This window comes from Ovis aries, chromosome 13 (genome assembly GCF_016772045.2).
Source record: "Ovis aries strain OAR_USU_Benz2616 breed Rambouillet chromosome 13, ARS-UI_Ramb_v3.0, whole genome shotgun sequence".
NCBI lineage: Eukaryota > Metazoa > Chordata > Mammalia > Artiodactyla > Bovidae > Ovis > Ovis aries.
The window spans coordinates 52,376,141-52,520,319 of record NC_056066.1 but is presented as its reverse complement, the minus strand read 5'-3'; the positions used below and the strand labels follow the sequence as shown (position 1 = coordinate 52,520,319).

At 42.6% G+C, this 144,179-nt stretch overlaps 2 protein-coding genes and 1 pseudogene across 3 annotated transcripts; 2 read left to right on the top strand and 1 right to left on the bottom strand.

Annotated features, from left to right (window-relative positions):
* Positions 1-68,086: 68,086 nt before the first annotated feature.
* On the top strand, positions 68,087-99,676 carry TGM6 (transglutaminase 6). Its single transcript, XM_060396902.1, has 11 exons — positions 68,087-68,349; positions 68,846-69,088; positions 69,881-69,999; positions 71,168-71,296; positions 72,983-73,160; positions 73,686-73,824; positions 76,872-77,296; positions 85,764-86,105; positions 92,639-92,793; positions 93,082-93,215; positions 94,361-99,676. Exons 1-11 carry the CDS (start codon positions 68,124-68,126, stop codon positions 94,512-94,514), a joined length of 2,244 nt encoding a protein of 747 aa, XP_060252885.1. The 5' UTR covers positions 68,087-68,123; the 3' UTR covers positions 94,515-99,676.
* A 17,057-nt stretch (positions 99,677-116,733) lies between these two features.
* Positions 116,734-117,000, top strand: LOC114117510 (TP53-regulated inhibitor of apoptosis 1-like; annotated as a pseudogene).
* Positions 117,001-118,066: 1,066 nt separating this feature from the next.
* On the bottom strand, positions 118,067-126,688 carry SNRPB (small nuclear ribonucleoprotein polypeptides B and B1). 2 transcript variants are annotated; one of them, XM_015099749.3, is made up of 7 exons: positions 126,583-126,688; positions 123,756-123,907; positions 121,943-122,054; positions 120,358-120,510; positions 119,498-119,636; positions 119,064-119,189; positions 118,067-118,371 (listed from the first exon to the last, which is right to left on the bottom strand). In XM_015099749.3, exons 1-7 carry the CDS (start codon positions 126,583-126,585, stop codon positions 118,361-118,363), a joined length of 696 nt encoding a protein of 231 aa, XP_014955235.1. In that variant the 5' UTR covers positions 126,586-126,688; the 3' UTR covers positions 118,067-118,360. The 2 variants fall into 2 exon arrangements, with proteins under 2 accessions (XP_014955235.1, XP_004014438.1); XM_004014389.4 differs by having other exon boundaries at positions 118,067-118,227.
* Between the last annotated feature and the right edge of the window lie 17,491 nt (positions 126,689-144,179).

The following is a 144,179-nucleotide window of genomic DNA, read 5'->3' as shown; positions in this document are numbered from 1 at the left end:
CCTCCACACTTAGCAGTGTCTGGTGTAGATGAAGTACTCATATATATTCACTAAAAACCAAAGGAGTGAATGATATTGTAGATGAATAAATGAATGAATGAATGAAGTGACCAATTGGAATCACTAAAAAAAAAAAAAAGTAATATCTAACCTTCATTGAGAGGGTAAATCTGTAAGTCACTGTTCTAAGGATTCTTGAAAATCTATTGAGTGCTTGTTATCTGTCAGATATTGTGCTCAATATTTCACATCCATTATCTTACTGAATCCTATATACCATTCTTGAGTAGCAATCCTTATTATTCTTATTTTTGTTCTTTTCCTTTCTCTTTAAATAGATTTTATTTTTTAGAGTAGTTTTAGATTCATGGCAAAATTGAACAAAAAGTACAGACATTTCTCACATATCCCCTGGTCCCACATATGCATATCCTCCCCCATTATAAATATTCCTACTGAAGTGGCAAACCACTTCAGCCTTCTTGCCTTGAGAACCCCATCAAGAGCATGAAAAGGCAAAGTGATATGACACTGAAGATGAATACCCAGGTCGGCAGTTGCCCAATATGCTACTGGAGAAGAGCAAAGAAATAGTTCCAGAAGGAATGAAGACGCGAAGTCAAAGTGGAAACAAAACCCAGCTGTGGATGTGACTGGTGATGGAAGCAAAGTCCATTGCTGTAAACAATATTGCACAGGAATCTGGAATGTTAGGTCCATGAATCAAGGTAAATTGGAAGTGGCCAAATAGGAGATGGCAAGAGTGAACATCAACCTTTTAGGAATTAGTGAACTAAAACGGACTGGAATGGGTGAATTTAAGTCAGATGACCATTATATCTACTACTGTGGACAAGAATCCCTTAGGAGAAATGGAATAGCCCTCATAGTCAACAAAAGGGTCCAAAATAACAGTACTTGGGTGCAATCTCAAAAATGACAGGATGATCTCTGTTCGTTTCCAAGGCAAACCATTCAATATCACAGTAATCCAAGTCTATACCCCAACCACTAGTGCAGGAAAAGCTGAAGTGGAACAGTTCTATAAAGACCTGAAAGACCTTCTAGAACTAACACCAAAAACAAGACATCTTTTTCATCATAGGGGACTGGAAAGCAAAAGTAGGAAAACAAGAGATACCTGAAGTAACAGGCAAGTTTGGCCTTGGAATACAAAAATGAAGCAGGGCAAAGGTTAACAGTTTTGCCAAGAGAACGCACTGGTCATAGCAAACACCCTCTTCCAAAAACGTAAGGGATAACTGTAGACATGGACATCATCAGATGATCAACACCAAATCAGATTGATTATATTCTTTGCAGTCAAGGATGGAGAAGTTCTATACAGTCAGCAAAAATAAGACCAGGAGCTGACTCAGATCAGCTCAGCTCATGAACTCATGTGGCTCAGATCATGAACTCCTTATTGCAAAATTCAGACTTAAATTGAAGAAGTAGGAAAAACCACTAGGCCATTCAGGTAAGACCTAAATCAAATCCTTTAATATTATACAGCAGAAGTGACAAATAGATTGAAGGGATTAGATCTGATAGACAGAGGGACTGAAGAACTATGGACGGAGGTTCATAACTTTATACAGCAAGTGGTGATCAAAAACATCCCCAAGGAAAAGAAATGCTAAAAGACAAAATGGTTGTCTGAGGAGGACTTACAGATATCTGAAAAAAGAAGAGAAGCAAAAGGCAAAGGAGAAAAGGAAAGATATACCCATCTGAATGCAGAGTTCCAAAGAATAGCAAGGAGAGATAAGAAAGCCTTTCTCAGTGATCAGAGAAATAGAGGAAAACAATAGAATGGGAAAGACTAGAAATCTCTTCAAGAAAATGGGAGCTACCAAGGGAACATTTCATGCAAAGATGGGCACAATAAAGGACAGAAATGGTATGGACCTAGCAGAAGCAGAAGATATTAAGAAGAGGTGGCAAGAATACACAGAAGAACTATACAAAAAAGATCTTGATGATCTTTTTAAAGATCAAAAAGATCTTGATAACCACGATTGTGTGATCACACACCTAGAGTCAGATATCCTGAAGTGAGAAGTCAAGTGGGCATTAGGAAGTATCACTACAAACAAAGCAAGGGAAGGTGATGGAATTCCAGCTGGGCTATTTCAAATCCTAAAAGATGATGCTGTGAAAGAGTTGCACTCAATATGCCAACAAATTTGGAAAACTCAGCAGTGGCCACAGGACTGAAAAATGTCAGTTTTCATTCCAGTCCCAAAGAAAGGCAATGTCAAAGAATGTTTAAACTACCACACAATTGCATTCATCTCACACGCTAGCAAAGTAATCCTCAAAATTCTCCAAACCAGGCTTCAACAGCGTGTGAACCAAGAACTTCCAGATGTTCAAACTGGATTTAGAAAAGGCAGAGGAACCAGAGATCAAATTGCCAATGTCCATTGGATCGTAGAAAAATCAAGGGAATTCCAGAAAAACATTTGCTTCATTGACTACACTACAGCCTTTGACTGTGTGGATCACGACAAACTGTGGAAAAGTGTTAAAGAGATGGGAATACCAAACCACCTTACCTGCCTCCTGAGAAAACTGTATGCAGGTCAAGAAGCAATAATTAGAACTCGACATGGAACAACAGACTGGTTCAAATTTGGGAAAGCAATACGTCAAGCCTGTATATTGTCACCCTGCTTATTTAACTTCCATGCAGGGTACATCATGGGAAATCCTGGACTGGCTGAAGTACAAACTGGAATCAAGATTGCCAGGAGAAATGTCAATAACCTCAGATATGCAGATGACACCACCTTTATGGCAGAAAGCAAAGAGGAACTAAAGAGCCTCTTGATGAAAGTGAAAAAGCTGGCTTAAAACTCAACATTAAAAAAGTGAAGATCATGACATCTGGTCCCTTCACTTCATGACAAATAGATGGGGATACAGTGACATTTTATTTTCTTGGGCTCCAAAAATCACTGTGGATGGTGACTGCAGTCATTAAAGTAAAAGATGCTTTCTCCTTGGAAGAGAAGCTATGACAAACCTAGGCAGTGTATTAAAAAATGGAGACATTACTTTTCCAACAAAGGTCTATATAATCAAAGTTATGGTTTTTCCAGTAGTCATGTATGGATGTGAAAGATGGACCATAAATAAGGCTGAGTGCCAAAGAATTTATACTTTTGAACTGTGGTGTTGGAGAATACTCTTGAGAATCCCTTGGACTGCAAGAAGATCAAACCTGTCAGTCTTAAAGGAAATCAACTCTGAATATTCATTGGAAGGACTGATGCTGAAGCTGAAGCTCCAGTACTTGCGCCACCAGATGCAAAGAGCCAACTCATTAGAAAATATCCTGATGCTTGGAAAGAAGGCAGAAAGAGAAGGGGATGACTGAGGATGAGATGGTTGGATGGTATCACCAACTCAATGGACATGAGTTTGAGTAAGCTCTTGGAGATGGCAAAGGACAGGGAAGTCTGGTGTGCTACTGTTCATGGGGTCACAAAGAGTTGGACATGACTAATCAACTGAACAACAACTAGAATAGTACATTTGTTACAATTGATGAGCCTATGTTGACACATCATTATCAACAGAAGACCACTGTTTCATTAAGATTCACTCTTACTTTGCCAACAAAGTTTCGTCTAGTCAAGGCTATGGTTTTTCCAGTGGTCATGTATGGATGTGAGAGTTGGAGTATAAAGAAAGCTGAGTGCCAAAGAATTGATGCTTTTGAACTGTGGTGTTGGAGAAGACTCTTGAGGGTCACTTGGACTGCAAGGAGATCCAACCAGTACATTCTGAAGGAGATCAACCCTGGGTGTTCATTGGAAGGAATGATGTTAAAGCTGAAACTCCAATACTTTGGCCACCTGATGCCAAGAGCTGACTCATTTGAAAAGACCCTGATGCTGGGGAGGGGTTGGGGGCAGGAGGAGAAGGAGACGACAGAGGATGAGATGGCTGGATGGCATCATCGACTCAATGGACGTGGGTTTGTGTGGACTCCAGGAGTTGGTGATGGACAGGGAGGCCTGGTGTGCTGCGGTTCATAGGGTCACAAAGAGTTGGACATGACTGAGTGACTGAACTGAACTTGCTGTTGTACATTCTATGGGTTCAGATAATTTTATAATGCAGTGGTACAGTCTACCACTGTAGTACCACAGTAGTTTCACTGTCCTAAATATTCTCTGTGCTCCCCCCATCTCTTCTAATGGCTGGCAACCAGTGATCCTGTTACTGTCTCCATAGCTGGCCCGTTTTCAGAATGCCATATAGCTGGAATCATACAATAGGTAGTTTTGTCAGCCCTGCTTCTTTCACTTAGTAATATGCATTTAAGTTTCCTCTGTGTGTTTTCATGACTTGATAGCTAATTTATTTTTACTGCTGAATAATATTCCTTTGTCTAGATGTGCCACAGTTTGTTTATCCATTCACCCACTGAAGGACATCTTGGATACTTCCAACTTGCAGCAATTATGAATAGAGTGGCTGTCAACATCTATTGGCAGAGTTTTGTGTGGACGTAAGTTTTCAACTCTTTTGGGCAAATATCAAAAAGCCTAATTGCTGGATCATGTGATAACAGTATACTTATTTTTATAAGAAACTGCTAAATTATCTTCCAAAGTAGCTATACCTTATCATTCCCACCAACAATGAATGAGAGTTCCTGTTGCTCCATATACTCATTGTTTTAACTTGCATTTCCCTGATTACATATGAAGTGGAATATCCTTTCATATGCATGTTTACCATCTATATACTTTCCCTGGTATACTGCCTGGTAAATGTCTTTGGCCAGTATTTTAGTCAGAGTGTTTATTTTCTTATGGCTGAGTTTCAAGAGTTCTTTGTATATTTTGGATAATAGTCCTTTATTAGATATAACATTTGCAAATATTTTCTATTAATGTCTGTGGCCATTTTCTCATTCTCTCGACAGTCTTTTGTAGATGAGCAACTACTAATTTTGATGAAGTCCAGCTTATTAATTCTTTCATGTGTCATGCCTTTGGAGTTGTATCTAAAAAGTCATTGCCAAACCCAGGGTCATCTAGACTTTCTCTTATGTTATCTTCTAGGAGTTTTAGCATTTTACATCTTTAATATAGGTCTGTGATTCACTTTGAGTTAATTTTTGTAAAAGGTATAAAGTCTGTGTTTAGAATCGCTTTTTTTACATGTGGATGTCCAATTGTTTCAGACTCTTTTGTTGAAAATGCTATCTTTTCTCCATTGTATTGTCTTTGCTCCTTTGTCAAAGATTAGCTTTGTGTACAGACCCCATATGTATGTGGGTCTATTTCTGGGCTCTCTGTTACATTCCACTGATCTATTTGTCTATTCTTTCAGCACTACCATGCTGTGTTGATAAGTGTAGCTTTACAGCAAGTCTTGAAGTTGAGTTGTGTCTGTCCTTTGACTCTGTTCTTCTTCTTCAATGCTGGCTGTTCTTCTTCAGTGTTGGCTATTCTGGGTCTTTTGCCTCTCTGTATAAACATTAGAATCATTTTGTTGATATAGACCAAATAACTCAATGAGATTTTGATTGCAATTGCTTTGAATTTATAGATTAAATTGGGAAGAACTTACATCTTGGCAGTATTAAGTTTTCTTATCCATAAATATGGACTATGTGTCCTATATTTAGTATTTTGATCTCATCAGAGTTTTATAGTTTTTCTTATATAGACCTTGTATTATTTTCTTAGAATTTTATCTATTTTATTTTGGAGGGTGGTGAATTAAATAATATTATGGATTTTTTAAATTTCAAATTCAGCTTTTCACTGAAGGTATATAAGAAAATGATTGACTTTTATATTAACTTTAAATCCTGCAACTTTGTATAATAGATTCTTAGTCCCAGGAGTTTGCTGTTGTTGTGACTGATTCTTTCAGATTTTCTGCATAAATAATAATGTTATCTATGAACAAAGATAGCTTTATATCTTCCTTCCCAATCTGTATATATTTCTTTTTTTTTTCCTTCTTCTTGCATTAGCCAGAACTTCCAATATTGAAAAGAAGTGGGAAAGCTTATAGTATGATCCTTGCTTTGTTCTTGTTCTTAGTGGGAACACTTTTAGTATGATGCTATCTGTAGGCTTTTCTAGATTTTTTTTTAATCAAGTTGAGGAAATTCCCCTCTATTCTTGGTTTACTGAAGCTTTGAATTGAGCGTTGCATTTTGTCAGATGCCTTTTCTACACCTATTGATTTGATTGTGTGATTTTTCTTTAACTTATTGATGTAATGGGTTACATTAATTGATTTTTAATTAACTTTTATTGGATTATAGTTTATTTACAATGCTGTGTTGGTTTCTGCTGCCCAGCAAAGTGAATCAGTTATACCTATACATATTGCTGAATTGCGTCCAACTCTTTGCAACCTCATGGACTGTAGCCCACTAGACTCCTCTGTCCGTGAGACTTTATAGGCAAGAATACTGGAGTGGGTTTCCATTCTCTCCTCCAAGGGATATTCCTGATACAGGGATCAAACAGCCACTCTTTAAGATCCTTTTCCCATATAGGTCATTACAGGGTATTGAGTCAAGTTTCCTGCACTATGTAGTAGGTCCTTATTAGTCATCTATTTTATATACTGCAGTGTGTATATGTCAACTCCAGTCTCCCAATTTATCCCTTCCACATTAATTGATTTTTGAATGTAGAACCAACCTCCCAAACCTGGGATAAATCCCACTTGATTATGGTACATAATTATTTTTACACAATGTGGGATTTATATTGCTATTATTTTGTTGAGGATTTTTGCATCTATGTTCCTTAGAGATATTGGTCTATAATTTCCTTTTTCTGTAAAGTCTTTGTCTGGTTTTGGTATTTGTCTGGCCTCATTGAATGGGTTAGGAAGTAGTCTCTCTGCTTCTACTCTCCAAAAGAGGTTGTAGAGAATTGGTATAATTTCTTCCTTAAATGTTTGGTAGAATTCACCAGTGAACCCATCTGGACTGCTGCATTTTATTTTGTACTGATTCAATTTCTGTGATGAAATTTAATACATATAAGCCTTTCAGATCCTTCTGTGCATTTTGACAGATTGTGTGTTCAAGGAATTGGTCCATTTCATCTAGATTATATTAATAAAATTTATGGGCATAGAGTTATTCATAATATTTATCTATTTTCCTTTTAGTGCTCATGGGACTTAATGATGTCCCCTCTTTCATGTTGATATTAGTAATTTGTGTCTTCTCTCTTCTTATTTAGCCTGGCTAGAGTCTTATTGATTTTACTGATCTTTTCAAAGAGCCAGTTTTTGGTTTTGTTGGCTTTCTCTCTTGATTTCTTATTTTTCAATTTCTTTATTTTTAAGTTTTATTTCCTTTATTTTGTTTACTTTGGATTTTATTTGTTCTTTTCCTAGTTTCATAAAGTGGAAATTTTGATTATTGATTATAGATCTTCCTTTTCTAATATATGCATTCAGTGCTGTAAATTTCCACCTAAGCACTGGCTTGCTGCATCTTACAAATTTTATGTTACATTTTAATTTAGCTCAAAATTTTTTAAATTTCTCTTGAAATTTCCTCTTTGACTCCTGTATTTAGAATTGTGTTATTTAATCTCCATGCATCTTGGGATTTCCAGTTATCTTTCTGTTTTTGGTTTCTAATTTAATTCTAGTATTGTCTGAGAGCATGCATTGCACAATCTCTATTCCTTTAATTGTTAGGTGTTTTATGGTCTAGAATATGGTCTATCTCGTCTTATGGTCTAGAATATGTTATATCTTGGTGAATATTCCATATAAGCTTGAGAAAAACATGTAGTCTGTCGTTAGGTATATTAATCTATAGTTGCCAATTATATCCAGTTGATTGATGGCATTGTTGAAAATCCTTATGCTTTTCTGCTTGCTGGATCTGCCCATTTCGATAAGGACATGCTGATGTCTCCAACTATAATAGTGGATTTATCTATTTCTCCTCATGTTCTATCCATTTTTGTTTCACATATTTTGTTGCTCCATTGACAGGCACATACATGTTGAGGACTGTTATGTTTCCTTGGAGAACGGACCCCTTTATCATTATATAACGCCCTTATCATTTCTGATAACTTACCTTGTTCTGAAATCTCTTCTGCCTGAAAATAATATAGCTACTCCCAGTTTATTTTGATTAGTGTTAATATAGTGTATCTCTCTCCATTCATTTTTAATCTATATACATTTTTATATTTTAAATGGATTTCTTCTAGACAAAGTATATTTGCCTCTTGTTTTTCAATCCACTCTAACAATTTCTGCCTTAATTGGTGTATTTAGATCATTGACATTCAAAGTAACTAGATATAGTTGGGTTACTATCTACCATATTTATTAGTTTTCTATTTGTTTTCTTTGTTCATAGTTCCTAGTTTTTTCTCTCACTATTTTTCTGCTTCTTGTGCTTTTAATTGATCCTTTTATATTATTCCATTTTATCTCCTGGCATAGCATAACCTTTGTTCTTTTTAAGTGCAAGTACCTTAGTATAATAATAATCCAAAGTCTTTCTTCCTGTCCCTCATATTACTGCTATCCTTCATTTTGTTATTATGCAAGCATATATATATATATACATGATATATAAATACACAATCAAATATATTGTTGCCATTATTATTTTGAATAAACTACTATCTTTTAGATCAATTAATAATAATAAAAACAATAAAATCATTAGGGGAATTTTCTCTGATCTTCACCAAGAAAATTTGGTAAGGCTTCTGGAGGGAAAGTCCACAGAAGTGTTGGGATCCTCTATGACTGGGTCCCCCTGGAGTGTTTTTTTTTAATTAATTGATTTTAATTGGAGGCTAATTACTTTACAATATTGTAGTGGTTTTTGCCATACATTGACATGAATCAGCCATAGGTGTACATGTGTTCCCCATCCTGAACCCCCCTCCTACGTCCCTCCCTATCCCATCCCTCAGGGTCATCCCAGTGCACCAGCCCTGAGCACCCTGTCTCATGCATCGAACCTGGACTGGTAGGCTATTTCACATATGATAATATATATGTTTCTCTCAAATCATCCCACCCTCGCCTTCTCCCACAGAATCCAAAAGACTGTTTTTTACACCTGTGTCTCTTTTGCTCACATATAGGGTCATCATTACCATCTTTCTAAATTCCATATATATGCATTAATATACTGTATTGGTGTTTTTCTTTCTGACTTACTTCACTGTATATAATAGGCTCCAGTTTTATCCACCTCATTAGAACTGGTTCAAAGGCATTATTTTTAATAGCTGAGTGATACTCCATTGTGTATATGTACCACAGCTTTCTTATCCATTCATCTGCCGATGGACATCTGGGTTGCTTCCATTTCCTGGCTATTGTAAACAGTGCTGTGATGAACAGCACTCCTTCAGTAGCTACTTACTTTAGATTAATCCTGTAAAAACTAACTTCATTTAAGATGAGTTACCTTTAAAATCTTATAAACAAAGCAAAAAAAAAAAAAAAAGAACAAAACAGTCACATATTTCAGGTTTTCCTGCTCTGGCACTGGTTCCAATAGAGGTTGTGTTCATGGATTTCTCTGTATTCACCAGTCTCTCCAATTTAGGGGACAGCAGTTTGCCATGTGACCTCACATCTCTTATGGATCTAAGAAGAGGGTTTTTTTAATCAGTTTGTTCAGATTTTTACTTGCTGACAGTACAGAGTGGTGACTTCTAAGCTTCTTACATGCTAGACTAGGAAGCTAGAAGTCTGTTCTAAGCATTTTATAGGTATTTGTTGATTTAAGCTTCCCAACAAATCTTTGAAGAAAGGAGTAACAATAATCTTCACTTTACAGATAAGGGAACCAAGACTTCAAGACTTAATTAGGTCACAGGAGAATTAGTAAGTGGCAGTGCTAGTGCCTAGGTAGGCTGGCTCTAGTGCCTAACCTCTATGTTATGCTGTACTCCCTACACAAATTCTGAAAAGGTATACAGTAATAAATGCCATCACAGGTTTAGAAAGAGATAAGGAGGTAAAAGACGAGAAACTCAAGGAAGTGTGCCTCTGCCATAGAACCCAGCCCTGGAGAGGCATCCTTGGATGCCTCCTCCCAGGCTACTTTCCTGCAACGACTTGATTCCTGGCTCTCTCTTTCCACATTGAATACATGCCATTAGCAGGGGAGCTAAGAATCCCTCTTCCCAGAAGCAGCCTCTTCACCCGCCCTGATTTTGGCTCCAGGCCACTTCTCCTCCCAACCTTGATCACATTTGCCTCAGAAGCAAACCTCAAACAGCTGAATTCGACCAGCATCTCCTGGAACCTACCCCATAAGTAAGGGGTCCTCCTGCCATTAAGTCATTTCTCCTCCTTGCAGCTTTCTTAGGCAGACATTATTTACCCCCCGCCTTATACCAGTATGGAAACAGAGGTTTAGCAAGTTCTCTCCATTCTTTGCTCTCATACTAGCCTTCACATACCTTTATGATCACCTTTATTACAGTCCTTTATCTGTCAATAGTTGCCATTATGCAAGGTAGAAACATAGGCAAATGTGTATAAAAATGATTTATTTATATCATATTATAATATACAATCTATTCAGTGACATTGCATAAGTTCAACATGTTTGAATTATTGTACAGCATAATTTGTCTTTTGCAAAACTGCAGTGAAATTAAAGCATTAACACAGCAATTCCAGGAGTCCTGCATGCTTTCCCAGGTGAACTGTGTCTCCGACTTTCGCTGAATAAACCCACAGCTTTAGCATGCTTCAGGAGACATAACCAAGTGCTTTCAATCTGGGATAAAATTAAGTAATATTGCTTATGTATTTTAACTTGATGGCCAACCTGTAGTAAATTGTTGTTGGTGGTGTTCAATTGCTCAGTAATGTCTGACTCTTTGCAGCACGCCAGGCTTTCCTGTCCTTCACCATCTCCCGAAGCTTGCTCAAACTCATGTCCATTGAGTCGGTGATGCCATCCAGTGATCTTGTCCTCTGTCATCCCCTTCCCCTCCTGCCTTTAATCTTTCCCAGCTTCCTGGTCTTTTCTAATGAGTCGGCTCTTTGCATCAGGTGGCCAGAGTATTGGAGCTTCAGCTTCAACATTTTTATATGTTTAACATACACAGATACATTTATTAAAATATTTCATACAAATATAGTCACAGTATAAAAATTCCTTAAATGCTTAAGCAAGTAAGAGAGTGGGAAAATAGTTCTTTTCCCCACTCTTCTGCTCTTTTTTTCCAGAAAACACATAAGTTGTCAGTTTGGAGCATGCACCTTCCAATTTCTGGGCTCTTGAGGGAGGGAAGTTAAAGTCTCCTACTGTGCTGTGGTGAGAATTACAGGCTTTTGTAAAATCATCCGATGGTCCACACTTCAGACTGAAAGTCCCACCATCTGTTTAATCTTGATACCCCTGTGGAGACCGGGGGCATAACTCTACAAGATTTTGGCATTTTTGTTTATAATATGGGCAATCCATGTCACCTGATGTGAGTAAACTCCCAGGTCACCAAGCCATTAAATTCCAAGATTTTATTGAATCATAGATGATTCATGAACCCCTACTGTGATCAGGCTCTAGGGACTCAGCACAGATGATCATCCATGTTTTCTGAAAGTTCGTTGTCATGGGGAGACAGAGGTATAGGAGTAGATGTGGGAAGATAAATAATAAAATGCACAGTCCAATAAATAAATATATCTTTAAGTAACGACTAGTACACTAATGAATAAAAGTCAGGATAGGGGTATGGGTTGGGGAGGGACTGGGCAGGGCAACCTTCTGACAGATGATGTTTAGACAGAAACCTAAAATTAACTGTGAAGGAATGCCATGTAAAGATCTAAAAGGGTAAGTTCCAGGAACAGCAGGGCAAAGCCCTGAGATGGGAGTATCCCTGGTATGTAATCAGAACATAAGGAAGCAATACTCTGGTAGGGCAGAAGTGGGGGGTGAGTGTAATCAGAATGAAGAAAGAGAGGTGGGGTGGGGGGCACAGATCCCACAGGGTCTTTGAGACCACCGGAGCACTTTGGCTTCTATCTTAAGTGAGATGGGGGTTGCGGTCCAGAGGGGGTTTGAGCAGAGAAGTGCCAGGATCTAACTTGTGTTTCAAAAGATAACCCTCTGGCTGATGCAGGGAGTCCAGTAATCAGGTTACTGTAACTACCCAGGTGAGAGGTGATGGTCGCTCAGAGGTGATGGTAGCTCAGACCAGGTGATGGTAGCTCAGAGGTGGTAGCAATGCCTTGACTGAGGAGTGGTGGAGAAAACAGAACCCATAACACATCGCAAAGGATAAGATGTGGGATATGAAGAAAGGAGGCATGTAACTGACACCAACACATATTAGCCTGAGCAATTCAGTGATTCCAGGTCTTATGGAGCAAGCTCTTTTGCTCTTCCTGGGAAAGATTGAAGGCAGGAGGAGAAGGGGATGACAGAGGACAAGATTGCTGGATGGCATCATCAACTCAATGGACATGAGTTTGAGCAAACTCTGGGAGATGGTGAAGGACAGAGAAGCCTGGCATGCTGCAGTCCATGGGGTCGCAAAGAGTCGGACACTACTGAGTGACTGAACAACCACCAGGTGAGCTGTGGGGGACTGTAAAATAGAAGCTCTTTATCTCTCCCTCCAGGCTCACTCTGACCCCCCCCCCACACTGGCCACCTCTCTGTGTCTAGCTCCCTACCCACTGCGCTGGGACCCTGGCCTAAACACAGGAAGCATCTTCTTTGATTGATGTCCCAGGTGTTCAGAGTTCCAGAGCAGTCCTGGAAGGAAGAGCAGGTTTCAGAGAGAAAAGACTTGAGGTGCAGATGGGAGACTGGAGCAATCAAGAAGGACTTCTCAGATGAATTGACCTTGAAAGATGTTGGGATTTCCTCATATTTAGGCAGGAGGCCTTGGACCTTCACATAGGGAGACATGAGAAGGGAAGATGTGTTGCTAAACTTGACAGATGTGAGGCTGGAGAGGCAAGTAGATGAAGACTCGGAAAAGCCTGACTCTGACCAGCCAGAGTTCATTTCAACTTGGCAGGGCAGAGTTGGAGAGGAACAGTACGGCAGATAATATTTTCCAAACTAGACCACAATTATAGTTTCATGTGTTCTTGCAGACTAAATCAAAAAGTAGAATCTAATTTCTCCCCTTGTCAAAGAGTTATCCGTTGAGACCACCTTGATGAACAGAATACAGCAGAGGTAGTATTATGTGACTTCAAAAGCTTAAAAGACAATATGGCTCTTGCCTGGCTCTCTTTCTCTCTTCCTCTCTCTCTCTCTGTCTCTCTCAGCACTCATCTTTGGAACCCAGCCTCTATGTTGTTCAGCTCAGTTCAGTTCAGTTCAGTCGCTCAGTCGTGTCTGACTCTGCGACCCCATGAATCGCAGCACGCCAGGCCTCCCTGTCCATCACCAACTCCCGGAGTTCACTCAGACTCACATCCATCAAGTCAGTGATGCCATCCAGCCATCTCATCCTCTGTCATCCCCTTCTCCTCCTGCCCCCAATTCCTCCCAGCATCAAAGTGTTTTCCAATGAGTCAACTCTATGTTGTAAGGAAGCCCAAATCACATGGAGAGGCCTTATGTAACCATGAACCAGCTAAGGTTCACCAGCCAGAATCAATTGCCAACCATGTGAGTAAGTAAACCTTCAATAGCTACAGCCCCAGACACTGAGTTACCCTCAGTCCTTGAGTCCTCAAGCCAATGCACTGGACTTCATGGAGCACAGGCAAGCCATCCCCACCTTGCCCTGTCTGAAATCTTCACTCATGAGAACAATACATGAACATTTTACCCCACAAACTTTGGGGGTAATTTGTTATGCATTCATAGTAACTGTCACAAGTTTCAGTGCATGTGAGTCTGGTGAATAATTTTCCAGTGTCATTAATGTGTCCCTATCATTTACAAGGTTATCAATGTCTAAGTAGGTATTATGCAAAAACATTAAAGCCAATTATAGCCTTTTATCTAAATAGTATCTTATTATTGTTCCACTTTGTGCTTGGCTATTTATTGGGAAAGCAAGAACACTCCCAGTGGAGGACAGGAAGAACCCTTGCGGTTCTGCTTAAGAATAAGTTTCTCTCTGCATAATGCTGTCTTGTAGAAATGATATGCCTGCTCATCGTAGAGGAAGAGAACTGGGAGACTTGAGATGACTCTGGAGGAAGGAATGTGACCTAAGGCTTATCTGCCCGTCAGGTGCCTCCCAGGTCAGCTCTGTCCCAAAACAAGCCTTTTTAACCATCCATGCATCCCTCAGTCATCTATGCATTTATTCAATCACAACCATCTTAAACACGTACTGTCAGGCACTACACTGCACACGTGAGAACACAATGATCCATGACGTCATGAAGTTTCATGTGTTCATAATGGGGAGTCAGACAGAAGCAGGTAAACAAGCAAATAAAATAATGACAGTTTATTATAAGTGGAATGAAGGAAAAACACAGATGTTGTCCTGGGGAATAATAGGCTACTTCCCCTCTGGTTGGAGGAGGTCTCTCTGCAGGGTTGTTTCAGCTGAGACCTGAAGAAACCAAGCACAGTAGACCTGCCTGCAAGCAAAGGAAAATGACCCTGTCTGGAGAAGAGAAAATGTCAAAAGGACAAAGGGAACTCTCATTAAAGAGAGAAGAGGGAGGACTAGGCTTAGAAAATGAGCAGGAGCAAATTATGGCCACGTAACTGGCATGACAGTCAAAACTTCACCACAGGGAAAGGGTTTAAAATGGTGACAGAGGAGGATCCTGAGTGCACCTCCTCCCATGGACACATTAAAGTTTCAACTACTATAGAACAATTCTCTCAGAAAAGACCTGAAGATTGGCAAAACAGCTATTCCACAACAAAAGACAAAAGAGGAGGATAAGTGCACATCAAGATGAATAAGAGAGGCAGAGGTGCCATCTTCCTAGGACTCACCCCCACCCCCCAGTACGGTGACCCACAAGCAGGAGGGATGCTGCCAACACAGAGCTCTTCCCTAAGAAGTGAGTGGTTCAGCTCCACATGCGGTCCCCTAGCCTGTGAGACCTGATCCAGAAAAGTGAGCCCCTGGAATGACTGGCTCTGAAGTCCAGCAGGGCTTACACCCAGGAGAGCAGGAGGATGGTCAGAAACTGAGCCTCCACTCTTGCTTACACACAGACTCACTCTCTCCAAGTCCTGACACAGAAGCAGTGGCTTGAGATGAACCTGGGCCATGTGCGAGGGAGATTCGCTAACTCACCCTAGGATGTATACTGGAGGGTGAAGGTCTTCTGGAGGTCTCTCCAGGGACAGAGGTGCTGGCAGGTGCTAGTTTTCTAACTCAACTTCTGCCTTGTTCGCCTGGTGCTAGCAGGCATCATTTTCGGCACTCTCGATCTTATACTAGCACTGCTTATCCAGCCTGGTGCTCACCCACCACAGACCCCACCCCACCAGACTCCGAGTGTGACCTCACCCCAGTCCAGCGCTTGTTCAGCACAGGCCCTGCACCACCAGATCTAGCAGATGGGCTTGCCCCATCTTGGCTCTCATCCACAGCAGCCTTGCCCCACTAGACCTAGAAGGTGCATGCACCCCACACAAGGGACACTACTTGAACATCAGGTGTTGGTGGCCAGAAGGGTTTGTGTTTCTGGGCCCCATTGGAAGACAATGAAAATCAAGCAGCTAGAGCAGCAAAAATAAAAACAGAATTTTAAAAAGTGAAGATTTCTTAATGGACTTCTGGGACAATACCAAGAAAAACATTTGCATTATGGGGGAGGAGGGGGGGTCCCAGACAAAGAAGAGAGGGAGAAGGACCAGAAAACAAATTTAAGGAGATAATGGCTGAAAACTTTCCTATTGTGGGGAAGGAGAGAGAGTTTCAAATAAAATAAACCCAAAGAAATCCACATTATATTAAAATGGTAAAAGTTAAAGAGAAGATCTTAAAAGCAGCAAGAGAAAAACAACTTCTTATATACAAGGGAAACCTCATAATGCTATCAGCAGATCAGAAGAGATCAAGAGCTTTCCAAATAAGAAGCTGAAGTTCATCACCACTTAATCAGCCTTTCAAGAAAGGTTAAAGAGACTGCTTTGAGCTGAAGAGAAATGGCACTAATTAACAACAAGAAAACATACAAAAGTAAAAATTCACTGAAAAGGATAAATATATAGTAAAGATAGTAAGTCAATTATTTATAATGCAAATACAAAAGTTGAAAGACAAAAATAGTAAAAATTAACTAAAACTTCACCCTGCTTATTTAACTTATATGCAGAGTACATCATGAGAAATGCTGGACTGGAAGAAGCACAAGCTGGAATCAAGATTACCGGGAGAAATCTCAATAACCTCAGATATGCAGATGACACCACCCTTATGGCAGAAAGTGAAGAGGAACTAAAAAGCCTTGATGAAAGTGAAAGTGGAGAGTGAAAAAGTTAGCTTAAAGCTCAACATTCAGAAAACGAAGATCATGGCATCTGGTCCCATCACTTCATGGGAAATAGATGGGAAACAGTGAAAACAGTGTCAGACTTTATTTTTGGGGGCTCCAAAATCACTGCAGATGGTGACTGCAGCCATGAAATTCAAAGACACTTACTCCTTGGAAGAAAAGTTATGACCAACCTAGATAGCATATTGAAAAGCAGAGACATTACTTTGCCAACCAAGGTCCGTCTAGTCAAGGCTATGGTTTTTCCAGTGGTCAAGTATGGATGTGAGAGTTGGACTGTGAAGAAGGCTGAGCACCAAAGAATGGATGCTTTTGAACTGTGGTGTTGGAGTAGACTCTTGAGAGTCCCTCGGACTGCAAGGAGATCCAACCAGTCCATTCTGAAGGAGATCAGCCCTGGGATTTCTTTGGAAGGAATGATGCTAAAGCTGAAACTCCAGTACTTTGGCCACCTCATGCGAAGAGTTGATTCATTGGAAAAGACCCTGATGCTAGGAAAGATTGAGGGCAGGAGGAGAAGGGGATGACCGAGGATGAGATGGCTGGATGGCATCACTGACTCGATGGACGTGAATATGAGTGAACTTGGGGAGTTGGTGATGGACAGGAAGGCCTGGCGTGCTGCGATTCATGGGGTTGCAGAGTCGGACATGACTGAGTGACTGAACTGAACTGAACTGAACTGAACTGAACAATAATTAACTAAGGGATACACAAAATAAAACTGTAAAATGAGACATCAAAAATATAAAACATGATGGGAGGGAGTAAAAATGTGTTTAAATTTAAGCTGCTATCAACTTAAACAGATTGTTATAAACATTTTATGTGTTCAATTGCTAAGTTATGTCCAACTCTTTGTGATCCCATGGACTGCAGCAAGCCAGCCTTCCCTGTCCTTTACTATCTTCTCGAGTTTACTCAAACTCATGTCCATTGAGTCAGTGATGCCTTCCAACCATCTCATCCTCTGTCATCCCTTTCTCCTCATGCCCTCAATCTTTCCTAGCATCAGGGTCTTTTCCAATGAGTCGGCTCTTCACATTAGGTGGCCAAAATATTGGAGCTTCAGCATCAGTCCTTCCAATGAGTATTCAGGGTTTATTTCCTTTAGGATTGACTGGTTTGATACCCTTGCAGTCTAAGGGACTCTCCAGAGTCCTCCAAGAGTCTTCTCCAGCACCACAATTCAAAAGCATCATACATACAGGGTTTTATAGGTGAATCTCACAGTAGTTACAAAATGAAATATAGAAAAGAAATAAAGAAAAGCATCTAAACTTAACACTAAAGAAAGGCATCAAACCATAAGGGAAGAGAGAATGAGAAGAAGAAAGGAACAGAGAAAAATTATGAAAAAAAGCAGAAAGCAATTAACAAAATTGCAATTGCAATAAGTGCATGCATATTGATGATAATTTTAAATGTAAATGGACTAAATGTGCCAATCAAAAGATATAGAATGGGTAAGTGAATTAAACAGGACTCATTTATATGCTGCCTACAAGAGATTAACCTCAGAAGTAAGTATACACACAGGCTAAAAGTTAAAGATAGAAAAAGAAACTCCATGAAAATGATAAGAAAGCTAATATAGTTATATCAGATTTTAAAAGTATTAAAACAGAACTTACTTGGTTGCTCAGCGGTTAAGAATCCGCTTGTCAATGCACAGTAAATGGATTTGATCCCTGCTCCAGAAAGATTCCATATGCTGCAGGGCACCTAAGCCTGTGTACCACTATCAAGCCTGCACTCCGAGCCCATGAGCAACAGCCATTGAGCCCTTGTGTCACAGCTATGGAAGCCCGAGCACCTACAGCCCACGTTACACAACAAGAGAAGCCACCACGATGAGAAGCACCCACTCACCACAACTAGAGAAATCCTGTGACAGCAATAAAGACCCAGTGCAGCCAAAAATATATAAATAAAAATAAATTTTAAAAAATTAAGTCTTAAAAACAAAGAGTGTAATAAAATGCAAAGATGGGAATTACATAATGATAAAAGATCAATCCAGAAAAAAATATATAATATTTATAAACATATATGCACCCATCAAAAGAGCACCAAAATATGTAAAGCAAGTGTTAACAGGCCTAAAGGGAAAAGTTGACAGCAATACAATAATAGTAGAGGACATTAACAACCCACATACATCAGCAGGTAGATCAGACAGAAAATAAACAAGGAAACATTGACCTTAAATGACACATTGCAACAGTTAAGTTAGTAGATATATACATAGAGCACTCCATCCAAAAGCAGCAAAACACACATTCACGTTTTTCTGAAGTCACATGGAACATTCTTCAGGATAGATCACATGTTAGGTCACAAAACAAGTCTCAATAAAGTCAAGAAGACTGAAATTCTATCAAGCATTTTCTCTGACCACAACAGTATGAAACAGGAAATCAACTACAAAAAAAAAAAAAAAAAAACTGGAAGAATCCGGGAAATGTAGAGATTAAATAACTTGCTATGCCTCAGTGGGTAAAGAATCTGCCTGCAATGCAGGAGGAGACACAGAGGAAGTGGGTTTGATCCCTGGGTTGGGGAGATTCCCTGGAGGAGGAAATGGCAACCAGCTCCAGTATTCCTGCCTGAAAAATCCCATGGACAGAGGAGCCTGGTGAGCTACAGTTCAAAGGGTCACAAAGAGTTGGATACAATTGAGTGACTAAGCATGCACACATAAACAACCAATGGGTCATCAAAGAAATCAAAGAGGAAATCAAAACTTTCATTTGTGAAATGAAAACAGAAATGGGACATACCAAAACCTATGGGATACAGAAGAAGTTCTGAGAGAGAAGGTGACAGGTTTACTGCAAGAAATAAGAAAAATCTCAATTAAACAATCTAACTTCACACCTAAAGGAACTAGAAAAAGAACAAATGAAGTTCAACTTTAGAAGAAGAAAATAAATAATAAAGAGTAGAAATAAATGAAAGAGAAACAAAAAGTCAATGAAACTAAGAGCTGGTTCTTTGAAAAGACAAGCAAAATTAACAAATCTTTACCTAGATTAACCAAGAAAAAATAGAAGTCCTAAATAAACAAAATAAGAAAAGAAAGAGGAATCCTTATAACTGATACCACAGAAATATGGAAAGATAAAAGACTGCCACAATTATATGCCAACAAATTGGACAACCTAGGAGAAATGGATAAATTAATAGAAACAGTCAATCTTCCAAGACTGAGTCATGAGGAAATAGAAAATCTGAATAGGCTAATTACTAGTACAAAGATTGAATTAGTAATCAAAAATCTCCTAATGAATAAAATTCCAGACCAGATGGCTTCACTGATGAATTCTACCAAACATTCAAAAAAGATTTATACTTATCCTCAAATTTGCCCAAAAGATTGAAGAACAGTGAATACTTCCAAACTCAATTTATGAAGTCAGCATTACCCTGCTACTTAAACCAGACAAGGATATCATAAAAAAAGAAAATTACAAGTCAATATTCTTAATGAAGATAGATGCAAGAGTCCTCAACAAAATACTAGCACACCAATTCAACAATACATTAAAAGCGTCATATATCATGATTAAGTGGGATTTATTGCAAGGACACAAGAATGGTTCAACAGTCACAAATCAATCAATGTGATACACCACATTAACAAAATAAAGGATGGAAAGCATATGATCATCTCAACAGACTCAGGAAAGGCATTTAACAAAATTCAACATCCATTTACAGAAAAACTTTCAACACAGTGGGAGTTGAAGGAACATACTTCAACATAATAAAGGCTATATATGACAAATCCACAGCTAACATCATAATTAATGGTGAAAAGCTGGAACCTTTTCCTCCAAGATCAGTAATAAGATGGGAATGTCCATTCTCATCACTTGTACTCAACATTTTGTTGGAAATCCTAATGATACCAATTAGGCAAGAAAAGGAAATAAAATACAACTAAATTGGAAAGAATGGAGTAAAGCTGTCACTATTTGCAGATGATATGATACTTTATATATTATAGGAAACCCTAAAGATTCTATCAAAAGAACTATTAGTAAAATTATAGGATAGAAAATCAGTCTATAGAAGTCATCTTGGAGAAGGCAATGGCAACCCACTCCAGCACTCTTGCCTGGAAAAATCCCATGGATGGAGGAGCCTGGTAGGCTGCAGTCCATGGGGTCGCTAGGAGTTGGACATGACTGAGCGACTTCACTTTCACTTTTCACTTTCATGCATTGGAGAAGGAAATGGCAATCCACTCGTGTTCTTGCCTGGAGAACTCCAGGGACGGGGGAGCCTTGTGGGCTGCCATCTATGGGGTCACACAGAGTTGGACACAACTGAAGCAACTTAGCAGCAGCAGCAGCTATAGAAGTCAGTGGTATTTCTATACACTAATAATGAACTATCAGAAACAGAAATTAAGGAAAGAATCCAATTTACAATTGCATCAAAAATAGATAAATAAAGTACACAAGAAAAATTTAACCAGGGACATTAAAGACCTGTACATTGAAAACCATAAGACATTGATGAAGGAAACTGAAGACACAAGTAAATGGAAAGATAGTCTATGCTCATAAATGAGAATAACTAAACTTGTTTAGATGTCTGTACTACCCAAAGTAATCTACTATCAAATTCAATTCAATGTAATCTCTATAAAAATTCCAAAGGCAGACTTCCCTGGTGGTCTAGTGTTTAAGAATCTGCCTACCAATGTAGAAGACACAGGTTTGATCCCTAGTCCAGGAAGATTCTACATGCCAAGGGACAACTTAGCCTATGCACCTCTGAGCCCATGCTCTAGAGCCCATGTTCCAGAACAAGCTGCTAAGTCACTTCAGTCATGTCTGACTCTGTGCGACCCCATAGACGGCAGCCCATGAGGCTCCCCCGTCCCTGGGATTCTCCAGGCAAGAACTCTGGAGTGGGTTGCCATTTCCTTCTCCAATGCATGAAAGTGAAAATTGAAAGTGAAGTCACTCAGTCGTATCCGACTCTTAGTGACCCCATGGACTGCAGCCCACCAGGCTCCTCCGTCCATGGGATTTTCCAGGCAAGAGTGCTGGAGTGGGGTGCCATTGCCTTCTCCGTCCAAAACAAGAGAAGTCACCAAAATGAGAAGACCATACACCACAACTAGAGAGTAGCCCCCCACTCACCATAACTAGAGAAAGACCAAGTACAGCACAGACCCAGGAAAACCAAGAAAATAAATACTTTTCTAAAAAAAATTCAAAGGCATATTTCACAAAACTAGAACAAATAATTATAAACTTTGTATGGAACCACAAAAAACCCTGAGGAGCCAAAGCAATCTTGAGAAGGAAAAACAAAGCTGAAGGTATCATGTGCTCTGATTTCAAACTATATTACAAAGCTATAGTAATCAAAAAAGTATGATATTGGCATAATAATAAAAACATATCAATGGAACAGAATTGAGAGCCCAGAAATAACATCACAAATATACAAACAGCTAATTTATAATAAAATGATTAATATATATATATATATATATGTACAGTGGAGAAAAGACAGTCTTTTTTAAAATTCATGTTGATAAAAAACTGGACAGCCACATGCTAGACCACTATTTTACACCATACGCAAAAATTAACTCAAGGTAGATTAAAGACTTGAACATAAGACCTGAAACCATGAAATTCCTAGAAGAAAAAATAGGTGGTAATCTCCTTGCATCAGTCTTAATTTTACTGGATCTGACCCCAATTTATAGTACCAGACAGCCTAGAGATTCTGGTTTGTCTCACAACTAACTGTACGACTTTGGACAAATTCTTTGGCACAAATTCTGTGCCTTAATTCCTTCATTCATACAATGCAGATAATGAAGGTACCCACCTCATAGAGTTGTGATCAGTGACTTAAATGTGTTGAGCACTTAGAACAGAAGTTGGCAAAAAGCTAAGTGTTCAGTAAAGGTCAGTTTTTTGAGATCTTGAGTTGAAACCTGGAATAAAGACAGAAGTGGAAAATGGGTGAAGTACAAACAAGGTCTGTGGTTTAGTTTAGGTTATTTGTTGTTGTTCAGTTATAAAGTCATGTCCAACTCTTTGCAATCCCATGGACTGCAGCATACAGGCTTCCCTGTCCATTATTTCCCAGTTTTCTCAAATTCCTGTCCATTGGTTGATGATGCCATTTAACCATCTCATCCTCTGTCACCCCCTTCTCCTTAGGCCCTCAGTCTTTCCCAGCATCAGGATCTTTTCCAATAAGTTTGCTCTTTGCATCAGGTGGCCAAAGTATTGGAGCTTCAGCTTCAGCCTCAGTCCTTCCAGTGAGCACTCAGGGTTGATTTCCTTTAGGATTGGCTGGTTTGATTTTCTTGCAGTCCAAGACTCTCAAGAGTCTTCTCCAATACCACAGTTCACCAGCATCAAATCTTCAGCATTCAGCCTTCCTTATGGTCCATCTCTTACATCCATACTTGACTACTGGAAAAACCATAGCTTTGACTATTTGGACCTTTGTGAGCAAAGTGATGTCTCTGCTTTTTAATACACTGTCTAGGTTTGTCATAGCTTTCCTTCCAAGGAGAAAATATCTTTCAATTTCATGACTGCAGTCCCCATCCACGAAGGTTTTGGAGCCCAAGAAAATAAAATCTGTCACTGATTCCATTTTTTTCCCCTTTTATTCGTCAATGTTAATTTCTCAATCTGAAAGAAGTTAACATCTAACAGATGTTAACACCAGGGAAGAGGTGTCTATTTTTTCAATGTATTCTGTGCTATTTTAAAAATGATTCTGTAAGTCAAATGGTTCCAAAACACCCAGTTAAGAAAATAAAATGCTAAATTTTCTTTTACTCTCAAAAGCACAAGGTTACATTCCCTACTTAAATGACTTACTCATATTCTAGAAACACACGCAATGTTTGTATTTGGTATATAAAATCTTCATTTGAAAATATCACTTCTTGATTTTTTAACTTATTTAATTGGAAGGTAATTACAATATTGTGCTGTCTTTTTTTTTTTTTTTGGCCATATATCAACATGAATCAGCCGTGTACATACATGTGTCTCCCCAATCCTGACGCCCTCGCCAACTCCTCTCCTCATTCCATCCCTCCAGGTTGTGACAGAGCACTGACTCTGGGTACCCTACTTCCCGCGTTGAACTTGCACTGGTCACCCATTATACAGACAGGAATGCATACTCAAGTCAACTCTCTTGTTTGATTTGTTTTTATTGTTTATATCCCTTAATATTATTAATATCAACAACCTCCTTCCTTAATTAGCCTCAGTAGAACCATAGAAGCTACAGTGAAGAATTTTAGAATCATCAAGAACTGCGTTAGTTTTGCCTTAACTCTTATATTTTACATTTTAAATAAACTTTTTATTTTTTATCAGGGTGTAGCCAATCAACAAACAATGTTGTGATAGTTTCAGGTTGACAGCAAAGGGACTCAGTCATACATATATTCTCTGCCAAACTCCCCTCCCATCCAGGCTGCCACATAACATTGAGCAGAGTTCCATGTGCTATAACAGTAAGCTCCTGTGGTTATCCATTCTAAATATAACAGTGTGTACATGTCCATCCCAAACTTCCTAACTATCCCTTCCCCCTTCTTCCCCCAGCAACCATAAGTTCATTTTCCATGAATCTGTTTCTATTTTGTAAGTAAGTTCATTTGTATAATTTCTTTTTAGCTTCTACAAATAAAGGATGTCATATGATATTTCTCCTTCTCTGTCTGACTTACTTCACTCAGTATGACAATCTCCAGGTCTATCCATGTTGCTGCAAATGGCATTATTTCATTCTTTCTAATGGTTAAGCAATATTCCATTGTATATTTGTACCATATCTTCTTTATCCATTCCTCTGTCAATGGATATTTAAGTTACTTACATGTCTTTGCCTTCATTGTTCTTTAGCGACACAGCTTCAAGAAGCAATTTGTCATTTCAAAACTGCAATGTATTCATCTGCATCAGGTGCCAATGGTAGAATCTAACTCAGAGGCCTTGTCTAAGAGCTAAATGAGATAGTCCACGTGAAATCTTTAGCAGCATGCTCAGCACATGGTAGGCACTTAAAATTAGTGAGAAGTAAGCTAGAGAAAGATGGGAAGGAATTCTTGACAGAAGCTTAACTTAATGAAGCAGAACTAGGAATGTGCTTCTAAAGAATAGCTGTTATAAGGTGTTTGAAGAATCTTTTACATAGCCTGACAGCAGATGGTTCATAATCCATCACTAAATAAAGACATGGAAATCTGGGGGGGGGGGGGGGGGGGGGCTAAAAGGTCAACTTTAATGATTATTGCCAAGGTCAGGCATTCGTCTTAGTCAAAGAGCTCCCCATCCCCACTCCCACCCCAGAGCACCGGGATTTGAGAGTACCAGAGAGGACACAATCATTCTGCCTAGAGGTCACAGGGAGGACTTTTGAAGGAGATGAGATTTGATTTCTCCTTTGGTCAGAAGAGGTCTAATCAAGGCTGAATCTGTGGCTCCAGGGAGAAACTTCTGCTGGGGCTCAACTCAGAACTCTGAGGGTCTGCCCAGAGTAAAGCAAAGGCTTCCTTCTCTGAAGAATCACAGGGATGGACGCTGAGCTGCAGCTGGGATTTTGAAAGACTCAAGGTTGCTCTGAACCCGCTGCAATCCTTCTGATAACCAACAGAGGGAGATCTAGACCAGAGTCAGCTTCCAGCATACAGCAACTAGCAAATGCCCGACCCGGAAACCAGGTGCTTTCCATGTACAGTCAAGATTGAGACGTGGGTACTAAGTCGCTTCAGTTGTGTCTGACTCTTTGTGACCCTATGGACTGTAGCCCACCAGGCTCCTCTGTCCATGGGACTGTCCAGGCAAGAATACTGGAGTGGGTTGCCATGCCCTCCTCCAGGGTATCTTCCTGACCCAGGGTCTGAACTCTGTGTCTCTTAGGTCTCCCGCATAGGCAGATGGGTTCTTTACCACTAGTGCCACCTGGGAAGCCCAGCTGGCTATATAGTACTGTACTATAATAGGTTTATAATACATTTCATACAAATAATACATGAAAAGCAAACAAAAATAATGAAAACATTTTAAATCTTACAGTACAATGCCTTCAAATGTACAATAGTATAGTACAACAACTGGCATACAGGGCTGGCGTAGAGTGAAGAGGCAAGAAGAGTTATTGACTGGAGGAGGGAGATCAGGCGACAGACGGTAGAGCTGAAAGATCATCAGCAATAGGAGATGGAGGGCAAGCTGCAATTTCACTCAGGGCCTGATACTGATGGCACAGGTTCCGGTTCCTTGCTGAAACCAGATACACGCGTCGGTCTTTGAAACTTCACAACTTGAAGGTTCGTTCATATGTAGAGGACTCACTGCACACAATTCAATGTTATCAACTAAAGCCACCATGTTTTATATTAGATGCTCAGAGCTTTGTACCCTTTTATGACCTCTTATTACCCCCCACCTCCAGCCACCAGCAACCATTTTGCTACTATTTCTATGAGCTTTTCACTTTCTGTTTTTTAATTAATTTGTTTATTATTAAACTTGTTTATTTTTAAATTGAAGGATAATTGCTTTACAGAATTTTATTGTATTCTGTTAAACCTCAACATGAATCAGCCATAGGTATACATATATCCCCTTCCTTTTGAACCTCCCTCCCATTTCCCTCCCCATCTCACCCCTCTAGGTTGATACAGAGCCCCTGTTTGGGTTTCTTGAGACATACAGCAAATTCCTGTTGACTATCTATTTTACATATGGTAATGTAAGTTTCCATGTTACTCTCTCCATACATCTCACCCTCTCCTCCCTTCTCCCCATGTCTATAAGTCTAGTCTCTATGTCTGTCTCTCCATTGCTGCCCTGCAAATAAATTCTTCGGTACCATTTTTCTAGATTCGATATATATGCATTAGTATACGATATTTATCTTTCTCTTTGTGGCTTACTTCACTCTGTATAATAGGCTCTAGGTTCATGCACCTCATTAGAACTGACTCAAATGTGTACTTTTTATGGCTGAGTAATATTCTATTGTGTGTATCTACCAGAACTTCTTTATCCATTCATCTGTCAATGGACATCTAGGTTGCTTCCATGTTCTAGCTATTGTAAATAGTGCTGCAGTGAACACTGGGATACATACGTCTTTTTCAATTTTGGTTTCCTCAGGGTATATGCCTAAAAGTGGGATTGCCGGGTCATTTGATGGTTTTATTCCTAGCTTTTCAAGGAATCTCCATACTGTATTCCATGGTGGCTGTATCAATTTACATTCCCACCAACAGTGCAAGAGTGTTTCCTTTTCTCCACACCCTCTCCAGCATTTATTATTTATAGATTTTTTGATGATGGCCACTCTGACCACTGTGAGGTGATATCTCATTGTAGTTTTGATTTGCATTTCTCTAATAATGAGTGATGTTGAGTATCTTTTCATGTGTTTGTTAGCTATCTGTATGTCTTTTTTGGAGAAATGTCTTTTTAGGTCTTTTCCCCACTTTTTGATTGGGTTGTTTGTTTTTCTGATATTGAGTTGTATGAGCTTCTTGTATATTTTGGAAATTAATCATTTGTCAGTTGTTTCATTTGCTATTATTTTCTCCCATTCTGAGGGTTGTCTTTTCACCTTGCTTATAGTTTCCTTTGCTGTGCAAAAGCTTTCAAATTTAATCAGGTCCGACTGTTTACTTTTGTTTTTATTTCCATTACTCTAGGCTGTATGCAGGTCAGGAAGCAAGAGTTAGAACTGGACATGGAACAACAGACTGGTTCCAAATAGGAAAAGGAGTATGTCAAGGCTGTATACTGTCACCCTGCTTATTTAACTTCTATGCAGAGTACATCATGAGAAATGTTAGACTGGAAGAAGCACAAGCTGGAATCAAGATTGCTGGGAGAAATATCAATAACCTCAGATATGCAGATGACACCACCCTTATGGCAGAAAGTGAAGAAGAACTAAAGAGCCTCCTGATGAAAGTGAAAGAGGAGAGTGAAAAAGTTGACTTAAAGCTCAACATTCAGAAAACTAAGATCATGACATCCGGTCCCATCACTTCATGGCAAATAGATGGGGAAACAGTGGCTGGCTTTATTTTTCTTGGCTCCAAAATCACTGCAGATGGTGATTGCAGCCATGAAATTAAAAGACGCTTACTCCTTGGAAGGAAAGTTATGACCAACACAGACAGCATATTAAAAAGCAGAGACATTGCTTTGCCAACGGAGGTCTGTCTAGTCAAGGCTATGGTTTTTCCAGTGGTCATGTATGGATGTGAGAGTTAGACTATAAAGAAAGTCGAGTGCAGAAGAATTGATGCTTTTGGAGAAGTATCAATGTGTTGGAGAAGACTCTTGAGAGTCCCTTGGACTGCAAAGAGATCCAACAAGTCCATCCTAAAGGAAATCAGTCCTGGGTGTTCCTTGGAAGGACTGATGTTGAAGCTGAAACTCCAATACTTTGGCCACCTGATGTGAAGAGTTGACTCACTGGAAAAGACTCTGATGCTGGATTGAGGGCAGGAGGAAAAGGGGACGACAGAGGATGAGATGGTTGGATGGCATCACTGACTCAATGGACATGGGTTTGGGTGGACTCCAGGAGTTGGTGATTAACAGGGAGGCCTGGCATGCTGCAGTTCATGAGGGTGCAAAGAGTTGGACACAACTGAGTGACTGAACTGAACTGACCTGAACTAGGAGGTGGGTCATAGAGGATCTTGCTTTGATTTATATCATCGAGTGTTCTGCCTATGTTTTCTTCTAAGAGTTTCATTGTTTCTGGTCTTACATTTAGGTATTTAATCCATTTTGAGTTTATCTTTGTGTATGGTGTTAGGAAGTGTTCTAATTTCATTCTTTTACATGTAGCTGTCCAGTTTTCCCAGCACCATTTATTGAAGAGGCTGTCTTTGCCCCTATGTATATTCTTGTCTCCTTTGTGAAAAATAAGGTACCCATAGGTGCATGGGTTAATTTCTGGTTCTTTCTATCTTGTTCCATTGGTCTGTATTTCTGTTTTTGTGCCAGTGCCATACTGTCTTCATGACTGTAGCTTTGTAATATAATCTGAAGTCAGGAAAGTTGATCCCTCCAGCTCCTTTTCTTTCTCAAGACTGCTTTGTCTATTCAGGGTACTTTGTATTTCCATATGAATTGTGGAATTTTTTTGTTCTAGTTCTGTGAAAAATGCCATTGATAATTTGATAGGGATCACATTAAATATGTAGATTGCCTTTGGTAGTATAGTCATTTTCACAATACTGATTCCTTCTACCCAGGAACATGGAATATCTCTCCATCTGTTTATGTCATCTTTGATTTCTTTCATAAATGTCTTATAATTTTCTGGGTACAGTTCTTTTGTCTCCTTAGGTAAGTTTATTCCTAGTTATTCTTTTTGTTGCAATGATGAATGGGCTTGATTCCTTAATTTCTCTTTCTGATTTCTCATTGTTAGTATATAGAAATGAAAGTGATTTCTGTGTATTGATTTTGTACCCTGTGACTTTGCTAAATTCACCGATTAGCTCTAGTAATTTTCTGACAGTAATTTTAAGGTTTTATATGTACAGTATCATGTCATCTGCAAACAGTGAGAGCTTTACTTCTTCTTTTCTGATCTGGATTTCTTTTATTTATTTTTCTTCTCTTCTTGCTGTAGCTAGGGCTTCCAAAACTATGCTGAATAACAGTGGTGAAAATGGACACCCTTGTCTTGTTCCTGATCTTAGGGGGAATGCTTTCAGTTTTTCACCATTGAGAATAATGTTTGCTATAGGCTCAGCATATATGACCTTTACTATGTTGAGGTAGGTTCTTATATGCCCATTTTTTGAAGAGTTTTAATCATAAATGGGTGCTGAATTTTGTCAAAGGCTTTTTCTGCATCTATTGAGATTATCATATGGTTTTTATCTTTAAATTTATTAATATGGTGTATCACATTGCTTGATTTACATATATTGAAGAATCCTTGCATCCCTGGAATAAACCCAACTTGATCATGGTTTTTGATGTGTTGCTGAATTCTGTTTGCTAAAATTTTGTTGAGGATTCTTGCATCTATGTTCATCGGTGATATTGACCTGTAGTTTTTTGTGTGTTGTCTGTCTGGTTTTGGTATCAGGGTGATGGTGGCCTTGTAGAATGAGTTTGGAAGTGTTCCTTCCTCTGCAATTTTTTTGAAAGAGTTTTAGAAGGATAGGCATTAGCTCTTCTCTAAATGTTTGATAGAGTTCTCATGTGAAGACATCAGGTCCTGGGCTTTTGTTTTTTGGGAGACTTTTGATCACAGCTTCAATTTCAGAGCTTGTAGTTGGGTTGGTCATAATTTCTATTTCTTCCTGGTTCAGTCTTGGAAGATTGAACTTTTCTAAGAATCTGTCCATTTCTTCCAGGTTATCCACTGTATTGCCATATATTGTTCATTATTGTTCATAATAGTCTCTTATAATCCTTTGTATTTCTGCATTGTCTGTTGTAACCTCTCCTTTTTCATTTCTAATTGTGTTAATTTTATTCTTCTCTCTTTTTTTCTTGATGAGTCTGGCTAAAGGTTTGTCAGTTTTGTTTATCTTCTCAAAGAACCAGGTTTTAGCTGTATTAATCTTTGGTACTATTTAATTCATTGCTTTTTCATTTATTTCTGCTCTGATCTTTATGATTTCTTTCCTTCTGCTAATTTTGGGAGTTTTATTTTTCTTCTTTTTCCAGTTGTTTTAGGTGTAAAATTAGGTTGTCTGTTTGATGTTTCCCTTGTTTCTTGAGGTAGGATTGTATTGCTATAAACTTCCCTCTTAGAACTGCTTTTGCTGCATCCCATAGGTTTTGAGTTGTCGTGTTTTCATTGTCATTTGTTTCTAGAAATTTTCCCTTTTGATTTCTTAGTAACCTATAGGTTATTTAGAAATGTATTGTTTAATCTCCATGTGTTTGTGTTTTTTACCGTTTTTTTTTTTTCTTGTAACTGATATCTAGTCTGATAGCATTGTGGTCAGAAAAGATGCCTGATACAATATCAATTTTCTTAAATTTACTGAAGTTTGAATTGTGACCCAAGATGTGGTCTATCCTGGGGAATGTTCCATGTGCACTTGAGAAGAAGGTGTATTCTTCTGCATTTGGATGGAGTGTCCTGAAGATATCAATGAAATCCATCTCATCTAATGTATCATTTAAGACTTGCATTTCCTTATTAATTTTCTGTTTTGATGATCTGTCCATTGGTGTAAGTGGGCTGTTAAAGTCTTCTACTATTATTGTTTTACTGTGTTATTGTGTTACAATAGTCTACTACTATTATTGTCAATTTCTCCTTTTATGTCTATTAGTGTTTATCTTATACATTGAGGGGCTCTTATGATGGGTGCATAGATATTTGCAATTTTTATGTCTTCCTCTTGAATTGATCCCTTGATCATTATGTAGTGTCCTTCCTTGTCTCTTGCAATATTCTTTAAGGTCTATTTTGTCTGATATGAGGATTGCTACTCCAACTTTCTTTTGCTTTCTATTTGCACGGAATGTATTTTTCCACCCTCTCACTTTCAGTCTATATGTGTCTTTAGGTCTGAAATGGATTTCTTGTAGACAGCATATATATGGGTCTTATTTTTATATCCATTCAGCCAATCTGTGTCTTTTGATTGGAGCATTTAATTCATTTACATTTAAAGTAACTACTGATATATATGTTCCTATTGCCATTTTCTTAATTATTTGGGGGTTGATTTTGTAGATCTTTTTCTTCTCTTGTATTTCTTGACCATATAATTCCCTTTAACATTTGCTGTAAAGCTGGTTTGGTGGTACTGAATTCTCTTAACTTTTGCTTGTCTGAGAAACTTTTGATTTCTCCATCAACTTTGAATGAGATCCTTGCCGGGTACAGTAATCTTGGTTGTAGATTTTTCCCTATATACTCTGGCCTGCAGAGTTTCTGCTGAAAGATCAACTGTTAAAGTATGAGGTTTCCCTTGTATGTTACTTGTTGCTTTTCCCTTGCTGCTTTTAATATTCTTTGTGTTTAATATTTGTTAGTTTGATTAGTATGTGTCTTGGTGTGTTTCTCCTTGTGTTTATCCTGTATGGGATTCTTTGTGACTCTTGGACTTGATTGACTATTTCCTTTTCCATGTTGGGGAAAATTTCAACTACAATCTCTTCAAAATTTTTCTCATACCCTTTCTTTTTCTCTTCTTCTGGGACCCTTATAATTTGAATGTTGGTGCATTTGATATTGTCCTAGAGGTCTCTGAGACTATCCTCAGTTCTTTTCATTCTTTTTACTTTATTCTTCTCTTCAAAAATTATTTCCACCATTTTATCTTCCAGTTCTGATTCATTTTTCTGCTTCAGATATTCTGCTATTGATTCCTTCTAGAGTATTTTTAATTTCAGTAATTGTGTTATTTGTCTCTGTATGTTTATTCTTTAATTCTTCTAGGTCTTTTTAAATTGATACTTGCATTTTTTTCCATTCTGTTTTCAAAGTTTTTGATCATCTTTACTATCATTATTCTGAATTCTTTTTCAGGTAGTTTGCCTATTTCCACTTCATTTATTTGGACTTCTGTGTTTCTAGTTTGTTCCTTCATTTGTGCAGTATTTCTCTGCCTTTTCATTATTTTTTTTAAACTTATTGTGTTTGAGGTCTCCTTTTCCCAGACTTCAAGGCTGAATTCTTTCTTCCTTTTGGTTTCTGCTCCCCTAAGGTTGGTGCAGTGGTTTGTGTAAACTTCATATAGGGTGAGATTTATTCTAAGTTTTTTGTTTGCTTGTTTTTCCTCTGATGGGAAAGGCTGAGTGAGGTGGTAATCCTGTCTGATGATGATTGGGTTTTTATTTTTGTTTTGTTTGTTGTTTGGATGAGGCATCCTGCACAGGGTGCTACTGGTGGTTGGGTGATGCTGAGTCTTGTATTCATGTGATTTCCTTCGTGGGAGTCCTCACTATTTGATACTCCCTGTGGTTAGTTCTCTGGTAGTCTAGGGTCTGGGAGTCAGTGCTCCCACTCCAAAGGTGCAGGGCTTGATCTCTGGTCAGGAATGAAGATTCCACAAGCAGTTTGTTATGGCATTGAGACTAAAACACATATCCAAAAATGAGAAACAAAAGATGAACTCCAGACAAATGGCATTACAAAAGTGAGCAAATAATAATTAAAATAATGGAATATGTACATATACATCCATAAGCAAAATCAAAGCAGTCCAACAAAAATAAAGTGCAGTAGATTGACCCAGTCAACAAAGGAAACCAAAAAGTGTATCCACCAATTAAGAACAAAACTAACTAAAGCACAAATTGGAAAACAAAACTAAAGCAAGATGCCAATTGGGGAATAAAGCAATGAAAGCAAAACTAACATATGTTGAGAGGATAAGAGAGAAAAGAAAGAAAGAATAGACATGCAAAGCTAAATAGAGGTAGATAAATAAGATTTATATATATTAAAGATTAATTGCAAGGGGAAAAGAACATTAGGAAAAGCAAACAAAGGAATAAATGTAGAAAAAATAATAATAAGTTTAAAAACTTAAAAATTAAAGAAAAGAAGAAAAAGAGAGGGGGAAAAAAAAAGGAAAACTCCACAGAACTGCAAAAGACCAACATAGAGGCAGAGGTTTATGACAACAATAAAAAGTGTGACTGAAAAAAAAAAGCTCAAAAGCTTAATTAGATTTCATACTGCCAATAAAATTGACAACTACAACTGGGGGCGAGGGGAGAAAAATTAAAAATCCAAATGAAACTACAGAACAAGTCAAAGCATAAGAATAATAAATGTTTTTCTTGAGTCACTGCTGTCAGGATCCTTTCCCTCACTGGAAGTCATAGTCCATCTCACCTCCCTAGGATGCCCTCCAATACTGTGCTGGTCTCTGGACCTGCTGTGGGGGCAGCTCAGATTCTAATCTGGTCCTACTCCTGTGTGTTCTTGCCTCCAATGTCCACAGCTATCAGAATTAGTGAGTTTTCTTTTGTGGGAGCACTCAGTGTCCTTTTACATATTCTGTAGACACAGTTTGATCATGTGGATTTAATCTGCAGCTTGTACAGCTAGTGGGAACGTTTTGGGTCTTCTTCCTTAACTACACTGCCCCTGGGTTTCAATTGTGGTTTTATTTCCATCTCTGCATGTGAGTCATCCACTGGGGTTTGTTCCTGAGGCTGCTCTGGAGGACTTGGGTCTGCCCCGCTGACGGCCAGGTGTGAAGGTGGTGAAGCTACTTGGGTCACAGGGGTTCTGGCAGCACCAGGTACTCAGGGGAGTTGGTGGCTAGGGCAGCAGGAAATAAAGTGCTCTAGGAGGGTATAGCAACCAGTATTGGCCAATACACTCCAGTATTCTTGCCTGGAGAACCCCTCTGGCAGAAAAGCCTGGCAGGCCACAGTCCACAGGGTCGCAAAGAGTTGGACAAGACCAAGGCAACCCCGCACGCATAGACACAAGACTTTTTTTTTTTTTTTTTGCCTGTGGCAGCTCTGTCCCAGGGAGGGTTGAGCATGAAGGTAGTGCAGCTGCTTGGTTTGTGGGGACCTCGGTGGCATCAAGTGTGCAAGGATATGGACTGCCTCAGTCACTGGAGTTATGGCCCTATCAGAGTCTTTTTTCAACCCTCTTGTAGCTGGTGATCTGAAGGACTCTTTGACTAGTTTTTCTCTGTAGCTCCACCCATTCAGTCACTTAGAGGGATCCCTTGCCTGGGGTCCTTCTCTGTTGTTAGCACATCAGGCACATACAGGGCCTCCCCGACTGGGGTCCTATTCTGTAGACTGGCGCATCAGTCACTTAAAGGAGCACCCTGGGTGGGGTCCTACTCTGTAGTTCCCTGCATCAGGCGGTTGATGGGCCAGCCTCTCTATAGTTCAGCTGTCGAAGCTGGTGTGTGGGGAGGGAAAAGCTCTGGTGATGGCTCCACCCCCTCCACATGACTCAGCAGTATCGCCTCGCTTCCATGGCTGCCTGGCTTTTTCTCCACAGGCATTTCCCACCACAATCTCTTCCCTCACATCCCCTCAGTCCATCTCTGCTGCAGTCAACAGCAGCCCTTGCCCTGGGATTGCTCCACAATCCCTAAGGTCCAACTCCCAGCTGCTGCACCTTCTAGGGGACCTGTATCCCTGTCTGGGGTACATATGGCTGCGGCAAGGACTGTCTGATTCTCATTTCATTTAGGTTGCCACAGATCAGCTGTTTCACTCTCAGCCTTAAATGTTTCTCCTCTGACTCAGACAATTATCCCAATGTGGGGATCAGACCCCTGCTTTAGTTCCCCACCCACCAAGGGCAAGTCCAGTCCTAGTAACACTCCTATTTTTCCCCCTATTTCCTTCATCTTACTGAGTTTTGTGTGGCTCTATATATTCTTTTCCACTGGTCATGTACTCCTGTCTGCTCTCAACTGGTGTTCTGCATGCATTTCTGTGCCTGAAGGTGTATTCCTGATGCATCTGTGGAGAGAGATGTACTCCACGTACATCTACTCCTCCCCCATCTTGTTCTCCCCACTTCCTGTTTTTAAATACACTTTTATTTGTTCTTTGAAACACATTTATCTATAGAGTTGAGAATAAAAGAAGAAAACCAAAGACAGGGTCATGAAGATGATCCTGTACCTGCTGGAAGCATTTTTCAAGACCCAGCTCAAAGGGCAGGTTTGTTCCATCCTCCTGACATTAACTGTGCCAGGCCTGCCCAACACCTGGGCATTGTCTGCCATGGGCTTACACAAGGGAGGCAGAGAAAGTGAATTTGTTCTATCTATTCACCACCTGACAGCCGCCAAGTCTCTCTGGGCTGTTTCAGAAGGCAGTTCTCCAAGAAAGGCAACAACCTGCTCTCTTGAAGAGTGCAACCTATAAAACTCAGGATGAGTTGCCAACTTCACCAAAGGATCCACTCATTATTGTAGGGAGCAAAGAGATCAGGGGCAAGGATGAAATGAAGTAGACACGACTCCCCATCCTCCCAAAAGGGAAGGGTCCTTCACCCTGGGAACCTCCTTCACCAACTGGAAGGTCAGCTGGGATGGATGGGGAACTTCAGAGACTCAGAGGAGAGAACAGCAGCCTCTTCATAGTGGGCAGGACAGAAAGAAACCAGCACAGATGGTCCTAGCCATCTGGCTTCACTTCCCAGCCTGAAAAGTGCACAGCAACTAGATGCTAAAACTCCAGCTTCAGTGGACAAACCCAGGGTGAGGACTGCATAGAGCCAGTCCAAAGAGACTAGTGTGGTCTGGGCCATAACTTGGGGTGTGTGCAGGATAGAGTCCAGGTCCACCATAGAACTCCACTGTCAAAGGACATATGTGGTCCTGCCTTAGCAGCCTCACTCTCTGCGTGCTCACAGTGGGGATGAGTCCAAAGCTGCAAGCTCTGGAACCATGCGAGAGCCAGTGGGCTTCTCACAAGTGGAGGCAGGGCTGAAGTTTAAGCCAGCTTCTGGCACTCCTAAAGCAGGTGTGGGCATGCAGCTTCAGTGGATTTACACCAGCAGCTTTATGACCAAAGTGACAGAGACATCCAAGCTGATTACTGGTGCCTGTAGCTGAGGCACATCTGGAGCCAGCAGCAGCAGGCTTTGAGGGCACACACACATGTGAAAGTAGGGCCAAAATCCAAGCCAATTTTCAGCACTCCTATAGTAGGTGTGGGCGCATGGCTTCAGCAGGTTATACCAGTGGATTTGTGAGCACAGCACCTGAGGGACATCTAAGCTTAGTATCAACATTCCCACAGTAGGGGTGGGGCTAAGGGCAGTGTGAATAACAGTGTATATTGTGGGCACACATACCAGGTGGCAGGTGGTGTCACAGAGTGCATAACCCAGGGAACAGCTCCTGGGGAGGAATATGCAGCAGTTCCTTTCCCAGCATGAGCACTCCAAGCCCGCCTACCTCACACTGCAGTTTAGAACTGGATCTGGGGACTTCTACTACAATATTTTGGGAGTAGACCCTGCCCCCAACAGGGCCATGACATCCACAGAGTTAAGAGGAGGCCCCATCCAGCATCCAGTGTGCACTGTCAACACCACCACAACATACCCCCTATCAAGGAGATAATGGCCAGCACACTCTGAAGAAAGAAGCGGTAGGCATCCACACCAAAAACAATCCTTGCACCAAAACTATTGGACTCACATAGGCAACGGGGACACTCTTACATAAAAGGAGCCCTTCAAGACCATAGTAGACAACGGCTTCTTCTAAATTCATAGAGCTAGAAATGTACAAATAAAATGAAAAAGCAGAGGAACCACCCTCAATTAAAAGAACAAGGGAAATCCTGAGAGAACAGTGAATCAGACCTCTCTCCAAACCACCAGATCCCAGATTCAAAAAGGAGGTAGTAAGAATGCTGAAGGAATTAAGAAAGACTATTGACAGAAAGGTGGATCATTGTAACAAGGAACTAGAAACTATAAAGAAAAGCCAATCAAAATTAGACAACTCAATTGCCAAGATGAAAACCAAACCAAAGGCAATAAATAACTAACTGAATAGTGCAGAAGAACGAATAAGTGATCTGGAAGGTAGAATAGTGAAAACCACCACTCAGAACAGCAGAAAGAAAAATGAAAATAATATATGACATCTATGGGATAATAGAAAGCATGACAGTCTATGTATAATAGGGATCCCAAAAGGAGAAGGAAGAGAAAAGGGATTGAAAGTTTATTTGAAGAAAGTATGACTGAAAACTTCTCAAACCTAAAGAAAGAAACAGATAAGCTATAGGAAAGTGAAAATGACAATAAGAAAGGTAAAAATGTTTAAGGATTGAAGATCACTTAAATTAGCCAGTACCTACATTTAAAAAAAAAATAGAAAATTCTGTGAAAGCAATTTTAACTACAGTGAACAGCAAGATGATAAACATGATGATGTAAAATAAGACATGAAAATTACAAAATGTTGGGAAAGGGGTAAGAAAATGTAGGCCTTTTAGAATGTGTTTGAGCTTTTATAAATACCAGTCTAAAGTACACAGATATAATGACAGGTTAATATACTTGAAAACCAGGGTAACTACAACTCAAAAACATACAATAGATTCACAAAACCAAACAGAAAGGTACTCAAGCATAATAGAAAAAAAAATCAAACCAGGAAAGGAAAAACAAGAAAATAACAAAAAAGTAATACATAGTCAACTGGAAAACCAAGTTAAAATGGCAATAAACACACATCTATCAATAATTACATCAAATGTCAATGGACTGAATACTCTGATCAAAAGACAAACAGTGGAAGATTGGACAATAAAACAAAAATATACAATATACTGCCAAAGGATACCCAACTTAGGGCAAAGGACACATATAGATTGAAAGCGAGAAGATGGGAAAAGATATTTTATGCATAAGGAAATGACAAGAAAGTGGGGATAGCCAAGTTCATGTAAGACAAAATAGATTTTAAAACAAAGGCCACAAAGGAAGATCATGAAGGACATTATATAATGACAAAAGGATTAATACAAGAAGAGAGTATTGCACTCATTAACATATTGCACCCAATGGAGGAGCACCTAAACACATAAAACAAATACTAACAGAGATGTAAAGGGAGAAATTGATGCGAATACAATAATAGTAGGAGGCTTTAACATTCTCACTGATTTCAACGGACAGATATTTCAGACAGATCAATAAGGCAACAGAGATCCTAAATGACACAATAGAACAGTTAAACTTAATTAAATCTTCAGGACATTACATCCAAGAAAACAGAATGCACATCCTTTTCAAGTGCACATGGAACATTCTCAAGAATAGACCACATCAGTTCAGTTCAGTCGCTCAGTCATGTCCGAGTCTTTGCGACCCCATGAATCACAGCACGCCAGGCCTCCATGTCCATCACCAACTCCCGGAGTTCACTTAGACTCATATCCATCAAGTCAGTGATGCCATCCAGCCATCTCATCCTCTGTCGTCCCCTTCTCCTCCTGCCCCCAATCCCTCCCAGCATCAGAGTCTTTTCCAATGAGTCAACTCTTCGCATGAGGTGGCCAAAGTACTGGAGTTTCAGCGTTAGCATCATTCCCTCCAAAGAAATCCCAGGGCGGATCTCCTTCAGAATGGACTGATTGCTAGGATACTAAATTAGTTTCAACAAATTTAAGATGATAGAAATTATTTCAAGCATATTTTCTGACCACAATAGCATGAAAGTAGGAATCAACCACAGAAAGAAAAGCAAAAAACAAAGAAAATTACATGAGACTAAAAAACATGCTACTAAAAAGCTAGTAATTCAACAATGAAATCAAAGAGGAAATTGTAAAATGCCATAGGACAAATGAAAATGAAAGCACAACCATACAAAATATGGGATGTGGCAAAAGCCATACTAAAAGGGAAGTTCATGGTGAGACAGGCCTTCCTTAAATAAGAAAAATACAAAATAAGCAACCTAATCTACTACCTAAAAGAATTAAGAAAAGAATAACAAATGAAACTTAAAGTCACAGCAGAGGGAGGAAATAATAAAGATTAGAGAGAAATTAAAATAGACATTAAAGTATAGAAAAAAATCAATAAAACCAAGAACTGGTCTTTTGAAAAGATAAATGAAATCAACAAACTTCTGGCCAGGCTCACCAAGAAAAGAGAGGACCTAAATAAAGAAGAATTGAAAGAGGAAAAATAACAACCTATACTATAGATACACAAAATACCATGCTGCTGCTAAGTCGCTTCAGTCGTGTCCGACTCTGTGTGACCCCATAGACGACAGCCCACCAGGCTCCGCCATCCCTGGGATTCTCCAGGCAAGAACACTGGAGTGGGTTGCCATTTCCTTCTCCAATGCATGAAAGTGAAAAGTGAAAGTGAAGTTGATCAGTCATATCCGACCCTTAGTGACCCCATGGACTACAGCCTACCAGGCTTCTCCGCCCATGGGATTTTCCAGGCAAGAGTACTGGAGTGGGGTGCCAGTGCCTTCTCCACAAAATACCAAAAGAGCCAACAAAAAATGGACAACCTTGAAGAAATGGACAAGTTTTTAGAAACATACAGCCTGTCAAAACTGAATCAAGAAGAAAGATAATTTGAACAGATCAATCACTAAATGTGAAATAGGATGTGTAATTTTAAAACTCCCTACAGACAAAAGTCCAGGACCAGATGGCTTTACTGGGAATTCTACCAAATATACAAAGAAGAATTTTTATGACTCCTTCTCAAACTCTTCCACAAGACAGAAGAGGAAGGAACTCTCCCAAATTCAGTCTATGAAGCCACTATCACCCTGATAACAAAACTAGAAAAAGACACTACCAAAAAGGAAAATTTTCAATCCAATATCTTTGATGAACATAGAGGCAAAAATCCTCTCAGATAACATACAAAAAGGGTTATACACTATAATCAAGTTGGATTTATTCCAGGGTCGCAAGAGTGGTTCCACATATGCAGATCCATCTCTGTGATACACCACATCAAAAGAAAAGACAGAACCACATGATCATCTCAATAGATGCAGAGAAAGCATTTCACAAAATTCAACATTCATTCATGATAAAAAAAAAAAACTCTTGCCAAACTGTGGGTAGAAAAAATATATATCTGAACATAATAAAAGCAATTTATGAGAAACCTACAGCCAACACACCAAAGAAAAAAAGCTGAAAGCCTTCCCATTAAATTCTGGAATAAGGATGCACACTCTCACTACTTTTATTCAACATAGTATTGGAAGTCCTAGCCATAGCAATCAGAAAGGAAAAAGAAATAAAAGATATCCAAATTGGAAGGGAAGAAGTCAAATCATAATTATGTGCAGATGACAAGATACTCTATATAGAAGAGTCTAAAGACGCCACACAAAAACTACTGGAACTGATAAATGAACTCAGCAAGGTGGCAAGATACAAAATTATCATACAGAAATTGGTTGCATTTCTTCACACTAATAATGAAACATCAGAAAGAGAAATTAAAAAACAGTCTCATTTAAAATCACACCAAAAAAAATTCCTAGGTTTAGGAATAAACCTGACCAAGGAGGTGAAAAATTTAAACACTGAGAACTATGAAACATTACGGAAATTGAAGATGATTCAAAGAAATGGAGAGATAGTCCATGCTCTTGGATTGGAAGAAATTAATATTTAAATGGCCACGCTGCCCCAAGCAATCTACAGATTTCAAGTAGACTGAGAATTGCCAAAGCAATCCTGAGGGAAAAAAGCAAAGCTGCAGGAATAACCCTCCCAGACTTCAGAAAATATGGACAAAGCTATAGTTACCAAAACAGCATGGTATTGGCACCAAAACAGACACGTGGAACAGAATAGAGAGCCCAGAAATAAACTCATACAAGTATGGTCAATTAATCTTCAATAAATGAGGCAAGACTATACAATGGAGAAAAAACAGTCTCTTCAGAAAGTGGTGTTGGGAAAGCTGGATACTCACATGTAAATCAATGAAGTAAGAACACTCCCTCACACCACACACAGAAATAAACTCAAAATGCCTTAAAGACTTAAATAGAAGACATGACACCATAACATTCCTAGAAGAGAACACAGGCAAGCATTTTCTGACATAAATCATACCAATGTTTTCTTAGGTCAGTTTTCCAAGGCAAAGAAATAAAAGCAGAAGTAAACAAACATGACCTAATCAAATGCAAATGCTTCTGCACAACAAAGGAAACTATAAATAAAGTGAAAAGACAATGTATGAAATGGGAGAAAATATTCGCAAACAATGCACCCAACAAAGGATTAGTTCCCAAAATACGCAAGCATCTCATACAGTTGAATATCAAAAACAAACAACCCAATCAAAAAATGAGTAAGCGGCCTAAACAAACATTTCTCCAATAAAACATACAGATGGCCAACAGGCATGGAAAAAGATATTCAACATCACTAATTATTACAGAAATAAAAATCAAAATTACAATGAGGCATATCATCTCACACCAATCAGAATGACCATCCTCAAAAAGTCTACGAACAATAAATGCTAGAGAGGGTGTGGAGAAAATGTGGAAATGTAAATTTGTGCAGCCACTATGGAGAATAGTATGGAGGTTCCTTCAAAAATTAAAAATGGAGTTACATATATGATGCAGCAATCCCACTCGCGGCATATATCCAGAAAAGATGAAAACTCTAATCTGAAAAGATACATGCACCCCAGTGTTCACAGCAGTACTATTTACAATAACCAAGACATAGAAGCAACATAAGTGTCCATCAGCAGATGAGTGGATAAAGAAGACGTGGTATGCGTGCACGATGAAATGTTACTCAGCTATAAAAATAATGAAATAATGCCATTTGCAGCAATATAGATGAACCTCGAGATTATCATACCAAGTGAAATAAGTCAGACAAAGAATAATATCATACAACATCGCTTATACGTAGAATCTTTAAAAATGGCGCAAATGAACAAAACAGAAACAGACTCACAGACAGAGAAAACAAGCTTACTGTTACCAAAGGGGAATGGGGGGAGGGATAGACTGAAAGTTTGAGATTAACAGATACACACTACTATGTATAAAATAGGAAAACCACAAGGACCTGTTGCATAACAAAGGAAAAGGAAAGTGAAGTCGCTCAGTCATTTCCGACTCTTTGCGACCCATGGACTCTTTGCGACCCCATGGACTGTAGCCTACCAGGCTCCTCCGTCCATGGGATTTTCCGGGCAAGAATACTGGAGTGGGTTGCCATTTCCTTCTCCAGGAGATCTTCCCCACCCAGGGATCAAACCCAGGTCTGCCGCATTGTAGACAGACGTGTTTACCGTCTGAGCCACCAGGGAAGCATAGCAAAGGAACTGGAGTCAGTATCTTCTATAACCTATAATGGAAATGAATCTGGAAAAGAATATATTTATACGTGCATGTGTGATCAGTCGCTTCAGTTGTGTCCAACTTTTCGCAACCCTATGGACTGTAGCCCTCCAGGCTCTTCTGTCTATGGGATTCTCCAGTCAAGAAATCTGGAGTGAGATGCCATGCCCTTCTCCAGGGGACCTTCCCAACCCAGGACTTCTTTACCTACATCTCCTGCATTGTAGGCTGATTCTTTACCCACTGAGCCATCTGGGAAGCCTGTATATGCGTGCCTGTGTGTGTGTATGTGTGTGTATGTGTGTACATATACACATATACATAACTGAATCATGTTGCTGTACACAGGAAACTAATACAACATTGTAAATCAATGATGGAAAGTAAAAGTATTAATTGCTCAGTCGTGTCTGACATTTTGCAACCCCGTGGACTGTAGCCCAACAGGTTCCTCTGTCCATGGAATTCTCCAGGCAAGAATACTGGAGTGGGTTGCCATTCCCTTCTTCAGAGGGTCTTCCAGAGCCTGGGTCTCCTGCATTGCTGACAGACTCTTTACCAGCTGAGCCATCAGGAAAGCCCAAATCAATGATACATCAATTTCAAAAAAAAAAAAAGAGTGGGAACTGAAGTGGTGATTGCTGATGGGAAGCTCCAAGAGGGTAGGTGAAGCTTGTGGACCAAGTGTCATAGGATGACTACTTAGGCCTGTTTCACTGGGGAAACTCCAACTCAGTATTTTTAGATCTTTTGAGCTGGTCAGCTTTGTGAGAAGTGCTTCCTCCCAGCTGCCAGCATCATAGGTAGAAAGTGTGAGAAGAAGGTAGAGGTGTGATGGGTCAGCATCTCAGCATCTCAACATCTAGTATGGAAACATCCCCTCAGAACCCATAGCTTCATTGCAAGACCCTTGACCTCAAATGTGCATGCTGTTGTATTCTATGCAAAGAGTAAAGATTTCCTGGCAAAGGGAAGGAGAAATCATTCAGCTCACAGAGTGAGGGAGGGACCTGGGGCTGACTGCTTCATAAACAGATTTTCAACCAATTCCTACTTTATTACCATAAACCCCAACTCCAGCCTCCATTTACAGAGGTGCCTGGTGCTGTCAGTTCTGGAAACTCCACAGTGACTGTTGGGTTGGTTTCCTCCACTGCCTGGCTTTCTCGATTGCCAGGTAAGGAATAGGTTTTCTTTTTTTCAGATCTGCTAGTAAGTTGCCCCGGAGAAGGCAATGGCAACTCATTCCAGTATTCTTGCCTGGAGAATCCCAGGGACAGAGGAGCCTGTTGGGCTGCTATCTATGGGGTCGCACAGAGTTGGACACGACTGACGTGACTTAGCAGCAGCAGGAGCAGTAAGTTGCCATTCTTCTTTCTGTTATTTAGATTTTAAAGTTTTGCTGCTGTGACCTTCACCCTAGTTATCCCATCCTTGTGCGTTTATGATTTTTGCATAGGAATTCCTTCCTGCCATTTTGGTGGGGTTTCAGGAAATGACTGTACACATTCACTCAACATCTTTACCTGGAAGTCACCCCTCATACCTCTCTGTTCCGCAGAGTACTCAATAAGGTTCTGAGAGGAGAATCTGGCTTTCTGAAGTTACTGGTCTGAGAACCATCCAGGTTGTGCTGGCCTGAACATAGTCAGAGCCAAAGACTATCACTTTTAATTGTTTCATCATCTTCTTACGTTTTCATCTCCTTGAGAGCTTGAAGAATGTTTCAGGACAGAAAAGTGGGAAGTTAGGTGCAAGAGTATTTTAGATTTGAGATTTAATTAAAAAAAAAAAAAAAGAGCACTTAAGGACTCACAAAAAGAACATAATTTTCCAAGTAGAATTAAATTACTTTTTTTCTGTTTCCCAAGAAACTTTTACTGGTAATGGCCTCTCCCACCTCTGAACTAACACATTATGCACTTCTTAGGAATTATCCATTTCTACCATGTCCATAGTTATTTTATGTACTTGTTTTCTCTTTCTTACAAACTTTGAGTTTCCTTAAGGCTGGAGAGTATGTCTTACTCATTTTTATCTCCCCCACCTCCCCAGACCTTCATTATCACTTTGCCAAGAGCAGGTGTTAATAAGCATTTTATAAATGATTGAGTTATTCTTGGCCTCCGTGTGCGTGTGTGTTAGTCACTCAGTTGTGTTTGACTCTTTGTGACCCCATGGACTTTCGCTGGCCAGGCTCCTCTGTGCAAGGAATTGTCCAGGTAAGAATACTGGAGTGGGTAGCCTTTCCCTTCTCCAGGGGATCTTCCCAACCCAGAGATCGAACCCAAGTCTCCCACACTGAAGGCAGATTCTATACCATCTGAGCCACCAAGGAAGCCTACTTGGCCTCCTAAATCAACAGAAGTTGATAAGAGGCCAGACAAATTCAGGCAAGGTTTCACTGGGGCCCCTGAAGCAGCAGGGGGGAATGAGAACAAGTAACAGCTTCCTTTGCTTGCTCACTCCCCAAGGTGGGAGTGAGCTGGTACCTTACATGGGATGAGGGTAGGGGTCAGGCCAGAGGGGTGGTTTAAGTGGTCTGCCCGCTGCTTTGGCAGTGTTGTGTTCACGGGTCATGTACAGTACCCTGCTTTTTGTCCCATCACTGTGCTTTTGCTCTGGATTCTTCAGAAGTAGCAGTTGGGTTTTTTTTGGTCTTTCATATCTTGTTGTCTATAATTTGCCCCAACTCTGCATGCACGTAGTTATTTTTAGTCACTTATAGTGTATTTGCATTTTGCTGCTCAAGGAGATATTTGTCCAAGTTCTAGCACTGCAGCGCAGGGTTCCCAGCTTGTCTCAGAATAAGTGCGTGAATTAATTAAGGGATTCTAAACTATATAACGCCTGGTGGCAGGAGTGTGTCTAACTCAACCTTCCACAGTGTCCTTCCTGACACAAGATCTAGTACGTTCGGTGGCTGGCAAGAGAAAGAGAGGAATCTTAAACAGTGATGACTGGACCAGAGAGGCAAGATCATGGCTACCTCCTTGTATTCCTGCTGTATTCCAGCTATACCTGTTCCTTTCCCAATAAATAGCACTTGCTTTTTGTTGTAGATATAAGGAAATGGAAGAATTTCAGTGAGGCTGGAAAGTTAATTCACTGTGTAACACTGTATTTAGAATATGGGCTCTAAGCTCAGGCTACACAGGTTCAAATTTTGATTCCACCAATATTTAGATTTGTGACTCTAAGAAATGTGTGTCCTTTCCAAGCCTCAGTCTCCGCTTCTGAAAAATGAGGACAACACATGCCAAATGATCTCTAAGAAGCAGATTAGGGCAGTGGCACACAGTAAATGGTGGCTATCATAATTTCTCAAAAGATAAGAAAATATGGCTTTAAAATTTTCTATCATTGATCGAATCTTCATGAGCCCTGGTCCTGCTGAATCCCAGGAACAATACATTTTAAACTTGGATCAACCATACCTTAGACACTTCCAGCTCATGTGACCTACAGTAATGATCCAGCCCCTGCAGGACGAACAAATGCTCAGCCTCTTGGATCTTTCTCCTCTTCCTGTTCCTCTCCAGGTCTGCCTGGGAGCCCTGGGGTGGGGGCTTACCCCAGGGAGTTCTCTGTTATAGAGAGATTTATCTGACCTGATAAGTCCTTACTGGTGACAGCTGATGTGTCCATGACCCCATCTGGCCTTCTGCGAATGAAGCTGGTTCCCAGGACCGGAGGCTGTGGTTCCAACTATGTGCCTCCAGTTAGAAGTACTTGCTTTCTGCAGCTTCTGTCTCAGTCCTAGGCCACCTCAGTTCAATTAGCCCTTTTACTTAGCCTGCTTGGTGCCCTTGGAGCTTCAGATATTCTCACATATTATTGCTTCAACTATTTCTTCTGTCCCTTTTCCTCTTTCTGGTATTCTGACATTCCCATCGTGCATTTGTTACACCTTTTGTGATTGCCCCATAATTCTGAATATTCTGTTCTCTTCCTTTTTCACTTTTTTTTCCTCTTTGTTATTCCGTTTTGGGAGTGTCCGTTGACATAACCTCAAGCTCACTGATTCTTTCCTCAGCAGTGTCTAGTCTACTAATGAGGCCTCAAAGGCATTCTTCATTTCTGTTATAGTGTTTCTAACATTTCTTTTTGATTCTTTGTTAGGATTTCCATCCCTCTGCTTACATTCTCCATCTGTTCCTGCTTATTGTCTACTTTTTCCATTAGGACCCTTAGCATATTAATCTTAGTTATTTTCAATTCTCAGTCTTATAATTCCAAAATCCTTGTTGTATCAAACATCTGGTTATGATGTTTGCTCTCTCAAAAACTGTGTTTTCACCTTTTAGTATGCTGTACAATTTTTTGTTGAAAGTTGGACTGGTTAAAAAGAATTCTGATAAAATACACCTTTGTTGATATAAATAAAGCTGAGGGGGTGGGGAGGCATTCTATTATCCTTTGATTAGGCCTCACTCTTTTAGGAAGCCTGCGTTTCTGGGTTTTGACCTTCACAAGCACTTCTCAGTCTCTCCCCCACCCCTTTAGTCAGGATGGCTAGGGTGGGCTGGAGTTGGGTATTTCCCTTGCCCCAGATCAGTCAGGTTCTTATCCAGTAGATTAGCATCTAATGAAATAGTTTCTCTTACAGATAAGCCTTGTTAAGGATGAAAAGCTAGGGTATGTTTCATAATGCTTCCTTTTCCTCTCCCTCTGTCTGAAACTTGAGAGGTTTTTTCTCCATCATTCACTGTGAGAACCTAGTGGGGCTCCTAGATGTAAAACTCACAAAAGTGCATGGTCCTGTCTGTGACTGAGGCTCTTGGAGTTTGTATCTCTCAATCTTATCCACACTGAACCTTCAGAAATTCATCCATCACAGTTTAGGTTTTTCTATTCCAGGGTGGGTTGCCATGGTTTCTACTGGTGGGTTTCTTTCTGGTAAATTGTCATTCTCTGTGCTTGTCTGTTCCTCGAACTCGAAGGGGCAGCAGTTTTCCCTGTAACTTCATTTCTCTGATGGATCTAAGTAGAGTTGTTGATTTGGGGTTGTTTACTTTTTGTAAGGACATCATGAGCACCGCAAAGCTCCTCACATGCCATACAGGTAACCAGAAGACCTCGTCCATGAGCCCTTTCAGCATCTCTACTTCCTGAGATATGTGGGAACGTCTGGATTCCTACCTGATATATAAAACAAGGTTGTTTCAGGCCTGCCTCTTAGGCATCCTCTTTCTGCAACTGCTGTTTTCAGCAGAAAATGAGTTTATTTAAAGTATAAGGAGGACCCACAGAATCATCAGAAGTACTCAGCTTCCAGGAATAATGTCTGGAACCTCACAACTAGCCTCACAAAAAGAAACAACAGTTGCTACTGATGCTCCCACCTCCCCACCCTGCCAGTAGCACCTTTGGGGCAGGAACTCATCTTGGCAGTGTCTGGAAAAGCATAATCACCACAGAAGCTGAAAAACTTCAGCTTCATCCTGCCACCACCCATGCCAATAAACGCAGGTCATGTGAGGAGTCAGTGTCATCAAATCACACACTTCTGAGCTAGAGTCTGGGTGTAATTTGATGCATCTGGGTCTCAAGCTGGTATGCTAGCTGCAAAGGAGGGTGGGCTTTCAGTTTTTTGTGTCCTGCCTTTGGATATTGGGACTCAAGCCTGGAAATTCACAAAACACACCAAAGGCATTCAAAACGGGCTCAGCAGCTATACCAGGTTATATCACATGAAGCAAAAAACCTTTTCCAGTTTTTCATGAAAATTGTCAAACATGCAGTGAAGTTAAAAGAATTGTTTATTAAGTACTGTATACCATTCTCCAGATTCTCTTTTAACATTTTACTATATTTGCTTTAGCACACATCTGCCCATCCATATCGTTTTTTGGTGATGCACTTCTCTCTAAACACTTCAGCATGCCTATCATTAACTAAAGCTTGAAATTTGCTTACAGCTTTTTTCTTGGATATTGAGTTTATATACAACAAAATATATAAATCCTAAGTGTACATTTATTGAAATTTAACAAACACCTGAGACTCCCAATCAACTGTCTCAATCAACCCATCACAGCAGAAAATTCCTTCCTGACCCTTCCAAGTCAACCCCTATCAACAACTCACCCCAAAGGCAACCACTGTTCTGATCTTTCCCATCAAAAGTTAGTTGGCAAACCCTTTAATTTTGGCTTTTCCCTCAAAGTAGGAGCTACCAACACTTCCCCACCTGCCCTCTTGCTGCTCTGGAAACTTGGTGCAGAGAGGTGAAGTCAGGTGGATAAATCTGTCTGCTTCATTTCATTTGATCCCCTTCCTCCTCTCACAATCAGCAGAAGTTGGTTTCTTTCCCTCCCTGGATGGAAAGAATTTCCTTTAAATGGTACATCCAGAGACCTCTGGCCTTGGCTTATAGTAACCTTGAGGGTAAAATCCATTAGGTCTGGCTCTTCTTCATGCAAGTTTAGGGTAAATTAAGCCCTTTTCCAGCAAAGCCAGAAGACCATTGTCTTGTGAGGGACAAAACAAACAGAAACCAAAACACTCCATCAGGCAGCCAGTGCTGAACAGTAGCCGATTGTTCTCATCCTCCTCCATCTTTGGCTTCCAGGCAGCATAATTTATGGGAAATGCAGTTCAAAATACTTCAAAACACTGTCCCCACTACAGAATGAGTAAACCAACATGAACCAAGGGGAGAAGCTGAAATCAGTTGCTATCTAGACATTGATAGAAAAAGTGCATCAACCACTGGTATCTCTGGAGACTTCACAGTGATTTGCCCTTTGGTGGGAATGAAGAAGTATTTGTCAAACTAATTTGGAAGGAGTGAATGAACGAAAAATTAATCGTGAGTGGATCATGAGCACCAAAGCAAGAACTCAGTGAGCTCTGAATACTTTCATAGCAGCTTCCAGGTCCTGATGATGTTGGAAAAAGAGTAAAGGAACAAAGTAGATAATTAAATAGTTAATACCACTGTGGAAAATTCTGAAAGAGATGGGAATACCAGACCACCTAACCTGCCTCTTGAGAAATCTGTATGCAGGTCAGGTAGCAACAGTTATAACTGGACATGGAACAACAGACTGGTTCCAAATAGGAAAAGGAGTACGTCAAGGATATATATTGTCATCCTGCTTATTTAACTTTTTTGCAGAGTACATCATGAGAAACGCTGGACTGGAAGAAACACAAGCTGAAATCAAGATTGCCGGGAGAAATATCAATAACCTCAGATAAGCAGATGACACCACCCTTATGGCAGAAAGTGAAGAGGAACTAAAGAGCCTCTTGTGAAAATGAAAGAGGAGAGTGAAAAAGTTGGCTTAAAGTTCAACATTCAGAAAACGAAGATCATGGCATCTGGTCCCATCACTTCATGGGAAATAGGTGGGGAAACAGTGAAAACAGTGTCAGACTTTATTTTTTGGGGCTCCAAAATCACTGCAGATGGTGACAGCAGCCATGAAATTAAAAGACGCTTACTCCTTGGAAGAAAAGTTATGACCAACCTAGACAGCATATTCAAAAGCAGAGACATTACTTTGCCAACAAAGGTCCATCTAGTCAAGGCTATGGTTTTTCCAGTAGTCATATATGGATGTGAGAGTTGGACTGTGAAGAAGGCTGAGCACCGAAGAATTGATGCTTTTGAACTGTGGTGTTGGAGAAGACTCTTGAGAGTCTCTTGGACTGCAAGGAGATCCAACCAGTCCATTCTGAAGGAGATCAGTCCTGGGATTTCTTTGGAAGGAATGATGCTGAAGCTGAAACTCCAGTACTTTGGCCACCTCATGCGAAGAGTTGACTCATTGGAAAAGACTCTGATGCTGGGAGAGATTGGGGGCAGGAGGAGAAGGGGATGACAGAGGATGAGATGGCTGGATGGCATCACTGACTCGATGTATGTGAATCTGAGTGAACCCCAGGAGTTGGTGATGGAAAGGGAGGCCTGGTGTGCTGCGATTCATGGGATCGCAAAGAGTCGGACACGACTGAGCGACTGAACTGAACTGAACAACTAGGGGATTGTAAGTAGAGAAAAATGTGGTGACCCCTGTAAGTTAATGATTACTCAAGAAAGCAGGTTTCAGTTCAGTTCAGTCACTCAGTCGTGTCCGACTCTTTGCCACCCCATGAATCGCAGCACGCCAGGCCTCCCTGTCCATAACCAACTCCCAGAATTCACTCAGACTCACGTCCATCGAGTGGGGGATGCCATCCAGCCATCTCATCCTCGTTCATCCCCTTCTCCTCCTGCCCCCAATCTCTCCCAGCATCAGAGTCTTTACCAATGAGTCACCTCTTCGCATGAGGTGGCCAAAGTACTGGAGTTTCAGCTTCAGCATCATTCCTTCCAAAGCACACCCAGGACTGATCTCCTTCAGAATGGACAGGTTGGATCTCCTTGCAGTCCAAGGGACTCTCAAGAGTCTTCTCCAACACCACAGTTCAAAAGCATCAATTCTTCAGCGCTCAGCCTTCTTCATAGTCCAACTCTCGTATCCATACCTGACCACTGGAAAAACCATAGCCTTGACTAGATGGACCTTTGTTGGCAAAGTAATGTCTCTGCTTTTGAATATGCTATCTAGGTTGGTCATAACTTCCTTCCGGGGAGTAAGCGTCTTTTAATTTCATGGCTGCTGTCACCATCTGCAGTGATTTTGGAGCCGCAAAAAATAAAATCTGACAGTATTTCCCCATCTGTTTGCCATGAAGTGATGGGACCAGATGCCATGATCTTTGATTTCTGAATGTTGAGCTTTAAGCCTACTTTTTCACTCTCCTCTTTCATTTTCACAAGAGGCTCTTTAGTTCCTCTTCACTTTCTGCCATAAGGGTGGTGTCATCTGCATATCTGAGGTGATTGATATTTCTCCCGGCAATCTTGATTCCAGCTTGTGCTTCTTCCAGCCCAGCATTTCTCATGATGTACTCTGCATAGAGGTTAAATAAGCAGGGTGACAATATACAGCCTTGTCATACTCCTTTTCCTATTTGGAACCAGTCTGTTGTTCCATGTCCAGTTATAACTGTTGCTACCTGACCTGCATATAGGTTTCTCAAGAGGCAGGTCAGGTGGTTGGTATACCCATCTCTTTCAGGATTTTCCACAGTTTATTTTGATCCACACTGTCAAAGGCTTTGGCATAGTCAATAAAGCAGAAATAGATGTTTCTCTGGAACTCTCTTGCTTTTCCATGATCCAGAAGATGTTGGCAGTTTCATCTCTGGTTCCTCTGCCTTTTCTAAAACCAGCTTGAACATCAGGAAGTTCACGGTTCACATATTGCTGAAGCCTGGCTTGGAGAATTTTGAGCATTACTTCCTAGCGTGTAAGATGAGTACAATTGTGCGTTAGTTTGAGCATTCTTCGGCATTGCCTTTCTTTGGGATTGGAATGAAAACTGACCTTTTCCAGTCCTGTGGCCACTGCTGAGTTTTCCAAATTTGCTGGCATATTGAGTGCAGCACTTTCACAGCATCATCTTTCAGGATTTGAAAGAGATCCACTGGAATTCCATCACCTCCACTAGCTTTGTTCGTAGTGATGCTTTTGAAGGCACACTTGACTTCACATTCCAGGATGTCTGGCTTTAGATGAGTGATCACACCATCGTGATTATCCGGGTCGTGAAGATCTTTTTTGTATAGTTCTTCTGTGTATTCTTGCCACCTCTTTTTAATATCTTCTGCTTCTGTTAGGTCCATACCATTTCTGTCCTTTATCAAGCCCATCTTTGCATGAAATGTTCCCTTGGTATCTGTAATTTTCTTGAAGAGATCTCTAGTCTTTCCCATTCTGTTCTTTTCCTCTATTTCTTTGCAATGATCGCTGAAGAAGGCTTTCTTATCTCTCCTTGCTATTCTTTGGAACTCTGCATTCAGATGCTCATATCTTTCCTTTTCTCCTTTGCTTTTCACTTCTCTTCTTTTCACAGCTATTTGTAAGGCCTCCCCAGACAGCCATTTTGCTTTTTTGCATTTCTTTTCCACGGGAATGGTCTTGATCCCTGTCTCCTGTACAATGTCACAAACCTCAGTCCGTAGTTCATCAGGCACTCTATCTATCAGATCTAGTCCCTTAAATCTATTTCTCACTTCCACTTTCTATTTCTCACTTCTCATTCTTATGTAGAATCATAAGGAATTTGACTTAGGTCATACTTGAATGGTCTAGTGGTTTTCTCTACTTTCTTCAATTCAAGTCTGAATTTGGCAATAAGGAGTTCATGATCTGAGCCACAGTCAGCTCCTGGTCTTGTTTTTGTTGACTGTATAGAGCTTCTCCATCTTTGGTCAAAGAATATAATCAGTCTGATTTTGGTGTTGACCATCTGGTGATGTCCATGTTCTCTTGTTTTGTTGGAAGAGGATGTTTGCTATGACCAGTGTGTTCTTTTGGCAAAACTCTATTAGCCTTTGCCCTGCTTCATTCCGTATTCCAAGGCCAAATTTGCCTGTTATCCCAGGTGTTTCTTGACTTCCTTCTTTTGCATTCCAGTCCCCTATAATGAAAAGGACATCTTTTTTGGTTGTTAGTTCTAAAAGCTCTTGTAGGTCTTCATAGAACTGTTCAACTTCAGCTTCTTCAGCATTACTAGTTGGGGCATAGACTTGGATTACTGTGATATTGAATGGTTTGCCTTGGAAATGAACAGAGATCATTCTGTTGTTTTTGAGACTGCATCCAAGTACTGCATTTCAGACTCTTCTGTTGACCATGATGGCTATTCCATTTCTTCAAAGGGATTCCTGCTCACAGTAGTAGATATAATGGTCATCTGAGTTAAATTCACCCATTCCGGTCCATTTTAGTTTGCTGATTCCTAGAATGTTGACATTCACTCTTATCATCTCCTGTTTGACCACTTCCAATTTGCCTTGATTCATGGACCTAACATTCCAGGTTCCTATGCAATATTGCTCTTTACAGCATCGGACCTTGCTTCTATCACCAGTCACATCCACAACTGGGTATTGTTTTTGCTTTGGCTCCATCCCTTCATTCTTTCTGGAGTTATTTCTCCACTGATCTCCAGTAGCATATTGGGCACCTACCGACCTGGGGAGTTCCTCTTTCAGTACGCTATCATTTTGCCTTTTCATACTGTTCATGGGGTTCACAAGGCAAGAATATTGAAATGGTTTGCCATTCCCCTCTCCAGTGGACCACATTCTGTCAGACCTCTCCACCGTGACCCGCCCATCTTGGTTGGCCCCACACGGCATGACTTAGTTTCATTGAGTTAGACCAGGCTGTGGTCTGTGTGATTAGATTCCCTAGTTTTCTGTGATTATGGTTTCAGTGTGTCTGCCCTCTGATGCCTTCTCACACTTACCGTCTTACTTGGGTTTCTCTTACCTTGGACATGGGGTATCTCTTCATGGCTGCACCAGCAAAGCGCAGCCGCTGCTCCTCATCTTGGACGAGGGGTATCTCCTCACTGCTGCCCCTCCTGACCTTGAACGTGGAGTAACTCCTCTTGGCCCTCCTGCACCCGCACAGCCACCGTTCCTTGGATGTGGGGTTGCTCCTCTGGGCCGCCACCCCGACCTCAGGCGTGGGGTAGCTCCTCCCGGCCGCCCGCAGGTTTACTTAACCACAAAACCTAGCAGGTTTGTTCAGCAACAAAACCATGACGCTTGAGACATATTGTAAAACAGTAAAATAATGGTGGCCTGAGACCCATATCCTGCCCAGTGAGCTCAGGAACTTAATAATCCCTGGACATGCTCTCTGCATGCATAAAGTAATAATTTATAGAAAGCTGATATTTCAAAATAAAAGATGCTCATTGTACTGAGACCTGAAATGATTTTTCCATAGAGCCATGAGAGTCCTGGCTTGACCACGTAGGGACAAAATGCTCCTCTGCCTGACCTGGGGGAGGAGCTGATGTTAGAACCATGGCATCTACTCAAAGATCAGGAAGAAAGTGGTTTTTTCCCTCTCCCCACTTTTCCTTTGACTATAAAACTGTAGCCCACTAAGTTGTCGGGGTAAGGCACCCTCTCACCCGCGCACGTGTAAGCCTCACAAGTGCCCTATTCTAACAAATTCCTCTTTGCCTCTTGCTGAATTCTTTCTTCACTGAAGCACAAAGGAGTGGAGTTCCTTGGAGCCCCCTGAAACACCACCTGGTGGTTTCAGTGATATTAGACAGAAGTACAGATGGATGAACAGGGTATTACCTGGACACTGAGGGCCAGGTGAGGCTACCTCTAACCTCCTGGCTTGCCCTGCAGCTGCTGGTCCACACACAGAAGGCAGTAACAAGGTCTCCTGATGAGAGTAGAAGAGGAACTTGCTTTCTTACTGGGCAAGAACTTCCCTCTCAGAGTCTGAACTCTGTCTGCATCACCACGGTTATTGCTTTCAGGAGGAGGTGCTGCAGCGATGAGTTAGAGCTTCACAGTCTTCGTCGTCCAGTGAGTTCACCCAGTGCTGGGAGAGGAACAGAATCATCTTCCATTTTACAGGCTGGGTTGGCAGAGGTCTAGAGAGGGGAAGGGATGGCTTGCCACCAGACCAGTCCAGGTCTAGTCTTGGTGGGTCCCGCTGACCCACCATGATCCTATGAGGACGAGTTCCCAAGACAGTGGAGGTAACTTCTATCCTAAGCACACAGGGACTCATATTTCCAGCCGACTGCTCAGACCTTTGGATTCACCCATGAGCAGCACCTGTCCATATTTGCTGGAGCTCTGGAAATGAAGATTCCCAGCACCAGGGTGCTCTGTGGGCTGCCCCAAGCACAGCACAGCTGCCCCTGGACTTGTCTGTCCTATGGCCTCATCCGGACTTGAGGGCGTGGCCTCAGGCCCCTCCTCTCTGATTTGTCAGTTTATGGCTTTTCTCTTGAGGGACAGAACTGAAATCCTAGAGGGGAACCATATTCTAGTCCAGCAGTTCTCCAACATTTTGTCTCAGGACCTCTTTATACCCTTAAAAATTATTGAGAATTCCAAAGAGTGCTTGTTTATGTGGGTTATATTTCTGGATAGTTACGAAGTTGGAAATTAACACTGAGAAACTTATAAAATGTTTATTCATTAACTCATTTAAAAACTAAAAAGCTCATTGCATCTTAAGACAAATAACATGTATTTATGAAAAATATTTAAATTTTCAAAAACAAAAAATAATAAAAATAGCATTGTTTTACTCTTTTTGCAAATCTTTTTAAATAGAAGGCTCTATTCTCATATCTGCTTTTGCATTCAATTTTTTGCAATATCATGTAGCCTCTGGAAAACACTGTACACTCATGAGACAATGAGAGTGAAATAGGCCCCAGAAAGTTTTAATATTATGAAAATAGTTTTGAACACGCAGATTCACCAAAAGAGTCCTCAGAACCCTGGACATTCTTTTGAGAATAGCTGGTCTGAATTGTGTGTGCTTAGTCACTGAGTCGTCCAGCTCTTTGCAACCCCATGCATTATAGCCAGCCAGGCTCCTTTTCCATGGGGATTCTCCAGGCAAGAATTCTGGGCTATGTTGCCATGCTCTCCTCTAGGGGATCTTCCCAACCCAGGGATGGAAGCTAGGTTTCTCGCATTGCAGGCAGATTCTTTACTGATTGAGCCACCAGGGAAGCCCCTGAATAGAGTCTGAATAGAATTCCTCCAATTCTGTTCATTCAGGGAAGGTCTGAATAGAGTTCCTCCAATTTTAGGATGCATGCAAATCACCTGTCACAATGCAGATTCCGGGTCAGGGGTTCCAGGATAGGGCCCAGGAGCCTGCATTTCTAACCATCTCCCAGGTGATACTGATGCTGCTAGTCTGCAGACCACCTTCACAGATTCTCAGCTGTGCCTCTGCCACTCTCTGAGGCAGGGCCAGATAGTTGCCCTGAGTCCTGGAAAAGCCATGATGCCCTCCCAATATCTCTATAACTAAAACACAAGGAAATTTGAAATTAAACAAACCCAACAAAATTATTTTTCTCAAGGTGATCAGTTTGATTTTTTAAATTGTTAATGATTTTTTAAATTGCTTTTGGTGCTCACATTTTGCTGGTCTCAAGCATGTGGATAATCCATTATTGCTTAAAGGGCAGGAGCCCTGCCTAGACCTCTAGCTGCTTCGCTTCCTGGAGAAAGTTCTTCCCCATTCTCCAAGGCCCACCAAGAGGCCTCTGTTTTTCTGTACTACCACCACCAAAAGGACAGGGCTACGTAGCAGGACCTCCTTTCCACCAGATCTAGGGCTTGGTGCTGGGAGCAGGTAACTCCAAAGCCCTCAAGATGTTCTTCAGTCAAGGAGACTGAAACAGGAAGCACTCACAAATACCAGGAAAAATCGTATTATGTTTCTTTATAAGGACAAAAATACTGGAAACAAACTAAATCCCCATCGATTTGGGGAGGCTTAACTAAATTCTTTATACTCACGCAAGAGACACCACTGCTGATGATAGTGCGTGTGCAGTCCGTGATTTGAAAAGAAAGCCTCACGTGAGCATTTATACCGTTAAGCATAAAGCGCAGGCAACAAACAAGCTTCTCTGGACAATGGGGTTTATGTAAATTTATTTTACATATGTTGGAGGCAATATGCATGTATGCTTTCTTCTTCCTCTGTGTTGCTTGGATTTTCTATGAGTATAGTTTTCTTTCAGTTCAGTTCAGTTCAGTCGCTCAGTCATGTCCGACTCTTTGCGACCCCATGAATCATAGCACGCCAGGCCTCCCTGTCCATCACCATCTCCCAGAGTTCACCCAGACCCACGTCCATCGAGTCCGTGATGCCATCCAGCCATCTCATCCTGGGTCGTCCCCTTCTCCTCCTGCCCCTAATCTCTCTCAGCATCACAGTCTTTTCCAATGAGTCAACTCTTCGCATGAGGTGGCCAAAGTACTGGAGCTTCAGCTTTAGCATCATTCCTTCCAAAGAAATCCCAGGGCTGATCTCCTTCAGAATGGACTGGTTGGATCTCCTTGCAGTCCGAGGGACCCTCAAGAGTCTTCTCCAACACCACAGTTCAATCGCATCAATTCTTCGGCAATCAGCCTTCTTCACAGTCCAACTCTCACATCCATACATGACCACAGGAAAAACCATAGCCTTGACTAGACGGACCTTAGTCGGCAAAGTAATGTCTCTGCTTTTGAATATACTATCCAGGTTGGTCATAACTTTTCTTCCAAGGAGTAAGCGTCTTTTAATTTCATGGCTGCTGTCACCATCTGCAGTGATTTTGGAGCCCAAAAAAATAAAGTCTGACGCTGTTTCTACTGTTTCCCCATCTATTTCCCATGAAGTGATGGGACCAGATGCCATGATCTTCGTTTTCTGAATGTTGAGCTTTAAATTATTTTAAAGCATATTTGTTCCATAGCACAGATTTTAGCTTGTGAAATACCCACTATATGCTAGACACTGGAGTATCCTGAGTTTTCCCAGTCTTTGGCTCCTGTCTGCCATCTCTAGTCTGATCATTTACAATCAGAGAATGTTAGAACCAATAAGATCCAGCTCACACCCTTATTTCATAGATGAGGACACAGAGTCTCAGAGATGGTAAGTGACTTGCTATGGGCCACACAGCCAGTTTGGCCCAGAGATACAAAACCCAGTCTCCTGGCTCTCATCCCAGGGCTCTACTGCCAGGCTGCTTTCCCCTAAATCTAACAATGAATTGTTTGGGTTTGTTGAAGGTGTGATTTTGGAATGCCCTGTCATCTTCTGGAAGCCCCAGTCCAGGCAAGCAAACCCAAGATGAAAGATAAAAGGGCCCCGAGTGAGACTGTCATTAGCAGGGAGGAGTCTGACCCTATATAGGCAGAAGAACAGCTTCGGAGGGCCCAGGTCTGCCCAGCACCCAGGGCAGCAGGCTGCAGGGCATAAGAGAAGGAGCCAGGTGCCAGATGTCAGTAATTAAAGGCATGTGAGCCTGCAAAGAGCCCATAAAGATGTTTGGCCTGCATCAAACCAGCAGGCAGAACGCAACCACTTGGCCACTTTCTGTAAGAAAACCAACCACATCAAACACCTTGGGATTTTTATACACTTTCCCAAATGATGATCACACAAGCAACGGGGGAGCAAGGGTGCACGGCATAGACCACTGCCTGCCTGTCTGTGCCCATCTCAGGAAGTCTATTCCCTCCCACTTCCTCTTTCCTCCCTGACCCACCCTACTTGGCCTCTGATGGCCCCAGAGCCTCCTCTCAAGGCACTTCCAAACAAAGAGAAACTCCTCTCCCAGCTCCCCTGAAAATAAATTTCTCCCCATTTTATTCCACACAAGTCTAGAGTCTTTGGGCCCTAGAATCTTAGACTTTGAGCTAGAAATGCCTTTGAGAATACTTTAGCCAAGTCCTTTTTAGTTCACAGGGTGGGAAGACAGCATTCTCAGATGGAGAGGTCTTATCCAAGGTCATGGGGCACCTGCGGCTTTCAGGTCTCTAAGTTCCAGGCTGGAGCCAGCTCACAAAGATCAGTGAATTAGCCTTGCTTTGAACCAGAGGGCCTCTCCCCTCTTTATTATTCACTTCCTCCCAAAAGCCTAGGTTGACACCACTCCAGGCAGTTGGCTTGTCACAGGGAGGCCCTGCAAGGAGTCCAAAGGATAGAAGATCCCACAAGAACTCAGGCCAAGGGTCTCCTTTCAATCCCCAGAGTAGATTTAGCCCAGGCAGCATGATGTCCCCACCTCTGTTCTACAGAGCTCAGAGATCCCAACACTGAAGGGCCAGACAAGCTCAGGAATGGTTCAACTTCCAAAGTATGGGAGACTGTGAGAGCAGGGGACCAGTGAGCCAGGCTCTCTAAGCACCCAGGCCCTGCCCCAGAGTTTCCCCTCTCATTCCTTTAATCATCAGATAAAGAGAGGTTGCTGTCTTCATTTTACTAAGACTCGGGGGATCGCAGACCTCTGCAGGATCAGAGTGACCAGGGGCAGGAGCTGGCCTTCAAACTTGGGCCAGCTGGATCTAAAGTTTATTCCTCTGAACCTAAGGGCTCCTCTGTGGAGGCTGAGCCTACCGGTGGGAACGTGCAAGTGCGTAGGAGGGTGTGGCGTGGTGGGGGCACATCCCTGGGAGAGGAAGGTAGGTCACAGCTCTTGTAGACGCTTCTGGAGCCCACAAAAGAGAGAACTGTGTTTTCTAGAACCTTCTCTCCTCAACCAGGAGGGGAGAAAACCGCCCTGGACCGGATGCCATGAGGCCTGGCCCATTTCGGCTCTGCAACTGGTAGCCACGTACATTTAGGGCCCCTTCTCTGAGCCTCTGTTTTCTTGTAAGAACAGCAGACCATAAAACTTGTTCCCAGGCTTGTGGGATTGTTTCTCTCACAGTCTGGCTCTCAACTTTACATTTGGAAGCCTCTTAGCTGCAGCCCCTCCCACACTGGACAAATTCTAGGTGCAAACCAAGGCAATTACTGGGTGATTAGGTGCCTCATAGGTGTCACGGCTGGGGTAGCAGGGCCACGCCTCCTTCTGAATTCTGACTGTCCTGTCTAGGAGTGTCCCAACACTTGCCTTGTTAATGTGGGTCTGGTTGGCTGCTCAAAAACGCTGTCCTGACGGTTCACGCACCACCAAGCAGAGGAAGCAAGGAGCTGGGCAGCCCTGTCATGGCAGGTGAGTGGGCAGGGCCTGGGGGCCTGGGGGCCTTGGAGCACCAGGCCCATGAGAGGAACTTTGGGAAGCAGGTGTTTTTGGAAAGACACTTGGATCACTGCTTCTTAGCACCATGGTGCTGGCCAGTCTATGAGCTATTCCCTCATGTTCATAAGGATGTAGAGGCCCAGAGACAGTAAGAGTCTGCCCCAACCACCCAGCAAGCAAGTCCTTCCTGAACTGGGGCCAGGCCTCCCTAACACATGCTGTGGGACTGACTGGAGGAGGGGGAGCAGAAGGGGAAGTGTAGAAGGTCTGAAATATTCTCACACTCTGTGTACCTTACAAGGATCCAGAAGCATGTCTGGGCAGAGCTGGGGGTTGCGGGCTGGGTGAGGAGAGTGAGGCACCCATGGGCTGCATCCTCTTCTAATCCCCACTCCAGAGAGCTGAGGGTAAGTGCAGCTCTAGCCAAGGTGAAAAGAGCAATATGAGTGTGAACAAGAGAATTTGCCCTTGGTGCCTCCACTTTTCTCATCTGTAAAATGGGTATTATAATTCAGATCATCTCACAGGCCTGCAGGGAGAAACTGATGAGACCAAGTATTCACAGCCCCAGCAGTATCTCATGTAGGGCCTTGTCAACATAACACTCAGAACATGTGCCTCCCCCTGGGGCTCCAATACAGGGAGAGGCAGATTCCCCACCTTCCCCAGGAATACGTCTTTTAGTTAATAATTGCTTTGTACCTACTCTGTGCTGGGAGCTGGGCTCCAGTGATGAGCAGGTCAGCGGAAGCAGGGAGCCTATTTTCACAGGTTTTTAAAAGATGTTTCTATGTTTCTATTTTCGATTGTCCAGTATTATGTAACAATTATATGAATCAAATCCTGTTTACTCTTTGACTTTCAAGGCTGGTATTTTAATTTCCTTATCATATTTGAAATTCCTCTTCTTATTGTCGCCTGGCAATTGGGAACATTACTGGCATCCTGGGCCCTTCTGGCTCTTGGGAAGGTCTGCTGTCTGATGACCAGGGCTTGCTACCCCAGGCTTCAGTTTCAAGAGCTGGGGCAGCTTCTCCCTCTAGTCCTGGATGAGAGATACTGGTTTTGCTTCCTTCAGGATGTATATTTTGGGACTCACCTAGAGGTCCCTCTTCCCTCAGTATTTAGCATACTATCAGCCTTAAATCTGGCCAAGTTTAATTGCTGAGAAAGAATCCTTCTATGAGCAAAGTTGGGGACTGGGGGCTCCATGTCAGGTCATTACTAACTTGCTAGGTGATCATTCCTCTCTCTGAACCTCAGTTTCTCCACCTGTAAAATATCAAGGTTTGATCCATCATGCCTAGTGTATAAGTTGACTAGTAGGTTGAATTCAGTTTCCCAATCTTTTGGGTCCTTCTGGCTTCTTGGAAACCTGCTCCTGAGAGCGATAGACCAAGCCTACTATGCAATCTGCGTGTGAAAGACTGAGATCTCAGACCCTGGATCTAAAGTCTGTGGCCTGCAGGCCTCTCCTCCTCTCACCCTCCTTCATACTGTCCCTGACAGACATCTCTAGCTGATGCCAGAGCTCTTCCCTACAAGAGCCTGGATGTGGCCCCAGAATTCTCAACATAGTTCTTCAGGTGGTCCCTACCGGTTGATTAGCAAATGAAATCGGACCCTTTTTGTCCTTGTTGAATTACAACAATCTTTCAGCTCAGAGATTCTAAGGATAGTCTATGTGAGATTGTCTGTCTGGGACACTGGCTTGGAGTTGATGGGCCACTGCCTACTGATGAGAGAGAGGTCAGCAGCTTCTGAGGTCAGCAACTCCTCATTCCCTTAGTGTGAAGGTCAGGCACCCATAATGCACAGTAAGGATAGAGTCATAATGGGACCCATTAAAAACCAATTATGTGGAGGCCAGAGTCTGGGAAATGGTGCTGGCTTTAGCAGAGACTGCTGGGTTCGGTCCCACTGGGTTCCATCCCCTGGCTGGAGCAGAGATCCAGGGAGCAGAGCATCATCAGCTGCTTGGTGTCGCCCAAGGGAAAGAGGAAAAACAGCTGGAGTGAGCTAGGGCTGTGGTTGGCAGGCAGTCCTCTGTACAAAGACCCTTCTCTCTAAGTGGAACTCTTTCTTAGGCCAGCTGGTGAGCAAGTGGGCTGGGGAGCAGAAGGCGAGGTTGTCAGGGGAGGGAGTGGTAGGTATGCCTTGAATGCCAGCGTAATGGTTGTGGGTTCGATGGCTCTTGAGCAGGGGAAGTGACATGCTGATCCCCATGCAATAGGGAAATCCCTTCTCGCACTGACCCTCAATTTCTCCATAGTAATGGGTTGGGTCAAACAGTTGAAAATGTTCTCAGGTTCTTGGGGCCATGAAGTAATTTAAGCAAGAGGTGAAGAGGGAACAAAAAGAAAAACAATGTGTGTAGGAATTGGGAGAAGAGGGCCAAAGTGGTGGGGGAGAAAGGAAGAGGTGATGATATAAAACCCCATCTACAGATCTCGAAACTGTGAACCAAGCACTGTGCTAAGTACCTTATAAGTGAGGAGACCACTCACCTGGCTGAAGCTTGTTGTCCTAGGGTGTTTATTAATGGGTTCTCCTTTCACTCTCAGAATTTACAGACTTAGGTAATGCATTTCCCCATTACCCTATTTAATCATATCCTCCCCCAAAATCCTTTGAGGGAAGTATTGTTACTGGCACTTTTCAGGTAAGGAAATCTACTTCAGAAAGCGAAAGTGAGGTCGCTCAGTCGTGTCCGACTCTTTGCAATCCCATGGACTATAGCCCACCAGGCTCCTCCGTCCATGAGATTCTCCAGACAAGGATACTGGAGTGGGTTGCCATTTCCTTCTCCAGAGGATCTTCCTGACCCAGGGATTGAACCCAGGTCTCCCGCATTGTGGGCAGATGCTTTAACCTCTGAGCCACCACTGCTTGCCAAGTGAAAGTAGTGAAGTCGCTCAGTCATGTCCAACTCTTTGCGACCCTACGGACTGTAGCCTACCAGGCTCCTCAGTCCATGGAATTTTCCAGGCAAGAGTACTGGAGTGGGTTGCCATTTCCTTCTCCAGGGGATCTTCCCAACCCAGGGATGGAACCCAGGTCTCCCGCACTGCAGGCCAAATGCTTTACTGTCTGAGCCACCAGGGAAGCCACTTCAGAAAGGTCTACTAATTTATCCAGAGTCACCTAGCCAATAAGTGAAAGATTCAGAATTGCGCTGATTATCAGAACCCTGGGATGGCAGCCAGGAGACCCTGTGCAAATATAACAATAATAATATGATTAATAACATGCACATTTACTGAGCACCTCATGTGTGCTTTTCTAATTATTCTGTGTGAATTATTTCATTTAATCCTCACCACCCAAGGAGGCAGCTATTATCACCACCATTTTCATCTGGAAACTGAAGTTCAGAAAGGGTCAGTCACCTGCCTCAGGTCACACAGCCTCTGAAATCAGGCTCCTAACCACTATGCAGTGTGGGAAGGGGCTAAGAGAGGAAGGTGGGATGGAGAAGGGAAGGAGGGCCGCAGAGGGAAGGAAGTCTGGAAGGAAGGGCAGGCTTTGAAATGCGACAGCTTGAGAAGGAGGGATTGTGGATGCGTGGGAAGCTGGGGTGGAGAGGCGCGGATGCTGATCCTTGAGGCCGCGCTAGGAAGCTGTGAGCATCAGCTGCTCTTATCCCAACTCCAGCCATGTTCACTGAGCATCCGCTATTCCCTGGGCCCTGAGCCAGGCTCTAACAACCCACAGAGAATGAGACGCAGACCTTGCCTTCATGGGGCTTACCTTTCAGTGGAGGAGAGAAATGTGTAGGCAAACAACTATAATCCCACTGCCTTGATGATTTTCTGCAGACAGAAACTTATGTCTCAGAGAGGAAAATTCAAGCTGAGCACATGGAGGAGGTAATCACTGGGTTTATTTTGATGGGCTCAGAAATCCTCCTACATATACATCTATCTCCCTGCTTTGGGCTGCCCCATACATAGAACTCCCCTCCCCTGAGTCCATCAGTCCCCATGAGGGCTGGGGCGGACTCTCCTAGGGAAGAATTGGCTGTAACTTCAGACCTGCTTCTTTCTCCCTGTAGGGTCCTGGCCCCTAGCCCTGACCATCAGCCCACCAAGTCATAGGAGAGTAATGTTGACCAGTACAGGTGACTTAGATCATCTAAGTAGCAGCTCCAGGGACGGATCACCCAGGGACCAGATCTGTAACCTCCTGCCGCTACTGCTAAGTTGCTTCAGTCGTGTCCGACTCTGTGCGACCCCATAGACAGCAGCCCATCAGGCTCCACCGTCCCTGGGATTCTCCAGGCAAGAACACTGGAGTAGGTTGCCATTTCCTTCTCCAATGCATGAAAGTGAAAGTGAAAGGGAAGTTGCTCAGTCGTGTCTGACTCTTAGCGACCCCATGGACTGCAGCCTACCAGGCTCCTCTGTCCATGGGATTTTCCAGGCAAGAGTGCTGGAGTGGGGTGCCATTGGGCAAATGTAGAACTGGAGGGGATGACAGGTCAGGACTTCTCAGTAATAGCACTGTAAAATCATCAAGAGGCAGTTGGAACAGGTGTGTTCTGTGGGGGTAAGGGTAAGAGTGGGGACAAGTGGGGAGAAGTTGTGAGAAAACAAACCTTGGTTCAGCAGAAGGAAAGACTTCTTAACATCGGGGCAGCAGATGAGCCACCCCTTGGATGTATGAAGCTGGAACTATGATCAAGTTTCCATTGAGAATCTGGCTGAGGGAATTGATCTGGGCAAGAAGTTGTGAGAGAGACAGTCTCTGAGGTTTGAGGATAGTGATGACGGCAGTTCTTATTCATCAACCCCAAATGCACCCCACTCATGCACCCCACTCCCTATGATGAGCCTACAGATGCCCCTAGGCTGGTGGGAGCCGGTTTGGGCTGTGACAGGGAAAGAGGATGCTGAGATGGACTCCTCAGGGCTTGATCCCATGACCCAGGGTCCAGGAACACTCACCACATCCTAAGCCCTTCTCCACACCCACCAAGCAGCCCTGGGGCATGCTGGAGATAATTATCACATAATAGCCTCATTCCCTGCTCCTGACTCATCTTCTGGAGAAAAAAAAAAAAAAAACAACACAGAAGTTGCATTCTGTTCCAGCCTGTTCCCACCGAGGAAGTGGCTCAATTTCATAGGCTGTGGCTCCAATCTGTCCCCAAACAGGAAGTCCTTCTTTTGTTTTCTCTGGGTCTCAGTTTCCATCAATAAAATGGAAACCTGGGCTTCTCGTGGCCCTTCCAACTTTGCTAGTACTAGATTAGACAACCTTATGTACAAGGTAAATGAAGTTTCTTCCTGTGTCTTCAGACAAAACAGAGACCATCTGAGCTCAAATTTCTGGGCTTGAGTGGTCTATTCTGCCCAAGAGCTACTGGACTCACTACATGTGAAGGCTTCAGTTCTGCTTTCAAATGGGAGAATGGGCCAGCTTCTGGGGAAGTCCCTGGCACTAGTGTTGGGCTCCTGAGTCATGGGGTTGCTGTTGAACACTGGTCCTGCACAATCCTCACTCACTCACCACAGTGGTGCTGCAGGAGCTCTCAACCTGGGACACATGTCAGTGTGAAAGTTCCCTCCTCATGTTCAGTCATTCCCCACAAATCATGATGTCAGTCTAAGCCTGCCAGCTGAGCTCAAGCAAGAGTAGCCTTTTCTATGAGTCCCAGGCCTGAGTTTGAGATGGTAGCACCAGCCCAGCTGCTCACAAGTAGAGAGCAGTTAGAAGGCTGGTGCCTTCTAGACAAGAGAGACATTAGGTAGCTTGGCCCAGGCTAGTGGTGGAGATGGAGGCCTGTGATGAATTGGGGACAGGTTTTAGAGGTGGTGAGTTAGAGTCACTGGCTACAGTCGTGTCTGACTCTTTTGCAACCCCATGGACAGTACCAGGCTCCTACGTCCACGAAATTTTCCAAGTAACAGTACTGGAGCCATTTCCTACTTCAGGGGATCTTCCTCACCCAGGGATCAAACCACATCTCCCGTGTCTCTTACACTGCAGCAGCTTCTTTATGCACTGAGCCATTGGGGTATGCAGTGGAGTGGTAAAGAATCTGCCAGCCAACGAAGGAAATGCAAGAGACAGGTTCGATCCCTGGGTGAGGAAGATCCCCTGGAGAAGGAAATGGCAACCCACTATAGTATTCTTGCTTGGAAAATTCTATGGACAGAGGAAGTTGGCAGGTTATAGTCGATGGGGTTGCAAAAGAGTCAGACGCAACTGAGCACACACTTTTGGAGGTGGTGCCGTTTGAGCTTGATGGTGATTTGGATGAGGGATGTGAGAGCAAAGGGGAATCAAAGAAGATTCTTTGTTCTGGGCCTGAGCATCAGGGCAGATGGGGTGCTGTCTACCAAGATGCATGAGAGCATGGATTTGGGGGTCAGGGAGGATGAAATCAAGAGTTCTGCTTTGAGCACATTAGATTGGATTTGCCTAGAAGACCACCACATGGAGACTGCAAGTAGATGATTGATATATTGTTTGGATTTCAAAGTCAGAGTAGAGATGTAACCTGGGCAGCATCAGCTGCCAACCTCAATCAAGACAAATTCATTTTATCAAAAAACTTCCAGTAATATTGAACCTCAAAAGGCAAGAGCTTAGGGACCTCGATTCTCTTCCTCCTGAGATCCTCCGTACTGTAAATGCACCTGCAACCTGCCTAGTTTCATATACCAAGCAGGACTTAGAAGAGTCATCTTTGCCAGGCCACACAGGCTCTGCATGCCTTACCCCAGAGAGTGGGTACCTGGTACCCAAAGACAGATGTAAGTAATGGAAGTCACTCAAGGGAATTTATTCCAAATAAAATCTGTTCTAAGCTGACTTTCTCTCTCCCCCTCTTGAAGTAGAGAAAACATGACTGAAGCGACTTAGCAGCAGCAGCAGCACCACCAGCAATGTAATGGGGCCATGACAGGTCAAGACATAAAAGAGCACTCCATAATCCTGTGTGAAACCAGACAAAAGCACGAATGTTGTCCACACCCTGGAATGAGTAAACACCCCTGTGTTCTGGCTAATGAGTGCTGCCACTCCACCGACAGCTTCAGCCTCCACTCGTCCCTCCCACCTTCTACATAAGAATAATTAAGATAAACATAGACTTGTCTAGCTTCCTGACAGCATCCAGTCCAGATCAAAGCCCTGCTTCCTTCAACTCTCACCCAAACCACCTAAAAACAGCCCAAATCCCACAATAAGCCCTCACCAGGACCCCCTTCCTGAGGTGCTTCCTGGTTCCCCACGGGGTTGGAGCTTTCTCACCGCCACAAGACTAATTCAACTTCTACTGTGTCCCTGGTGGTCTGTGGCTCAAGAGCTTTGACAGAAAAGGACATAAAATTTCAGCATTCATTACTCATCATAATAAATAAGGGAAGACATTAGTGAAACTTCCAATTTATCTATATCTGCACGTGTTTATATGTTTGCAGGCACTGGGGCAGCAGGTAACACTATTTCTTCAGTGGGTCATGAAGGAAATGAGGGTCATGAAAGCCAGCGGACCAGTGGTCAAAAGTAGGAAACCAGCTCACGGACTCAACTCTGGCCTGAGCCTGACTGTGTGCCCTTTGGAAAGTGGCTTCACTTCCCTTGGCCCCAGTATCTTCATTCATCCCAGACATGTCCGTTGAGTACCTTCCAGAGATGAGCACACTCTGCCTTGCTGTTTCAGCTCTCAGACAAGTGGCTTTCGTGGTCTATCTGATGCTATGTAATTTGCATTTTTGTCCCTTTTGTTGCTGATTTTTGCTGTTTGAAATGATTCCATGTTTAGCTCTGAAGTGCTGTCCAGTATTCCTAAGTTCAGGAGGGTGTGACATGCCTTATGGAGAAAACGCATGTGTTGGATAAGCTTTGTTCAGACATTAATTACAGCACTATTGTCATGAGTTCAATATTAATGAATCAACAATTTACTAAATAAGGTGTGTTTAAACAGAAACACATAAAACAAGGTTATGTTTTGTTCAGTTGATGAAAAAGTTGTGACCAGGGGCTCACAGGAACCAAGCTCTGTATTTTCGTCAAGGAACAATGGTTCAGTACTGGCTAGTTCAGAGCTTAGCCCAGTGGACATCAACCCAGACTTAGTTAGTTCATGAACAGTATAGAACAACCAAGAATAACTACTTCTGGTACACCAGAAACTACTGTACCTGGTAAATAGTGACTCCAAGAGCAAATGACAGGCAGGCTGCAGCTGTCGGAAGGCGAGCCAGGCGTGAATGGGAAATGTTCAAGAGCTGCGTCCCATCTCCCTGTGCTCTCCCTGCCCAGGGCTCAGAGTCACTGAGGTGGACTGGCAGCGGCTGAGCAACGGCACTGCACACCACACCCAGGAGTACCCCGGCCCTGAGCTGGTGGTGCGCAGGGGCCAGAGGTTCACCTTCACACTGGAGCTGAGCAGACCCCTGGAGAGCGAGGAGACCCTCATCTTCACCGTGGAGACAGGTACCTGACTGGTCAGTGCGTCCTGCTGCTAATTTGCAGTCTTAAAGATGGGTCTGGTGAACAGCAGCCTGAACCCTGTGGTCATCAGCCCAGACTTTACGGAAAACAAGTCCCTAGAGGTGGTTTGAGCTTTCTGGGGTGGTTGGAAGGTGCTGCCAGCAGGCAGTAGGACAGGTGAGATGGCAACTCTGGAAATCTATGCACACCAAGAAGTCCAGGGTCCTGGGAGGGTATGGAAGTTCCTCAAGCACTCTATGGTTTCAGAGAGGCTTGTTACTTCCTCCTTGATCCAGAAAGTGGGCGGGAGTCAGGAGAGCCAAGGTGGACTCCACTCTGCCACTGGCCGGCCTGCGTCTTGGTCAGGTCCTGCCCCACAGCAGTGTCCAGCAGTTCAGGTGCTGAAGGTTGGCCTTCCAGGCCTGTGGCTTTTCCATTTCTCCAGAGCTGAGCTTCCTGGAGCTGGCTGGCTCTCTTGATTCCCTCTCTTCTCTGCCAGGACCCCAGGCTTCTGAGGCCCTCCGCACCAAAGCCGTGTTCCAGACATCAGAGCTGGAGCGGGGTGACACCTGGATGGCAGTGAAGGAGGCTCAGACAGAGAACACCACGACCTTCAGCCTTGCCAGCCCTCCAAATGCCATCATTGGCCGTTACCAGCTGAGTGCCAGGGTTTCCTCTCGCCGCAAACATAGTGACCGGAAGCTGGGCGAGTTTGTTCTCCTTTTCAATCCATGGTGCCCAGGTAGGAGCTCCTGAGGCTGAGGCTGAGGTTTTCCCAGAAACTGTCCTTCAGGAAAGTCTGGGAGGCAGGTTAGGGGACAGGGGAATGAGTGCTAAGGCCTGGCAAGAGCCTGGGGCCCAGGTGGGGGCAGGCCTGGGCAGAGGAAGTTGGTAGCAGACACTCCAAAGCTTCTGTGCCAGAGGGACAGGAATTAGTGTTTGGAGGCCAGGGGGCAAAGATGGGGCCTAATGGCAGGAAAGACCTAAAAGTGGGTAAGTACCAGGCTTTAGCCATCAGACAGCCTTGGTTTAGCCCCAGCTTTGCTAAGTTGCTGCCCTCTGTGAGTCTCAGTTTCCTCATCTGTAATATGTGGATAATAATAGTGTCTACCTATTAGGGTTATGGTGAGAATCCATTGAGCTAATACTTGTAATATGCAAGGTACATCATAAGGGGTACTGGGGTCAGTACTCTTATTAAGGGTTAAGTCAGTAAGCAGTAACTTGAATTACAATTCTGACTAACATTTAATTGGCATTAAGTCAGGTTATCCAAAGACATCAGGACTCCTAAATTCCTTCCATCTGGGCCTGGGGTGGGGTTGTTCCCTGCCTAAGGAAAGACCATCCAGGAGGAATAGGGCCTGGCCAGGGGGCAGCCTGGGAGCCAGCAAGCCCCTCTTGCCCGCTCCTATTCCAGCTGCCTCTAGGCACCATCCTGCACCTGATGCCTGATGTAGCCCCTTCCCCAGGCTGGTGAGGCCAGGGCTCCACCTTCCCATCCCTCACACCAGCCCTGACCACTGCCTTTCAGAGGACGATGTGTTCCTGGACTCAGAGGAAGAGAGACAAGAGTATGTGCTCAACGACAGCGGGATCATCTTCCGGGGTGTGGAGAAGCGCATCCGAGCCCAAGGCTGGAACTTCGGGCAGGTCTCCAGGGGCCCAGACCAAAAAGGGGCTGAGAGGCACGAGAGGAGAAGGAGGGCTGGGGACATGAGAAGTCAGTGCAGGAGCCCTTCCGTGTGTCCTCTTCTTCCCAAGAGGTACAACTAGACCGACTCTTAGACCAAGCCCACTTATCCAGTCTCCACTATTAGTTGTACCAGGGCCCACACTGGGTCCTTGGGAAGGGAAAGTACATTGGGTATACATAAATAACTTAGATCAGGGGCTCTCAGTCTTGTGTGTGGACAGGAAGGACACAGAGGGCTCATTAAAACATACAGGTGGCTGGGATCCATGTGCCTCCCCAACAAGTTGCTGATTCATTAGATCTGAGGTGGCCTGAGAGCTTGAATTCCTAACCAAGTCATCAGGTGCTGCTGCTGCTGGTCTGGAACCACACTGCAAGAGCCACTGGCTTAGATAAACAGTTATAGTGCAAGGTGCAATGTTGTGAGAGGGGGTGGTGTGGGCAGAATGGTATAGATGGCAGCAGAAAGAATTTAAAAGACTGTCAAGGAAAACCACCTCAGGGAGTACAGAAGACTTCATGATATTGGGGTTGGGTCTCCAAAGTCAGGCAGGATCTGGACAGGCAGAGGAGGAGCAGACAGAGCAGCGGAGGGGAGTCAGGGAGTAGCGGAGATTCTGTGGAGGAGCTCTGTCTGCCTGGGCTCCGGGCAAGTAGAGAACCCTGACTCTCAGGCTGAGGGGCAGGGGTTGAAAGCATTGAAGGTTTGAGACTGGGCAGGGATGACACACCAGAAGGTCTAATTCCATCTAAGGGGTAACGCCATCTCAACATGCAAGAAAATCAGCCCAGGGTTCCCAGACCTTCCAAATCTTCAAAGGCCAGAAATCTTAATTTGTATGTGAAAAATCTCCCAGTTCTTAACTGTTATCAACTAACTCAAGTGTATTTGAAAAAATCATGGGGAAAAAGGTGATTCAGGCTGAGCATATGGTTCCTGGTAACTCTTTGAGGGAGGGTTTTTGAAACTTGGGAGTCCTCTGTGGTGTCCCTGGAGTCCGGGGGCGGGGGGGCAGGAAGTGTAGGCAAGCTCCCTTGCACAACACAAATGACTGGGGGAGGTTGTGAGAGGGTCTGAAGTGTGGGTGTGACTCTGACCTCTAAGAGCAGCCTCTCTGGGGACAGTTTGAGGAGGACATCCTGAACATCTGCCTCTCCATCCTGGACCGAACCCCTAGTTACCAAGACGACCCAGCCACCGACGTGTCCCACCGCCATGACCCCATCTACATCACCAGAGCTGTCAGTGCCATGGTGAGGAGCCCTGCCATCCCTGCATGCACTCTCCTTTGTAGGTCCCCAGGCCAAACCTCAGGAACAAGCCTAAGATTTTTCCTGTCACCTCCTGTTTTAATCCTCTCTTGCTGCATAAACAACCACCCCAAAACTCAGTGGTGTAAAACAGCCATTTACTATGCTGACAATTTTGCAAATCAGTGATTTGCAGGAATTGGGAACTGGGCAGGGCACTGGGAAGACAGAACATCTCTGTTCCCAGATGCTTCAGCTGGGGTGTCTGAATGCCTGAAGATGTCTGGGATGGTTTGTGGGGACTATATATCTAGGGCCTTGGCTCCAGCAGTCAGTGTTTCCTTGGGTCTCTTCCATGCCATGTCTACTGGAGCTGGAATGCCCAGGGGCTTGCTCACTCTCATGTCTGGCCCCTGGGCTGGGATGGTTGCCTGAGCTGGGGCTGGCCAGTCATCACCCTGTCTCTCCATGTAGTGCCTCCACGTGACCAGGTTGAGCTTCCTCATAGCATGGCAGTCTCAGGGTAATCAGACAAAGCAGCTGGTGCCTCCCCAAGCAATTATTCTAAAAAGAAGAAGTAGAAGCTGCCAGTCTCATAAAGCCTAGGCCTGGGAACAGGCGCAGCATCACTTCCACCATGGTCCTTGGTCAAAGCAGTCACAGGCCAGCCCAGATTTGGGGAGAGGGTACATGGAACCACCTTGCTGTGGGAATAGTGCCATCTTTAATCTGTTACAGGCCAGTGCTTCCTTCTCAGAAGGTAGCCACAGGGCCTACTAACTCTCTCTATAGCAAGTAGCTATTAAAGTCAGTGCCTGGGTATCTGTGATTCCAAAAACAGATAAAACTGATTTTTTCATATTTGATATTCTCAGTTCCTCAAGATTTCAGAGAGATGTCAGAGCACAGAGAATCAAAAGCAGTGACCAATCCCAAACAGTAGAGCATTACAAGCCTGTGGGATTTGACAGGCTCCCAAGTCAAAGGACTGAACTCGTAGGTCACCTCTTTGTAACTTTCTGTGCAGTTTGAGCAAGTTCCCTAACCTCTATGCATCTCAGTTTACTCATCTGAAAAAAAGGAAGATAATAGAATGTACATCGTAGGTTTAAAAGATTAATATAGTGTGTACTAAGCCTTTAGAACAGGGTCTGGTACCTAGTGAACATTTGGCTCAGCAGTAAAGAATCTTCCTGCAGTGCAGGAGATGTGTGCAGGAGATGCGAGTTTGATCCCTGGGTCAGGAAGATCCGTTGGAGAAGAAAATGGCAACCCACACCAGTGTTCTTGCCAGGAAAATCCCATGGATAGAGGAGCCTGACAGACTACAATCCCCAGGATTGCAAAAGAGTCGGACATGACTTAGTGACTAAAAACCACAACAACGAAGTGTCTCTATAACTATTACCACCAACAGTCCCCAAAAACAGATCACTTAAAACAAGAAATGCTCCAAAACTGTATTTGATTTTCAACAATAGAACATCCCGAAGGAAGGTAATTGAAAATGATAAATGGCACCAAAAGGTAAGTATTTTAAGACAGCAGATGGTCCCAATTTTCAGACAGTTTAAAAGGAAGGAGTAGCCCCAAATAAGGGGGTGGCCCAAAGTTGGAGATTTTACGATGGTGACGTTCCTGAAGGGGAAAGCTCTGCCAGAGGGTGGACTTGTGGCCTCCTCTGTCCAGGTGAACAGCAACAACGACCGGGGCGTGGTACAAGGCCAGTGGCGGGGCAAGTACGGCGGCGGCACCAGCCCTCTGCACTGGAGTGGCAGCGTGACCATTCTGCACAAGTGGTTCAAGGGCAGGTTCAAGCCAGTCAGATACGGCCAGTGCTGGGTCTTCGCTGGAGTCATGTGCACAGGTACCCCAAGAAAGAAGATCCCCAACCCCTGATCAACTCAACTGCATTTGGTTGCATATATTTTCATAAGAATCCCTCCCCCACATCAAAAAATCTTTATTAGTGATGGGGAACTAGAAGACAGGTTAATGAAGAGAGAAACCAGATCCCTCATTTATGCGACTCTTGATCTTTGAGGAATCTCAGGCTCACTGAGTGCCTTTGAGAGAGTCTTGTGGTCCTGGGCCCCCAGTCCTCATAGGCTGTTACGGCTATTATAAGGTTATTATACAGCTTCCAAGGTCCTCTCAGTTTCAGAGCCCATCTATTCAAATGGGGGTGGCAGGGTGACTCTCGAAGTGCCCTGAGAGAATGTCCAGGAGATGGAGGTGTTTCTGAGCCTGGAGACAGGGGTCAGCCCTGGGAGAGACAGGGAGGGGGCTGTGGCCAGACAAGAGGCAGGCCGCCTGCTGGGGGGCCAGACCCCCCATCCCTGAGGCTGGGTCCCGGCCTGTCCTGGAGCCTCGTGAGCGCCCTGTTCTTCAGTCCTCAGGTGTTTGGGAATCGCGACACGGGTTGTGTCCAACTTTAACTCAGCCCATGACACGGACAGGAACCTGAGTGTGGACAAGTATGTGGATTCCTTCGGGCGAACGCTGGGAGACCTGACGGAAGACAGCATGTGGTGAGCCCCCGGCTCTCGGGTCCCAGGGTCATCCTGTGGCCCACCCAGATCTGCAGCCCAGCTCACTGGGTCTGAGCCAGTTCTGGAAGGGGTGACAGGCACCCTGCAGAGGAGGGGTTGGTCCCCAGCAGGATGACTCCTCTTCTGAGATACAGGGGGCTCTGGACATGAAACTCAGAGGCCAAGAACAGGGCTCAAGGTTGAACGACCTTGTGCCCCCAGCTCTCCGCTCTGCAGGACTCTGGGCTGTCCCCTGGGTTCTGGTGGCGTGACGGCCTCTGCAGGGTCAGCCCTGTAGCCTGCTCCTGCTCTCTGGGCTGCTTCTGCACTGTGCTGTGTGGGAAACAAGCTCCTCTCTCAGCTCAAACAAAACTCTTTGCACAAAGCTTCACAAAATTCATTTTAATTTGATTTTTTAAAGTAGAGGATACATTCAGTGCTTTAATATTCAAAAGGTACCAAATGGGCTACAGTGTTTAAGTCTCCCTCCCCCATTTCAGGCCTCCCCATCCTCCTGGATGCAAGGCTGAAACTACTTTCTTACATGTCTTCAGAGAGAAGCTCTGCAGATATAGGGGCACACATAGGCGCAGTCCCCACGCACCCCCACCTCCCCCTCCTACTTAGTATCAGCAACACAATGTAATACTGTTCATCTTGCTTTACATTTAACAATCCCATATCAGTACATACAAAGTTTCCTTATTTTTATAGTGTTTTAAACTTAATAACACCGTAATCAGTGAGCACAGTCTATGCCATGCCCAGTTCTAAGTGCTGCAGTGCAGGCTTACCTCATTTTATTACTCCTCTTTTTATTGTGCTTCATAGATATCGCATTTTTCTACAAATCAAAGATTTGTGGCAGCCCTGTGTCAAGCAAGTCTATCAGCATCATTTTTCCAACAGATTCATTAAGGTATGTAGGTTGTTTTCTTAGACAGAAAGCTATTGCACACTTAATAGATGACAGCATAGCGCAAGCATAACTTTTATACACACTGGGAAACCAAAAATCCTTGTGTAACTCACCTGATTGAACTCTCCTCATCTCGGTAGTGGTCTGGAACTGAGTCCGCTATGCCTCCAATGCGGACCTGTGTACAAATTCATGTATTCCTCCAAACAACCTTGTGAGCAAGGTAGTATTGTTGTCTCTGTTTTGCAGATGAGAAAACCAGGGCACAGAGAGATCAAGTAACTCGCCTAAGGCCACATAGCTGGTGGGTGGAAGAGAAGTTACAAACCTGGCCTGCTCTTCAATTGGACAGCAAAACCATTGCTTATTTAACCACCTCATGAGGCCAGACCAAACATGTGCCTTTACAAACAAGGCTTCCATGAATAACCTTGTACAAATGTCTATTCATACATGTGCAAGTTGCCAAGAAAAACCAACTTTCTAAAGAGCAGGGGACTAGTGAAGAGCATACGGTACAGAAAGAAACACAGCCAGCCTCAGCATGCCTCTTCTTAGGATGTCCTTCAGCTCCCCAGGGGAAGAGTGAAGGACAATCCCCAAGCTAGTTAGTGTCCGGCCTCAGACCATCTCTCTGCCTCTCTTCTCCTCTTTTCTTCTCTTATTTTTGGTTCTTTTCACTCCCTCTCTTTTCAGTAGCACCAAAAACATTTTCATTCTTCTCTTTATTTATGCAGAATGGACAGGCCATTCTTGTGTTATTGGGATCTCTGTCGCCTTGCAGGTTATACATGTTCTCCCTTTTACTTCCAAAGGCTTTTTATAATATTTTTCCAAAGAAGTTTGGAGGCCAGCTGTAAAGACAAAAGACACCAACTCAGGCCAGCCAGGGTTTCTCTCTGCTGCTTCCTACCGTGTGATCTTGTGCAAATGGTGTCACTTTTCCTAGCCTCATATTCTCATCTTTAACATAGGAAACTTAAAGCTTAAAGTCCCTACCAAGGCCTACAGAACTCTGCATAATCTGAAACCTACCTGCCCTAGTGCTTGACATAGCCCAAAGACACATACTTTCTGTTCCTTGAATACACTAAGTTTTTTCTTGTCTCAAGAGCCTTTGCACATGCTGTTCCTTCCTCCTAGACCACTGTTCCCTTCACTCATCCTATGACTCATTCTTTCTACTCTAAGTCCCATCTTAGATGTCATTTACTTAGAGAAGCTCTCCAGAAGTTATTCTCTATCTCAAGCTCCTCTCTTTCCTCACAGCATTTATTGTTACTTTATTGTTTTATTAATTATCTGATTACTTAATTTTTCCTGTATTCCTATCTGTCTCCTTCCTTAGAATGTATGCTGCATGAGAACAAGGATCTTCTGTCTTATTGGCTGTTGCATTTTTGGACCTTGAACAACAGGATATAGATATAGGTGATCTAGATATAGATATAGGTATAGGTATAGATATAGACATATATATGTATACATAAAGGCAGGCCTTGAAGCTATTGCCAGTTAGGTTCCAGACCACTTCAATAAAGTGAATATCACAATAAAATGAGTCACATCAATTTTTTAATCCAAAAGAGCATATAAAAGTTATGTTTACACTATAGTCTAATAAGTGTGCAATCACATTATGTCTAAAAAACAATATACATACATTATTTTTAAAATACTTATTGCTAGATGCTATCATTTGAGCCTTCAGTGAATTGTACTAGTAACAACAAATATCACAGATCACTATAAAAAATATAATAATGAAAAAGTTTGAAATAGTGCAGAAATTACCAAAATGTGACACAAAGAGACACGAAGTGAGCAAATGCTACTGGGAAAACAGGTGAGACAGGCATGAGGAAGGGTTGCTATAAACACTCAATTTATTTCAAGAAAAACAAACACAGTTATCTATAAAGCGGGATAAAGTGAATGAAGCAGGATAAAACAAGGTCTGCCTGTACCTGTGTGGATGATATGTATTCATCAATACAGCTGAATGACGGTTCACAAGCTCAACCACAGAGTAGGGCCCAGGGTCTGGCTGGCAACAGGCACTTGCTCTCTCTGGGGAACCTCTCTTGCTCACCAGAGGCCACCCTGCCCCTTCCTCTCTCTGCGGCAGGAATTTCCATGTCTGGAATGAGAGCTGGTTTGCCCGGCGGGACCTGGGCCCCTCTTACAATGGTTGGCAGGTTCTGGATGCCACCCCCCAAGAGGAGAGCGAAGGTACGGGCTCAGCCGGGTGGGTCCCAGACTCTCGCTTTCTGACTCCTGGAGATGCTCACGCCCTCCCGTCCTGTGCAGGCGTGTTCCGGTGTGGCCCAGCCTCAGTCACCGCCATCCGCGAGGGCGACGTGCATCTGGCCCATGATGGTCCTTTCGTGTTTGCGGAGGTCAACGCAGACTACATCACCTGGCTCTGGAATGAGGATGAGAGCCGGGAGCGTGTGTACTCAGACACGAAGAAGATCGGGCGGTGCATCAGCACCAAGGCGGTGGGCAGCGACTCCCGCGTGGACATCACCAGCCTCTACAAGTATCCGGAAGGTAAGGGCATATAGTGGCCTCCATCAGCCTCCCCAGTGACCAGGCTGCTGCAGATGGGCAACATGGCCAGGCCCTTTCTCATAAGATGTGTTGGTGACAGCCTGGTTAGGCACTGTCTCTATGCTTTGAGCCAAAGGTCTTTAGCTTATATTAACCGCTTCTTTTGTTTACTAAATAGATTTCTCACATCTGACAATATCAATAGCTACATTTCCTTTAACATATATATTGCATGTACTGTGCCAGGTATTCTGACATATGATAATAATAATCACTAATAATAGTGATGAAAGTAACATGTATTATTTATTGAACACTTAGGATACATACCAGTAGGCCCTACCAAATAATAATAATAGTAACTCCTGTTTATCATCTGCCAAGGCCTAAGCCATGGTCACTAATTTAGGGGATCACTGGCTTACTGAAGATTCTGTGCTTGTTGGGGTACAAACACAAAACACATGTATTTTTTCTGGTCACTGCCTCTAGCTGTAAACTTTAAAAATCACCTTTTCCCACTAAGTAACAGGTTCCTTAATAATGCTGTGATCTGACTGTGCGCTTACCAGCCATTTCTGCCTGTTAAAAGGATGTTGTTTGGGTAATCAAGACTTCAAGTTCAAACTTGAGTCAGAGCTAGCCTCCTCCCCTCCTCTGAGCACAAACTGGGGTGGTGACCCCAGAAGGCTGCTGTATAAGGAGGGGACAGCGTGTGCTCGGGTTGCCTCCAGCCGTCCACTATCTCCCCTCTAGTGTGGTGGTTTGCAGCACTGGATGTACATCGGAGTCCTAGGGTACACTTAGTTATACAGGTTGAACAACAATTACCCTCTGCTCAGGATTCTGTGGGTCAACTACAGACCCACAGAATCCTGGCAGTGTGCCCAGCGGGTGACATCTAAAGCTACAGGGTCTCTTGAGGCTTTACTTAGAACTTGCCTTTGCTACATTCTGTTGATCAAACAATAAACAACCACCCCAGATGGAAGGGACAGGAAGTACACTCTACCTCTTGATGAGAAGAGTTGCAAAGAAAGTATTATGGCCATTTTAACCTACCACAGCAACCCGACTGCACCCAGGCTAACTGAATTGCAGTCTCTAGAGGGTGTGGCCCACCCATCAGGACTTTTAAAAGCACCCCAGGCGATTCCAATGTGCAGCCAAGTTGAGAACACCAGTCCGTCTTCTAGTGTGTTAGGCCAAGGAGGAGAGGAGAGAAGAAATGCCTTTGACTTCGTGGGCAAGGATTCAAGGCCTGAAGACAGGCAGGTGCTGCTGTCTTACTCACTCCGAAGCTTTGGGAGGACAGGTAGTGGCTCTGTTACAGCCTGCAGTCTCGGGACTCACGCCTGTGCCGGCCCCAGGCACTGCTGATTCCTGAGACACTGGCCCCTCTTGCGGCAGACCTCCTCCCGCTCCACTGGCCATCCCACAGCTTCTCTCTGATGCGTGGTCATTTCTGTCCCCAGATTCTGGAGGGCTGTGGCCTCCAAACTCATCCAGCTGCTGTGTCCCCCTCAGAAGCTGGTGGGGAGAGAGTTCTTGATGGGCTGTGATCCACCTGCCATCTTCCTTCAGTTTTCTCCTCTGTGCTCAGGGAATACACAGCTCAGTAATGAGCTGAATGAAATGAAATGCCACCAGAATGAAATGCCAGCTTCCCCTTCCTTTAGGCACTGCCAGCCTTTACCAGCCAGCTCCTTCTTATTGAAAACACCCCAAACTTTAACATTGACTCTGTCTGTAAACACCTCCCCACACACATATGCACACACATGCACACGTAAACACACACACTAACATATTCCCTCAGTTCCTTCTCTAGAAACATGGCCCTTGATGTTGATGACCTTCTCCTCTCCAGGCCTCTCCTCACTGTCACGGGGTGGGGAGTAGAGGGGTGGTATGTGGCAAGACCTCTTCTAAACTCCTACCTCTCTCATATGTCCCGCAGTTTGATGCCTGGTCCCATCTGCTGGGAGTTTCTAGAACTTAGAATACAAGGTCTTTGGGGCCTTCTGTCCTAAGCATCAGCCATGGCTGATGAGAGAAATCAACATCCTGCTGTGTGATGATAATAACAGCAGTCACCACTGCTGGGTGCCGACTGTGGGCTGGCCATGTTCACATGTTACTGAATGCTTTTATTTAACAAATGTTTACAAAGACGTCCCCACAAGCTTGTAAGGTAGACACTTGTATAATGTTTATTTGACAGAGGGAAAGGCAGAGGTGCAGAGAGGAAAGTGGACTCGGCCAAGGAACACAACGATGCTCTTCCTCTACGCTTGGCTGCACTATCTAATCATAATATAATCTACTGTTGATTGACTGCCCGCTGTGGGGCTGTTGATTTTCCATCTAGGCTAATAATAGTATCTAAATTGTGTTAAGCATCGTGGTAAGCAATGTCCATGACTTGTTTCATTTAATATTCATAAATATCCCATCTTACAGGTAAGCAAGTTGAATCATAGAGAGGTTAAGTAGCTTCTCCAAGTTTCCAAAGCCTAGAAGAGCACGGTGCTAACTAGAGCTTCTGTCTAATCTCAGAGTCTCTGGTCCTCCACTCTGCTAGACTGCTGTCTCTTCCATGAGTACCCACAATGTGCCATGCACTGTGCCAGGTTCTTTTATGTATTCCAGAATATAAAACCCTCCTAAGTATCAGGCATGATTCAGAGGCAAGGGAGAAAGAGAAGAGCCAGAGAACTCACCATCCAGTAAGTGTAAGGACAGTGCAGAGTCATCAGCGCAGTGTAGGGGAGACCTGAAGGCTGGAGAAGCACAGAGAAAGGGTTGCTAATTCAGCCAGGGCGGAGAGTTCATGAAGAGCATCTACAGGGAGCAAGATTTCTCCAGGAGATAAAGGGTTGGGAAGGCATTCTGGGAAGACAGGACCCTCTGCATCCTGACTCCAGATTCACTCTAAGCAGTGCTATTCAAACAAACCACAGGCATCCCATTCCATGGATGAAATGCTAAGGACTGTCTACTTTCTCCATTCACTGAAGCATAAAGATTCAGAGCCCCTGGGGCAATGTGCTTTGTCCCTACCCCTGAGTCAGCCTGGATGCTGAGCAAAGAAGAACCAGCTTTCCAAGCAAAGGAAACTGTATTTACAGAGAACGCACTGGCTGTCCTCAGATTCAGGGGGGCTTTCTGCAACAGGCTGTAGAGTAGAGAGGAGGAAAGCAGTTTCCCCACACTGATCTTTAGTCAGAGGCTCTAAGCACAGAGGCAAGATCTCAGTTAGAGGCTGGTGCCAGAGTCTTGCAAGGGAGCCAGATTGGCAGTTCAGCCATCTGCCTCCGAGCTTGCATATTGCTTGCTAGGACTGCCATAACAAATTACTACAAATGTAGCTACTTAAAACATCGGAAAATTATTTTCTCACAGTTGTGGAGGCCAGAAGTACAAAACCAAGGTGTTAGCACACTCCCTCCAAAGTCTCTAAGGGAGAGTCCTTCCCTGACCCTTCCAGCTGCTGGCGGTCCCTGCATTTTTTGGCTTGTGGCCGCATCACTCCAGTCTCTGCCTCCATCTTGACTCCTTCTTTCCTCCTATGTGTCTCAAATCACCATCTCCTTTCTCTTACAATGATATCAATCACTGACTTTCGGTCCCACCTTAAGTCCAGGATGATCTTATCCCAGGAGTCTTAATTACATCTATAAAGACCCTGTTTCCAAATAAGGTTATATTCGCAGGTACCAGGGATTAAGACTTTGACATTTAGGGGGACACTATTCTGCCCACTGCAGGCTGGGGGAAGACCCAGCACATGCTGATCAGGCCCTGGCCAGCCAGGCAGGCAGAGAACAGTGCCTCCAGTGATTGTGGGGCTGAAGCTCAGAGGCTGATCCATAGCGACCCAGTGACCAGCCCCTAGGGAACTCCCCTTCCACCTTTTCCCTCCCTCTCTGTTACTCTGCTATCTGTTTCTCCACTTCTGGGCTGTGCCCTTCTCCCTCCTTTCCTTCTTGTGTATGTATGGGAAACTACCACACATTTGGTGTCAGAAGAGTTGTGAATAAAACAGTTCACTAGGGGATACTATGAACAACTATATACCAACATATTAGATAACTTTAGATAAAATGGACAAATTTCTCTAAGAATTACCAAAACTGCCTTAGGAAGAATTACAAAATCTGAATAGGTTTATAAATAGAATGCAGTAGTAAATTAAAAATACACACACACACACACACACACACACACACACACACACACACACACCAAGCCCACATGTCACCGGTGAATATTCTACCAAACATTAAAAGAAGAATTAATAGCAATTCTTCACAAACTTTTCCTCAAAAAATAGTAGAGGGGGGAACATTTCTCAATTTGTCCTATGAGGTCAGTATTATCCTGATACCAAAACCAGATGATGACATCGCAAGAAAGAAAATTAGAGATCAATATCCCTTATGTGCATAGAAGAAAAATTGTCAACAACATACTAGCAAACTGAATCTAGCAACGTATAAAAAAGATCATATGCCATGAAGGAGGGATTTATTGTAGGAATGCAAGATGGATTTAATATTAAAAACTAATTAATATAATATACCATAACAATAGAGCAAAAGACAAAAACCACATGATCATCTCAATAGACGCAGAAAACCCAACTGGAAAGGAAGAAGTAAAACTATCTCTTGCGCATGATATAATCTTGTCCACATAATATTCTAAGGAATCCACTAAAAGTTAATAGAGCCAATAAATGATTTCAGCAAAATTGTGGAAAACAAAATCAATTTTTAAAAATTAATAGTATTTCAAGATACTAAAAATGTATAACATGAAATGAAATTAAGAAAACAAGTTCATTTACAATAGTATCCAAAAGAATAAAATATCAATACTTTGGGAATTCCCTGGCAGTTTGTCCAGTGGCTAGGACTTGGTATTTTCACTGGCAGGGCCTAGGTTCAATCTCTGCTTGTGGAACTTAGGGTCTGTGCAAGCCACACAGCATGGCAAAAAAAAGAATAAGATGTTTAAGAATAAATTTAACAAAAGGAGAACAAGACTAGTACACTGAAAACTACAAAGCATTGTTGAAAGAAATTATAAATGGAAAGATTTCCCATTTTCATGGACTGAGAGATTTTTTTTAAGATGGCAATACCCCAGAATTGACCTACAGTCTCCATGAAACCCTTATCAAAGTTCCAGCTGAGTTTTTTTTTTTTTTTTACCAAAATTGACAAGCTGTTTCTAAATTCACTTGGATATTCAAGAGACCCAGAATAACCAAAACAATCTTAGAAAAGTAGAATAATGGATGGCTCAAACTTCCCAAATTAAAAACTTACTATAAATATGTAATAACCCAGATAGTGTGATACGGTCATGAAAATGGACATACAGATCAATAGAAAAGAATGAGGAATCCAGAAATAAACCCTTATAGTTATGCTCAATTGATTTTGACAGGATGTCAAGGCAATTCCATGAAGGGTGAATAAGAATAGCCTTTTTCAATAGATGGTGTTGGGACCTCTGATTATCCACGTGCACAAGAATAAACCTGGCTTTTTACATCAGACCATACACAAAAATTAACTCAAATGGGTCACTGATCTGTATCAAAGAACTAAAATTATAAGGTTTTAGAAGAAAACAGGAGTTAATCTTTATACGCTTGAGTTTAACAGAGCCTTTTTGGATATGACATCAAGAACACAAATGACAAAAGAAAAAATTGATAAATTAGGCTTCATTAAAACTAAAAATTTGTACTACAAATGGTACCATCAAGGAAAAAGAAAGATAGCCCATGGAACAGAAAATATTTTCAAATCATGTATCCAATAAAGGACTTGTATCCAGAATGTATAAATAATCCTTATAGCTCAATAATAAAAAGATAAATAACCCAATTTTTAAATGGGCAAAGGATTTAAATAGACCTTTCTCTGAAGACAATATACAAATGTCCAAAAAACATGAAAAGATGCTTACCATCTTTAATAATTATGCTTAACATCATTAATAATATTCAAACCCACAACAGCATACCGCTTCACATCCACTAGAACTGCTATAATCAAAAAGGCAGGCAGTAAGAGCTGGTGAGGTTGTAGAGGAATCGGAACACTCATACACTGCTGGCGGGAATGTGAAACAGTGCAAACACTTTGGAAAACAATTTGACAGTTGCTCACAGTGTTAACTTAAACACAGAGCACCACACCAGCGAGCAGATGCACTTCAGATATACACCCAAGAGAAATGAGAACAAACACCCACCAAAGTCTTCCACATGAACATCCGCAGCAACATTATTCAAAACAGCTACAGTGGAAACAACCCTAACCTCAGTGGATAAACACAGTGTGGTCTGTGCGCATAATGCAATGCAATGCTGCTGCTGAGTCGCTTCAGTCATGCCCGACTCTGTGCGACCCCATAGATGGCAGCGCACCAGTCTCCTCCATCCATGGGATTTTCCGGGCAAGAGTACTGGAATGGGGTGCCATTGCCTTCTGCAATAATGCAATATTATTCAGCAATAAAAAGGAATGAAGTAGTGATATATAGTATAATATGGATGAACCTTAAAAATATTGAGTGAAAAAAAAGCCAGTCACAAAGGACCACACATTATATGATTCCCTTTATGTGAAATGCCCAGAATAGGCAAATTAGAAATTAAAATAGCAGTTGCCTAGGGTTGGGGCAGGGCAGGGAGGAATGGGAAGTGACTGCTAATGGTTATAGAGTTTCTTAAGGCTGACAGAAATTGTTATAAATTTAGATGGGTACACAACTCTGTGAATGTATTAAAAAAAACATTGGCTTGTGTCCTTTTAAATCTGTACATTGTGTGTTGGCAAATTAACATATATCCAAATAAAGCTGTTTTAAAAAAATCAGGTGGTCAGAGAAGGCCTCCCTGAGAAAGTCACACTAGAATTTTTGGCAGAGAAAGGAAACATTTTCTTAATAAAAATATTTTATAAGTAAGTTATGGAGGAAAGTGAAAACTTCACATAAATTTTAATAATAAAACACGACATGTTAAAGAACCTTTAGGTCCACACGAGTCCCTTCAAGCCCAGGCCACACAGTAGTTGGGTACTTGGGAGAACGTTTGGGAAGGAGCACAGCCCAGAGCTCAAGGAAGAGGAAGCGTCAGAGTTGGTTCTTGAACAGATCAGGGTAGAAAAATGACTGGAGTGGACGTGGAGCCTACATCCTCCAGAAAGGAGAAACATTCCTGAGCACTGTGCTCAGGCCTCGCCTGTGCAACTCTTCTCCCCACTTCATAGACGGGAAACGGAGACTTGGAGGGACTGTAAATGATAATAAAGTTCACAGTCGCCTGGCAGCAAACTGACCTGAGGGTGAGACAGTTTACATGGTGGTCTGAGGGGAAAGGAGTGAGGGGAGAAGGGGGCAGATTCCAGAGGCCAGCGAGGATGTTGGGTGGAACTTATTATCGCCTGACCAGTTGTGGGTAGTAAGGTTGAGGGAAGAGTCAAGGACATGTCCAGTTTCTGACTTGTATGCTGGGTAAACAGTGGAGCCATTTGCTGACATGGGAATGCTGCCAGCCAGAAGATGGCATATTTGGTTGGGTTGGAGGCCCCTGTGGGACATCCTGAGGGTGGAAGTGGGCCAGTGGACCAGTCATATATTGGTCTGGAGATCAAAAAAGAGAAAAGAGGTCTGTGCTAGCAACGGGGAAAATAGGAGATCAGGGATCCTAAACTCATGTCTTCAGGAGCTTGCAGATGGCACCCCAGTGTGGCAGACCAGCAGCAGGAGAATTATGGCTGGAGACTGTGGAGAACCAGCAAGTATGTTCCCATCCGGAGAAAGCACAGCTTCCTCAGCTAGAGACCATGACTGCCATGTAGAGACTGGGAAGAGGGGGTTATTAAGAACACAGAAATTGGAACCAGACTGCCTGGGTGCAAATTTTAGCTCTCTCAAGTTTTCTTCATTTCCAGTACCTTGGGTTCCTTATCTGTAAAATCGGGATGATAATAGTACCTTCATCCTGGGCCAGGGAGGAAATATATATGTATGTGTGTGTGTGTGTATATATATATACACATATATATCTCATCTAGAACTACAGTGCCTGGCACAGAGCAAGTCTACAAAAGTGTCAGCTATCCTTATTATATGAGACTCACATCCATATGTCATTGGTAGAGAGGGCTACCAATCTCTATTGTTATGTGAAATTTTCTAATCTGAAGTTGGCAACTGATTAAAAATTTATTTAAGTAGTACCAGATCCAAACACAATGCATATGGCTGAGGTCTGCATATGGCTCTTGGGCTGCCAATTTGAGACCGCCGACAGCCATGGTCAATTAAAGTGGGGATGGAGTAGTGGTTGTTTTTAGAGAAGAGGGAAATGAGAAGAGCTAACCCTGGGAGAGGTGGCAGAGAAGAGGGGGCCTGCCTCACGATGTCCCATGCCCTGCAGGGTCCCAGAAGGAGAGGCAGGTGTACAGCAAGGCCGTGAAGAAGCTGTTCAGTGTGGAAGCCTCTGCAAGGAGGGCCTGGGTCCGCAGAGGGGGCAGCCGTAGACTCTGGCGTGATGACCTCCTGGAGCCTGCCACCAAGCCCAGCATCACTGGCAAGTTTAAGGTGCTGGAGCCACCCGTGCTGGGCCATGACCTGAAGCTGGCCCTGTGCTTGACCAGCCTTATCTCCCGGGCCCAGCGGGTCCAAGTCAACTTGAGTGGTGCCACCATCCTTTACACCCGCAGGCCAGTGGCAGAGATCCTGCACGAATCCCACACAGTGAAGCTAGGGCCAGAAGAAGGTAAGAACGCCCCAGCTGGATGGGACCTGGTCGGCCCAGCCTCTTTTCCCAGGAGAGAAGGGGATATTTCTGAGCATTTGCAGATGAGAAAACTGAGGTTCAGAGGGACTGAATAATAAGGATAATAATAAAAGTGCACAATCATCTAGTGGCAAACATGTAATGCTCAAGTGTTCCCACTCAGTTTGAATACTTAGCAATGAATAAATACCTGCTGGGAGCATTTCATAACATGTGGAATATGTCTTATGTTACCTTTTTAAAATCCAACAAATTTTGGAGCTCATCTGGCTCCAGCGTTTCTCAAGAGACCAGTAAGAGGTGTTTATTAAGTGCCTACATATGTGAGACCTTGTCCTGAGAATTCTGCAGGCATCAGCCACAACCTGCAACCACCCTGAATCCTCTCCCCTCTCCTCTCGTCCCATATATTCTCTCTGTCTCCCTCTCTCTCTCATACACTTTCTGAACCCCAAGGATTCAATCGAAGAGATTGTTCTCGGAACCACTTTTCCAGTAAGTGAAGCTTGTGTTTTTTGACAAGGTGTGAAAATATGTGAAGGAGGTGTCCCATATTTTTAGCTTTTCTCTCACTTATTTTTCACAAAATCTAAATCACAAAATAACACTTCGCAAGGATTTATTAATTAACATACACTTTTTCCTGACTTTTTTTCTTATTAAAAGGAATGCATAGCCATTAAAGATTTAGCACAAGGGAAAGATAACCTATGATCCTGCCACCCACCTACAAATTGTTAACATGTTTTCGTTCCAAATTTTGAAAGCTTGTTGCTTTTTGAAAAACAGTTCTAATGATATCACAAACACTCATTAGTGCTCTGCTCTTTTCATAGTACTTTGTAATTTAAATATTTTTATAAGCTCTTCACTCACATCATTTTAATAGATATATAATCTGTAAATAAATATATGGTGACTTATTTTATTTGTTACCTTCTTTGAGGTAGTTATTATCTATTGCTATTTTTTAATTAATGCATTTATTTTAATTGAAGGCTAATTACTTCACAACATTATAGTGGTTTTTGCCATACATTGACATGAATCAGCCATGAGTGTACTTGTGCCCCTCATCCTGCTATTTTTTTAAAAAGACTAAAGTAAGCACTCTGGTGAAAAAAAATTCCTGTATTCTGGTCTAGATTTTTGGACTGCTTTTTTTCAGAATAGATTCACCAAAATGGAATTGCTAAGCCAAATGGTGTAACTATTAATATATGTAATTTATTAACAATTTATAATTTTTAAGTTAACAGACTTTTTAAAGGAGTTTTTGTTCCAGAAAAATGCTCAGAAAGTCCCAAGAGTTTCCATATATTCCCTCACGAGCTCCCATCTTCCCGTGTTACTAACATCTTGCAAGAGTGTGGTACATTTGTTACAACTGACTGATACTGGTAGATTATTATTATTAACTAAAGCCCATAGTCTACATTAGGGTTCATTCTGTATTGTACATTCCATGGGTTGTGACAAGTGTATGACGTGTATCCAACACTAGAATATGACACAGGATAGTTTCACTGTCCTAAAATTCCCTGCTCTTCATCTATTTACTTCTGCCTCCCTTGCCTCAAATCTCTGGCAACCACTGATCTTTTAACTGTCACCAGTTTTGCTTTTTCCAAATGCCATATCACTGAAATCATATAGTGTGTAGCCATTTCTGATTGGATTCTTTCACTTGGGAATGTATATTTAAGATTCCTCCATGGCTTTTTATAGCTTGACAGCTCATTTCTTGTTATCACTGAATTTCCTTTATATGGATACATCACAGTTGACTGACCCACTCACCTACTGAAGAATATTGATTGCTTCCAAGTTTTGGCAATCATAGATCAAGCTGCTATAAACATCCACGTGCAGGTTTTTGTGTGAAGATAAGTTTTCAACTAATGTGGGTAAATACTGAGGAGTATGATTGCTAACGGTATGATAAGAATATGTTCAGTTTTCTAAGAAGCTGCCAAAGTTATCTTCCAGCATGGCTGTAAACACTTTGCATTCCCACCATTAATGAATGACAGTTCATGAATGAAGAGCTCCTCATCCTTTCCAGCATTTAGTGTTGTCAGTGTTTTGGATTCTTGCCATTCTGATAGATATGTGGTACTATCTCACTGTTTCAGTTTGAAATTTCACAGTGATGTATGATGTGAGCATCTTTTCTTGTGCATGTATCCATCTTTGGTGAGTGGTCTGTATAGATTTTTTGCTCATGTTTTGCTCATGTTTTGCTCATGATTTTTTAATCATGTTCATTTTCTTATTGTTGAAGTTTGAGTTCTTTGTATATTTTGTATAATAGTCCTTTATCAGATGTGTATTTTGCAGATATTTTCTCCCAGTTTGTGGCTTGTCTTCTCATTTTCTTGACAGTCCTTCCACAGAGCAGGAGTTTTTAGTTTATCAATTTTTTCTTTCATGGATCATGCCTTTGGTGTTGTATCTAAAAAATTAGTCATTATCATCATACCCAAGATTATCTAGGTTTTCTCATTTGTTATTGTCTAGACATGTTATAGTTTCACAGTTTGCATTTAGGCTTAAGATCGATGTTGATTTCATTTTCATAAAGTGTGTAAGGTATGTGTCTAGAATCTTTTTTGTAAATGCGGATGTCCATATATTAAAAACACTATCTTTTCTCCATTTTATTTGCATTGCTCCTTTGTCAAAGATCAGTTGGCTATATTTGTGTGGATCTACTTCTGAGCTCTATTTTGTTCCACTGATTTGTCTATTCTTTCATTAATACCACACTGTTTTGATTACTATAGTTTTATACTAAGTCTTGAAGTCAGGTAATGTTGATCCTCTGATGTTCTTCTTTTCCTTCAATATGATGTTGACTATTCTGGGTCTTTTGCCTCTTCACATAAATCAGTTTAGAATCAATTTGTTGAAATACATTAAATAACTTGCTGAGATTCTGATGGGTTTACCTTGTCTGTAGATCAAGTGGGGAAGAACTGACATCTTGATAATATCGAGTCTTCCTATCCATTAACATGGAATATCTCTCCATTAACTAATTTAGTCTTTGATTTCTTTCATCAGTTTTGTTTGTTTGTTTGTTTGGTTTTCCTCATATATGTATATCTTTGACATATTTTTGTTAGATTAATGCCTGAGTTTTTCATTTTGGTGCTGCTAATATAAGTGGCATTTTTAACTTCAAATTCCACTAGTTTATTGCTGGTATTTTTAAAAAGTGATTGAATTTTGCATGTTAACCTTATATCTCGTGTCCTTGCTATAATTAGTATAATTACTTCAAGGAGTTTTTTTGCTGATTCTTTCAGATTTTTTACATAGATGATCATGTCATCTGTGAACAAACACAGTTTCATTTCTTTCTTCCAAATATATATACCGTTTATTTTCTTTTCCTATATTTTTGTCTTAGCTGGGACTTCTAGTCCAGTGTTGAAAAGGAGTGATGAGAGAGACATCCATGCCTTGTTCCTTCTTAGTAGGAAAGCTTTGAGTTTCTCACTATTAATTATGTTGTTCAATTCAGTTCAGTCGCTCAGTCGTGTCTGACTCTTTGCCATCCCATGAATTGTAGCACACCAGGCCTAGGTTTTTGTAGGTTTTTTTTTTTTTTTTTTGGAGTAATAGTTAATGTAGATGTTCTTTGTCAAGTTGAAAACTTCCTCAACTATTTCTAGTTTTCTGAGAATTTTAGTCATGAAATAGTGCTAGATTTTGTCAAATTCTTCCTCTGCATCTACTGATATGTTCGTGTGACTTTTCTTCTTTAGTCTATTGATGTGATAAGTTACATTAGTTGACTTTGGAATGTTGAGCCAACCTCATATTCCTGTAATAAATCCCACTTGGTCGAGATATATAATTCATTTTATACATTGTTGGATTCAATTTGCTAACATCTTGCTGAGGATTTTGCACCAGTGTTCATGAGAAATATTGGTCTGTAATTTCCTTTTCCTATAATGTCCTTGGTTTTGGTATTAAAGTAATGCTGCCCTCACAGAATGGGTTAGGAAGTATTCCTTCTGCTTCCATTTTCTGGAAGAGTTTGTAGAGAATTGATGGCATTTCTTCCTTAAAAGCTTGGAAGAATCCACCAGTGAACTCATCTGGGCACAATGTTTTCTGTTTTAGAAGGTTATTCACTATTGATTCTTTGATTCACTATTGATTTCTTAAATAAAAATAGACCTGTTCAAGATTGTATATTTCTTCTTCTGTGACTTTTGGCAGATAATGTATTCAAGGAATTGGTACATTTCATCTAGGTTATAAAATCTGTGGGCATATAGGTCTTCATAATATTAATTATCCTTTTAATGTCCATGGGATCTATAGTGATATCACCTCTTTCATTTCTGTTGTTAGTAATTTGTGTCTTCTCTCTTTCTTTTTTCTTATTTAACCTGGCTGAAGACTTACCAGTTTCATTGATTGTTTCTTAAGAAAACAGCTTTTGGTTTTGTTGATTTTCTCTTTTGATTTCTTGCTTTCAATTTTATTGATTTCTGATTTAAATTTTTTCTAAATTTTATTTCTCTTTTTTTTTGCTTACTTTGGATTTAATTTGCTCTTCTTTTTCTAATTTCTTAAGATGGAAATTTTAAGATTTGTTTATTTTAGGTCTTTCTTCTTTTAATATCTGTATTCAGTGCTACAAATTTCTACATAAGCAATGCTTTGCTGCATTCCACAAATTGTTATATTTTCATTTAGTTCAAAATGTTTTTAAATTTTTTGATGTATGTTCCTTAACCTAAGTGTCATTTAGAAGTGTGTGGCTTAATCTCCAAATATTTTGGAGTCATCCAGCTATCTTTCTGTTACTGATATCAAGTTTAATTCTATTGTGGTCTGAGAGGATACACTGTATAATTTTTATTCTTTAAAATTTGTTCATGTGTTATTCATAGCCACAGTGTGATCATTCTTGGGGAACATTCAGTATGAACTTGAGAAGGATGCGTATTCTGCTCTTGTTGGATGAAGTAGTCTATAGTTATCAGTTCTATCTAATGGTTGATGGGACTGTTGAGAACATTTGTTAATGAAAAGAATCTCAGCCTTTATTAGATTGTCAATGGAGTTCATGACCCAGAGAACTTAATGAAGCTCTGTTCTGAATATTGTATGGAACAGTCTTTCTCTTTCCTTCTCCCACGGTCTGAACTAATATCCAAAGCTCTCATGTGCATAAGTGAGAGCATCTGGTGATTCTTTACTCTGGAGCCGTAAAATTTGCACTTCTAATAAGTTCCCTAGAGATGCTGATGCTGCTGGCCCTGGGACCACACTCTGAGAACCACTCATCTCCTACCATACAAGGAACAAATGATATAACATATATAAAGTATTTCTCACAATTCCTACCACTAAAGAACATTTAATTTATGGTAGTGATCTTCAGTATTGTTGATGTTATTATAAGATGGGGATAATAATACTTGCTCATGCAATTGTTATGAGGATTAAATGAGATAATCCCTGAATGTGCTTGCAAGTCCCTAGCATACTTTAATCTCTCAGTAAAATTTAGCTTTTAAAATTATTAATTATTATTATTGTTGTTGGAGTAAAGGTTCTCCTGGTAGAATGTGTTAGACTTAGAGAACCTGTTAAGGTAGAACTTTGACTCATGGGTCATTCAAGAAGCATGTATTATACGCAAAGCTCTGAGGAACAGAGAGTTTGAAACATTTATGGATCTTTTCCACAGGGTGAATACTCAGATGCCTTTGGGGATAGGAAGGAAACAGAAATAAAGGAAGCAGTGGCAATAGAACAGTAGGGGATGGTAGAGCTTAGGCAAACTGTAAAGAATGTGTTGTACCTTAAACAAAAAATATACAGTGATCAGATATATATATACACACACATGCTCAAAAGAAGAGATTACATAAGCAGGGAGTTTGTGGCTTCTGAGAAAGAGACAGAAATGGTCAGAACCATAGGCACTCCGAAGGCAGAAGGCACAAGATCATTGGGTAAGTGCATCAGTGAAGGCTTTCCACAGGTGGTGGGCCTGACTGGAACTGGGCCTTAATGGGGAGAGAGGATTTAGTGAAGCTGTAAGGAGTTGGCCTCCTCATTGAGTAGGAAGCTTGAGGGAGGCCTTTGGCCTCCTTCTTCTGTGCACCTGGGACATAGTAGGTGCTCATTGAACAGTGAGTGAATTCCTGATGGATGAATCATTGATGGATTGTGATATCTCCATTTGAAATGATTGGGGGAATTTTAAACTCATCTCCAGAAGCTCTTAGAGAGACAGGCTGGTGTCACGGTAGCTGACTGGCCTGAATTTGAATCCTACCTTATCCTGGCCCCTTGATGCACTTGCTATGTGACACTAGACAAGCAATTACCCTCTCTGAGCCTTAGGTTTCTTAATCTGTGAACTGATGATAACAATGACTGTCTCACATTGGTTGCAAGGTTCATAGAGTTCCTCTTCTGGGTTCTTTGAAAAAGAACACTGGACTCCCAACTCCCACCTCTGCTTTCCCTTCCAGAGAAAAAGATCCCAATTGCAATATCTTATTCTCAATACAAGGAAGGCCTGACAGAGGACAAGAAGATCCTCTTGGCTGCCATGTGCCTTGTGACCAAAGGAGAGAAGCTCCTGGTGGAGAAGGACATTACTCTGGAGGACTTCATTACCATCAAGGTGATTACTGTCTGAATCTGACCCCTGTTCCTGGCAGGTCCCCTTCAGATCTGAAGGAGGGCATCGGAGGCTGGGGATTTGTGCTTTTAGCTCTAGCTTCGGCTCTCAAGGGTGAGGACAAGAGGTGTGAATGGAGGGGGGTGGATATAATGATAGGTCTCAGTGATGGGGTAGGTAGAAGCAAAGGATAGCCAAGTTTAGCTCCCCACTCCCTGACCCAGCCAGGATCATGGGTTTCCTGGGAGAATGCGGAGGAGGGAGTATGACTTATGGCTATTTTCCCTCTAGGTGCTTGGCCCAGCCGTGGTGGGGGTGGCAGTCGCAGTAGAAGTGATGGTGCTTAACCCTCTCTCGGAGAGAGTGGAAGACTGCATGCTAATGGTGGAGGGCAGTGGCCTTCTCCAGGGACAGCTCAGCATCGAGTAAGTGTCAGCCCGGGGTGGGAGGGCTGCCTTGCGTGTAAAATGGGCCATAAAAACACTGCCAGCAAGGGCAGGAGGGAGAAACCAGCCCACTGCCTAGACATATTAGTCTTTCATTTCTTCATTTATTTATTTAATCATTTAACTTATTCAGTCATGTAACTCATCCACTCGTCCACATTCATATTTTCTCTCATTTACCCATTTATTTATTCATTTACTCCTCTTACTCATTTACTCTCTCCACTCACTCGTTCACTCTTCTATTCATGTCTTCACTCATTCATTCATTTATCTGCTCAACTCAGCTTTCACTGGTTCATTCATCCATATCATTTCTTTAATGTGCTCCCTTATTTACCTATTCATTCACACTCATTCATTCATTTATACATTCATTCACTCATTCACACATATTTGAATTATCCATGTACTCACTTATTTGCTTATTCATTCTCAGCCATTCATTCATTCATTTGCTCAGTCACACTCATATGGTCTTGTACCCTGACTCATGTGTCAACTGCTGGAAACACCAAGATGAACAGATGGAGTTCTGCCTGGAGAAGGACTCTAGCAACATATGGCCCTTCAAATGAAGACAGTGTGATTTGTGCAAAAGGATGGATTCCCCAAAATCTAGGGGCTCAGAGGCAGCCGTTGAGTGGGAGTGGGGTGGGACCAGGGGAAAGCCCCAGTGGAACTGATGTTTAAACTGGGCTTTAAATGATGGGTTGGGGAGCTTTTCAGGTATCAAGAAGGGTGGAGACCTTCCCAGTCAAAGGTCTCTATGGCTGGTATTGTCAAGGAAAGTCTCCTGGAAGAAGAAAAAGTTAATCTGGGCCTTGGATGTAATTGGGAAGGGAAGGGCACCCTAGGGAGGAGGAACAATCCATCCAAAAGCCTAGAGGAGGGTAAATGTAAGGTATGTTCAGGGCACAGGGAGGAGACTAGCCTGACTGGTTGAAATAAGTGAGAAGCAGTGGAAGGGACGACTAAGCTGAAAGCATATTGAAAGGCTTGATCGTCAAGCCACAAAGTATGACCTTGATCCTGAGGGCTCTGGAGTGCCATGGACCGGCAGACCAAGGCTCAGGAAGGAGACATGACTGATGGCCTGTCTTTTTTCCATCTTCTTTCCCCAGTGTGCCCAGCCTGGAGCCCGAAGAGAAGGCCTCGGTCCAATTCAAGATCACTCCTTTCAAGAGCGGCCCACGGCAGCTGCAGGTAGACTTCGTCAGCCCCCACTTCCCGGACATCAAGGGCTTTGTGATCATCCACGTGGCCACGGCTAAATGACAGGCATGAAGGGCTGAGAAGGGGGGAGAAGGTCCCTATTCCTCTCCTGTCCACTTCTCTGCCCTTCCCATATGGGAGTCAGGAGGCCTGGATTCCAGTCCTGCTTCAGCTTTTGCCTACTCTGTGAACTTGGGCAAGTCCCTCCTTTCCTGAGCCTCAGTTTCCTCATCTGTAAAATGAGATGTTAGACTCGGTAACCCTTAAACTTTGGGTCTCCCACCTCCATCTCATCACCCTCGCTGCTGGGAGACTGATGAATTGAGTGTCACAGTAACCTTGGCCCACCCAGCTGTGCCAACTCCTGCCAGTTCACCATCACCCTGGCTGATCCCTGTGCTCACCTTGCTTGTCTCGCAACTCTTCAATGCTCTGACCACAGCCAGATCAAGAAACTCCTCCTAGTTCTGACAGAGAACCCAAAAGTGTTGGCACCAACACCTAAACATTCCTCAACACTTCCATCCTACACAGAGGAGAAAACCTTGCTTATGACCATGGGGTGAGCTAGAGGCAGATCTGGGGCCCATGTACATGCCATTTACACCCGCAAAATTATACCCCAAAGTCATGTTCCTGAAAAGCATTGGGCTTAAAGTGATGTGAGAATTTCCCTCAGTGAAAACACAGGCCTAGCAGCCGGGGGCTGGAGGGAGGGTTACTGCTGCCTGAAAGAAGCTGAAGATAGAGGAAGGATCATCGAGTGTTGACGGATAGAGCCCCAAATCTAATCTAGCTGTGGTCACATATGACCAGCTCAGTACACCAAGTGTTTATTTACTTCTTAGAAACTAGAGTAGTGTTGACTTTGAAAAATCTCCCCAGCAGCTTACCCTACACACTAAGACAAGCAGAACAGGAATTACTAGGATGAGGACTAGAGAGGACACCACAAGGCCCTGAAGATGAGTGCATCAGACATGGAAATCGGCTCCGAAATGCTCTAGATAACCAAGTAATTGTAACTAAGCATATAATTTAAGTAATCTGAGCAACAACAAAACAGGCGCATCTGCAGTGAGACACCTCCTGGACATGATTTGGGTGAGAACAATTCATGCAGAGCATCTTTGCAAAAAGGTGGTCAGACAAACACATAAACAGTGTCTGATGGGTGACCTTAGTGACCAAAGCCTTATGAAGACATCTCTCTGATGATTCCATACAACACCGGGACAGCTTGCAGAATCCGGATGAGTGGGTACATTTAACGAATCAGGTCCTCAGTTCCAGGACCCCCCTCCAAACCATCCAGAGGTTTTGAATGCTGATCCATAGAGTGGCTCAATGGTAAAGAATCCACCTACAACACTGCTGCTGCTAAGTCGCTTCAGTCGTGTCTGACTCTGTGTGACCGCATGGATGGTAGCCCACCAGGCTCCCCCATCCCTGGGATTCTCCAGGCAAGAACACTGGAGTGGGTTGCCATTTCCTTCTCCAATGCATGAAAGTGAAAAGTGAAAGTGAAGACGCTCAGTCGTGTCTAACTCATAGCCACCCCACGGACTACAGCCCACCAGGCTCCTCCGTCCATGGGATTTTCCAGGCAAGAGTACTTGAGTGGGGTGCCATTGCCTTCTCCACCTACAACATAGGAGACATGAATTCTATCCCTAGGTCAAGAAGATCCCCTGGAGGAGGAAATGGCAACCCTCTCCAGTATTCTTGCCTGGGAAATCCCATGGACAGAGCAGCCTGGCGGGCTACAGTCCATGGGGTTGCAAAAGAGTCAGACACAACTTAGCAACTAAATAACAACCCATATAAGAAAGGCAGGTGGAGGTTCAGAGGAGGCAGCTGTTTCCTTAAGATTGAGCAACAGGAAGGGGCCTTGGGAGCTGGGGGCCCTAGATACTTCATTCTTCCTGAAAACACCAACTGTCTGTCTTCCTTAAGTTCAATGGTCACACATTGAGCTCCCCAGGAAACTGACTCTGAGATGGGGCTTAGGATGCTGAGTGTTGACTGAAGGGTGACCTTGGGATCAACCCTCATGGAAGGGAAGGGGAGGAAGAAGGAGAAAGGAGATATCAAGCCATGATACAGACCGAGTGGCCGCCTGGTTGTACCCACAGGCAGCTCTAGAGCTAGCATGGCCTGTCAGAGTGTGTGTGTTTGAAGAAGGGAAAGTAGCTGAAGGTGATGGGGATACCTGCCAGGTACTCATGTCTCTAGTTTGACCCCTTTACCCTCTCAGCTGGGCCAAGGTAGTGCTTCACTGGGACAAACCTGACCAGGTCCTTCCAGCTCCAACTAGAAGCAGAAGACACCCCAGCAGCCAATGAGAGCACCATGGTCAGAGGTTGTATATGTGGGGACATTGAGAGAAGATGGCCCAAGGGAGAGTGTAAATGGAAATGCTACTTTGGAAGCTACAAAGAAAAATGCGCAGGTAGGGATTACCTGTCAGGTGGTAGGGCAACACCCTGACAGCACCCTTCATGGAGAAAGGCCAAACGGGGATTTCAAGACTGCAGAACCTTAGTCAGCTGGCTGTGGGGCCATGGCTCAGGCCTCCACGGTCCTTTGAATGGTCTCCTAAACATCTCCATAACCTTTAGGGAGGCTCTCAACACTGAGTTAGGGCCTGATCTAGCTTTCTCATGCCAGAGAGGCCTCCAAGCCTTTAGATCAGGGGTTGGCAAGCTTTTACTGTAAGGACCAGATAGTGAATATCTGGGACTTTGCAGGCCATTTGATTTCTGTTCCAACTACTTCACTCTACTGTCACAGCATGCAAGCAGCCATAAGCAAGAGGTAGACAAATAAGTGTGGATGTGTTGCAATAAAGCTGTGTTTATAAAAACAGGTGGCATGCTAAGTTTGGCCCACAGGTTGTGATTTGCTGACTCTGCTGCAGAACAACAGGCTGGCTTACCTGCTTGCTCCAGTACTGAGTCCTGATGCCAGGCTACACTCAGCCTAAGATCAAGCTCCTACCTGGACTGAGGCCAAGCCCTGAGCAGGCCTCACAAGGAACTCAGATGAGGTTCCAGCTTGTGCTCATGACGTGAGATGGAACCATCACTAGTCATGATTGATTAGACTGGGTTAGACCCTGATGCTAGATTGAGTCCTAGATCTTGGCCTCACATTGAGTCCTGGCTCCTATCACAGCTAAACCATGACTTGATTAGCCCTAGATCAAACCCTGACCTAGCCTCAGATAATCCTAGTCCCAGACAGCTCTAATCCTGACCTCTGATTAACTCCTGAACCCAGGCTGAATCCTGGTCCCAAACAGAACTCTGATCCCACATTAAGCCCTGATCCAGCCTCATTTCAAGTCCTGACCTCCATCAGACCCCAGCCAGATTGAACTCTAGGCCTTGGCTTTGGATTTCTCATCCAGATCCAAGCGTCTCAAATGGGGACCCACACACCCTTTCAGTATATTTGATGTCATTTAGCAAACATGACCTGTCTTCTTGCACTGGGGGTCTGAGTTCACCTTCGTTTTCCTTTGAGGTACTTGGGAAGAAGAAGCATGGTGAAGTCCTGGATCCTTCCAGCTCTGTTGTTCTGTGAGAGTGTGCACTCACAGCCCACTTCTCCAGGAATAAATAGAAAAGCCTGGCAGCTGACCAGGGTCTCTCCTCCACCCTGTGCATTCACTTCTCTTACATGTTTGCCAAGAACAGAAGGAGCTCTGCTGAACACCTGCCACCAGGGCAGAAGATCATCTCCCACTCTTATTACAAAGGACACTCCTGTCAGCAGGGAGGCTCCATGTTTCATCCAAGATGGTCTCATCTTATGGGGGCCCCAGATACCTCAGTCTCCCTGCAAACACCAGATGCCCATCTCCCTTAAGCTCAGCTGTCTTAGACTGAGCTTCCCAGGAAGCTGACTCTGAGATAGAACTTAAGGTGCAGGGTGTTGACTGAGGGGTGACTTAGGGATCAACCTCATGGAAGGGGGTTGGAAGGAGGAGAAGGGACCAGAGGAGAAGTCAACCCATGATGCAGGCCTAGTGACAGCCTGAGTGCATCCATGGGCAGCTCTAGAGCTAGAATGACCTGTCAGTTATCCCAGCTTTAGCTGAGATGGCTGGGCCTTTTTATCTGCCATCATCTGCCACCAATTTGGCCCAAAATGAGCATGACTTTGGGCAGCTCTACAGCTAAGGCCATTCTGAAAGTGGCCGACAGCCGAGGGTTGTCTGCAGACAGCACTTCTAGCATTTGGGGAAAGAAGTCTTCCACTGATGGATGGTCTGGATAGCACATCTGCCTGTCCAGCACCCTGCAGTCTGCTCAACCCAAGGACAGAGTGGTGAGATACCAAGTTCCCTGCACTAAGGGGATTGCCTTCCAGCTGGTATGCAGAGGTATTCAATCACATTCTTAAAAGCACAAAAAGTAAAGTGAGAGACACAGGTAAATAAGTAAGCAAGATTCTAAGTAAATAAGTTATGACCAACCTAGATAGCATATTCAAAAGCAGAGACATTACTTTGCTGACTAAGGTCCGTCTAGTCAAGGCTATGGTTTTTCCTGTGGTCATGTATGGATGTGAGAGCTGGACTGTGAAGAAGGCTGAGCGCTGAAGAATTGATGCTTTTGAACTGTGGTGTTGGAGAAGACTCTTGAGAGTCCCTTGGACTGCATGGAGATCCAACCAGTCCATTCTAAAGGAGATCAGCCCTGGGATTTCTTTTGGAAGGAATGATGCTAAAGCTGAAACTCCAGTACTTTGGCCACCTCATGCGAAGAGTTGACTCATTGGAAAAGATTTTGATGCTGGGAGGGATTAGGGGCAGGAGAAGGAGACGACCAAGGATGAGATGGCTGATGGCATCACTGACTCAATGGACGCGAGTCTGAGTGAACTCTGGGAGTTGGTGATGGACAGGGAGGCCTGGTGTGCTGCGATTAATGGGGCCGCAAAGAGTCAGACACAACTGAGCAACTGAACTGAAGCTAATTAAATTTAGTGACACATGACAAAAAACAAATAAATAAAACTGAAGGCCATCTGTCCTCAGATGGTGGGGAGATAATGGCATCAGAGAAAGATTCTCTGAGGAAGTGACGTTTAAGCTGAAGTTTTGATAATAAAAATAATGATCAAAATCTAAATGAGTGTGTTTCCTAGAGAGTTCCTTACATGCCAGAAACTGTTTCAAGTACTTTACACATACTAACTTATTTAAAGGTGGTAGAGCCCCAGGCAGTGTCGGAACCATGTGATTTATTCTATGACATGGTTGTGAATGTTCCTATTACCAGTCGCTGTGTAACAAACCAACCCGTAAAGGCTTAAAATAATGACCATAATTATTTTTCTCATGGGCATGTATGGATGTGAGAGTTGCACTGTGAAGAAAGCTGAGCACCGAAGAATTGATGCTTTTGAACCGTGGTGTTGGAGAAGACTCTTGAGAGTCCCTTGAGCTGCAAGGAGATCCAACCAGTCCATTCTAAAGGAGATCAGCCCTGGGTGTTTTTTGGAAGGAATGATGCTAAAGCTGAAGCTCCAGTACTTTGGCCACCTCATGCGAAGAGTTGACTCATTGGAAAAGACTGATGCTGGGACGGATTAGGGGCAGGAGGAGAAGGGGACGACAGAGAATGAGATGGCTGGATGGCATCACCAACTCGATGGACGTCTGAGTGAACTCTGGGAGTTGGTGATGGACAGGGAGGCCTGGTGTGCTGCGATTCTTTGTGTCGCAAAGAGTCGGACACGACTGAGCGACTGAACTGACTGAACTGGTAGAGACAGCTACCTCTGCTCAACCTAATGAAGCTGGGGCTGCTCAAAAACTAGGTCTGGGATCATTTGAAGGCTTGTTTACTCACATTTCTGGTGGTCAGTGCTGGCTGTTGGCTGACCCTAGGCTGCGGACATGGGCCAAATCATGTACCTACTACCTCTCCACATAGCCTGGGCTCCCTCACAATGTGGTGGTTGGGTTTCAAGGGGAGTATTTCAAGAAAGAGTCAGATGGAAGCCATATTGCCCTTATGACCTAGGATTGGGGGTCAACAGTGTCACTCTGCCACATTCCATTCATCAAAGAGGTTACAAAGTTACTCTTGGTTCAAGGGGAGGAGAAGTAGACCCAATTCATGATAAGAAGTGGAAAGATTCTGGAAGAGCTTATAGGGTTGGAAATACTGCTGTAGATATTTCTGAAAATATATTGCCTACCATACTGTTACCTGCTGCCTGCTTTTTAATTCTGTGGATACTCATGGAATCCCATATTTCCCTATGTCTGGCCTGTTAGCATCCTCTCTAATCTATACATAATTTCGACTCCATCGCCTCTTGCCTAAGTCAGCAAGAGTCAGTTTTTGTTTTTGTTTTTATTGGTTGCAACCAAGAACCTTGACTCACAGGCAGTGAGGTAGAGGCAGAAAAAAGCACGATGTGTCCAAGGGACAAAGTGAAAGCCAGTGCACCCAAAGTGTCGTGCAGCTCAGTACCTTCCTTCTAACATTGGCCCGTGGCCCTGATCTTCAATTCCTGTATAGCAACCAGCAAGAGGGGATTCAGAGGACAGTACCTTGAACCTGACCACTTCAGTAGCTTCTCATTTGTGTCATCTTTTCAGTAGGCCTAAAAGGCTGTCCCTCAGAAAGATCCTTGGCATTCTATCTATTGGTCTGGCCGAGTGGGTTATCAGACTCTTTTTTTCTATCTCCCCCAAATTGTTACATGCCCCTCTGTAGTCAGTCCCTTCCCTCCAATTTATGACTCTTTCTTGAATTGAAGCAAAAAAGGCAGAGGGTGATTGTGGTAGTGGTGATGCTCATGTTAGTCAGGGTTCTCTACAGAAACAGAATCAGTAGGATATATATATATATATGATTTGTCAGCCTCCATAGCTGTGTGAGCCAATTCCTTAATCAAATGCATTTCTATGTACCATCAATGACTAATCCAAAAAGAATTTAAAATATATTTATAATCACTAAAAAAAATTAGATGTAAAGTTAACAAAACATATGTATTTATATGCTGAAAACTATAAAATGTTGGTGAAAGAAATCAAAGGAGACCCAAACAAATGGAGAGACATACCATGTTCATAAATTGAAAGCCTCAACATAATTAAAAAGTCAGTTCTACTCAAACTGATATACAGGTTTAATGCAATTTCTATCAAAATTCCAAGAAGAAAAACTGATATATTAGACTTCATCAAAAATCAAACATTTGCTCTGCAAAAAGATTTGGTTAAGAGAATGAAAAGACAAGCTACACACTGGGAGAAAATGTTTGCAAACCACATATCTGACACAGAACTAGCATATAGAATATGTAAAGAACAGCATAAAAGTTCTCTAAGAAAACCTGAAAATCTATAAACTATTCCTTGAGTAGGACAGAGATGGCAAACAAGCACATGAAAAGATGTTAATGTTATTAGACATTCAGTTCAGTTCAGTTCAGTCACTCAGTCATGTCCGACTCTGTGACCCCATGAACTGCAGCATGCCAGGCCTCCCTGTCCATCACCAGCTCCTGGAGTCCACCCAAACCAATATCCATTGAGTCAGTGATGCCGTCCAACCATCTCATCCTCTGTCGTCCTCTTCTCCTGCCCTCAATCTTTCCCAGCATCAGAGTCTTTTCAAGTGAGTCAGCTCTTCACATCAGGTGGCCAAAGTATTGGAGTTTCAGCTTCAACATCAGATCTTCCAATGAACACCCAAGACTGATCTCTTTAAGGATGGACTGGTTGGATCTTCTTGCAGTCCAAGGGACTCTCAAGAGTCTTCTCCAACACCATAGTTCAAAAGCATCAATTCTTCAGTGCTCGGCTTTCTTCACAGTCCAACTCTCACATCCATACATGACCACTGGAAAAACTATAGCCTTGACTAGATGGACCTTTATTGGCAAAGTAATGTCTCTGCTTTGCAATATGCTGTCTAGGTTGGTCATAACTTTTCTTCCAAGGAGTATTAGACATTAGGAAATTACAAATTAAAACCACAATGAGATAGCACTACATACCAACAAAATGTCTTTAAAAACAGTGACAATGCCAAATGCTGGCAAGGATACTGAGGAACATGATAACTCTACATTGCTAGGGTAAATGAAATGTTACAGCTACTTTGTAAAATAGTTTGGCAACAAAAAAACAACAAAAAAAAACTTTTTTAAAAAAACATGCAACTAACATGACCCAACAATTGTACTCTCCGCACTAATTCCAAGAAATGAAAAATGTGATCACATAAAAACCTGTACATAAATATTTATTGCAGCTTGATTTGTAGTAGACCCAAATGAAAAGCAGCCTAGATGTCTTTCAGCTGGTAAGTAGTTAAACTGTGGAACATCCATATTGTGGAATACTACTTAGCAATAAAAAAGGAACAGACTTGATACACGCAACACCTGGAAGAATCTCCTAGAACCATGCTGAGTGAAAAAGGTCAATTCTAAAAGGTCACCTGCCATCTGATCCTATCTACAATCATCCCTCAGTATCTATAGGGACTGGTTCCAGGACCCTCTCAGACGCCAGAATCCAAGGATACTCAAGTCCCTTGTACAAAACGACAGAGTACTGTCAACTGTCTTCATCCAGAGATTTTGCATCCATGAATTCAACCAATTGCAGAATGTCAGTCCATGGTTGGTTGAATCCATGAAAGTGGAACCCATAGATGCAGAGAGCCAACAGTATGTAACATTCTTGAAGTGACAAAGTCATAGAAATAGAGAACAGATTAGTGGTTGCCAGAGGTTATGGAGGTAGTTGAAGGCGAAAGAGTGTGGGTATAAAAGGGCTTAACAAAGATCTTTGTGATGGGATATTCTCTCTCTTGACTGCATCGTTAATATCCTGGTTGTGATACCATACAAGATGTTTTGCCAGATGTTACCACTAGGGGAAACTAGGTAAAGAATACGTGGGATCTCTCCATATTGCTTCTTACAGATGCATGTGAATCTATACTTACCTCAAAATAAAAAGTTTAATCTGAAAAATAATTGATTGAGGCTTCTTTCGTCGTCTGGCATTTAGTCTGTCCTTGAGAACGTTCCATGTGTGCTTGAGAAGAATGTGTGTTCTGTTGTTGCTGGGTGTTCCACAGATTTGTTAGGTCAACATAATGATAATAGCTGCTTTGAAGTCTCGTTCTGCTAAGTTTAACATCTGGGCCCCCAGAGAGATTGTGTTATTGACTGCTTTCTTCTCTGTAGGAGTCACACTTTCCTGGGTGTGGGTATGTGTGTATGTATGTGTTGCATGTCTTATACTTTCTGTTGAAGATTGGACATTTTGTGTATCATTGCAACTCTGAATTGTAATCCCACCAGGAGGGGTGATTGTTAATAGTGTTTTTTTGTGTGTGTCCTGGATTTGTTTGCCTGGATTAATTCTATGAAATCTATTTCCCTCACGTTGTGTGCTGATGTCTTTACTTAGGGTTCTTTTCAATTCTTGCTTTTACTTTTAAGCTTGACTGCCTAGAGGTCACTCTTAGCCAACATATGATTAGTCAGAGGTTGTGCTGAAACCACCTTGAGCCAGTAAGACACCCATTCTTTGCTGATGGATCTGTAAGTAGTTTAGAGAATGCATTTAAAGTTCAAGCAGCTTTCAAGTGGGGTCCACATTTTATGCTCTGTGTTTATAGTACCTCACCTTCAACAAGAAAGGAGTAGCTGGCTGGTGTCCTCTGGTCTCTACTTAGGAGCTCACAGCCTTGAGCATGAGCACAGCCTTTCAGACCTCCAGGAATTAAGCAGAGATCTTACTAAGATCCACTCCGGTTGACTCCTACCTAGATCTCCCTTGTTAAATTTCTGGCTGGTTTATCTGTCTGTTGCTTGCCCCAGCCATTACAGAGACCTTAGGTTAGCTGTGCTGTTGGCCTTCTCTAATTATTTGCCACTGATGTCACTGTTGATTTTTACAACCACCCTGGCAAGTGGTTCTGAACTCTTCTCCCATAAAGTCTGTCCCTTTCATTAGCCCTCATGGCCTACCATGTCTTCGTAGGACTACAGAGGTGGGTGTGGTGGGTAGTGGGAGAACAGCTAATATGCCATGGATTCCCATTGTTCATATCGAGGCTTGGCAGATGTTCTTCAATAAATGTTTCTCAATTTGTTGTTTCTAACATGACATATCAAACTGAATCTCTGACTCCTGTCCTTTCCCACTATTAGTGGAACCTCCTTCTTTCCAGCTTTTCAGGTCAAAAACCTTGGAATTATTCAAAATGTGGCCAAGATCATGGATTAGGAAGACCCTGAGATTACCTTGTCCTATGAGCACACCAAAATTACAACTATTTATTCTTTACAAGAATGACCTGAAAAATAGCAGAAAAGACTTTCTATAACTGAAGACACAAAAAAGAAACTACAATTAGAAGGGAAGGAGGGGGTGGAGATGCAGTATAGTCAAGACCCACCCACCTGGGTAGGTAACCTCAAACAGAAGGATAACCACAATTGGAGAGGTTTCGCCCAAGGAAAAAGGGCTGTGAGGCCCACATCAACCTCCCTAGTCTGGAGGTCCTGAAGCAGAAAGATGAGCTCCCAGAAGCCTGGATTTGAAGACCAATGGGGCCTGAGTATGGGAAAGCAAGGGCTGTAGGAACCAGAGACTTCATTCAAAATCTTCATTCAAAATCTGAAGCCCACCTCAGAAAGAGTAATATGAGGATCCTAGGTCAGACCAATTTGCTGATCTTGGAAAGCCTCCTGGAGAAGCAGGAGGCAACTGGGACTCCCCCTGGGGAAAGGGATGTTCATGATGACCATTTTTGAGAGTTTGTTCTACTACAAGGACAGTACTGTTGGCTGGTGCCATTTTGGAGTCCTCCCTATAGGGTCCATCCCTCTAAATGATGAAAGGAAGAAACCTATAAGCATGAATACTCTATCCAGAAATGCTATCATTCAGACTTTATATAACACAAGGAGCTCAACCTCCTACTCTGTGGCAACCTAGAGGGGTGGGATGGGGTGGGAGTTGCAGGGAGGTTTAAGAGGAGGGTACATATGTATACTTATGGCTGATTCATGCTGTTGTATGGCAGAAACAAACACAGCATTGTAAAGCAATTATCCTCCAATTAAAAATAAATTTTTTTTAAAAGTCACTTTCCCTGCAGAAATCCTCTAGAGCACAGCAGAACCAGGACAGAAAGCCCTCTTTTCCTGCAATATCTCTTTAAGTACCCTCCACTGACAAACCTTAACAACTGAAATCAATTGATAAGTGGCCTGTGACCTTCTTGATCGTCTCTGAAAAACTCACTCCTGCCTGAGTGCCTTTGCAGTCGCTGTGCCCTCCATCTGGAATCCTTCTTCTCGATCCCTAGTCTTTCCTGCATGACTTGCTCCCTTACATCCAACAGGTTTCTGCTCAAATTGCTCTTTATCAGTCGGGCCTTTTCTAACCAACTTCATTAAGTAGCACCATACTCACAGCACTCTGCAACTCAGACCTCATCCTTTCTCCAAAGCAATTATTTACTTGGGTATTTATTATTTATTATCCTTCTCCATGTTCAAGGATGTTAGCTCATCAAGTACAAAGAATTCTACTAATATTTTGTTCCTTTCAGAATTTCCCCTATGAGGATTTTTTTAGGGGTTTAACAAAGGCACAGAAATGCATTTGTATGTGAAACTTTCTGAATTTTCACAAACTGAACCCCCTAGGTAACCAGCACTCAGATCAAAAAAATAGAATACCGAGTACCCTAAAAATTCCCTTTGTGCCCCCTTTAAGGGTAAATGTTATCCTAGATTGCAGAATCAAAGATTAGTTTTTGTCCTTCATATGAGTGGAATTACACAATCTGTATTTTGTGATTGGTCTTTGGTTTCTGTCACTTGACATTTTTATAGAAGATTCATCCATATTTTGTTGTTTACTGTGTATCTTTCATACTCCTTGATGTGCAACATTCCAATGTGTGAATATACTACAAGTTTATTTATGTACTGTCAATGAATCTTTGCGTACTTCCCAGTTTGGGCTGTTATGAATAGAGTCACTGTGCGTTTTCCTGTGCATGTCTTCTTGTGAGCATATGTCAGAATTTCTGTTGGGTGTTTATCTAGGAGCAGATATACCATATTCAGATTTATCAGCCAGCTTCCTCAGCCAAGACCACAGGGATATTCTCTTTCATTCATGTCAAATACGTTCCCTGACATGACATATATGAAGCACCCAGCATTGGGCTGGGTTCAGTATGAGGATTCTGGAAACAGGCATTTTCTTTCTTAGACTCCATGCAAAGCACTGTACCTGGTTCAGTGGGATGAAACAAAGACTCAAAGTAAGTATTGTTCAAAGTAAGCCGTATGATATGTAAGAAGACCTGTCAATATTGTCACTGTAGATCTCACTCTAAAATGAGATCTACAGTGACAGCAGATCAGTAGAAAAAAAATTCTAAGGTTATATTCAAAATGAAAAAACAAGGGAAAAAAACTTCTTACAAAGCTACAATTGAAAGACTCAAGAATAACAATAATAATGGCAAATATTTATTGACCATTTCCTCTATGGCAAGCTTATTGTGTATATTACCTCATCTAATCTTCAGTGGTATAAGGCATGCTACGGTCCATGGAGTCAATGTCGGATACGACTTAATGACTAAACGACAAGAGATAAGGTTCTACCAAGGCCCCCTTCATTTCTTGTTTGACTGCTGACAGCTTCAAAGCTCATAAGAAAATTATGGGCACCCTCCCTTGGCACCTGTGGGATGTCCAAGCCATACATGCCCTGGCCCTTCTATGGGACCTCACGACAGCATCCCCTACCCCAACAACCACATGAAATGGGAGAGTTGCCCCACCCTGCTCTCTCAAAACATTTTCAGACCTGTCTGGGACCCTGCCTTGCCTCCCCAGAAAGCCTCATTATGTCTATAATAAATCGTTACAAACACTTGTGGTGCACAGATAGATCAGTCTCAGATATCCAAATCAAAGCTGATGAAGGGTGCAGTGCTGCCCCCTATGAGACAACAAGAAGACACAATAGATGAGGAAAGTGAGCTTAGAAAAGTTACTCATCATTAATTCATTCAACAACATGTGTTCAGTGCACAAAGTAGGAAACAGCATGGACTGATTTCCAGCCCTTGGTAGAGCGAAGGAAGTAGTTTACTGAAAGATAAATGTAAGTTACTTTTAAATATATGAAAATATAACTAGTATCCCTTTAGCTAAACACATACTAATTAAAACAAGGAGCTATTTTTAACTTAAACTGAATAAAATGTAACACTGTAACTACACACTATCAGCACCTGCATACACCATTGTGAGTGGTGTAGGGTAATACCACTGGAGGGATACCTGGTAGGTCTATCAACTTTTTAAATGTAGCCTCACTCTCCCTCGGTAACCCTACTTTCAGGAGTTTATACATACAGACATAGCTATAAAGGGGCAGGGTTTGACACTCCCTTCTTTCCTTAAGTGTATTTTATTTCTGTATGGGTCTTTGTAGAAAATTAGAAAATACAGAGTATTAGGGAGGGAAAAAAAAAAAAAAAAACCCACAATCCCAGCATCCATGAATAAGACTGAGCTCACATATCCACTGCTTCCTTCCTCCTGACAGAGCATGGATGCCTCCTAGTGGATTTACTTTTTTAAGTACATTCATTATTTTACAATTTTGAATTTTTAAAATGCACTTAATTTTTTAAACTAGGTAATGAACTCACACTGTTAAATATTTTAAGTTCTAAATGGTATAGAGTGGAAACTCTCCTATCCATTTGTTTCCCTTAAACTAGGTTTCTTTTCCCACAGGCAACTGAACTGCTATATATAGATATAGACATATAGATACAGATAAGGGCTCCTCTGGTGGCTCAGATGGTAAAGAATTTGCCTGCAATAGAGGAGACCTAGGTTCGATCCCTGGGTTGAGAAGATCCCCTGGAGAAGGGAATGGCAACCTGATCCAGTATTCTTGCCTGCAGAATTCCACAGACAGAGGAGCCTGGCAGGCTACAGTCCACAGGGTCGCAAAGAGTAGACACAAATGAGAAACTAACACTTTCATACAGATACACCTACAGATGTGGTATATATAGTATACATATATATCATATGCATGTATATATAAAGGAATACTATTCAAACATAGAAAAGAAGGAATCTTTGCCATTTGCAACAAAATGAATGGATTTGGAGGTCACTATGCTAAGTGAAAAACCTATATGCAGGTCAGGAAGCAAGTTAGAACTGGACATGGAACAACAGACTGGTTCCAATAGGAAAAGGAGTACGTCAAGGCTGTATATTGTCACCCTGCTTATTTAACTTATATGCAGAGTACATCATGAGAAACGCTGGGCTGGAAGAAGCACAAGCTGGAATCAAGATTGCTGGGAGAAATCTCAATAACCTCAGATATGCAGATGACACCACCCTTATGGCAGAAAGTGAAGAGGAACTAAAAAGCCTCTTGATGAAAGTGAAAGAGGAGAGTGAAAAGTTTGGCTTAAAGCTCAACATTCAGAAAACGAAGATCATGGCATCTGGTCCCATCACTTCATGGCAAATAGATGGGGAAACAGTGGAAGCAGTGTCAGACTTTATTTTTTTGGGCTCCAAAATCACTGCAGATGCTGACTGCAGCCATGAAATTAAAAGACACTTACTCCTTGGAAGGAAAGTTATGACCAACCTAGATAGCATATTGAAAAGCAGAGACATTACTTTGCCAACAAAAATCCATCTAGTCAAGGCTATGGTTTTCCAGTGGTCATGTATGGATGTGAGAGTTGGACTGTGAAGAAAGCTGAGTGCTGAAGAACTGATGCTTTTGAACTGTGGTGTTGGAGAAGACTCTTGAGAGTCCCTTGGACTGCAAGGAGATCCAACCAGTCCATCCTAAAGATCAGTCCTGGGTGTTCTTTGGAAGGACTGATGCTAAAGCTGAAACTCCCAATACTTTGGCCACCTCATGCAAAGAGTTGACTCATTGGAAAAGACCCTGATGCTGGGAGGGATTGGAGGCAGGAGGAGAAGGGGATGACAGAGAATGAGATGGCTGGATGGCATCACCGACTTGATGGACATGAGTTTGAGTGAACTCCGGGAGTTGGTGATGGACAGGGAGCCCTGGCGTGCTGCGATTCATGGGGTCGCAGAGTTGGACACGACTGAGCAACTGAACTGATGCTAAGTGAAATAAATCAGATAAAGACAAATACTGTATGATATCATCTGTTTGTGGAATCTAAAAAAATCCAACAAACTAGTGAACATAACAAAAAGAAACAGACTCACTCTCTCACAGAGAGCAAATTCATGGTTACCAACACAGAGAGGAAAGAGGTGAGGGCAATAAAGAGGTAACAATTTAAGAGGTACATAAGACTGTCAGTTTTAATTCCAATCCCAAAGAAGGGCAATACCAAAGAATGTTCAAACTACTGTACAATTGCACACATTTCACATGCTAGCAAAGTAATGTTCAAAATTCTTCAAGCTAGTGTTCAACAGTATTTGAACGGAGAACTTCCAGATGTACAAGCTGGATTTACAAAAGGCAGAGAAACCAGAGACCAAATTGCCAACATTCAGTGGATCATAGAAAAAGTGAGACAATTCCAGAAAAACATCTACTTCTGCTTCACTGACTACACTAAAGCCTTTGACTGTGTGGATTACAACAAATTGTGGAAAATTCTTAAAGAGATGGGAATATCAGACCACCTTACCTGTCTTCTGAGAAACCTGCCTTCTGAGACAAGAAGCAAGTTAGAATCAGACATGGGACAACGGGCTGGTTCAAAATTGGGAAAGGAATACATCAAGGCTGTATTGTCACCCTGCTTATTTACCTTCTATGCAGAGTACATCATGTGAAATGACAGTCTGGATGAATCACAAGCTGGAACCAAGATTCCTGGGAGAAATATCAACAACCTCAGATATGCAGATGGCACCACCCTAATGGCAGAAAATGAAGAGGAACTAAAGAGCCTCCTGATAAGTGTGAAAGAATAAAGTGAAAAAGCTGGCTTTGAAATTCACCATTCAAAAAACAAAGATGATGGCATCTGGTTCCATCACTTCATAGCAAATAAATGGGGAAAAAATGAAAACAGCAGATTTTCTTGGGCTCCAAAATCACTTTGGATGGTGACTGCAGTCATAAAATTAAAATATGATTGCTATTTTGAAGAAAAGCTATGACAAACCTAGACAGCATATTAAGAAGCAGACATCATTTTGCCAACAAAGGGACATATAGTCAAAGCTATGGTTTCTCCAGTAGTAATGTATGGATGTGAGAGTTGGACCATAAAGAAGGCTGAGTGTCAAAGAATTGATGCTTTCGAATTGTGGTGCTGGAGAAGACTCTTGAGAGTCCCTTGGACAGCAAGGAGATCAAACCAGTCAGTCCTAAAGGAAGTCAACCCTGAATATTCATTGGAAGGACTGATGCTGAAGCCCATACTCCAATATTTTGGCCACCTGATGTGAAAAGCCAACTCATTGGAAAAGACCCTGATGCTGGGACAGATTGAGGGCAGGAGGGGAACGGGGTCAGAGAGGATGAGATAGTTGGATGACATCACCAACTCAATGGACATGAGATTGAGCAAACTCCAGGAGATAGTGAAGGAAGGGAAGCCTGGCGTGCTACAGTTCATGGGGTCACAAAGAGTTGGACATGACTTAGTGACTGAACAACAACTACAACAACAAATATCTCAATTAAAAAAAAAAAGAACATGCAAACTAAAAAGAAAAAGGAGCCACATATGCCTTGCTGGGTCTAGTGTTGAGGGAAGAGATAAATAGGCCCCTGCACTAGACAGATGGTGATTGCTAAGTGGAGTAAAATTGGAGCTTTGTTCTCACCCAGACACTCCAAGGACAAAGCTAGTGGCAGAAGCTGAGCTCTGCTAAAATGGAGATAAGATGCCCACTCCTGAGGTCAAGAGAAACTTCCCTGTCTGCACATGCAGAGGAAGGCTCCTTGGAGGTCAGAAAGGGAAGAAGGGCTACCCTGGTGGCTCAGTGGTAAAGAATACACCTGCCAATGCAGGAGACACAAGTCAATCCCAGATCCAGGATGATCCCACATGCCAGAGCAGCTGGGCCTGTGCTCTAGAGTCTAGGAACCCTACCCCTGAGCTCATGCACCCTGGAGCCTGTGCTCTGCAATAAGAGAAGCCACCACACTGAGAAGCCTGTCCACTGCAACCAGAGAGTAGCCCCTGCTCACTGCAACTAGAGAAAAGTCTGGCAGCAATGAAGACCCAGGACAGCCAAAAAAAAAAAAAAGAAACACCAGGACAAACAGAGGGAGGATCAAGGAGGGACAGACAGTGGGGAAAAAAAAAAAAAAGAAAAGCTTAAAAAAGTGGGGGGTGGGGTGGGGGTAGGGAGCAACACCTCCCCGTAATAAGTGTAAACATGTACCCACAAGCCTCTGTGGTAGAATCCATCTTAGAAAAATGTTGCATAGGCATCTGGGGGAGGGTCCAAGGACTAGTTAAGAGTGAAGAAAGAAACAAGATAATTGGCCAAATGTAAACAAAGACACGGAAGGACTGTCCTATATGAGTGACTTCAATCACCTCTTTGTGTGGATCACAAAATGTGGAAAATTCTTTAAGAGATAGGAATACCAAACCACCTTACCTGTCTCCTGAGAAACCTGTATGCAGGTCAAGAAGCAACAGTTAGAACCAGACATGGAACAACAGATTGGTTCCAAATAGGGAAAGGAGTACATCAAGGCTGTATTGTCATCCTGCTTATTTAACGTCTATGCAGAGTACATCATGCAAAATGCCAGGCTGGATGAATCGCAAGCTGGAATTAAGAATGCTGCGAAAAATATCAATAACCTCAGATATGCAGATGACACCCCCTTATGGCAGAAAATGAAAAGGAACTAAACAGCCTCTTGATGAAGATGAAAAAGGAGTGAAAAAGCCGGCTTAAAACTCAACATTCAAAAAATGAAGATCATGGCATTTGATCCCATCACTTCATGGCAAATAGATGGGGAAACAATGGAAACAGTGACAGACTTTATTTTCTTGGACTCCAAAATCACTGCAGATGGTGACTGCAGCCATGAAGTTAAAGATGCTCCTTGGAAGAAAAGCTATGACAAACCTAGACAGTGTATTAAGGAGCAGAGACATTACTTTGCCAACAAAGGTCTGTATAGTCAAAGCGATTGTTTTTCCAGTAGTCATGTACGGATGACTTGAACCATAGAGTTGAACTATAAAGGCTGAGCACCAAAGAACTGATGCTTTTGAACAGCAGTGTTGGAGAAGACTCTTGAGAGTCCCTTGGATAGCAAGATCAAACCAGTCAATCCTAAGGGAAATCAACCCTGAATATTCAGCGGAAGGATTGATGCTGAAGTTGAAGCTCCAATACTTTGGCCACCTGATGCAAAGAGCTGACTCATTAGAAAAGACCTTGATGCTGGGAAAGATTGAAGGCAGAAGGGGACAACAAAGGATGAGATGGTTAAATGGCATCGCTGACTCAAATGGACATGAGTTTGAGCAAGCTCCAGGAGACGAAGCTGGTGTGCTGCAGTCCATGGGGTTACAGAGTTGGATATGACTGATTGACTGAACAACAAATCACCTCTAATCTGTGTCCTGCCTCAGTAGAGGGTGCCTATACTCTATCTCTCTAGCTGTGTATCTCTGGCTTGCTTCAGGTTTTTTGTTTGGTTTTCGTTTTACAGTATCCTTTTTTTAACACCATACAGTATATATAATTTAAAAAAAATTTTTTACAATGCTGTGTTGGTTTCTGCCATACAGCACAAATCAGCCATAATTATACACACAACCCTTCCCTTCTCTCCCCTCATCCCACCCCTCCAGGTCATCACAGAGCACCAGAAGGGGCTCCCTGCGCTACACAGCAACTTCTCACTAGCTATCCATCTTAAACCTGATAGTATACATATATATGCTGATGCTACTTTCTCTTTGTCCCCCTTTTCCTCCCCCACTGCATCCACAAGTCCATTCTCTACACCTGCATCTCCATTCCTTCCTTGCAAATAGCTTCATCAATATCATTTTTCTAGATTCCATGTGTTAATACATTATTTTTCTGACATTTCACTCTGTATAACATGCTCTAGATTCGTCCACCTGTCTTTAATAAACAAACTGCTTCTCTGTTGTGCTCTCCCACATCTCATTCTGTCTCAAATAATAAACTTCACACCTGTTTTCAGTTTCTGCTCTTTGAAACATTGTTTCAAAAGGCTAAGAGAGAAACTTTGCTTCTAACCTCTAGCCCCTGGTGGTCTAGTAGCTAGGATTCCTGGTTTTCATCCAGGCTGCATGCTGCTGCTGCTGCTGCTGCTGCTAAATCACTTCAGTTGCGTCCAATTCTTTGCAACCCTATGGACTGTAGCCCACGAGGCTCCTCTGTCCATTGGATTCTCCAAGAAAGAATACTGGAGTGGGTTGCCATGCCCTCCTCCAGGGGATCAAACCCGCATCTCTTTATGTCTCCTGCATTGGCAGATGGGTTCGTTACCACTAGTGCCACCTGGGAAGCCCCTTCATCCAGGCTACACATGTTCAATTCCTGGGCAGGGAAGTTAAGATCCCTCTTCAGGGCTGCTCACTGCTGTCTCTCTGAGATCAATTTCTTTTACTTAGCAGAATATTCTCAAGGTTCATCCAAGAAGTAGCAGTATCAGCATTTCATTTCTTTTATGGCTGAATAATAGTCCATTATATGTACAGCCCACAATTTACCTATCAATTAATTCACTGATGGACATTTGGGCTATTCCCACCTTTTGCCTGTTATGAATTCTACTACAAACATTCCTATACAAGTTTCTGTGTAGACATATATTTTCATTTCTCTTGAATACATACTTAAGAGTAGAATCATATGGTAATTCTGTTTATCTTTTTGAGGAACCACCAAATCATTTTACATAGTCACTGCAACATTTTACATTCTTACCAGTAATGCAGTATTTCTCCAGATCCTTGCCAGCTTTTTTCCCCCATTAAAGTCATCCTAGTACTCTTGCCTGGAAAATCCCATGGATGGAAGAGCCTGGTTGGCTACAGTCCATGGGCTCGCTAAGAGTCGTACATGACTGAGCGACTTCACTTTCACTTTTCACTTTTGTGCATTGGAGAAGGAAATGGCAACCCACTCCAGTATTCTTGCCTGGAGAATCCCAGGGACAGAGGAGCCTGGTGGGCTGCCGTCTATGGGGTCGCAGAGTCGAACACGACTGAAGCGACTTAGCAGCAGCAGCAGCAGTGGGTTGAAGTGATATCTCATTGTGGGTTTGATTTGAATTTCTTTAATGACCAATGATGAAGTTTTTCATGTGTTGTCCATTTGAAGAAATGTGTATTCCTTTGTTGACTTTTTAATTAGGCTGTTTATCTATAGTTGAGTTTTGAAAGTTCTTTATACACAATTAGTAGTCTGGATTTTAAACACAAATCAGATATATACTTGGCAAATATTTTCTTCCATTCTGTAAGTTACATTTTCACATTTTTGATGTCCTTTGATGCAGTTTCTGAATTTGATGAAATCCATTTCTTATTTTCCCTTGAGCTTTTAGTGTCAAATATAAGAATGCAACCCAAGGTCATCAAGACTTGTTTTCTTCTGGCGATTTAGTTTTTCTTATACACTGTTAATCCATTTTGAGTTAATGAGTGATTTATGAAGTGAGGCAGGTGACCAACTTCATTCTTTTCTATGTGGTTTTCCGATTGTCTTAGCACCACTTGTCCAACAACTATCCTTTTCCCAGTGAAAGCTGTTGACACTTTCGTGGTCAAATATGCAATGCCTTATTTCTGGGTTCTCAATTCTATTCCATTGGTCTGTATCTATCCTTATGCCAATACCACAGTTTTGATTACTCAAGCTTTGTAGTTAAAAGTTTTGAAATTAAGAAGTGAGATATCAAGATTGTTCTTGCTATTCAGTGTCCCTTGCAGCTTCATAGAATTTGAGGATGAGCTTCTTCATTTCTGCAAAAAGATCTCTTGGAATTTTGTTAGATTGCATCTAATCTCTATTTCTTTGGGAAATACAGCCATTTTAATACTGTCTCAATTCATGAATAAGGTAGGTATTTCCATTTTTTCTTTCAGGATGTTCTTAATTTTCAGCATACAAATCTTCCACAACCTTGGTTAAATTGATTCCTAAGTGTATTATTCTCCTGGATGCTGTTTAAATGGACTTTACCTTTTTTCAGATTACAGATAGTATATAGAAATATAATTTATGTGCACTCTCATAATTTGCAATTTTGCTGAATTCAATTATCACATCTAGGAGCTTTCTTACGGATTCTTTGTGATTTTCCACATACAGAATTGTATCTATACAATCTTCCTTTCCAATTTGGCTTTTTCTTCCTTAATTACTCTGGCTAGACCTTCCAGTATAATTTTAAATAGCAGTGGTTGAAGTGGGGACACTTATTTCTGGTCTTAAGGGTAAAGTTTTCAACCTTTCATTATGTTAGCTGTGGGTTGTTTTTCTTTTTCGTTTAAAAAAAAAAAAAAAACCCTGTATCATGTTTATAAATTTCCCTTCTATTCCTAATGTGTTAGAATTTTATCCAATGTCTTCTTACTGAGATGACCATACAGCTTTTTCTTTGTCCTATTAACTTGGTACATTTGTCTGTTTTTATACTGAACCACTTTTATTTCCCTGGACAAACACCTTCATTCTACAACAGTAGTCTCTCCTTTTCCACTAAGTTCTCTTTTACATTTAGGATGGTCCTCCATCCCATGCAGTAATTTTAAAGTGTTCACTTTATTTCTGTAGCCTTTTTAAGCTTGATGTACTAATAGTTTAGTGACCTACCAAACAGACTTTGGGTGGAAGAAATTGATACCCCACAACTCAAAAATCAGATTATATACATGCATATGACCACAGGAGAAAGTTATACCAAAACTGTTCCTCTTTCAATAGGATTCATTTCCATTTTTATTGCTTGCTTCATACTTTATTTTGGCTGCGATGGGTCTTCTTGGCAGTGCACAGGCTTCTCTTGGGGCATGCAGGCTCTAGAGCGTGCAGGCTCAATAGGTGAGGCACATGGGCTTAGTTGCTCCAAGGCCTATGGGGTTTTAGTTCTCCAACCAGGAATTGTCCCCTGCTTTAGAAGGCGGATTCTCAGCCACTGGATCAGGGACGTCTCAGTATTTGCTTCATAGTTTATTGTAGAAAAATGACAAAGCACTGCTCAACCACCACAGACACTGACATTGTGAACAATGTAGGGGAGGCTTGCACCAACTCGAAAGCTGAATACAACCAGTGGTTCAATCACTGGTTTGCCAGTAATTTCCTCAAGGCGGATGGCTCCAGGGACCCATGCACTGACCTCTTCAAGTGCTACCAGCAGTGTGTTTAGAAAGCAATGAAGGAGGAGATTCTTATTGAAGGACTGGGGCTCTTGGGCCATGGCAAAGAAAAACCTGAAAGTGCTTCCTGATCTTGGCAGTAACTTTGAAAATGGACTCCTCAAATCAAGAAATTGAGGACTCTCAATCATATCAAAGACCTGAAGACAGCCATCAATTTGACAAATTTAGGAAGAAGTTTCCTTTCCTTCTTGCTTTTTTCTTACTTGTAAAAGATGATGAACCATCACTCTTTGCTTCTAGCTAGCTCTGGCAACTCAGTAGAACTTCATGTGCTAGATAATGGAATTATTTGAGATTATGGTTGCAATACTTGGTCTGGGATCAGTTTTAGATACATCTTCTATGTAAACACCGTTAAGTTTGTCAGAATGACCAAGGATTCCTAACCTTTTGAGTTATGCTTCAAAGGACATTACATTACATACACCGAACTAGGGTTATTGTCCGTAGAAGCAACTGGTTAGGATCTCTCTTTTCTCTCAGGGAGTGAAATCTCTGGAAAGGATTCCCAGCATAACAGTTTCAAGCAATGCTTGAGAGTAGTTTTGTTTTTAAATAGTAAATTAATTGTTAACATTGCTGGTGGACTGCGTTAGCCAAGAGGAAGACGGCTTTTAACAGTTCCCTTCGTTAACAAGAGGTGTCAGATCCCATATTAAGATGTGAAAACTTCCAGAATGGTGTGGGGAACAACATTTCAGAGCTCATGGTGTAGTTTAGGAATTAAGATCTTTAGAGAGGCTATGGAGGAAGATCCTAAATTGTAAAGACTTGTTGCCAACTTTCAACTTTAAGATGGAATTATAAATTTAGTTTCTAAAGAAAATAAAGTGCTACTTAAGAAGTTATCTTGATTAGTGCCTTCCAAAGAGGATATACCAATTCACAATCCTCACCAATACAGTATTAAAGTTAACAAAATGATTTTTGCCAGTATAACAGGTGAAAATGTCTGCTTACAGTTCAATTTTGTAATTCTCTTGAATGAGACTGTGCATCCCTGCAAATGAATACAGTATTTTACAAGGGAAACAGCTAAGGATTAGGGCTAGTTTTTCCAAGGCAACCCTTCTTGATTCTTATCAAGCACCCAATACATCAACAGCTTTTCTGAAAATAAACAAACATACCAGGTGCATTTTTAATATTCTCTTAAAGAGTTTATTATAAACTAGTGTCACAGGCCACAAGGAAGTAAAAGGACTATGTACAGCCTTACAGGTAACAGGCAGGGAGCTGAGGAGGGCCAAGATGAGCCTAGGGCCTTGGTGGGCGCATTCCCGGGGGAGGGGGCCCTGTAAGGGAAACCAGACAATCCGGTGAGACTCCGCGAACAACGGCTTAACAAACAAACAGGTGTGGTAACGTGGCCCTGGAGAATCGGGCCCAAGCCTCTGTGGAGCTACTTCCATAACTCTGTGGCCAAGGTCAAAGAAGGCCTGAAGTAAGAGTAAGAAGTTTAGTCAGTGCCTGATCTGCAATTCAAATCCGCACCCTACCCCAGCCTCCCACACCCGGCAGTTACCAAATGATCAGAGGGATACTTCTCTGGGGCCATGGGCTCCTAAGCTTATAAAGCTCAGTAATGGAAAACTATAAATACAGTAATCAGCCAGTTTGGCCACAGGTTAACTTATAGGCCACTATGGCTTCATGAAAAGAACACTGGCCTGGACACTGAGCTCTCTATGGGCCTGTTTCTCGCCTATAAAACAAGAGAACTGATCTACGCCAGCATTTCTCAAACTGGAGTTAAACAGATAATCCATAATACACAGTACACCAAAGCCCAGAGTCCCTCCTTAATTACTAGCCACTCCCAAACCAAAGGGCCTAAGACCTTTCTCGGTCATGCAACAAAATGCACTATTTTACAGTGACCAGGGAATACTGCCTTAGACACTGGAAGTACTGTGCACAGGGAGGGTCTCACTATTCTAAGAGGGAGGTAAGGTCCATTTAAGAAGTGATTGTTCCCTCTTTCCTTTCTGAACAAAGCTATCCTCTAAGTGTTCACTTCTCTAAACTTAAGGCATAAAAGCCAAGAACGTATGGTCAAAATCCAACCTTCTCTCCAATTCCTAACCCAACACAGCTCTAGGCAATCAACACCACTGCTACAGGCACTTACCTCGCATCCCTGGGGGAGGGGGCCGCATCCCCGGTGGCGGCATGCCCATAGGAGTTCCTCGTCCAGGTGGGATCCCCATTGGGGGACCCATGGGAGGCCTCATACCAGGAGGTGGGCCCATCATGCCTGTAAGAGAAAAATCCCAAGAATACAGCTCAAGTGTCCATCATAGCAGGAAAAGTACAAAACTGTTCACCACATTCTAAGACAGAGGGACCATTCCACCCTTCCAGTCCTTCCTAGCACTAGGACTTGAGCCAGAGATAGAGCTCTTGTCTGGCTAGTTCCAAAGTTAGTCAACCAAGCTGGATCTCAGAGTAATCCTGCTTAATTACACAAACTCGTCATTAGTTTCAGTCAAGCTTATGTCTCATCATAAATCCAGCTAAGGCATCTTCTATCAATTAACAATGGACTCCTCCTGGGCTCCTCACCTGGAGGGGGTGCCCCTCGGCCCATAGGTGGTGGAGGACCTGCACGGCCAGGTGGGTACTGGGTTGGGGCCCCTGCAATACTGGCTGTGGCAGCAGCTGCAGCTGCTGCAACAGTACCTCTTCCTTGTGGGGTCATCACCTAGGAAGACACGGGAAAGAAGTTAGGCAGAACAGTACAGTGCAATGCAGTGCCCCTCTCTCCTCTCCAACTTGGTAAAGAAGGAGCAGACACCAAAACCGCTGAGCTACAACTCAAAGCATCAGACTTCTATCAAAACCTATTATGCCAGAGGAGATCAAGCGTGATCTTAAGTTCATTTCCTGTTTTCCAGGCCTAAGTTAAGGATGCCCAATCCAAATTAGATAAGGCATTTGCATGCTCAAACAGGACTGACAATAGGTTGTAAAAGCTATAGTACAGCTGATCCTTGAACATGGTTTTAATCTGCCAGGGTCCACTTATATGCATTCTTCTCCCTAAATAGATACTATAGTACTATGCACAATCTTGGCCTGAATCCATGGACATAATGAGCCAACTGTAAAGTTATATACAAATTTTTACCTGCAGAGTTGGCATTCCTAACCCCCATATTGTTCAAGGGTCAAGATTTCAAATGTTGTCATGGAAATACTTTACTCTAATACAGTTGGTCAGAAACTTCATGCATCTCTTACAGCATCAACATAATGCATAATAGCAAGCTTTCCTTTTTGCTTGACTCTCCAACCACATATGAAGCACAGTGAAATACTGATAGCTTGACAATCACAGCCTAATTGGTCATTCTGGACTCAGATCTTCACTCTATCCTTTATTTTAACTACAGAAGCTAGTGCCCCTTCCTCCAACTCCTCACCTGTTGGGATGGACCACCAACCCCACGGACTGGCCCAGCAAGTCCTGCAGGAGCCTGAGGCATAGGAACCCCAGCTGGGATTCCTCTACCAGCAGCTCTGCCAATCCCTGGGCCCCCAGCAGCTCCAGCAAGTGGCACTCGGGCAATGCCAGTCTGAAAAATAAATATATATGTTAATATGCTTGTGGCCTAGAGAATAAGAAGTACACTTTGGAATATCACTGCCAAGAGAACCCCTCAGATTTACAGGGCATCAAAACACCTTCTTATAAACACTATCCATTCCTGTTAACACCACTCTTCCTCCATCCAAGATTATATGCCCAGCAGGCTAAAAGAACTTAAGGGTTTTAAGTCAAGAGAAACAGGTACAACTCAACCAATATGCATTCCTATGAAAATCAAATAAACAGCCAAGCCTCCACCCCAAAGGGTATCTATGTTAGATTAGTGTTTTGACCCGACAAAGAGATATGAGGTCCAGTCCCAGCTCTGATTCTCACTTGGTGGGTAATAGTGGGGATAGTGGGCAAGTAATCCCACCATTCTAGTACTGCTTCTTCATCTACCAATGAAGAGGTTTTAACAAAACTGGTTGTGGTCCTGAAGGCTTACAATCGGCTACATTAGAGTAGCAAATTCTACTGGAAATAGATACCAAAGCTATGAATAGGTACCTAGGCCTTGAATCAGAAACATGGTAACATCCTTTGCATATAAGAGTCTAAACAAAAGGAAATAACTAGGATAAACTACTCTGCACTCACTTGAAAGTATCTTTAAGTCATTAACATGACTTTTGAATACAGCAACTGGAAAAATGTTTACAATGTTAAGTTAAAAAGCAGAATGATACACACCTATTACAAGTTTAAAAAAACCCAACATATATATATGTGGACAAAAATTAACACAAGGTAACAAGATTATTCCTTTAACAAACATTATCTTAAAACGAAAAAGGGGAAACAAATTTGGTTAGATTCTCTAAAGCCTCTCCTATTTCTAAAGGGAGGCTGATGTTAATGAACCAATACTGCTTGGAATCAAATGACAGTTTCACCACTTTCCAGCTGTGCCACCTTGTGCAGGTTACTAAATTTCAATTGGCATTATCTATAAAGCGGGAATAATCTATCTCAAAAGACTGTTACATGAATTAAATACTGAAGGGCGTGGCAAATAGCAGATGCTTAATTAAATATTAACTATTATTCTATAACTATACAAAAAATATACATGCATTCTATTGTTTGGAGTTACAATTTTTTATGGTCCAACTAGACTGTCATCACATTAAGAACTGATCCAGGAGGCCTTAGGTGCCTCTTCTATTGACTAGGTACATCAACTAAGGAAAAGAGGGCTTTAAAGTTACAAACCCTCAAATCCTAGTTCCTTACTTCTGACTTGCAAAGGAACCTCTTTAAGATTCTGGTTTATTATCTGTATAAGGGAAACAGAAACCAGAAGATACCTATGAGAACTGCAATGAAACAGAGAACCCCACACAGGGCCCAGGTCAGGGTGGCACCTCCCTTGCACAAGGTTCCTGGCCTTGCACTGGCTCTCAGTTCTGACTTACATCTTTTGGAGGTGGTCCCTCTACTGTCATTGAGACCAGGTTCTCCCCTCGAAGTAGTACAAGACCGAGGACTCGCTTCTCTTCTCTCTCTGCTTGCTTTGAGTTCTTTGGTCTAAAGACAGGTTTAGGAGAAGAAACAAAACAAAGCAAAACAGCATTAGAAAAAGGGTAAAGTTCATGTTCACCTACCTAGGGGCCCTCCGAGACTTTTTTTACACTAAATCTACTGACAGGCTAAACTTGTAACCTCCCCCCATTTGATGGTTGTCTCCCATGCCAAGAGAATGCACAGACCAAGAGACAGGACAAGATTCAAGAAAGCCCAGCCCTGGCTCACTCACAAAGCCACTGTGAAAGCCTTCCCTCAGTCAACTCTTTGTTGCCATTACCCTTTTTCTTCCTTCAGTTTAAGGCCTTAACAATGTCAGGAAGGCAGTCGGAACAATTCCTCAAGTCAACTGAATCCCATTCACTCTACTTACATGCAGTATCCTTCTAGTATTAATTCAGCCCCACAGAACTATAACTCTGTCTCTCACCTCATATTAGAAATAGAAGCCATAAAGGAAAAGGTTAAGAGATTAGCTACATAGAAATTACACTTCTATCCTCAAAGAACAAAAACAAATCTCCAAATATCCACAAGTAGAAAAGGATGAGCAAAATATAAACGAGATAGACTGGGAAAAAGTAATTGCAACAAGACAGGGAAAGGAAAGTCAAAGCCAATATCCTAAAGTTAAAGGAAATACAAAATATCTTGATTTTTAAAAATTACTTAAAGTTTTCATTTTAATGATATTTTATATAAATTTTCTATAGGTGGTCATTTTTTCCTCTTTTTTAAAACTTATCTATAGTTCTTATTTTTTTTAAAAAAAGCATGTACTGCCCTTTCACAATTTAAAAAAAAAATCCTTTCTGGGTCTCTTAAGTTTTTTCTCATATACTTCTATGTACTTTTACAAAATATTTTCTAATGGGCACATTTTCATTACCAGAATAAAGTTAGTCTCATTTAAAAATGTTGGCCACTCTCTAATGTACACCGGGCACTCAGCCATCACTACCATTTTCTGTCTTATACTTCTTGACCTCATGCCACAAAGAAAACAAAAGTCCCAAAGAGAATTAAAAGGAACTGACAGCCACTGGTAACACACTATGGACACTCCAGTGGCAAAAGAGAGCTGGATGGTCAAGGAAATTACGTAACTTCTTTGGGCCTCAAGATGCCTTTACTGTATAAAACACTAGACCACATCTTTTACCAGGCTAGAAGCTTAAGATCGGTGAGTCCTAAGACAAGGGAATTATCTAACAAATTATGGGACTGTATTCTCCAATTGTTTCTGTAAATGACAACAAAAATCACTGGCCCCAAACCCACAAGGGGAGTTGAGCACTTACCCTGAAGAGGGTCAGAGGCTTCTTAAAGCAGTTTCAGACCAGGCTGCACTGTGAGAGCCCTTTAGGCTACAGCTTTACAAATAGGCAATGAGGCCAGAAAATCAAGCTCTCCCCCCTTACACACCTGTGGGGAGAACATGAGAGCCCTTTACCCCAGTACCCCCGGGCACACAAAATCAGAGAAATAAAAAGCCTGGCAGCCCTACTTACAACTTGTACTCTGCTAGAAGTAAAGAGCAAGACTAAGGAAAGAGATTTAAGAAACTCTCCATTTTAATCTGCCCTGTAAAACAGGAGAGCAAACTGAGAGGAACCAGCCAGCTAGTCACCACCTAACACTTGGCCCACCCACCCGATCCACTCCCCATCCACTCAACCCCTCCCCCCACAGCCCACTCCTTACTTGATCTTCCTGAACTCATCACAGTCACAGAGGATCAAATTCATATGTTTGTCAAAAGCTTTAAAGGTGCCAATGAAGATACGGCCATCTTGCAGGATACACCTCATCCTGTAGTCAATGTGTTGCAGCATCTTGCTGCTCTTGCCCACCGTCTGCAAGGAGAAATCAGCAGGAATGAGACTCAGCTCTTTTGGACCCACAAAACTGCTGCCTTTCCTTAAAACTTCTGCTGCAGCCTTATTTTCTGTTTGTCCTTCTCAGTATTCTCAGTTCTATCTTTCAACCACAGCCATTTCCTAGGAATTCTCTCACCTGTTTTCAAACCTGACCTGTTATTGTCCCTTCTCGTAAAATCATCTTTTTCATATAACAATTGCCTTTGTCTATGTTGCATATCTTTGTCTATGCTGTAGTCATATATGGATGTGAGAGTTGGACTATAAAGAAAGCTGAGCACAGAAGAACTGATGCTTTTGTACTGTGGAGTCGGAGAAGACTCTTGAGAGTCCCTTGGACTGCAAGGAGATCCAACCAGTCCATCCTAAAGGAAATCAGTCCTGAATATTCATTGGAAGGACTGATGCTGCAGCTGAAACTCCAATACTTTGGCCACCTGATGCGAAGAACTGACTCATTTGAAAAGACCCTGATGCTGGGAAAGATTAAAGGTGGGAGGAGGGGACGACAGAGGATGAAATGGTTGCATGGCATCACCAACTCAATGGACATGAGTTTGAGTAAACTCCAGGAGTTGGTGATGGACAGGGAGGCCTGGTGTGCTGCAGTCCATGGGGTCACAAAGAGTTGGACACAACTGAGGGACTGAACTGGATTCAATGTTGTATTATGTTTCAGAAGTGAGAGGGTAAGATGGCTCCAAACTACTGAACCCCATGCATATTAGAGATCAGTGGCCATCTACCACTGTGCAGATTACAGGTGACTCCAGTGCTGTGGAACACCACCATCCCATTAAAAAGACTGAGGTAAAAAAAAAAAAAAAAAAAAAAAACACCGAGTAAAAGAGCTGGAATGGGACTGGCACTAAGAACCCAATCAATGAAGAGCCTGTTATCAGAAAGGAGATGAACAGCTTAGAAGAGGAGAATGGAACCACCGAATCAGTGATTTGTTAGTGTGCCTCCAAGACTATATTCAGCAACGTCAAAACTTCCTAGTAACCAGAGTGCTAATGAGTTTGAACACATAATGAGAATATACAAGCTGCTATACTCCTTAACCCAACAACCTTTTCTCCTTCACAGCCTGGCTTCAAATGTAGTTGTGCTAAAATAGAGTATACAGACCTCACAAGAGGACTGTCAAGTGCCCTTGGCAGTTACATCTCTATGAATAAACATTTGTTATATCAGCCTCCCATTAGTTTGACCAGTCTTAACTCATCCAAGAGCCTTTGAGGTACCAGGCACTGTGGTTGCTATTCATCTCTGTGAGGTTGAACAAACACAGGTTTTCTGAACGTACAAATGCATGGATCAGAATCTTGACTCCTGTTACCCTGGAGACTCAAGTTATGCGGTGCAGTTTCTTTTACATGACCATTTTAACCAAACTGTAACCACAGCTTCTAACCACTCGTGTCTGAACCTTTACAGTAACATTTACAGCTCCATTTGTCTTCTACAGCTAATTCGCACTGGGCGCTGACTGGCAGGCACTGCCACAAGCACTACTTATCTCATTTAATCCTTAAAATCAGACTTTACAGATGAGGTCACATGGCTGTAAGAGGTCAAGCTGTGCTGAAAGCTAGTGAGCCTGAATCCAGTGCCTACTTTTCTAACCAACTCTCTAAACTACACCCTGCTTCCGGTTCACCCGATATATAACAGCTACCTAACAGTTATCTTTCTGAACACAAATAAGTACGTGTCCTTTTGCTTGTTAAAAATCCTTCAATGGCATCCCTTACCACTAACAAAATTAAATAGCATGTAAAGCCTTTAATAACCAGATTCCCGCCATTTCCTCCCACCAACATTCTTCCCTTTCCCCTCTAAGAATCTTCAACAATGCTACCCTTCACGCTTTGTTCTTGCAGTCCTTCGGATCTATACCATTCTTTCCCATTTTCGCCCGAGTCTTAGGACTCTGACAGGGATCACCGAGTCTAGAAAACATTCTTATCTCGCTCCCCGCCGTTACTTTTACTTAACGCTGAATTACCACTCCGAATTATGTTACCCGTGTCTCCAAATAAGAGTGAACGCAGTGAAGAAAGGAAACACTTCATTGTGTAGCCCCAGGGCCTGAAAAGTCAGGCGTACTCAAGCATAAATGCTGAACAAAAGAGTTAAACTTTTCCTCCCTCACTCATCCTCCGTTCCCTCCTCCCCATCTACCAGAATCAACACTGTTTCCGGCCACAAGTCCTTCCACGTCTTTCCGCAACTCCTCGGACCCTCACCCTTCACAAGTCTGAGCCTCTCACTCGGTCTTACTCAGTCCTTCTACGGCGCTAGTGCTTGCTCAGAAGCCCCCTACACACATACATGCCGCAAAGTTTACTCAGCGCCTGTGGGATCCCACAGCGGCTTGGAGAGACCCAGCCCTAACCTCGCGCGTACCAAGCGACTTCTGGCCTCGGTCCCTTATTTCCAGCCTTCTACCCCACCCCCCACCCCGGACCCCCTCGCCCAGTCCACCGAGGGACGACGGTGTGAGTCTTTCCTACGCAGACGGAGGCGCCGCGGCCCGGGCCTTCACCCCCTGAGCGGCCAACCCATGACCTCCTTCCTGGTTAATCGCGATCCCCACCCCACAAGAGGCTCAGGAGCTCCCGTGCTGCTGGTCTGCGCCTCCTCACCATGGTGGCGGTTCTGATGGCTCAGATTCCCGCCGGATTCGTCTTCGTGGAGGCCTAGAAGCCCGCGAGTAACTCGCTTCCCGCCGCCGCTACCGGAAATGTAACCGCAGGGAAAATGGGGTCGGGTAGCAAGCTGCTTCCGGTCCCGGAGTTGGGCCTTGAGTTCCGGCCGAGGCGCTGAGTTATGAGCTTAGGGCAGGGCGGAACTTTGGGCGGTGCTATCTTCGGATCCTCTTTGTTGGACTGCTTCCCGGCTTCAGTCGGTACTTAGAGCTGCTCCTTTTCACCTTCACCACCCATTCCCCCGCGTCCCAGCCCGTTAACTTTCGGTCCTCATCTCCCAGCACTTTATCCCGGCTCTCTTGTCTACAGGACTTTCGTGGTAGTTCAGCTGGTAAAGAATCTGCCTGTAATGCAGGAGACCCCTGTTTGATTCCTGGGTCGGGAAGATCCCCTGGAGAAGGGATGGGCTACTGACTCCGATATTCTGGCCTGGAGAATTCCATGGACTGTATCAGCCCATGGGGTCGCAGAGTCAGACACCACTGAGCGACTTTCACTTTCATCTCTTGTCTACAGCCACAGTCCCTGCTTTTCCGTGAACTTACTCGACCTGCTTCTGCACAGCACCTTTGCTGTTGCCTCTGCCTAGAATGCTAGTCGTCCATGTATGTGCACGGCTGACAGCCTCACCTTCATGAATTAAGTTCAAGTAACGTTTTCCCACTGAGGGCTTTCCTGGCCGTCCTTTTCTAAAACTGAAACCTTCCCACCCATCCCTGTTTTATTAACACCTTTCTCCTTAACACTGATTGCTAACATACTGTATGTGTGTTATTATCCCTCCGCATTAGAATGTGAGTTCAAAGGATATGAATTTTTCTTTGTCCATTGTTCATTGCTGTAGTGCCTAGAACACTGCTTAGCACATAACAAGGGCTTAATAAATATTTGAATGAATGAATTTATCAGTCACTCCCATCCAGTCCCATGACTTTTTTTTCAATGATAACCTTTACTAAAATGTCCTAACACACACACACAAAATGTATTTCCAATGCATTACAGAAAATATGACCATTCAGGTAAAGACACAAAAAAGAAAATTAATGTTTTAATTTTTTTATATTTTGAATTTCCATAATTTTTTTTGTATTTTTGAGATTTGGACAAAATCTATACTTTAGTTAGTAATACTATATTACACGCTAATTTTCTTGTTTTTTTTGCAGCATATTTCTTTATATATTCAGAATTGAATTAGAAGTGTCAAGCCTAATTCAAATTTTTTTTATCACTAAGATAATAAACTTTTAAGACTTTTTTTCTAGATGCCAAAATACATGGAAGTATTTCAGAATTTTAAGTGAATATAAATTAGAAGTCTAGAATTCTATTAAGGCTAAGTTAAACAAGTGGAATCAAAATGTCAAATATTTTATTTAGGCAAAAATTCACAAGTTTTATAAAATATGTATATATTATATTATACATACTATTTATGTATATATTTGTGTATACAAAAGCTTTTCTACTATGCTTAGTAAACACTTGAGAAAGGACGTCAAAAAAAAAGAGAGAAATTGGAAAACATAAACTAAAAGAAATGGGAGCACCAAATATGAAATAGAAAAAGTGAAACAAACTAGATAAAAGTAAAAAATAATCATATAGTCCACTTGTTTTTAAACATGGCTACTTATTAGAAACACATCTGGAGCTTTGAAGGAAAAAGAGCAATACCTGGACATTTGTATTTTTTAAAAAATTCCAAGTAATTGTGATATGCATCTGGATTTTAAAAAGTGACCACAGGTTTTTCTATTAAATGATAGTTTTACTGATATAGAATTCTACTATTTTCTGTTGACTAATCATGATGCAATTACTGTATTAAGCAAAAATCACAATAGTAGACGTTTACCAGTTTTCACAATCAGTAGCCAGAAAAACATAAAAGATTATTGCAATTACAAGCCATAATGGAAACATAATTAACCTAATACCAAATAATTACATCCAGTTTGGAGGGTTAGGTAGAGTGATGTGGGATTGTATATTTGTGTCATACATGTATTTCTGAGTAAGTCTGTACATATAAAATTTACATATCACTTATGAAGCTTATAAATTTCATTTATAAGTGGGTGAGTGATTTTGAGCTTGATTTCACATACACTGACTAATTTAGATGAGCTATATCTCTTAGCAAGGAGAGATAAGAAAGCCTCCCTCAGCGATCAATGCAAATAAATAAAGGAAAACAACAGAATGGGAAAGACTAGAGATCTCTTCAAGAAAATTAGAGATACCAAGGGAACGTTTCATGCAAAGATGGGTTCGATAAAGGACAGAAATAGTATGGCCCTAACAGAAGCAGAAGATATTAAGAAGAGGTGGCAAGAATACACAGAGGAACTGTACAAAAAAAGATCTTCACAACCAAGATAATCACGATGGTGTGATCACCCACCTAGAGCCAGACATCCTGGAATGTGAAGTCAAGTCGGCCTTCGAAAGCATCACTACAAACAAAACTAGTGGAGGTGATGGAATTCCAGCTGAACTATTTCAAATCCTGAAAGATGATGCTGTGAAAGTGCTGCACCCAATATGCCAGCAAATTTGGAAAACTCAGCAGTGGCCACAGGACTGGAAAAGGTCAGTTTTCATTCCAATCCCAAAGAAAGGCAATGCCAAAGAATGCTCAAACTACCGCACAATTGCACTCATCTCACATGCTAGTAAAGTAATGCTCAAAATTCTCCAAGCCAGGCTTCAGCAGTACGTGAACCGTGAACTTCCAGATGTTCAAGCTGGTTTAGGAAAAGGCAGAGGAACCAGAGATCAAATTGCCAACATCTGCTGGATCATGGAAAAAGCAAGAGAGTTCCAGAAAAACATTGATTTTTGCTTTATCGACTATGGCAAGGCCTTGACTGTGTGGATCATAACTGTGGAAAATTCTGAAAGAGATAGGAATACCAGACCACCTGACCTGCCTCTTGAGAAATCTGTATGCAGGTCAGGAAGCAACAGTTAGAACTGGACATGGAACAACAGACTGGTTTCAAATAGGAAAAGGAGTACATCAAGGCTGTATATTGTCACCCTGCTTATTTATATGCAGAGTACATCATGAGAAATGCTGGGCTGGAAGAAGCACAAGCTGGAATCAAGATTGCCGGGAGAAATATCAATAACCTCAGATATGCAGATGACACCACCCTTATGGCAGAAAGTGAAGAGGAACTAAAGAGCCTCTTGATGAAAGTGAAAGAGGAGAGTGAAAAAGGTAGTTTAAAGCTCAACATTCAGAAAACGAAGATCATGGCATCTGGTCCCATCACTAGATGGGAAATAGATGGGGAAACAGTGGAAACAGTGTCAGACTTTATTTTGGGGGGCTCCAAAATCACTGCAGATAGTGATTGCAGCCATGAAATTAAAAGACACTTACTCCTTAGAAGGAAAGTTATGACCAACCTAGATAGCATATTAAAAAGCAGAGACTACTTTGCCAACAAAGGTCCGTCTAGTCAAGGCTTTGGTTTTTCCAGTGGTCATGTATGGATGTGAGAGTTGGACTATAAAGAAAGCTGAGCGCCGAAGAATTGATGCTTTTGAACTGTGGTGTTGGAGAAGACTCTTGAGAGTCCCTTGGACTACCAGGAGATCTAACCAGTCCATTCTGAAGGAGATCAACCCTGGGATTTCCTTGGAAGGAATGATGCTAAAGCTGAAACTCCAGTACTTTGGCCACCTCATGCGAAGAGTTGACTCATTGGAAAAGACTCTGATGCTGGGAGGGACTGAGGACAGGAGGAGAAGGGGACGACAGAGGATGAGATGGCTGGATGGCATCACCGACTCGATGGACATGAGTTTGGGTGAACTCTGGGAGTTGGTGATGGACAGGGAGGCCTGGCGTGCTGCAGTTCATGGGGTCGCAAAGAGTCAGACATGACTGAGTGACTGAACTGAACTGAATACTCTAACTGCCTAAGAAGTTACAGTTATTCTTGGAAACAATGTCTGATCCTGAGCTTATATTTATTAATATGTTGCTTAATTTTGACTAAATATACTCTTACTCACCTTAAGGAGAAGCGAACTGGGAAGATTACTGATTGGCTCTGGTTCCAGTAGTTTTGTTGGCACCTCGTTAAAAGTACTTGTGAATGTAGGGACTTGTCTTCTGCAGGGAAAAGTAGCAACTTAAGACTATGGGACAGGGGCACATATATAGCAGAATATGGGGACAGTCACTAGCAGCACAAGTTGACACTAGACTCTGGATCTGAAATGGGGACTCAGCATCTGGAAGAGGGACAGGGACTCAGCCCAGCAGTGAGTTCTCATCCTCTGGAGAGAAAGCAGGGGTGCCACCTCTCAGGCGAGAGCTGGGGACTGCCTGTGGAGCCAAAGTCTAGACTCAGCCTCTAGAAGGAGGAATGTGGACCTAACCTCAAATGAGAGCTCTGAGGACCTAGCTTCTGGATGGAGAAGCAGAGACCGACTCAGATGAGAGAAGCAGGATGTAGTCTCTGTGGCATCAGGTGACCTCTGCAGCCAAAACTGGGGTTCAGCCTCTGTAAGGGGATGTGTGGACCTAGCCAGTAGGGCATGTGGTAGGAAATTAGCCTCTAGATGGAGAAGTGGGGTCTTTAACTTCTGGTGTGGGGAACGGGGTCTTAGCTTCTGAAATGGAAGAGTAAGACTTAGTTTCTGGAGCTGAAATATGGACTCAGCTGAAGCTGAAATATGGACTCAGCCTCTGGAGGGGGACAGAGAGCTGAGATTTTGGCAGCAGTCAAATCAGCTTCTGTCTGTCCTGAGGAAAAGAGTGGCCTTTGTGCCAGGCCTGAGGAGCTCCCCCTGGTGATTGAGGGAAGCAGGAAATTTTGAGATGAATGTGTTTTCTGAGCTTGTTTGCATACCGAAAATTTACGAAGTACTTCTAAAGCTGTTTGAAATGAATGAATGATTTTTTATCTTGATTTCACATAAACTCTTAGATACACTCTAAGTTATCCCAAGAAGGTCCTTTAGATTACACTTGAGTCTGTACTTGTTTTTAATATATCAACTGTTACATATGAATATCTCTAAGGAGCAATAAGAAATTTCATTTGAAATGAATGAGTGATTTTGAGCTTGATTTCACCTAAAATGCTTAGAAGTGACTATATTTACTCTGATTCCTCACAAGGTAAATTAAAGAATAATGGCATATTCCCTAATACTGCTTAGATTTCTCTAAATTAGTTCTAACTCATTCTTATTTGCTCTTTCTCTCACCATTAGAAATTTCCTTAGAGGGCAATGTCTGATTCTTAGATTGTTTATAAACATACTGTTTGTTTGTAGACATAGTATAGTTTCATCTTTATTTTCACTAACTCAGCATAATAAGGTACTTTTGATTTACTTTATAAGTAAAAGTGTATGATTAACATACTACTTAATCTATTTAATTTGCTATAAATTAATCTTAATTTGCTTTAATTTGCACAAAAATAGTACTTTTGAGGTGATGGTGTGTTTCTGAACTTATCTGCACATAAAAAGATTTTTTCTTAAATTTTTTCTAAATATAAATATTTTTATTGAAGTATAGTTGGCTTACAGTGTTTCAGATGCACAACAAGATGATTCCATTATACATATACACATATATTATTTTTGAAATTATTTTCCATTACAGCTTATTATAAGATATTGGCTATGGTTCCCTTTGTTATACAGTAAACCTTTTTTTTGCTGCATATCTATTTTTAGTTAGAAATCTAGCACTCTATGCATACTAAGTCAAACAAGTGGAATCAAAATGTCATAAATTTTTTTGGTTAGGCAAAAATTCATAAATGTTCTAATATATATTATACATATCATTTATATATACATATACAAAAGCTTTTCTACTACACTTGACAAAGGCTTAAGAAAGAACACTTTAAAAGAAAGAAGAGATGGAGAAAATGGAAAACAAACTAAATGAAAAGGAAGCACTGAATATGAAATAGAAAAAGTGAAACTAGATAAAAGTAAAAGGTCAGCATATAGTCCAGCTGTTTTTAAACATGACTGCTCATTACAAACATATCTGAAGCTCTGGTGGAAAAAAAGCAATACCTGGGCATCTGTAGTTTTCAAAAAATTCCAAGATAATTGTGATATGCATCTGGATTTTAAAAAGTGACTACAGGATTTTCTATTAAATGGTACTTTTTGTGATATAGGGTTCTATTATTTTCTGTTGACCAATCATGATACAATGGTATTAAGAGAATAATAGTTACATAATCACAGTAGAAAAGATGTTTATCTGTTTTCACAATCAATAACCAGACAAAAAATAAAAGATAATTACAGTTGCAAGCCATAATGGGAACATAATTAACCTAACATATGAAATAATTAATACAGTTTGGTGGGTCAAGCAGAGTGATGTGGTAAGTGCATACATTCACATGTTTTCATCTGCCCAGCCAGTCTGTGTCTTTTGATTGGTGAATTCAATCCATTTGCATTTAAGGTAGTTATTGATATGTGTGATCCTATTACCGTTTTCTTAATTGTGTTTCTTTTCTGTAGGTCTTTTCCTTCTCTTGCATTTCCTGCTTAGAAAATTTCCTTTAGCATGTTTTGTAAAGCTGGTTTGGTGGTACTAGATTCTCTTAATTTTGCTTGTCAGGAAAACTTTTGATTTCTCTATCAAATATGAATTAAGAGTCTTACTGGGTAGAGTATTCTTTGTGGTAGGTTCTTCCCTTTCATCACTTTAAATATATTATGCCATTCCCTTCTGGTTTGTAGAGTTTCTGTTGATAAATCAGCTGATAGCTTTATGGAAGTTCCCTTGTATGTTATTGGGTTTTTTTCCCTCATTTTTAATATTTTATCTTGGTCTTTAATTTTTGTCAGTTTGATTACACTATCTCTATGTGTTCCTTCTTGTTTTTATTCTGCCTAGGACTCTCTGTGCTTCCTGGACTTTTTTGACTATTTCCTTTTCCAGATTAGGGAAGTTTTCAGCTATTATCTCTTCAAATATTTTCTCAGGTCCTTTCTCTTTCTTCTCCTTCTGGGACCCCTATTATTTGAATGTTGGTGCATTTAATGTCCCAGAGGTTTCTTAGGCTGCCTTCATTCCTTTTCATTCTTTTTTTCTGTATTCTGTTCTGCAGCAGTGATTTCCACCATTCTGTTCTCCAGGTCATTTATCCATTCTTCTGCCTCACTTATTCTGCTATTGATTCCTTCTAGTGTATTATTCATCTCTGTTTGTTCTTTAGTTCTTCTAGGTCTTCGGTAAACAATTCTTGCATCTTCTCCATTGTTTCCCTGAGATCTTAGATCATCTTCACTATCATTATTCTGAATTCTTTTTCTTGGAGGTTGCCTATCTCCACTTCATTTAGTTGCTTTTCTGGAGTTTTATCTTGTTCCTTCATCTGGGACATAACTTTCTGCTTTTTCATCCTGATTGACTTTCTATGATGTGGTTTTTGTTATAGCCTGTGGGACATGGACGTGAGTCTGAGTGAACTCCAGGAGTTGGTGATGGACAGGAAGGCCTGGCGTGCTGCAGTTCATGGGGTTGCAAAGAGTCGGACACGACTGAGCAACTGAACTGAACTGAACTGAACTGTGGGACTGTGGTTCTTCTTGCTTCTTCTGTTTGCTCTCTGATGGAGGAGGCTAAGAGACTTGTGTAAGCTTCCTGATAGGAGGGACTGGTGGTGGGAAAAACTGAGTCTTACTCTGATGGCAGGGTCTTGCTCAGTAAAAGTGAAATTCACTCAGTTGTGTCCAACTCTTTGCTACCCCATGGACTGTAGCCTGCCAGGTTCCTCTTCCATAGAATTCTATAGGCCAGAATACTGGAGTGGGTAGCCTTTCCCTTCTCCAGGGGATCTTCCCAACCCAGGGATCAAACCCAGGTCTCTGCATTGCAGGCAGATTCTTTAATGTCTGAGCCACCAGGGAAGCCAAAGCCTTAATCCAGTTATCTGCTGGTGGATGGGGTTGAGCTCCTCCCTGGTAGTTGTTTGGCTTGAGACAACCCATCCTGAGGTCTGTGGGCTGTATGGCAGTTAATGGTGACTTCCAAGAGGGCTTATGCCAAGAGGGATCTTCCTGGACTGCTGGTGCCAGTGCCCCTGTCCCTGTGGTGAGCCGCTGTCAACCCACGCCTCCAGAGGAGACCCTCCCACACTAGCAGGTGGTTTTGGTCTTGTGGGGTGACTTGTTGGGTGACAGTCTGTTGTGAGGTGATGGCTCCTTGACTGCTCTTGGTGTGCTCAAGTGTCCTCCAAGACTGGTGTCTCTGTTTCCCCCAGTCCTGTAGAAGTCCTGTAGTCAAATCCCACCGGTCTTCAAGGTCAGATTCCTTGGGGATTCCCAGTCCCTTTGTTGGATCCCCAGGCTGGGAAGTCTGATATGGAGTTCAAAACCTTCACAGCAATGGGAGAACTTCTTTGGTATTATTGTTCTCCAGTTTGTGGGTCACCCACCCAGCAGGTATGGGATTTGGTTTTATTATGTTTACAACCCTCCTACCATCTCACTGCAACCTCTTCTTTGTCTTTGGACGTTGGGTATCTTTTTTTGGTGAGTTCCAGCATGCTCCTATCTATGGTTGTTCAACAGCGAGTTGCAGTTTTGGCTCTCTCACAGGAGATGAGCGCTTGCCCTTCTACTCTGCCGTCTTGAACCAGAAACCAAAAATTTTATATAGCACTTTAAAGATAAGACATTTTATTTTAAATGTGTTAAAATAAATGAGTTAAATGAGTATTTTAAGTTTGATAAATAGAAAATTTGTTCCAAATTTTCCATGCCAAATTTGGTTTAGGAATACTTCTTAGATGTATATTAATTTGCTCTAACTTGTTAAAAGATCTTTAGTTTGAGATGTGTGTTTCTGAGCTAATGTGCTATAACTCACTATAAGAAATCAAGGAAATCACTATAGCTTATTTTTCATTTCAACATAAATTGCTTGGTTACATTTGTATGTGCTCTAATTCACAAGAAGTTATTTTTGAGATCAAAGATCTGAGCTTCTTCTAATTATACTGCTTAGATTCAGGTGAAGTTCCTCTAATTCACAACAGATTCTTACTTTGGCAAGGAACAAATGTTAATTTGTTCTCACCAGTGTACAAACACTCGTGGAATCTCCAGCCGCCAAGGCCCAGATAGGCTGCGTTGCACCTGTAGAAGCTGTTTCTGGTTCTGGTTTGTCTGTCACCCCCGCGTCGCTGCAGAGGCAATGTCCCGGCTTGGCCGACAGGGGGCGTCCGACCGACCGCCAGGACCCAAGCGCAATTTCTCCTGTCCCCTTGGGGTAGGAAAGCGGCAGGAACCACAGGGGAAGCCAAGGGGCCTTCACAGAGGATTCAGGACCTTTCAGTCCGGCCGCTTGCTTTCCCCAGGGCCGTAGGCCAGGGGCCTCCCTCACCTGGTCCCTTCCTGACCCCTTCTAAGGATGGAGAGCGCTGAGTCTGATCTGCAAACCTCCAGGGGAGCCCACCCCGCTCACAGGGCCTTCTAGGGAACACCCTTGCAAGCTGGTCCCAGAGGCCAAGTTTCCTGGTTCCAACTTAGACACGGAGTCTCCCTCCCAAAGTCCACCTGAATCCCCAGTGACCACTCCCAATGCCTAGTCCCACTCTCCCTCCAGTGGCTAGGGTCCCTCTGTTCCCTCAGTACTCTCTAACTGTTCACCCCATAACCTGAATTCAGAACTTTTTATCCAAGGTCTAAGTCCTGACCTTCCGCTCCAGAGACTAAGACGTATGTCACCCTCCCCATACCCCACCACCAGAGGCTGAGTGCCAGTGTCCACCAACCTAGTCCCCGCTTTTTGCCCAGAGGCAAGGTCCCCACTTTTTTTACCTTGGTGTCCTCCTTGTCACAACTTTTACAAGCCTCTGTAGGGAAGCGCCCCACCAAACAGCCAGGAAAGGACGAGATGGCTGTGAACTCCAGCCCTGCACAAAGTGCAGAGCAGATGAGGGTGGGCCATGTTCCTGAGCCAAGAGGAGAGGAAGCCCCAGACAAGGCTCACCCTTCCCACACACCAGCCAGCTCTGCTCCCTCTCTTCTTCTGGACTTGGGGCACGGGGAGCTAACAGAACTTTCACCAGGAAAGGGTTTCCACCTTTCCCTTTCCAGAAAGGGAAAGTGTTAACTATGATCACAGTCAGCACCAATTTGAAAAAGAATAATGAAGCAATCACTTCTGAAAACCAGAGACAAATGTGTGAATGTACTAAGACCCACTGAATTGTACACTTTAAAAGGGTGAATTTTTTGGTAAAGCTGTTATTTTAAAACCATGTTCAGTTCAGTTCAGTCGCTCAGTTGTGTCCGACTCTTTGCGACCCCATGAATCGCAGCACACCAGGCCTCCCTGTCCATCACCAACTCCCAGAGTTCACTCAGACTCACATCCATCGAGTCAATGATGCCATCCAGCCATCTCATCCTCTGTCGTCCCCTTCTCCTCCTGTCCCCAATCTCTCCCAGCATCAGAGTCTTTTCCAATGAGTCAAATCTTCGCATGAGGTGGCCAAAGTACTGGAGTTTCAGCTTTAGCATCATTCCTTCCAAAGAAATCCCAGGGCTGATCTCCTTTAGAATGGACTGGTTGGATCTCCTTGCAGTCCAAGGGACTCTCAAGAGTCTTCTCCAACACCACAGTTCAAAAGCATCAATTCTTCAGCGCTCAGCCTTCTTCACAGTCCAACTCTCACATCTATACATGACCACTGAAAAAACCATAGCCTTGACTAGACGGACTTTTGTTGGCAAAGTAATGTCTCTGCTTTTGAATATGCTATCTAGGTTGGTCATAACTTTCCTTCCAAGGAGTAAGCGTCTTTTAATTTCATGGCTGCAGTCACCATCTTAGACCCCTGCAAAAGATTCAGCATTGATTGGAGAGGCTGACACAGAGGGGAGCTCTGGACTGAGAGCAAGACAAAGCACCACAAAGAGGACAGATTGGAGTGAAAAACCACATGCTGAAGAGTGGGACTCCCAGCCTCCTCTTCCTCAGCTTCCCACACTTTGAGCCAAGGTTATCTTCCTCAGGCAGGAGATGGGAAGATTTCTCTCTGGGAAAGAAAAGGCACACAGACACTGAATGGGTGTCTCTTATCCCTGCCTCATCATTCTAGGACAGCGACTCTCAACCCCATGGCACTTTTGCCCCCAGGAGACACTTGGCAATCTCTGGAGACCCTGTAGGTTGTCTTACCTGAGATGGGGGTGGGACTTAATAAATATCTAATGGGACTCTGCTTAACATCTTCAAGTCACAGGACAGCTCCCACATAAAGAATTATCTGGTCCTAAATGTCAATAATGTGCAGGTTAAGTAACCCTGTCCTAAAGTGAGCGACCCCCCCACTCCAGTCAGCAGGCCCACCCCACCCATGGGCAGAAAGCTTCCCTGGGCTTCTTAGTACCTCAAGGTTAAATATAAACAGATAGCCAAAACCTCTAGATGATAAAAACAAACATCAGAAGAGTGAGGACTCATGAGACCTTACCCGTGAGTTTACCCATAAGTCCTCACTCAATTATTACTGAGGCAGACACCTGCATCCCAACAAGTGAAGTGCCCTTGTACCCTTCCCAGTTCCTTCCCATGGTCCCTGCTCACCAAGCAAGCAGCATTCCAACCACACGACTTGTAGTTTCCCAGGAATCTTAAACCATGGACAGTCTACAGCTCAGTAAAGGGCTTTTTCTCCACCCCAATCTGTGCATGATCAACTTGGTCATCAAGTTTATCAGATGAGAGGCATCTTGCTAGGAAGGTTGAGCTCTGGAAACCAAGTGGCAGGTAGCATTGAAACACTTGGGGAGGGGGGAGGGCACAAGCCATCAAGAAAATTCGAGCTGTTGAGTTTTCCCTGTTTGAGACTTCCTGCCCTGGGCTCTGTTACAGCCACACCTGGTTATCTGCAAGCTGCTGATGACAGGCAATACATCCTGGGCTTAGCGCTGCTCTGTGGGTTGGAGGAGAAGCTGCTCACCCACCTACCCCTGCCTCCATCAGAGCCACATGGGCACAGGCAAGCACAGCAGAGGCCAGAGGTGAGCAGCAGCAGAGTGAATTTAACCCCTCTCTGCCTTGGTGAAGAGCATCGAGGCAGGTGCATGGAGGAACAGAGGAAAGGGCCTGGTCCGTGCTCTCCTAAAAGTGGGGCTGTGAGCAAGAGAACCCCTCTGAGCACCTCAGGGCTTCAGGGTGTTCCTGTTCATAGCCACATGACACCCTCTACCCCCAAAGCACCCTTGTAGGACTCGTAGCAAAATTACCTCCACCAAACAGATGAAGAAATCAAGTATCTTGCTTATGTCCTGTATATAATGGGGGCTGAAGAGGGATTTGTTACCTGTTTGATCCAGGTGATATCTGTAATCAGCTAGCTTGTGGGGAACATTCCAGTTATTAATTGTCCTTATCCCCTATGGGCAGAACTAACAAGGCCTCGGAACCCTGATTCCCAGCTCTCTTTGCCTGACTGCCTCCTGAGAAGGAGGGGAAAGAAGCAGGTGCATAAAACCCATGGCCCCAGATACCACCTGGCTGCAGTTTTCTTCATGGATTGTGAACCATGCCCAGCCAGATCTCTTCATCTGCCCAGCTAATATCTGGTCAGAATCATCCCCTCCCTGGGAGTAGTGCGCCCTCAGGTTCCAAATACCAGATGTGGCTCTCCCTTCCTAACAGAGGCCAGACTGGCAGGCAGATCCTTGTAAATACCCTCAGTGCTCTGCCCCACCCTTTTCCTACTGATCCAGGAAAGTCGACCAACTAAGAGCCTGTACAAAGGAGCCTTAGAATCAGCTGTTCATAATACAGTCCGCAAAACTTGCAGGGACACGTACATGGCTGCCATCCAGATCTCCATGGCCCCGTGGCTGCCCTGCCCCCGCAAACTTCCCTGTAGGAAGCTCTTTGGTGCAGCTTGTAGGTGGAGGGGAAGAGCCCGGCCATCACACCAGCTCACCTTATCCAGAGAAGGCATTCCCTCCTGTCACTGGAGCCTCTCCATTGTGCTGGTTTACAACATTCTGTGAGCGATACTGGATGTTTGTAAGAAGATACCCATAGCTAATTATATATAGAGAGATGTTTTTTTAATTGGGGAGTTAAATTAACAAGGTGATCTAAGAAGTTCCCAATTGATGAGGGTTTCTGAGACAAAATCACCACCAGATTTGGATGCCCAGGGACTTTTGGTTGAAATTGCGCATGTCATCTTGTTGTTTTGTTGGGTTTTAGGGTTTTCTCAGATCAAGCCACACTCATGAAAGGGAATTACTATAGAGCTTACCACCTGGAACCTTAGCAATAGGCATATTCACCATCATGGTAAAATACTATTCCAATTGATAAGGACAGAGTAAAAGGACAAAGTAAGTTATTAAATAGTTAATTCCTCTAGGGGATTGTAGGAAAAGAAAAAAGTATAGGAGACTCTGTAAGTTAATGATCACTCTAGAAACCAGGTTTGCTTAACCACAAAATCGAACAGGCTTATTTAGCAACAAAACCATGCAAGAGAGGCCCCAAGACAATAAAACAATGTGGGCATGAGACCCACCTGCTGCCCAGTGAGCTAAGGACGTTAATGATCCCTAGAACATGCTCTGTGCATACATGAAAACCAATAGTTTATGGGAAGGTAAAAGGTCTTTCAAAGTGAAAGACCCTCATTGTACTGAGACCTGAAATGATTTTCCTATAGTGCCTTGACAGTCCTTATTTGACCACAGAGGGACAAGGAAACTCCCCCCTCAACCCACATGGAGGTGGAACCGATGGCTGAAGTGTGACATCTGTTCAGAAATAAGGAAGGAGATGGTCTTTTCCCTCTCCCCTCTTTTCCTTTGATTATAACACTGTAACCAATAAGTTCTTGCTTGAGGCACCCTCCCGCCCACCCACTTGTAAGCTTCACAAGCATCCTATTCTTATTAAATCACTTCTTATCTATCACTTTGCCTCCCACTGAATTCTTACTGTGCTGAGACAGGAAGTACTGGAGCTCCTTAGAGCTGCCCCCAAAATACCATCTGGCAGTTTCACGTTATTACTCTTCAGAGCAATGTTTATTTATGTTGAGTTGACTGTCCAATAAATGCAACTCAAGTATTAATTAGCTAAAGCCTGTGCTGAGCAGAATGAAAAATAAGAATATGTATGAAAAGTTAAAAGATATGTTTTTGCACCACCTGTTTTGGTCTTACTGTCTACAAAGTAGATTGCTTTTCTGAAAACTTGCAAATATGTGAAATCAAGAGATTTCACCTTATAGTCATGGTGAAATCACCACAAAGAAAAGGCAAATATTGAGCCAAAACTCAAGGGCAAAGGGGAGAAGGAATCTTCCCAGAGGCTCAAAGGATCTCAGACACCAGCCGCCATGTGATGAGCCGGGATACAGTTCCTTCCCGTGGATGGAGTGTTGACTTCTGCCTTGCAGCATCTCCCCAAGTAAAGAGCAGAAGTTCTTACAGAACTTCTCAAGATGGTATCAGGTACACCACTTTCTCATCCGCTGAAAGAAACCTGCCACCTATCCCAGCAGAGCTGTGTGTCTGAGTGCTCATGTATCCACCAGCCTGGAACAGTGGCAATGATACAAGAAGGATATATGTCAGAATCAGACATTTGGCAAAGTGCTGACCATCCCAAGTAGACTTGGAAGCTCCACAGGAAAGATATAAAAAGGATGTGGACACAGTGTAACTATGATACCCATGCTGCCACCCAGGGAGCACTTCCAAAGCCCTGGCTGCCCCACCTGCCCTGCAACCACCAAGCAGGATGCCTGTTCTCTCCCGCTGGTAGCTGGGGTTGGATACTGTTTTCTGATATTCCATATCCCATGACTGGATTGCCTCAAAGACAGCAAAACCTTTGGAACTCCGTAAGTCAGTATCACAGACATTATGACTCACCTGCTTCTAACCATTCTCTGTTTGTTTGAGATTCTTATGCCTTTGATCAAAAAGCTTCGGTGTTCTGTATCCTTGAAAGATGATTTTAGGTCTCCTTCACTGTCTGCCCGGTCTGCCTGTCAGCCTCACCCTCCTCCTGGCGTCACCTCCCCCTGACCCAGCAGCACCACCAAAGGACACATACTAGGCTTCTTGCCCTGCCCTAGCCATTAGCTCTGCCCAAGACACTCCCTTTGTCTCTCAGTAAAACTCAGCTTAACACACTGCTTCTTGGGGGTCCCTGATCCCTCCCCGCAAATGAGACAAGCTACCTCTTTTTCCCAGCGTTGTGGAGGGTTAAGAACTGCCTCACACTTGAGGGAACACAGAGGAGGAAGATTCAAGTTGTCAAATGTGATCAGTGCCATCAAAGAGTTGTGGGAAGTTAGGGGCTGGCATAGGCATTATGGATGCAAGCAACCATGTATGTGGCTGATCCCTTGGGAAGGAGTACACTGGGTGCTTCTGATGGTTAGCCCTCTGTGTTTGTGAAGCTTTCATAAATAGGGCCCAGAGTGAATTCTTCCCCAAACCCGTGTGGGCGTTGGTGAAAAGAACAGCTTAAAGAGGGAGTAAGCTCCTCATCCTGAGGTATTGGATTCCTGCTCACAAGAACCCCACTGTCCTCCAGCAGGAGGAAGACAAGCAGAAACCAATATGGAAGGATGTGAAGCCCTTCCAGCAGGAACAGCAGGAGACAGACTGCATGCAGGTGATCTTGAGACGCCCTGATGTGGCTTCTGCTGTTCTAACAAGGTTCTTCTCTGGTTGGGAAGGATGTTACTTGAAGTCTAAGAAATGCACTTTAAAGTGGAGAATCCACTCTAGCTGGGCTTGGCTACAGTTTTTAGGAGGAGCTGTTCTTGGATTCTGGCTTGGGTTGAGTTCAGGTGCTTGCCTACTGATGGCGAGCAGAGTTTCTTGGCTGATCCAGCACCAGCCTTGAGATCTTCCTGTGACAAGTAAGAGACAGCCCTCTTTGCCCTGCTGCCAAGGACACAGAGGGGCATGAACAGAGCACATGGAGTGAGGGGAGATAAATGAGGCCCCATAGGGCTCAGAGCTTGAAGCAAGCACCTCCCATAAGTGGGAGTGGGCATGCTCTTCATTTACTGGAATTCTCTGGCTTGTTGCAGGTTCCTTTACCTACCTTCATCCATCTGTCCCTCACAAGTCCCAGAAGGAGCCCTCTTAACCCCATTTTCCAGATAAAGAAACAGGGTCAGGAAGGATAAATAACATGCATAAGGTCATACAGGACTGAACTCTGCCTGATATCCCAGCTCATGCTCTAAATCACCTTCATACACTGCCCTTGTTCAGCACTCAAAAATTCTGTGGGGAAACACCATTCCAAGACTTACTTTTAAATGTTGAATGGCTGGTGTGCCCAGGGCTCTGCCACAAGTCCTCATGGCAGCATCCTTCAGAGTTGGATCCTCAGCTGAGACAAAGCAAAGCAAAGGAAGATAATAGCACTGGGAGTAAAGAGCCAGTTGCATTTTCAAGATGGGAAGCTGGCCTGAAATGGTGAGGCGGAGGAGGCTGGAGACACCCGAGTTCTCAGGGGCCTTGCCTGGCACAGTAAGGAGTCTGAGTTTCATCCCCAGGCCGTGAGGTTTTAGGGCAGAGCTTTAAGCAGAGGAAAGATGCAGTCAGATTTCTGCTCTAGAGGCCTCCCAAGTGGGAGGCAAAGGCAGGGTCTTTTGAAAGGAAGGATGGGGTGTGACCCAGATTTTTCCTGAGAGGTCAGAGAGTGTAGGGAGTAAAAGCTTGTGCCCTGGAGTAAGAGCAGCCTCCAGGGACTGAAGGACACTTACTATCTCAGCCTCAATTTCCTATCTGTTTACAAAAAAAAAGATGAGACTGCCCACCTCAAATGGTTGTTGTAGTACTTGAATAGGGACTTCCCTGGTGGCTCAGATGGTAAAGTGTCTGCCTACAATGCAGGAGACCCGGGTTCAATCCCTGGGTCAGGAAGATCTCCTGGAGGAGGAAATTGGAACCCACTCCAGTACTCCTGCCTAGAAAATCCCATGGACGGAAGAGCCTGGTAGGCTATAGTCCGTGGGGTCTCAAGTCCTTGAGATTGTATTGCTATAAACTTCCCTCTTAGAACTGCTTTTGTTGCATCTCACATGTTTTGGATCACTGTGCTTTTATTTTCATTTGTCTCTAGGTAGTCTTTCTTAATTTCCTCTTTGATTTCTTCAGTGATTCATTTTTTTAAGCCGTCTATGGGGTCGCACAGAGTCAGACATGACTGAAGCGACTTAGCAGCAGCAGCAGCAGCAGAAGCAGCAGATTGTTTAGCCTCCCCATGTTTGTGTTTTTTATAGTTTTTTATTGTAGTTTACTTCTAATCTCATAGCTTTGTGATCAGAAAAGCTGCTTGATAAGATTTCAGTTCTCTTAAATTTACCAAGGCTCACCCTGTGGCCCAGGATGTGGTCAATCCTGGAGAATGTTCCATGTGCACTTGAGAAGAACATGTATTCTGCTGCTTTTGGAAGGAACGCTCTACAAATATCAAGTCCATCCAGTCTAATGTGTCATTCAAGGCC

Coding starts and splice junctions, on each gene's coding strand:
- SNRPB (XM_004014389.4), bottom strand. Junction 120,511..121,942: donor AGGGACCACCTCCAAAAGAT/GTAAGTCAGAAC, acceptor TTTATTTTTCAG/ACTGGCATTGCCCGAGTGCC. Junction 119,637..120,357: donor TTGGTGGTCCATCCCAACAG/GTGAGGAGTTGG, acceptor GTGTCTTCCTAG/GTGATGACCCCACAAGGAAG.
- TGM6 (XM_060396902.1), top strand. CDS start 68,124: ATGGGAAATGTTCAAGAGCTGCGTCCCATCTCCCTGTGCTCTCCCTGC. Junction 77,297..85,763: donor CCTCTACAAGTATCCGGAAG/GTAAGGGCATAT, acceptor CATGCCCTGCAG/GGTCCCAGAAGGAGAGGCAG. Junction 92,794..93,081: donor AGGACTTCATTACCATCAAG/GTGATTACTGTC, acceptor TTTTCCCTCTAG/GTGCTTGGCCCAGCCGTGGT.